Source organism: Zeugodacus cucurbitae, chromosome 3 (genome assembly GCF_028554725.1).
Source record: "Zeugodacus cucurbitae isolate PBARC_wt_2022May chromosome 3, idZeuCucr1.2, whole genome shotgun sequence".
Classification (NCBI taxonomy): domain Eukaryota; kingdom Metazoa; phylum Arthropoda; class Insecta; order Diptera; family Tephritidae; genus Zeugodacus; species Zeugodacus cucurbitae.
The window spans coordinates 42,271,640-42,415,818 of NC_071668.1; the positions used below are offsets into that span (position 1 = coordinate 42,271,640).

Below are 144,179 nucleotides of genomic sequence, written 5' to 3' on the forward strand. Positions count from 1 at the left end.
CTATGGAGTCCTCGAGCGATGTCGATAGCCTCAAACAAGGTGAGTGTTCCTCAGGGTCTGAACTGGCGGACAGGCTCTCTAACTTATATACTGAGAAAGAGCTTTTAAGCGATTCTCAAGACGATGTAGATGTAACTAATGCATCTCTTACAAATTAATCTTCATCACAGCAAAGTAGCGTCAGTAGCCCTAATTAACCGCATGGCAATAGATCAGCCTGACTTTATCGTCATTCAGGAGCCATGGGTTAATGGAGGGCGGATTTGCGGCCTGAGGACGCCGAACTATAAAATTTACATGTCACATTGTGAAGGTAAGAACAGGACATGTATATTGGCTAAAAAGGATCTTAATGTTTTTATATTGTACAAATATAGTGACATGGACACCACGGCAGTAAGCTGGGAGACGACCAGAGGTAACTACCGGCTTGTCTCTTGCTACATGCCGTATGATGAGGAGCAGGTACCATCACTGCTGATAAAAAGGCTGGTGCAAGAAAGGGAGGCGTCCAGGAGTGTGTTAATACTTGGATGCGACTCCAATGCACATCACTCATTATGGGGCAGCTCAGATATCAACACAAGAGGTGAGCTGCTTTTTAGTTATTTATTAAGCACTAAGCTGTGTAATAGAGGAAACACGCCAACTTTTATTACCAGAAACCGACAAGAAGTATTAGATATAACACTTGTGTCGGAAGAACTGGTAGACAGAGTAATACGATAGAGGGTTCTAGAAGAACACTCCTTTTCCGATCATCGGTATATTGAATGTGTACTGAGTGACAAAGTAGGTCGAGATAATAAATATAGGAACTATAGGAAAACAAACTGGCTGGTGCATATGCAAGAGCTAAAGAGGTATATCCCTATGACTCCTCCATTCCAAGCTAAGAGCAGGGAAGACATAGATTCCATAGTTGAAAGGTTCACAGAATCTTATCAACAAGCATTAGAAGTGGCATGTCCACTTACTCGCAGTAAGGGAAGAATTAGACCACAATGGTGGTCCCCCCAGCTCAAGAAATCTCAGAAAGAGTGCAGGAGGCAATTTAACGTAGCGAAACAATCCCAAGTAGAGCGGAACTGGGAACGATACTATAGCCTTCTTAAGTTATACAAAAAGGAAATCAGGAAATCAAAACGTAAATCGTGGAAATCCTTCTGTGAAGAAATCGAGACGACGACAGAAGTGTCTCGGTTAAGAAAAGTAATAGCAAAGGCTACACATAACGTTGGGTACCTACAGAAGCCAGATCAGAGCTGGACGGAATCCAGTGAAGAAACCTTAAAAATGCTGATGGATACTCACTTCCCGGGCAGCTCAGAGAGCTCCACCGCTGAGTATACTCTAGACAGAGTAGTGGACACAGATCCTAATATTGGAGACTTAATATCAATAGACAAAATAAGGTGGGCAATTAACAGCTTCAAGCCTTTTAAATCTCCGGGACCTGACGGTATATTCCCGGCTCAATTGCAGAAATCGCTCAGTTACGTAACGGGCTGGTTAATAACCATTCTCGAAGGAACCCTTCGGTTAAATTACATTCCTTCATTGTGGAGAAAAGTGAAGGTAATATACAAACCAAAAGCGGACAATAAATGCCCGCCTGTTTTAGCGGGCTCTTCTTCCCAGGCGAGTTGTGGTTTTTACTTGAGAGTCGCTGATCTCAGCTGGAGTCGGCCCTGCGTTCTCGTCGATAATGTTGTTGTCGTCGGTAAATGCCGCTTTCAGCCTGTCGATTGAAATTTTTCTAATTTTGTTTCGGATGTCCAGCGTGAAATATTTCGGATGACGTTTTATTACTGTGAATGGTCCGTCATACGGCTGCTGCAGTGGTGGTCCAATTGCGTCGTTTCGCACGAAGACTTGCGTACATTGATGGAGTTCCTTTTGTATGAATGGTTTTGTTTTTGTGTGGTGTGCCGTTTGCGTCGGTCGTATCGATTCCATTGCATGTCTGAATTCTTGAACAAACTCTGCTTCGTTTGGGTACGGCTTCGGTTCGGTAAAAAAATCTGCTGGTAGTCGCAGGCTTTTTCCGTAAACTAGTTCCGCTGGTGTTGCCTGTATGTCCTCTTTAAATATTGATCGAAGTCCAAGCATGATGAGCGGTAACTCGATTGCCCAGTTTCGCCGATCTTTATATTTTAGTGCTGCTTTTAATGTACGATGAAAACGCTCAACTAAACCGTTGGCTTGGGCATGATATGCGGTTGTGCGGAGGTGACGTATACCTAGTCTTTCGTTGAGCTGCTTAAAAACTTGACATTCAAATTGTCACCCCTGGTCGGTTGTAATTTTAGAAGATACACCAAATCGCGTGATCATGTATCTATGAGTGTGGTGGCGACAGTTTCAGCCGTTATGTTCTTGATAGGTGCTGCTTCTGGCCATCGCGTAAATCTGTCGACGATCGTTAGTAGGTATCGGTAATCGTTTGAAGGCGGTAGTGGGCCGACTATGTCGATATTAATATGGTCGAAACGTGACTCTGTGGTATCGTAACGTCCAGGTGTGGTCTTATTATGCCGCTGAATTTTCGATTTTTGGCATGGTATGCACTGCCTTGCCCAGGTTGCAACGTCCTGGTGAATGTTGGGCCAGACGAATCTTTGTTTGATGAGTCGGGTAGTCGCTCGAATACCAGGATGTGCAATGCCGTGTATAGCGTTAAAAATTGTTTTGCGACATGACTTCGGAATGTAAGGTTTGCATTTGTTGTTTGAGATATGGCAATATATCTGTTTTGCTGAATTGAGCACGGGCATCTTAGTCAAAATTATGCTGTAGCGGCCGTTCCCTTGAAGAATGGATTTCAGTTCACTGTCCGCATTCTGTTCTGCCGAAATGACCTCGTAGTCGATAGATTCGCGTTGCATTACATTGATGCGTGAAAGGAAATCAGGAACTGTGTTTTCTTTACCCTTTACGTAACGTATATCAGTCGTAAATTGGCTGTTGTAATGCAAGTATCGGAGATGTCGTGGCTCTGCCTTTTCGGGTTTCTGTTTAAAAGCGAAAGTGATTGGTTTGTGGTCGGTGTAGATCGAGCAACATCTACCTTCGAGTTGGTCGGCGAAGTATTTAACGCTTTTATACACGGCGAAAAGCTCTCTTGAGTATGTACTCCAATTACGTTGAGATGTTGTTAACTTGAGGGAAAAAAATCCTAGGGGCTGCGCTTCGTCGTTTTTTATTTGGTGCAGCACGCCTCCGAACAGTTGTCTGATGCATCGACTGATTGTGTGAGTTGTGCGTTTTCTTGTGGATGCGCGAGCAGGGTTGCATTGGCTAATTTTAGTTTAAAATCGTTGAATGCTTTTCGCGACTCTTCGGTCCATTGAATTTTGCGTTTGTCGTTTTTGATGTTGCCCGGAATAAGCGCTTGCAGGAAAAGTTGATAATTGATATGAAACGTCGTAGGTCTTTTGCGATGGTTGGTTCTGTGTAAGCGTTTATTGCCTCTACTTTTTCTGGCAGTGGCAAAATACCGTTGGGTGTGACTAAATGACCGAGATACCTCACGTTTGACTGGCCAAAAACACATTTATTGCCATTAACGGTTAAGCCGTTTTGTTTTAAACGCTCGAACACAATTCGAAGGTGTTGCTTATGTTGAGCTTCGGTGCAGGACGCGATGCAGGTATGGTACGACAAAGTCTAATCCTCGAAACACACTGTCGATGTGTCGTTGAAATGTTTGGCACGCGTTGCATAACCCAAATGTCATGTATCGAAATTCGAATAAGCCGAACGGAGTTGTTATGGCCGTTTTTTCGATATCGTCGGGATGCATGGGTATCTGGTGGTACGCCCTTTCTAGGTCGATAGTGGAAAATATGCTTTTGCCCGCAAATACTTGATGAAATGTCTGGATATTTGGAATGGGGTACCTGTCCTTTCCGGTGACGGCGTTTAGTGCCCTATAATCCCCGCAAGTTACCTTTTCGGATTTCGACCGAGTTATTTTAGAAATAATAAAATGTTCTTTTGAATCGAATTTAATTACAATTTATTAAAAATTTAAAGCGACAAAGCAAGCGGAACAAAAACTCTTCGGAGTTAATTTCCGTAGTGATGCTTTCGCGGCGACGCCAATCTTAAGACTGTCTAATTAGAATTTAGTACGGCATATTACATATGTAATAGCTATTGACAAGAAAAAGTGGCGTGACCGCTTACATTTTGTATGTATGTGTAATTAAGCTAAAGGAACAGGAATTAGTTGGGATGTGGAACATCGTTCAGTTTTGCTTATTATAATGTAATAGATTATGCAAAGTAATTATTAATTATGTTGCATTTACAGCGAGATAGTATTGTAACATGTAACTCCTCCACCCTTTGATTCGAGATTCTCCTGGATCTCGTTACAAAAATTTATAATAAGTTTATTAAATTTTAATTAATTCAGTAAATTCGTTTCAAATATTTTTTTTGTTTTTTATAAATTTGTAATTTGTTAACGTTTTAATTTGGGTTTTGGAATATATGATTTTAATATCTTAATAGTAGTATTTAGACAAAAGAAACGTTGCAAACATTGTTCTATTTTAATATTAATTATGATACGAATCGTGATAAGTAATTATTGTTTTATGTTTTTACAATTTCATTTTCAATAATGGTAAGTGTTTATCTGTTAAAATTCAGATGATCGATGGGGATATAAGTTATATATGTATATTCGGAATTCAAAAGGAAGGATGTTTTGTTTTATATTCTTTTTTAAATTATATATTGTATATTATGCAAAGATAAATAGATTTTTGTTTTAAAATATGTTAGTTGTCGTTAGTGTTTCTGGTGTCGTTATTGTCGTTTGCGAATTTTAAAGGACGTTTAATATTTGATGTATGTACGTTTTCTAAACTTCTTTTAATAAATTTTGGTTCTTCTTTGTGTCTAACGCTTTTGTAATTTCGAATGAAACCTTCTCTCCTTGTTTCTAAATAATTTTCCTTTCTTGTATTATGGTTAGAAATTATCTTCAATTTTGCTTCTTCTAACCGATTTTTGATTATGCTATGTTCAATTTTGTTGTTTTGAACGTCTAAAGGTGTGGCTTTTATTGTGGTGTGAAATGAATTGTTATAAAGTTTTACGGCTTTACACATTTGAATAATAATTGGAGCTTTTTCTTCCAAATTTAGTGTTCTGATACGTTCGGTAAGAGTATTATTTATTCTTTCTACATCTGAATTTCCTGTATGGCTATGTGATTTAGTGGCATGAAATTCTATATGTTCTTTATTTAAAAATTCACGGATTGGCTTTGAATTAAATTCATTATCGAAAACAAACTTTTTTATATGACCTTTAATTGACAAAAATTCATTAATTTTTTCTATGATCGTTTGACTATTTCTATCAGGTAAATGGAAAGAAATGACATGTTTTGAAAATTTATCGATGAATATTATAAATGACTGTTTACTATTAACATACGTATCTATATGGATAATTTCATTAACTGTATTTGGTGTTTCGGTAATTTGAAGTTTAGCTTTGATTGGATTTCTGTCATATTTTCCACCGCTAAAAATATCACAATTATTTATTATTTCATGGATTTTAATTTTTAATTGCGGATGGTATACTTTATGCTTCATTCCCTCATAAGTTGGGATGATGCCTGAATGTCCTACTTCGATTTTATGGAAAAACGATATTTGTTTCTTTAGTTCATATTCATCTTCGATATCTTTGGCAAAGTTTGTACAATTTACAAAAGACATGTTTTGGTGGTTTGTGTAAGCATTTAAAAGGATTTGTTCTATTTCGTTATGTTCTTTTCTGTTAAGTTCGGAATATATAGCGATCTTACCTTTTTCAAAATATTTATCTACAATATTAATAATGTTATGAGAGTTAATATCTCTTATATCGATAAAAATGCGTTTGGTTTTGAAAATATTTTCTACTTCTTTTTCTTTTACCTCGACTAAAATTAATTGCTGTTTGAAACGATTTACTACGGTATTGAGAGTGTTAAAATGATTATAAACATTTTCTTCATGAGAATGGCTAGTTTGGACTTCTATTGAAAGCATTGTTTGGTCTTGTTGTTCACCAGCGTTTAGATCTTTTATTTGTAACATTTTGTAAAGGGTCATTCCCAAATTTTCGGAATTCACCATGTTTATTTCATCACTGTTAATTCGACTTAGAAAATCTGCTATTTTGTTTTCTTTACCGGTTATATAATCGATTTTTGCATCGTACTCTCCTAATTGTATTAGCCAGCGTTGTAGTCTTGGATTTATATCCTTACCAGAATTTTTCTTCTGTAGCCATTTAAGTGGTTGGTGATCTGTTTTTAGGTCGAATTCTCTTCCGTATAAGTAGGGTCTATAATATTTTACTGCCCATACTATCGTTAATAGTTCCTTTTCGATGGTTGAGTAGTTTTTTTCGTGAGTATTTAATGTACGTGAAGCATATGAAATTGGATGATTTGCCATGGTCTTGTGTGAGAACTGCGCCAATGGCAAAGTTGCTGGCGTCTGTAGTTAGTTTAAATCTTCTTGTAAAAATAGGATATCTTAAAATTGGAGGGTTTGTAATAATATTTTTTAACTTTTCGAAAGCGGTTATATAACTTGGGTTATTAACGTTAATTTTTGTATCTTTTTTCAGATATGCGACCATTGGATAGGCTATTTTAGAATAGTCTTTTATAAATTTCCTATAGAAGCCGGTAATACCTAAGAAAGATTTTATTTGTTTTTGAGAAATTGTTAATTTTAATTTTTGAATGACTTCGACTTTATTTGGGTTTGGTTTTATTCCTTCAGGAGTTAGTACATGACCTAGGAAGTCTGTTTCTTTCTTTAAAAAACTGCATTTTTCTAAACGTATTTTCAACTTTGCTTGTTTTAATTTTGTAAAAATTTCCCGCATATTATCTATATGTTCTGACAAAGAAGTACTAAAAATCAAAATGTCGTCTAAGTATACAACGCATATCTTGTTTATAAAATCTCGAAGTACTGAGTTCATTAGACGTTGGAATGTCGATGGAGCATTTTTAAGACCAAATGGCATTCTTAGGAATTCATAATGTCCTAACGGAGTAGAGAACGCTGTTTTCTTTCTATCGTTTTCGTCCACCAGTATTTGATGAAAACCTTTCGCGAGATCGATAGAGGAGAAGTATTGTGCTCTTCCTAATTTATCCATGATACCATCGATATTAGGTATCGGGAATTTATCGCTAATAGTCATTTCATTAAGTTTCCTGTAATCGACAACGATTCGCCATTTTTTATTTCCGGATGCATCCGCTTTTTTAGGGACTATCCATAAAGGACTATTGTAAGCAGAGTTGCTTTCTCTAATTATATTGTGTTCTAACATTTCTTTTATTTGTTTTTGAATTTCTAATTCATGAATTTGTGGATACCTGTAAATTTTCGAATGAATAGGTATATCGTTTGATGTAATAATTTGATGTTTAATTTCATGAGTAAAAGAAAGTTTGTCTCCTTCTTTGAAAAATAATTCGTTAAATTCTTGTAATAAATCTTTTATCGATTGGCTTTTCTCGATATTTAAATGGTTCAAGTTTAAGTTTTTCATATCGCTGAATTCGAGTGCGCAAATTTCCGTTTTTTCGTAAGGAATTCGTTGATCGAAATTAATTATGTTTCCTAATATATTAATAAATGTGTTTTCCACATCGATTTTGGCTTTAAAAGGAATAAGAAAATTTTGTCCTATAATAGCTTCGTATTTGTTGCTATTAAAATCTATTACTTTCCATGATAAAGTACCTAAGACATTAAATTCTTTCGGAAAAGGTGTTACAATTTTATATTTGATTTCGTTGATTCCGTTTATTGTTCCATAGCATAATGGTTTGGGAAGTTTTTCTTTTTGAAAATTTTTGAAAAGAACGTTTGGTTTTATGATGCTAGTTGTTGAACCTGTATCTATTAGGCATTTAATTCTGTGATTTCCTATTGTTACTGTTATTATGGGGAGTTGAGAGTATGAGGCGGTGTTAAAAAATTTACTTCCTTTTCTTCACCATTGCCAATTTCCATCAAATTTGAATTATTGGATAAACGACTTGTGCTTGGGTTGTAATCGACGCTCATGTGGGAACTTTTAGTTTGTCTCGGTAAATTTGGTTGTATTTTATTTGTAGAATTGTTGTACCCGTAATCGTAATTATTCCGATTGTTGTAATTGTTTCGATTAAAATTTGTATTGCGTATGTAATTGTTGTTGTTCCCGCTTTGTTGTCTATTTGGTTGTTTGTTATCGATATTGGTTTGTCTATTGTCTGAAATTTTGTTATGTTCGTTAAATCTATAATTTTTCTTGTAGCCTTCGTAATTTGTTTTGTTTTTATCGACATATTTTCGATGTCTATAATCTATTGCTCTTTTGTCCTGAAGCAATTTTAATTTTGAGTATTTTATAAATATGTCATTTAATGTTTCCGTTTCGGTTATATGTGCCCTTATAGGCCCATCGATTTTCTCTAACAATATATCGACTAGGTCCCTATCTACATTTTCGGGTTTGTAAATGCCCGGTTTTAAAGGGTCAAATATATATATTTCATTTATGTCTGCTTTACATTTTTCAAAAATTATGAATAGTTCATTGAGATTACTTACTTTGACCGTCCTACAATAATTGAATACCTCTGCGTATGTTTTCCTTGGACGAGATCCTTGTAGAGTTTTGGTTTTGATGGTTTCCCACGATGGGTTGTCCTCTAGCTCTCTCGTTCTTTTTCCAGCGGTGCCCAGTATTTTTTCGTTGTTTATAATATTGATGCAGTGTTGGATTAATTCCTGGTCTGTGCCGCAGAGAGAAATGTTGGTTTCATCTAGTGGCTTCATTCTTCGGAATTGGTCCATGATGTCTCTTGGTGACATGTTGAATTTGTAAAACTGTTGTTGCATTTGGTGTTGGTTCATTTGTAGTTGTAGTAGATGTTGAGCTTGTTGTTGTTGCATTTCTTGTTGTTGGGTTTGTAGTAACTCTTCTTGCCTCCCGATTACCCTTTCCAGCTCGGCGATGGTTTGATTTAAATTCTCCATTATTGTATAATAGTAGTTATAGGCAAGTAGTTTTAGTAAGTAGTGGTCCGCGAAGTGATTCTTTTTGGACCAATTGCATAAACGTAGAGATGTAGTCTCCTTTCTTGTTTTGATGAAGTACTGGGAACTTTGTTTTTATACTCTCGTAACTTGTTGTATTTGGTTTCTATTTCAGGATACACGTTGGCTTCGTTAGTAGGCCGCTGTCCTTAATATTTTTCTTCGATATTCTGATGGTTCTATTTGATTGTCTGTAGCTGTATATATTTTGTGTTTTAGAAGTGTTTTACTTTTTGTCGTAAATTGTGTCTCCAAAAATATTTTAGTTTTTCTTAGTTTATTTTATTTTTTCAATATATTATATACATATATATATTTATATTATTAATATTGCTGTTTTTTTTTTTTTTTGTAAAAATGCGTTTTTTTTTTTATAAAAGGTGAGAATAAACGCTTCGCTACTGTATGTTGAGAGTTGGCTTTAATTTTGTTGCCATGTGAAATAAATATATATTTTTTGAAACTGTAAGTAATTTTTGTTGGTATCGCAAAAATATTTGTTTTTACTTTCTTTTTTTTTTTGTTTTTGTGACGTTTCACAAAACGGTTATAAAAATTTAGTTGCTTTTCTTTTTTTTTTTTTTGATCTGTACTTTATGTACGTATATGTATATACGCAATTTAATTGTTCTTATTACCCACTGTAGCTTTCGCTTTCTATATTCTTTTCACTGTATTTTTTTTTGAAAATTTCTTTACTTGTCTTTTTGCTTATAGGATTCCTATTTATTTTTGAGTTTCACTACACTTTCGTTTTTTATAAAATTTTGTGCTATTTTCGCTTGTATTCACTGTCTATATTATTTTCACTGCATTTTTTTGAACTTTTACTTGTTTTTTTTTTTTTTTTTTTTTTTTATAAGATGTCTTTATTTTTGGGTTTCACTGTACTTTCAATTATTATAAAATTTTGTATTACATATTTTCGCACTTTTCTTTTTTTTTTTGTAAAATGTATATTTTATTATTTATTTTAAACTGTTCACTTTGTTTTTGTTTTATATTCTTTTTTAAATTATATATTGTATATTATGCACAGATAAATAGATTTTTGTTTTAAAATATGTTAGTTGTCGTTAGAGTTTCTGGTGTCGTTATTGTCGTTTGCGAATTTTAAAGGACGTTTAATATTTGATGTATGTACGTTTTCTAAACTTCTTTTAATAAATTTTGGTTCTTCTTTGTGTCTAACGCTTTTGTAATTTCGAATGAAACCTTCTCTCCTTGTTTCTAAATAATTTTCCTTTCTTGTATTATGGTTAGAAATTATCTTCAATTTTGCTTCTTCTAACCGATTTTTGATTATGCTATGTTCTATTGTGTTGTTTTGAACGTCTAAAGGTGTGGCTTTTATTGTGGTGTGAAATGAATTGTTATAAAGTTTTACGGCTTTACACATTTGAATAATAATTGGAGCTTTTTCTTCCAAATTTAGTGTTCTGATACGTTCGGTAAGAGTATTATTTATTCTTTCTACATCTGAATTTCCTGTATGGCTATGTGGTTTAGTGGCATGAAATTCTATATGTTCTTTATTTAAAAATTCACGGATTGGCTTTGAATTAAATTCATTATCGAAAACAAACTTTTTTATATGACCTTTAATTGACAAAAATTTATTAATTTTTTCTATAATCGTTTGACTATTTCTATCAGGTAAATGGAAAGAAATGACATGTTTTGAAAATTTATCGATGAATATTATAAATGACTGTTTACTATTAACATACGTATCTATATGGATAATTTCATTAACTGTATTTGGTGTTTCGGTAAATTGAAGTTTAGCTTTGATTGGATTTCTGTCATATTTTCCACCGCTACAAATATCACAATTATTTATTATTTCATGGATTTTAATTTTTAATTGCGGATGGTATACTTTATGCTTCATTCCCTCATAAGTTGGGATGATGCCTGAATGTCCTACTTCGATTTTATGGAAAAACGATATTTGTTTCTTTAGTTCATATTCATCTTCGATATCTTTGGCAAAGTTTGTACAATTTACAAAAGACATGTTTTGGTGGTTTGTGTAAGCATTTAAAAGGATTTGTTCTATTTCGTTATGTTCTTTTCTGTTAAGTTCGGAATATATAGCGATCTTACCTTTTTCAAAATATTTATCTACAATATTAATAATGTTATGAGAGTTAATATCTCTTATATCGATAAAAATGCGTTTGGTTTTGAAAATATTTTCTACTTCTTTTTCTTTTACCTCGACTAAAATTAATTGCTGTTTGAAACGATTTACTACGGTATTGAGAGTGTTAAAATGATTATAAACATTTTCTTCATGAGAATGGCTAGTTTGGACTTCTATTGAAAGCATTGTTTGGTCTTGTTGTTCACCAGCGTTTAGATCTTTTATTTGTAACATTTTGTAAAGGGTCATTCCCAAATTTTCGGAATTCACCATGTTTATTTCATCACTGTTAATTCGACTTAGAAAATCTGCTATTTTGTTTTCTTTACCGGTTATATAATCGATTTTTGCATCGTACTCTCCTAATTGTATTAGCCAGCGTTGTAGTCTTGGATTTATATCCTTACCAGAATTTTTCTTCTGTAGCCATTTAAGTGGTTGGTGATCTGTTTTTAGGTCGAATTCTCTTCCGTATAAGTAGGGTCTATAATATTTTACTGCCCATACTATCGTTAATAGTTCCTTTTCGATGGTTGAGTAGTTTTTTTCGTGAGTATTTAATGTACGTGAAGCATATGAAATTGGATGATTTGCCATGGTCTTGTGTGAGAACTGCGCCAATGGCAAAGTTGCTGGCGTCTGTAGTTAGTTTAAATCTTCTTGTAAAAATAGGATATCTTAAAATTGGAGGGTTTGTAATAATATTTTTTAACTTTTCGAAAGCGGTTATATAACATGGGTTATTAACGTTAATTTTTGTATCTTTTTTCAGATATGCGACCATTGGATAGGCTATTTTAGAATAGTCTTTTATAAATTTCCTATAGAAGCCGGTAATACCTAAGAAAGATTTTATTTGTTTTTGAGAAATTGTTAATTTTAATTTTTGAATGACTTCGACTTTATTTGGGTTTGGTTTTATTCCTTCAGGAGTTAGTACATGACCTAGGAAGTCTGTTTCTTTCTTTAAAAAACTGCATTTTTCTAAACGTATTTTCAACTTTGCTTGTTTTAATTTTGTAAAAATTTCCCGCATATTATCTATATGTTCTGACAAAGAAGTACTAAAAATCAAAATGTCGTCTAAGTATACAACGCATATCTTGTTTATAAAATCTCGAAGTACTGAGTTCATTAGACGTTGGAATGTCGATGGAGCATTTTTAAGACCAAATGGCATTCTTAGGAATTCATAATGTCCTAACGGAGTAGAGAACGCTGTTTTCTTTCTATCGTTTTCGTCCACCAGTATTTGATGAAAACCTTTCGCGAGATCGATAGAGGAGAAGTATTGTGCTCTTCCTAATTTATCCATGATACCATCGATATTAGGTATCGGGAATTTATCGCTAATAGTCATTTCATTAAGTTTCCTGTAATCGACAACGATTCGCCATTTTTTATTTCCGGATGCATCCGCTTTTTTAGGGACTATCCATAAAGGACTATTGTAAGCAGAGTTGCTTTCTCTAATTATATTGTGTTCTAACATTTCTTTTATTTGTTTTTGAATTTCTAATTCATGAATTTGTGGATACCTGTAAATTTTCGAATGAATAGGTATATCGTTTGATGTAATAATTTGATGTTTAATTTCATGAGTAAAAGAAAGTTTGTCTCCTTCTTTGAAAAATAATTCGTTAAATTCTTGTAATAAATCTTTTATCGATTGGCTTTCCTCGATATTTAAATGGTTCAAGTTTAAGTTTTTCATATCGCTGAATTCGAGTGCGCAAATTTCCGTTTTTTCGTAAGGAATTCGTTGATCGAAATTAATTATGTTTCCTAATATATTAATAAATGTGTTTTCCACATCGATTTTGGCTTTAAAAGGAATAAGAAAATTTTGTCCTATAATAGCTTCGTATTTGTTGCTATTAAAATCTATTACTTTCCATGATAAAGTACCTAAGACATTAAATTCTTTCGGAAAAGGTGTTACAATTTTATATTTGATTTCGTTGATTCCGTTTATTGTTCCATAGCATAATGGTTTGGGAAGTTTTTCTTTTTGAAAATTTTTGAAAAGAACGTTTGGTTTTATGATGCTAGTTGTTGAACCTGTATCTATTAGGCATTTAATTCTGTGATTTCCTATTGTTACTGTTATTATGGGGAGTTGAGAGTATGAGGCGGTGTTAAAAAATTTACTTCCTTTTCTTCACCATTGCCAATTTCCATCAAATTTGAATTATTGGATAAACGACTTGTGCTTGGGTTGTAATCGACGCTCATGTGGGAACTTTTAGTTTGTCTCGGTAAATTTGGTTGTATTTTATTTGTAGAATTGTTGTACCCGTAATCGTAATTATTCCGATTGTTGTAATTGTTTCGATTAAAATTTGTATTGCGTATGTAATTGTTGTTGTTCCCGCTTTGTTGTCTATTTGGTTGTTTGTTATCGATATTGGTTTGTCTATTGTCTGAAATTTTGTTATGTTCGTAAAATCTATAATTTTTCTTGTAGCCTTCGTAATTTGTTTTGTTTTTATCGACATATTTTCGATGTCTATAATCTATTGCTCTTTTGTCCTGAAGCAATTTTAATTTTGAGTATTTTATAAATATGTCATTTAATGTTTCCGTTTCGGTTATATGTGCCCTTATAGGCCCATCGATTTTCTCTAACAATATATCGACTAGGTCCCTATCTACATTTTCGGGTTTGTAAATGCCCGGTTTTAAAGGGTCAAATATATATATTTCATTTATGTCTGCTTTACATTTTTCAAAAATTATGAATAGTTCATTGAGATTACTTACTTTGACCGTCCTACAATAATTGAATACCTCTGCGTATGTTTTCCTTGGACGAGATCCTTGTAGAGTTTTGGTTTTGATGGTTTCCCACGATGGGTTGTCCTCTAGCTCTCTCGTTCTTTTTCCAGCGGTGCCCAGTATTTTTTCGTTGTTTATAATATTGATGCAGTGTTGGATTAATTCCTGGTCTGTGCCGCAGAGAGAAATGTTGGTTTCGACTGCTTTTATAAACGCTTTTGGGTTGTGGTGGTCATCTAGTGGCTTCATTCTTCGGAATTGGTCCATGATGTCTCTTGGTGACATGTTGAATTTGTAAAACTGTTGTTGCATTTGGTGTTGGTTCATTTGTAGTTGTAGTAGATATTGAGCTTGTTGTTGTTGCATTTCTTGTTGTTGGGTTTGTAGTAACTCTTCTTGCCTCCCGATTACCCTTTCCAGCTCGGCGATGGTTTGATTTAAATTCTCCATTATTGTATAATAGTAGTTATAGGCAAGTAGTTTTAGTAAGTAGTGGTCCGCGAAGTGATTCTTTTTGGACCAGTTGCATAAACGTAGAGATGTAGTCTCCTTTCTTGTTTTGATGAAGTACTGGGAACTTTGTTTTTATACTCTCGTAACTTGTTGTATTTGGTTTCTATTTCAGGATACACGTTGGCTTCGTTAGTAGGCCGCTGTCCTTAATATTTTTCTTCGATATTCTGATGGTTCTATTTGATTGTCTGTAGCTGTATATATTTTGTGTTTTAGAAGTGTTTTACTTTTTGTCGTAAATTGTGTCTCCAAAAATATTTTAGTTTTTCTTAGTTTATTTTATTTCTTCAATATATTATATACATATATATATTTATATTATTATTATTGCTGTTTTTTTTTTTTTGTAAAAATGCGTTTTTTTTTTTGATAAAAGGTGAGAATAAACGCTTCGCTACTGTATGTTGAGAGTTGGCTTTAATTTTGTTGCCATGTGAAATAAATATATATTTTTTGAAACTGTAAGTAATTTTTGTTGGTATCGCAAAAATATTTGTTTTTACTTTCTTTTTTTTTTTTTTGTTTTTGTGACGTTTCACAAAACGGTTATAAAAATTTAGTTGCTTCTCTTTTTTGTTTTATCTGTACTTTATGTACGTATATGTATATATGTACCGCAATTTAATTGTGCTTATTACCCACTGTAGCTTTCGCTTTCTATATTCTTTTCACTGTATTTTTTTTTTGAAAATTTCTTTACTTGTCTTTTTGCTTATAGGATTCCTATTTATTTTTGAGTTTCACTACACTTTCGTTTTTTATAAAATTTTGTGCTATTTTCGCTGTGCTATTTTCGCTTGTATTCACTGTCTATATTATTTTCGCTGTATTTTTTTGAACTTTTACTTGTTTTTTTTGTTTTTTTTTTTTTATAAGATGTCTTTATTTTTGGGTTTCACTGTACTTTCAATTATTATAAAATTTTGTATTACATATTTTCGCACTTTTCTTTTTTTTTTTTGTAAAATGTATATTTTATTATTTATTTTAAACTGTTCACTTTGTTCGTCTATTTTTCTATTTTTCGATGTAAACTTTTCGGTTTTTCTTGGTTATATTTTTTTTTGTTTACACTTTCCGTTAAACATTCCATAAAGTTTCCGTTACACTTTGCGTTAAACTTTAGGTACAACCGATGTGTGTATGCCCGTTTTCTTTGATCTTCTGATCAAAGGTTACCCGACTGCGCCAGTTACCTTTTCGGATTTCGACCGAGTTATTTTAGAAATAATAAAATGTTCTTTTGAATCGAATTTAATTACAATTTATTAAAAATTTAAAGCGACAAAGCAAGCGGAACAAAAACTCTTCGGAGTTAATTTCCGTAGTGATGCTTTCGCGGCGACGCCAATCTTAAGACTGTCTAATTAGAATTTAGTACGGCATATTAAATATGTAATAGCTATTGACAAGAAAAAGTGGCGTGACCGCTTACATTTTGTATGTATGTATAATTAAGCTAAAGGAACAGGAATTAGTTGGGATGTGGAACATCGTTCAGTTTTGCTTATTATAATGTAATAGATTATGCAAAGTAATTATTAATTATGTTGCATTTACATCGAGATAGTATTGTAACATGTAACTCGCACGGTCTCCAGGTATTGTCCTTTTTAGGGGCCATATGAAGTGGCGAAGCCCATTGACTTTTGGACGGCTGGCAAATACCCTTCGCCATCAGGTATTCGAATTCCGCTTTGGCGGCTTTTATTTTTTCGGGTGTGAGGCGACGTGGTTTTGCGTTCACTGGTGACGATGTGGTGGAACGTTGCAGCTTTGGCAATGCGTTTATTATGTGACGGTGCGAATAGTTCCTTAAATTCTGAGAGTAATTCTGTGTATTTGTTTGTACCAGTAACAAGTTTAATGCCAGTGGTAGCTGTTGCTCGTTATACCATATGTATGTAATCTCGTCGTTTTATCGATTAATAATTTGTTTTTTAAGTCTACTAGCAGGTCGTAGTGCGCTAGGAAATCAGCGCCGATAATTTGCGATTTTACGTCGGTTATGCAAAATGTCCATTCGAATGGGCGACGGAGACCGAAATTTAGTTTAAGAGTTTTCTGTCCGAATGTTTGTATTGGCGTTCCATTCGCCGCGTAAATTGACTGGCTAATCGTCGGTTTATGAGTGTTGTTTGTTGCGGTTGCTGGGATCACCGATATATCTGCTCCGGTGTCGATGAGGAAATGTTGATTGTCGTAAACGTTTTTTATGAAAAGGCGGAGGTTGTTGTTGCCGTGGCCGAGCTGGCAAGCGCCTCCAATGGCTTGAGCTCGGGGTACTAGTTTTTTGGGTCCTTCTGTGTGCTGCCGGCCGTACGGTCAAACTTGCATGGTGGCCTGCACTTACGAGCGCTCGTCCCGTATTTGTAGTGATACCAGCATGTGTCGTGGTGTTCGTGACTGCGTGAACCCGATCGTGTAGGTGTTGGTCTTCGTTGGTTGTCGCGGCGTGGCCATTTGATGTCTCGGAGATCCCGTGAGAGCGCATTGATCTGGCGTTGCATTTCTAGAAATGCTTTACTTGCAGGTTCATTGCCGGCGCTTTGCTGTGGGTGTTTGTTTACTGTCTGCTGAGGGATATCGTTGCTGCGTTGACCAATGTTATGTGCTCGTCTGCGGATAGAATTGCGCGTATTTGTTCAGGCAGATTCCGGAGTCATAACTGCTTTAGGAGCTCGTCTGCAACCGGTGTAGCTGCGGCCCTTGTCCGCATTTCGGCTAACAACTGTGACGGTTTGCGGTCACCGAGTGATAAGTCGCTGAGGAGTTTTGTTAGTTTGGTCTGTGTGCTATCGGTCTGTGTGTTCGGCAAATTCGTTAATGATTCAAGCCTTTAGGTTTTCGTACATTTCGTTGCGTGCTGGTGGATTGGTACGGAAATCAGCTAGTTTGTACATAACGCGCGTAGGCAGTTGTCCAATTATGGTATAGTATCGTTTTCTGTCGGACACGATACCTGCCGCTTCAAATGCCGCCTCGACTTGCCAGAATCATATGTCGGTATGTTCCTCAACGAAATCTGGGAGCTTAACTTTCCCTTGGTCCAGCGTGTTCACCCGCATTGGTGCCTGTTGCTCTGGAGCCGGTGTCTCTTGCTCGTCGTTGAGCATATTTTTATTTTCGAAAGATTTCTCACTTGTGGGGGTAGCCAGTATGTTCTGCCGCTTCGTCGGGGTCACCAGTATAGCGCAAGAGCAGGCGTGCACGTGCTATCAGCTTGAAGGTTAAACCAAAAAGGGTGATTTATTGGCATATAACAATTAGTACAATAGCATAAAAGATAATACAAAACAAAAAGTCAAAATGCATGGTTGCATTAGTAATCAAAAACTTTTAAGCTTTATGTGGTGTTGCCACAGATTGATAGTGCTGCCCTTGGGTGTTAGGTGTGTTCGCGTACTATACTGCCACAGATTAATAGAAATTAACATAAGAAGTAAGCTAGCTCCGGAAAAGTTAGCAGTTTCACAGCACGCATACTCCAAAGGAAAATCCACGGAAACAGCCTTAAACTCGGTGGTAACAGAGATTGAAAGGGCTCTAGTAGTAAAGGAATACGCTCTCATAGCCTTCTTAGACATAGAAGGCGCGTTTAACAACATCCAGCCGAAGGCCATTATCAACGCGCTTAAAGATCTGAACGTCTCGGAATCACTCATGAAACTTATTGAACAGATGCTTCTAGGCAGGTTCATAACTTCAACGCTGGGGGTTTCGACGATGTGCAGATCTGTCCAAAGGGGTACACCTCAAGGAGTATCCCCACTTCTATGGATCCTAACAATGAATAGTATATTGTTAGATCTAGAGAAAGGGGGAGTACATGTGGTGGCCTACGCTGACGATGTGGCGGTATCAATTAGGGGAAAATTCCCACATATACTCTCGGACCTTATGCAAACAAGGCTAAATGAGATAAACCGTTGGGCAAAATCATGTGGATTAAGCCTAAATGCAACCAAAACTGAATTAGTGATGTTTACAAGGAAACACAAGATTCCAGAGTTCACAACCACCTTCAATAAACGGCACTTCGCTACCAATAAATGAAAAGGCAAGCTACCTGGGACTTTTTTAGACAGGAAGCTGTTATGGAAACCAAACTTGGAGGCCAGGGTAAAGAAGGCAGCTTTGGCACTATACACTTGCAAAAGAATGGTTGGACCAAAATGGGGACTAACTCCCCGCGTATCACATTGGCTCTACACAGCTGTAGTTAGACCGATTATGGCATATGGGATACTGGTCTGGTGGCCAATAATTGACAAGAAGTACGCAGTAAAGCGTATGGTAAGTTTACAAAAAGAGCTGCATGTATATGTATCAGTGGAGCTCTCAGAACAACGCCGAGCCAGGCATTAGAAACGATTCTGTATTTACTGCCTATAGATCTATTCTGCAAACAACAGGCGGCGAAATCGGCACTAAGGCTGAGGGAATCGTCGCTACTGCAAAACTGCAATAGGGGACATTCTAGTATACTCGGCAAGTTCCCATTTCTACCGAATAGTACGGACTTTCGAAATCCTATAGAAATGAATCTAAACTCGGACCTACACATATCCTTCCCCTCTAGAGAGGAGTGGGAAATGGGAAAAGTGGACAAAGATTCTGAGATAAGTATCTATACAGACGGTTCAAACCTGGACAAACGAGTAGGAGGCGGGGTATTTTCAGAGAAACTGGATACCAGAATCGCTTTCCGATTACCGGATCACTGCAGTGTTTTCCAAGCAGAGATCTCTGCAATTAAAGAAAGCCTTCTCGTTTTGTCAAAAAGAGTGCTAACGACTAAGCACATATTCATATTTTCGGATAGTCAAGCGGCTTTAAAATCACTAAAGTCACATAGAATATCATCGAAGATAGTGAAAGAGTGTTTGGATTTACTAATAGCAATGACATCATATTTCACGATACACCTGCAATGGGTCCCGGGACATATTGACATTCCTGGAAACTGTGTAGGAGATGAATTAGCCAGATTGGGCACAACATTGCAGTTAGATGCTAATAAAGAGGGAATTTATATACCTCTGGCAACGTGCAGTTACCTAATAGATAAACATGCTGTTGATATGGCTGAATCACAATGGAAACAATTAACGACTTGTTCCGTAAGTAGACAAACATGGCCTGAATGGAGTAAGAGCCGCACTTGTCGTTTACTGAAATATAGTAGGAATGACACAAGAACCCTTGTAGGGGTGTTAACGGGACACTGTCTGATTGGTAGAACGCCAGCAGGCTGGGGTTACCTAGTAACGATTACTGCAGAAGCTGCCAGGAAGAAGAAGAGGAAGAAACGATTACACACCTTCTATGTGGATGTAAGGCTCTGTATAGGAAAAGAATTGCGACTATTGGACGCGGTTTTCTCGAGGATATGGGTGAAGTTGCTCATATCAATCTCAGTCCCAGTGGTGTCACAATGGGCCTCCAACAGGCCTAGGTGCGTCGTTTTGACAACCACATAACCTAACCTAACCTACAAGCAAATTTGAAAAGGCGTTTCAGAGTGCTTGGAAGTACAAGGTCCGAGCGGCAGCGCGTTTTTCTCAAAATGGTGTTTTCAAAGTCGGTGACCAACATTACTCGAAAACGGCTGGACCGATTAGTCTCAAATTTTAACACGACCTTCCTAAATATATTTTTTAGTAATTAATCGAAGATTTTTTTCTCTCCGATAAATATTTTTTTTATAAACAATTTAAGGCCGAAATTTCGGTGAAGAATCGATTTTTTTTTTGAGAAACCGCCATTTTGTCAAAAAATTTTATTTTGCTTATTCCTTCGATTAATTACTAGATTTAACATTATTTTAACGAAATCTGTTTGGTTTTTTAATTTCAAATGATCCAGTTCGGAAATATAGTGGTCACCGCAAAACGTCTTTTTTGAGAGGAACTCCTGGAGATCAGCTGTAGCTCTTTTTTCAAATAAATATTTTTACTAGTACTAATTCTTAAAATACAGTTAAAAGATACCATAATATGTGTATAAATTTTTGGATCAATAAATTAAAAAGTTTTCTCAGAAAAAATTCTGGAAAATTCACTTTTTTTCGGCCGTCTAACTGTATTAAGGGGTTATAATCATGAATTGTTTTATTTACAGGGAATTAAAAAATTCATCTCGGCCAAAAAATGGAATTAACTCGTGAACATTTTCGTGCGATCATTTTTCACAACTTTCGACGTGGATTATCGCGACAAGAGTGCATCGATGAACTAAAATCTTTGTATGGCTATGAAGCACCATCCTATAGCACTGTGAAAAACTGGTACAACGAATTCAATCGTGGCCGACGCTCGCTCAAAGACGAATTCCGTGAAGGTCGTCCAAAAACAGCCGTTGTGCCAGAAAACATCGATGCCGTACGTGAACTGATAATGCAAGACCGTCATGTAACATACCTTCAGATAGAGGCATGCCTATGCATTTCTCCCACCAGCATTCATTCGATATTGCATGAACACCTGGCCGTAAAAAAAGTTTGTTCTCGTTGGATCCCGCACAATTTGACAATCGCTCAAAAAAAAGTGCTTCGAAAATTGGTTTGAGCGCATGCAAAAGAGTATACATCTTGATGGAGAATATTTTGAAAAACAATAAAACCATTTTCGTTGATAAATATTCCTATTTTCATTATTATGCCAGAAATATATATAGCAGCCCTCGTAGTCTGTTTTTGTTGTAGGTAAATAAAATAACTACCCTGCAAGACAGGTACCGGCGAATTCTCCGGTGAAATGCCAGGGAACGGTACCCGCAGTTTCAATGAAAGTTTCTATGCCATTCTTAAGGGCGAATTGACAAAAGTACCCGAAACTATTGTGTACGTGTGATCGTTCATCCCTTTCTTGCACATTACATTCATCATTTAGCAATGTATATATACCTCTTGCACAATTTGGGGAATGGTATTGGTACAATCACGGATGAAAGACCCAATACTGCGAACCAAAACTCCACGTGCACTTTCAGTACTGCGACCCACAAAAGCCCAGAAACTATACTCTCTGTTTTCGATTAGTTCTACCAAAATCCCAAATGAGAATTTAATAACAAAATCATTAATTATATTACATATTTATTGAAAATTGTATGCCATTTAGGTGCTTATTATTATATTTACTTTATACATCTATTAGCGTACTACACTATATACATAACGTAACTATAACGTATTGAATAGTTGAACAATTTTTGCTTTTTGGACAAAGGCTGGAGGAAGACTGACAAATGTCAAATACCCCGTGCGGCCTGGAAGTGTAAGCTGCGCACATTATGTGAGGTCTCTTTTGGTTTCTTTAGGTGTTTTTGTAAGATCTGTTCTTTCATTCATTTCACTAGTACTAGATTCATCTAATTTCTGGGAGGAGGGTTTCTTTAAAATATAAAGTAAAATTTGAATTTTAACAACATAAAAGTTGGTAATAATTACCTTATGTTTCAGGAATTCTAAATCTAGCACGGGTAACGTTCTAGTCTTAACATCCATACTCTTGCTGTTGTGTTTCCACTGAACTAATTTCGTTGAATCCATGTCCTTTTAAAGCGATACAACAACGTTATGATTCCTCAATACATGGTGAAAATTAATCAAAAAAGTCCTCCTAATTAAACATACAAGAAGTTTTTAAATTTTTATGATCACAAACAATCACTTAAATTTACCCTTAAATTTGTGTTTTAGCTGCTAATGGCACGGCCAACTGAGGTGCCGGTAAGTCCAAAAATACTGCATTTGCTTTGCCCTCTTGCTCATTGGCAAAACCCAGTTGACACACGTCGTGATAATAAACGGTTTCAAAAGCACCTAAACCATGTTGTTCCAATTCTCGTGCTTGTGTTGACCAAAAGGTTTAATTGCACGCAAAAAAGTGACATTAAACGTAATATATGGTGTGTGAATGATTTGTGTTCCATGTAGCAGCGTTTGCGTCCATAGTTTTGGATTTGCTTGCAGCACATATTCCATCGCTTTAACGCGCCATATGAGGTTTGAAATATCTGTGTGGAAAATTAATTAGAATTTAAGGCAAGATAATATTATTATATTCAACAATTATTTACGTATTCAATGGTTTCGCCATTGATGTTGACCATTGTTGGCTTCTATTGCGTGCTTCGAATTGATAGTGCAATGAAGTATTACTGTATCACCCTCTTCATTTCCATATTTTGGCCTTAGAAAACTTTTATTTTACGTTTTAGTTATTTAAAAATGCGTGCTTCAATAATTTATACTTTAATTAGGCTGCAGATCACTGAATTAAATAAAACACGCAAAATAATACTTCACAAGCAGCCATGATATACTCCAAAACAAAACTTGTTCAAACACGAGAACTTTGGTTGTTTCTTTCTATCATTCAGGGTGCTATATGAGAGAAGAGTAGAGTTAAATGTTTATGCACATTTTACCCTTTGTTGTGTATGTGTGTATGTACCCTGCCAGCCAAAGGTGGTGAAAAGGCTGGTTAAACCGAAGCTTTTTAAACCCACAAAAGTGGTGAGTTTACCATAGGCCAGCATAGCTGCTTGTGAGTTTTTTTAACCACTATTCCCCTCACACGTACGAATACATGTGATCTTACATCTCTGTTGCGCTCATTATGCAGTGTCATATAATTTATATACACAAAAATATAGCTGAACTGCTCTAATATCCCTAATCGTCAGCTGATGCAGGGTTGCATTTTTTCATCCCTATTTATAAATTTTCTTAAAATTTCAAACATATTATTTAAATTTCAAAATTATTTTTTTAAACTTTATTTATCATATAAATATATGTTCAAATATTTTCATTTTATTTTTACAATTATTAGTATAATTAAATACATATTTATTATATAAAATATTTTTTGTAAAATATGCTATTGATATATGAAAATAAAAGATAAGGTAAAAGAAAAAGATTAAAAATATCTGAAAAAATGAATATTGTATGTATGTGATTGGCGTTGCAACCGTTTAGCCGGTTATAGCCGAATCGACGATAGTGCGCCACCTCTCTCTCTCCTTCGCAGTTCGGCGCCAGTTGGAGATCCCAAGCTTAACCAGGTCGCTCTCCACCTGGTCCCTCCAACGGAGTGGAGGCCTTCCCCTTCCTCGGCTTCCTCCGGCGGGTACTGCATCGAACACTTTCACTGCTGGAGTGTTTTCGTCCATTCGGACAACATGACCTAGCCAGCGTAGCCGCTGTCTTTTTATTCGCTGAACTATGTCAATGTCGTCGTATAACTCGTACAGCTCATCGTTCCATCGTCTGCGGTATTCGCCGTTGCCAATGTTCTGAGGACCATAAATCTTGCGCAAAATTTTCCTCTCGAAAACTCCTAGTGTCGTCTCATCTGATGTTGACATCGTCCAAGCTTCTGCACCGTAGAGCAGGACGGGAATGATAAACGACTTGTAGAGCTTGATTTTGGTTCGTCGAGAGGACTTTACTGTTCAATTGCCTACTCAGTCCAAAGTAGCACCTATTGGCAAGAGTTATTCTGCGCTGGATTTCGAGGCTGACATTGTTCGTGTTGTTGATGCTGGTTCCCAGGTATACGAAATTATCTACGACCTCGAAGTTATGACTGTCAACAGTGACGTGGGAGCCAAGACGCGAATGCGCCGACTGTTTGCTTGATGACAGGAGATATTTCGTCTTGTCCTCATTCACCACCAGACCCATACGCTTCGCTTCTTTATCTAGTCTGGAAAACGCAGAACAAACGGCGCGGTTGTTGCTTCCGATGATATCAATATTATCGGCGTACGCCAGGAGCTGTACACTCTTGTAGATGATTGTACCTTCTCGGTTTAGCTCTGCAGCTCTTATAATTTTTTCCAGCATCAGGTTAAAGAAGTCGCACGATAGTGAGTCACTTTGTCTGAAACCTCGTTTGGTATCGAACGGCTCGGAGAGGTCCTTCCCAATCATGACGGAGCTTTTGGTGTTGCTCAGCGTCAATTTACACAGCCGTATTAGTTTTGCGGGGATACCAAATTCAGACATCGCAGCGTAAAGGCAGCTCCTTTTCGTGCTGTCGAAAGCAGCTTTAAAATCGACAGCTTTCACGGGTCTTCTCCAAAATTTGGCGCATGGTGAATATCTGGTTAGTTGTCGATTTTCCAGGTCTAAAGCCACACTGATAAGGTCCAATCAGTTTGTTGACGGTGGGCTTTAGTCTTTCACACAGTACGCTCGATAGAACCTTGTATGCGATATTTAGGAGGCTGATCCCACGGTAATTGGCGCAGATTGTGGGATTGGGCAGAGCACACTGAGATTCCAATCGTCAGGCATGCTTTCTTGCGACCATATTCTGCAAAGAAGCTGATGCATGCACCTTATCAGTTCTTCGCCGCCGTATTTGAATAGTTCTGCCGGTAATGTATCGGCCCCCGCTGCTTTGTTGTTCTTCAAGCGGGTAATTGCTATTCGAATTTTTTCATGGTCGGGTAATGGAACATCTGTTCCATCGTCATCGATTGGGGGATCGGGTTCGCCATCTCCTGGTGTTGTACTCTCACTGCCATTCAGCAGGTCGGAGAAGTGTTCCCTCCATAATCGCAGTATGCCCTGGACATCGGTTACCAGATTACCACCTTGGTCTCTACATGAGGATGCTCCGGTCTTGAAACCTTCGTTAAGTCGCTTCATTTTTTCATAAAATTTTCGAGCATTACCTCTGTCTGCCAGCTTCTCAAGCTCTTCGTACTCACGCATTTCGGCCTCTTTCTTTTTTTGTCTGCAGATGCGTATCGCTTCCCTCTTCAGCTCTCGGTATCTATCCCATCCCGCACGTGTTGTGGTCGTTTGCAACGTTGCGAGGTAGGCAGTCTGTTTTCTCTCCGTTGCGAGACGGCACTCATCATCGTACCAGCTTGTTTTTTGTCGTTGCCGAAAACCAATTGTTTCGGCAGCAGCGGTACGCAGTGAGTTGAGATGCCGTTCCACAGTTCCCTTATACCGAGATGCTGATGAGTGCTCTTAGAGAGCAGGAGTGCAAGTCGAGTAGAGTATTTCGTGGCTGTCTGTTGCGATTGCAGCTTTTCGACGTCGAACCTTCCTTGTGTTTGTTGACGGGTATTCTTTGCTGCACAGAGGCGGGTGCGTATCTTCGCTGCGACCAGATAATGGTCCGAGTCTATATTTGGTCCTCGGAGCGTACGCACGTCTAAAACACAGAAGACATGTCTTCCGTCTATCACAACGTGATCGATTTGGTTCCGCGTGTTTCGATTAGGAGACAGCCAAGTAGCTTGATGTATTTTCTTATGCTGGAATCTGGTACTACAGACGACCATATTTCGGGCCCCAGCGAAATCGATCAGCCTCAGGCCGTTTGGCGATGTTTCGTCATGGAGGCTGAATTTTCCGACTGTTGTGCCAAAGACACCTTCTTTACCCACCCTAGCGTTAAAATCGCCAAGCACGACTTTTACATCGTGGCGGGGGCAGCGCTCATAGGTGCGTTCTAGGCGCTCATAGAAAGCATCTTTGGTCACATCGTCCTTCTCTTCCGTTGGGGCGTGGGCGCAAATCAGCGATATGTTGAAGAACCTCGCTTTGATGCGGATTGTGGCTAGACGTTCATCCACCGGGGTGAATGCCTGGATTATGCGACGGAGTCTCTCTCCCACCACAAATCCAACACCAAATTTGCGCTCCTTTATATGGCCGCTGTAGTAGATGTCACAACGACCCACCTTCTTCCGTCCTTGTCCCGTCCATCGCACTTCTTGGATGGCGGTGATGTCAGCCTTGAGTCGTATGAGGACATCAACCAGCTGGGCAGAGGCACCTTCCCAATTAAGGGTCCGGACATTCCAGGTGCATGCCCTTATATCATTGTCCTTAAAACGTTTGCAGGGGTCGTCATCAAAAGGGGGTGTCCATCCGAGGCTTTCGTAGATTTTTCATTGGGGGGTGTTTTTATGTGGTGGGTCCCAAGCCCTACGCACAACCGCACAAGCGGGCTTCGCCTTCTCACTTTAGCTCGCCTTCAAACGGATGTCTGTTGGCTACCCAGAGGATACTTGGTCTAAAACCGGAAGTCGTGAGCTGCTTGAACCATGTGGAGAAGAATCGTTTCTGGCCACTCCCAAGTGAATGACAATCAAAAACTTTCCTCACTTGCGTGAACTTCTACACATGATCCCATCCTCCAATTGGTTGAGAAATATATTAATTAAATAAAAATAGTTATAATATCTGAAAAAAAGATTAATAAAAGCTGAAAAAAGATTAATTAAATAATAATAATTATAAAATATTAATTAAATATTTGTAATTATAAATTCTGAAAAAAATTAGTTAACGGTGAAAAAAAAATAAAATCTGAAAAAGGTTAATTAAAGCTAAAAAAAAATATTTATTAATAAATAATAATTATAAAGTCTAAAAAAAAATTAATTAAATAAAATCTAAAAAAGGTTAATTGAAGCTGAAAAAATATTAATTAAATAAAAATAATAATAGTTAATATTATTTCATTTATTTCACTGCGCAGGCACACAAAACATAACCATGTACTCAAATTATTTCGCTGCGCAGGCACACAAAACATAAGCATGCACTCAAATTATTTCACTGTGCAGGCAAACAAAACATAAATTGTTGCACTGCGAAGGCACACAAAATATACAATTTTTTAAAGCAAAACTTACATACATTTTTTTGTTTGCTGCTGCTTCTGTGCTATGCTGCTATGTTGCTGGTTGTTGTATGCTGCTAGAATAATAACAAATTAGTTAATTTTATATAAATTATAATAAAAAATATTAACAATTCCATTCAACTCACCTTTTTAACCATATGTGCGCAAATGACTCGCGTTTTTCAGTTTTTTTATATTTCCCTTTATGGGATTTTTTTTGGCACCAATGACAATTACGTTTTCTCTTTCGCACTCATTTAATAAGAACAAGAAATGAGATAACTAGTTTTGTTCTGTTTGGGAAATTCGAAATGTATTAACCCTAGTATGATTAGTTCGACTTTTGAGGAACATATTTCTAAGCATTTTAGAGGAATTATTTTTTCATCGCATTAGGGTTAAAAAACAAAACAACCCAAACGTGTGCGTTGGTGTTAGTAATTGAAGAAATATGAGGGGAAAGTGGTTAGGCCTGGCTGGCAGGGTAGTGGTGTTATTAAAATTTCTTTGAATGTGTTGGAGTTTCAGTACCCATGACTTGCCGAGTATAGAATCAGATTTTTTTATACTCTCTCAACAAAGTTACTAAAGAGAGTATAATAGTTTTGTTTACATAAAGGTTGTTTGTAACACCCAAAACTAAACGAGTTAGATATAAGGTTACATATACCAAAGTGATCAGGATGACGAATAAAGTTCAAATCCGGATGTCTGTCTGTCTGTCCGAGCAAGCTGTAATTTGAGTAAAAATTGAGATATCTTGCCACGCCCACAAAATGGTGATAACCAAAAACACATAAAGTGTCATATCTAAGCCATAAATAAAGCTATGAAATTTGGTATGAAGGATCGCGCTATGAAGGGGCACATTTGGATGTAATTTTTTTGGGGAAGTGGGTGTGGCCTCGCCCCCTACTAGGTTTTTTGTACATATCTCGTAAACTATTAAAGCTATATCAACCAAACTTCCAGGAGTCATTTTTTCAGGCTTTTCCTTATACAGTCCAAAAATAGGGGGAATTGGATTATAACCACGCCCAACTCCCATACAAAGGTTATGTTTAAAAATACTATAAATGCTTTAATTCAGTAAAGAAAACCACCTTACATTTCATGGTAAAGATGGTACGGAAGAGCTGCTCTCAAATTGGTATACAAAATTTTTAATAGGTGTGGTTCCGCTCACTTATGGGTCAAAAACCAAATTTTCGAAACTACTTGACCAGTTTTAATGAAATTCGGTTCATAATATCTTCTTGGCTTCCCAATGATATGTTATGAAAATAGTCGAAATCGGTTCACAACCACTCCTACAATGGACTTTATACCATATATATCCCGAATATGTGAGTCAAATTGTGTTTTATATTAATAAAATTAATTAAATAAATTACGAGTATAAAATGTTCGGTTACACCCGAACTTAGCCCTTCCTTACTTGTTAAGCATTAATTTAATGAGTATATCTGCAGCTTTTAAGTGGTATTTACATTTTTTGGAAAATACTTTAGCTGTTATCAATTCTATAACTTTTTATTTCTTCTGACTTGTTTAAATTTCAACAATGTTGCACCTTATGAGCTTGTTTGCGGTACCCAGTGTGCTGATATCTGTACACATAGCAACACAAAATACTAATCATGGCTGCTATGACAGCCAACTGTAAACTAATCGACTTAAATTAAGGTGTATCTCAGTTACATTTTTTGTTAAACTGTAATGTTTCTCAAGTTTAATATTCCAAAACTAAAACCATGAATATGAAATTAAATTCGAATTAAGAATTATACATATGAATACTATAAAGCAATGGAAATATTTTTACATATATCTCTTAAAAAATTTATTTGATGAATGCCTTCGTGAATTTCTGATCAGTTATATTCACACTTCACTGACATGTGAATAAATATATAAATATAGATTTGTATATTTTTAAATGTATTTAATATGATAAAAGTGTTTTTTCCGTTTCCAATTGGTTAAAATAAATACTAATTTATCAACTACACGCCGTGTGATTTGGTTTTTGAGGCTTTTGAATAGGTAGAAAGAGTTTAAATTCTGGTGGAAGCTCTTCTTCGGAATAAAGTCTATCAGAGAAATACACTCGTCTTATTCTACAGTTCGCGTGTATTTGTACTCGTAAAGTCTCCACATAATTAGTTCCATACGCTCTCCTGGTAAAATCGGATAGATTAAATTGTATCTGGTTCCAACCTTCATCAAGACGCATTGGCATGGTGCATATGAAAGGTTTGACTCGAGTTGTTGATTGATAGTTACTTGCACGAAATCTACGACGTACATTTTTATCATCAAGAACCTAAAAATAAAATAAATTTTCAATTGTTGTATTGTTAATCGAAAAATGTGACTTACTTGGACTTCAAAAGTGAAATACTTCTTTAAATTTTTAATTATCATAACTAAATACGGAAGTTTTATTCCCAACGTCTTTTTCGGATCAGCAGGACAAGTTACAAATGTTGTGCTCACGTTTGTGCCGACAATTTCTAACACTAAGCTTTGAATATCATTGTCAGTAATACGTTTAATATGTCCATTTCGAACTTTTTTGTCCCATATCTGCAAAGGTTTACTACCGATGCTATACAAAATCGAAAGAAACCCTGACTGAAATGTATTTTTAAACATTTCTCCTACAATTACGAAGATAGTTCACAGAAATTTTTTCTTCTAAATAACAAAAACAGAAATTGAGCTTCAAAACAATAAAGATGTGTTACAAAAATCGATACAATCGATTACAGTCCTTTCTACACCGGTGGACACCGAGAAAGTTTATAGTGCTTGTAGATTATAGTATGTTTATATATGAAAATAATCTCGTTCCAAGCTCCATCAATAATCTAACAGTTTACATATAGCCAGATGAGATTATCAACAGTCAAATGCGTTGTATTTGTTGTTGTATTACACATATTTCTCTCGCTGTCGGCCATTTTTGTTTACATTTTCATTTGACATATAAAACTAGGAATAACACCGAAAATCTAGTTGTGTAAAACGAGATAATTTTACAATCTCGGGTTATCAAGAGAACACATTTGACAATTGATAATCTCATTTGGCTATATATAATATCATGTTCCGACAACAAATTTGAAGTGATTAGATTTCATTTAAACGCTTCACAAAACTATCCCGTTCTCACTGCTGTTGGAGATTTACAAATCAGCTGTTTTTGACTCATATACGTAAGAGTGTTTCTGTACTGTTAGCTAGTGAAACTATGAAAACACAATTTTTGAGTTATTATTAAAAATAATTATTTTTATTGTTGAGGCTTTAGTTTTAAATATCATCCCAAGTAATTTATTCAATATTATATACTCTTCTACTTCTGAAAGCCAGCAGCAGTCAGCACCTACTAACTGTAAACAAACACTCCTCGCAGCTGTTGACCGAAGCTGTGACATTTTTTGACAGTTTGCAGTGAAAAGCAGCTCTGATTAAACAAATGTGACCAACAGATGGCACAAAATCAGAGTCGCATAGGGGGATTTAGAGTAGTTCAGCTACAAATCGCTTCGGTAAAGTGATTACGAAGTGTCATTTTTGTATGGCGAAATCTTGTTAAATCCAGCGGTTTAGTTAGTTAAACGTCTCAACAGCCTAAAAATCGGCGATTAGCGTTTGTGGGAACATAATATAAACGGTTAAATTATTGAACGAGCTTAGAACGAGACTATTTTCATATATAAACATACTAAAAGAATACTGGTAAGACTTTATACAGGCAACTGTAATCTCAGTTATTAATCCTACTGAGCGCATCGTCTCCATTAGACCCAGCACTTTGATCAATTGATATGTATGGTGATGTAGACATCGGGAAAAAAATTGTTATTGTGACAGCTCAGTTTATAGCAGCAAGATTTGCAAAATTTCGTGGACAATATTAGTTTATTTGAAAATATTAATTTATTCTGCACTTTTTTCAAAGACGCTATGTTTTCGTTCCTAAAATTTATTAATTTAGTCCACCATTTTCTTATATATTTATCCTATTTAAATTATCATTCACCTTACCGGCATAGACAAGCCGAATCTACGCCGAGATTGAACATATTCTCATGAAACAAAATAGGTGATAGCAGGTTTAGAGTGCAATAAAAGCAATAAGTTGGAGTAAGGCAGAACACAAAGACGACGACACGACATAGCGACTGCTGACCACAAATGTCGCTTTGAAGCCAGCGTCTTGAACATTTTGAAGACGGCAGCGACATTCATTAGAAACATTTCTGATTTGGCAACAACGACAACTACAAGCTTGTTGTCGCGTAGTGGTGCTGTTGTCAAAAAATCTGTGCCCATAAGAACGCGTGTATCTTAATATTTGACAGGTGTCGCCCGTCGCTTGTCGTCTTCTATGTGTTCAGCACATTAAAGTTAACATGTTGGACAGAATACTGTCTCAATTTATCGATCATTGAGCATTACATATACCATACCTATTTGGTGCTGGGCTTTGTTTATTTTTGTGAATGATTTTATCATATTAATATTTATAAGATGTCGCTGTCTCGTCTTTCGTCTAAAATTTTACGTTTGCCTAAAGGCAGTATAAAGTAAGTGGCTTTTCAACCTTGAGAAAGACATTTGTTAAAAAAAATTAAATTATGTACATATTGGTTAGTGGACTTTGAACAGAAATAGCTGCCATTGGGAAAAGTTATTTACGAAGAACCAAACAGGAAATAGAAATTTTAATATACATCTGCTTATTCCAGATAATCTCTTATATCTGATAATACCAATTTTAACCCGAAAATCATGGGATCGCAGACTAAATATTCTCTGAAATTATAATTGATTGAATCTTGCAACTTGTTACATAGTACAAACATTTTTTCACCAATTGGTTGTTGCGAAGTCCTGAAACTTAACGAGTTAGATATAGGGTTATATATATCTAAATAGTCAGGAGGACGATTGTAATTTACTTCTGTTTAATATGGATAATATCTTCTAGCTGATAATACCCATTTACCCCGAAAATAGTGGGATGGCATACTAAATATTCTCCGAAATTATAATTGATTGAATGTCGCAACTTGTCCTTAAGTCCTTAAACTAAACGATTTAGATATAGGGTTATATATCAAAATGATCAGGATGACGAGTAGATTTGAAATCCGTATGTCTGTCTGTGCACGCGATAACTTGAGTAAAATTTTGATATCTTATTGAAACTTGGTACACGTGATTCTTTACACCATAAGAAGATTGTATGGCAAATGAGGGCACAATTCCGATTACTATGGCGCCGCGATCTGATGGCACCGTTGGAAAGAGGACGTTTTAACACCCCAAAACCCCCCTGCGTTCGCCCCTGCACACTTTTATACATTTTTCGCTCTTTTTTCATTTCAAATAGTTGAAATTACCAAAGTGTATTCAACAAAGTGAACCAGGTATATGACATTTCATTTTTTTTTACCCGAATTTGACATGTTTGTTGCCATTGATTAAACCCATACATTTATACAAAAATTCAAATTTTGAAATTCAAAAGTAAACAAATTTTAAACCAAAAAAAAAAAAAAATATTTTTTAAATGAATAAAAGAAAATGCCGAATACTTTCTGCTTAGGCAAAACAACTCATGGAAGCAATTTACTAAGGTTTTGTGCTCCAACTGACAAATTGCAAACAATTTTATCAATATATATTATTTTGTTAAAGTTAAAAAAGACGGGTTAATGTAAACAAATACATTAATTGTTTACTATTTTATTGTCAATAGCGGGTATGTCAAATACTTAGTTCACTTTGTTGAATACACTTTGGAAATTACATTACTAACATTCAATAAAATTCAAATTTTACATTTATTTAAAGTTTTTTAAGCAAAAATTACTTATTTTAAAAATCACTTTTCACCACTCTAAGATTTATTATACGGAAAACGAGCGCTGCCACATTGTTGATACCATATATAAATTCTTCCATAAATTCCTCTTTTTGCGAAAATTCCTCTTTTTGACAAAATCCCTCTTATTTTATTTAACAAAATAAATTAAAAAAAAATAATATCGAGGACAGTCCCTTATGTTGCTAACACTTGTGTTGGCTCGACCAGGGTTATTTTTTGAAGCGCGGCCGAAGGCCGCCTGTCCAGAAAGGTGTTATACGCGAAAAAAAACTACGAACTCACCTGGTTTTGGCTCGACCAGGGTTATTTTTTTGAAGCGCGGCCGAAGGCTGTCTGTGCAGAAAGGAGTTCTACGCGAAAAAACTTCGGGCACCCTCGGTTTTGGCTCGACCAGCGAAATTTGTTTGAAGTGCGGCCGAAGGTCGCCTATGCAGAATGGAGTTCTACACAAAAAAAACTTCCGTCACCCTCGGTTTTGGCTCGACCAGGGTTATTTTTTTTAAAGCGCGGTCTGTGCAGAAGGAGTTCTACACAAAAAAACTACGGACACTCCCGGTTTTGGCTTGACCAGGGTAAATTTTTTTTAAGAAAGCCCCCTGTGCAGAAAGGTGTTCTACGCGAAAAAACTTCGAATTCACCTGGTTTTGGCTCGACCAGGGTTATTTTTTTTTAAAGCGCGGCCGAAGGCCGCCAATGATGTAAGGAGTTCTACGCGAAAAATATAAGTAATTTTTGGTTAAAAAACTTACATAAATTTAGAATTTGAATTAAATTGAATGACAATAGTGTAATTTTCAATATGTGAAGTGAAAAATGTGAGAAAATTGGGTTAAAGTGTGTGAAATACCATGTGATACTTATAGAAATATTGAACTTTTAAAGACGAATATTTCAAAAACTATAACTCCGATCAAGAATAGTTGTCAAACCACGACCGCCAAAGTAATCGGAATCGTGCCCAAATGGGCACTGCCACTCCTACAAAATGGTAATAACTTGAAATCTTCAAAGTGCTATAACTATATAATTTTATATATATAAAGTTATGAGAGCACAAGGTACTTACGTAAAAGGGAAACGGTAGAAGGTGCGAATAACCGGGTTATCCTATGTTATTTTTGCTAGAACTAAAATAAAATTTTGTAGGGAGGATCACACCAGATAGGGCACATTTCAAAAAGTTTGTTTAGAAAAGTGGATATGTTCTCACCCCCTATTAAGAGTTGCATATATCTCAAAAAATAATAAATATATAAAAAAAAAACGTTCTTAAATCATTTCCTCCATGTACTTCATTATGGTGCTTGAAAATAAAAAGGTTATGTGAAAACTTTTAAAATTGCTTTAATTCAGTAAGAAAAAACAATAGACACCCAAAATTTTGAGGTAAAGATGGAATGAAAGGGCTGCGCTGAAATTGGTCAAAAAAAATGGACTTGTGAATTTTCCGCCTCCTACTTATATAGGTAAATGTCTCAGATATTCTAAAGAATTTCAAAGAGGATGTTTTGTTTATAATAGTGTGTCTAAAAATGTGCATAAAATCGGGTCAATGCTTCCTCTGGCAAATATCGGTTAATATGTGAGATATTATATCAAAATTAAGTAAACGTATAAATAAACAGGAATTACACCAGCTTGAATATACTATATATATAGATTTTCGCTTTTCTTTTGGACTTTGTGCCGAATATATAGGCCTATTTGTATGTTGCCATAATATATACATAAATAAATTGCGAGAGTATAAAATGTTCGGTTTCACCCGAACTTAGCCACCTTGTTGGGATTATATTTAACAACTACTTCATTAAAGAAAGGGAAATTTTTTTCGAGAAGTTATTGAGAGATAAAAGTAAAAAGTTCCCAAATGGGTGAATTGCTCGACCCAGACCAAACGTATTGAAGAAGAACATCGAGCGACGGATATCGTTTGCAAGGATGTACCAGTAAAAGAACTCCAAATTATTAGGTCTAGTGGCATGGAGCGATGAATTCATGTTTAATAACTTTGGGAATGATGGTAGACCCTTTATCAGGCGACAAGAATTAAACCCACGATACACAAACAAAATCTGTGAAACTGTGTGGATTATCATGGTATGGGGGTACTTCACCTCATACGGGGTTTGTCCACTTATTGAGTGTAAAATGACTGGGGCATGAACAAAGACAACAGAGCATTTTAATAGTGATTATTCCAATGATTTACTGTTAGCTTGGATCTTTTCAGCAGAATAGCTACTGCTAATAATAGCTAAGCACTGCTCTAGGGTGGTTAAGGACTGACTTAAGATGAACCATACCCAATGTTTCGAGCGATCTACCCATAGCCCGAACTTAATCCCTATTGGGATCGTTAAGAGAACAGTTTCGACGGAAAAACCTTTGAAAAAATCTTCATTGTGGTATGTTATAAAGGTAAATAGAGCAACATTACTTCGGATCAATATAATACACTGGTATGTACAAATAACAAACAGAACTGGGATGTAATATTGCAAAAAGGGTCCCCAACAAAATACTAGAATAAATAAAGCAAGTTTGTTTTAAACAAAACACCGATTTCTTTTATCTGGCATATTTTTTTGCTTAATTTAAGTCAATTCTTTTATTTTTGTAAAACTTTTTTTATTTTGATTTATCATTAAAATTCGATTTATATGAATTTGTACATCATACAATTCATGTGGCTTAATTGTGTGAGCACAAGTGTAGGCTATATTTATTGCTCGAATCTCAACTTTCTGGAAATAGTTCCCAGGTGAGGGTATTAAAAAGACTCCGTGATGGAGAATCCTAATCTGAAACTGAAAATCGTCTTGCAAGTCATTATCTTCGCAATCGCATGCCAGAGTCGAGTAACGAGCACTCGCTGCTGCTTGCTGAACAAACTTTCTAAACCTCCCAGTAAGCGCTTGAGAGTCGATTACGGAGCGTGTGCAGCGGCTTGGAGAATAAAATATTATATTAGAAATATACAAGGCGTCAAGCTCTGAGCGTTCCCAACGTCTTTTCCTAATTTTAGTTTTTTAAAATGAACCTACATGAGAAACGGGAAAGTACATGCATATGTATGGGAGAGTGTGTATAAGTGTGTAAAAACTTGTAACTTTTGAAATGTTTGTTATACATATATATTGGTGTTTGATGTAAATTGCTCAATACTGCTATTCACAGCTGAAATTTTGATTTCTACACTTTTTTATTCATCTAAGGAAACTATATTGTTTGTAAACTCAATTATGGGCAAATTACATAAATTATACTAAAAAATTCCTAGACAGTTTAGTGAGTGCTTGACACAGTATTGGTAGAGCACATGTCAAAGGTGAACACCATCGGAGAAAAAAAAAACCATAATTTACAGTTTCACTCCGATAAAAACCAAACCGCAAATGAAGAATAGTGTTTATTATGGTCTTTCAATAATCAGAATCGCGTATGATGTTACCGCAGCAGGACCATAAACACTGTTCCCTTTTAATCCGCCTTTTCACCTTTATCGTATTTTCCTTTTACGAGTAATCAAACAAGCTGTCTTTTCTTTTCAACGTTATACCGTGATTGTACAACGCGAGATGCTTATTATTAAAACCGCCTATTCAAAATATTTATTTTTACTATACCCTATAATTCTAGTCGCATACTTAACATAAATATAAGTACGACCGAAGAGTAGCCAGGAAAAAGTCACTTATAAGCCTGACGATTTGCTTGCTGAAAACACTAGATTTTTAGAATCAAGTAATTCAGGGGTAAATGTTAAAAAAATCCTTTATTTTTTGTATTTTACATTCTTTTTAGGCTTTATTCAGTAATAAAAGCAAATTTAATACCCTTAAAAATTAAAAAAAAAATTTATTCTTAATACTGATTACCGCCTGATAATATTTTAACGGTTAACGGTAATATCACAAAAAAGGTAGAAGAAGTGTAAAATAGCAATCGATTATTTGAAACCTTGGTCTATTGATTGAAGTCAGTTTGGCTAGAATAGTTAGGAATATGGCGGAGATTTAAGCAAATGAACTACAGACTCGCAGTAGTCAAAAGTATTTACATAATTTTTTTTGCGCAAAAGTATTTACACACGGCGATTTAGCCTTTATCCTTGGATTTGGTTTGAGCAAGAGTAGTAATTGGATTCTATTGCATTCATAACAACCTAACCCAGCCTTAAAATATAAAAGTTGGTAAATAAAATGCCGAAAACAATGCTCAATTTCATGAAGGATCTTTACCTTCAAAAGTTTTAAATGAAGCAAATCAAGTTGACTTCCGCACAGCCTTGGCCAAAACTTTATTGAAAATATTTGGGGTTTCGTTATATATCAGAGGACAATTGATATAATAACCGAAAACGATGAAAAAAATCGACATTTGGTCTAAATTAACTGTTAACTTAGCGCACAATTGGTTTGAATCAATTCGGACCATAAAGCAGGCTGTTATTGATGCCAATTCTGAATTTGTCGCCTTAGAATAGGAACTTATACTGAACATTAAAATTTATAAAATTATCATTCATTAGAACAGGATAATACAGTTTAATTCGTGTGTAAATACTTTTGGCGCAAAAAAAATATGTGTAAATACTTATGACTACAGCGAGTCTTCAGTTCATTTGCTTATTTCTCTGCCATATTTTTAGCTATTCTAGCGAAACTGACTTCATTCTCTCAGGAATAGATCAAGGTTTACAGCAACATATACTTTTGTTACCCTGTGACAACTGCAACAACAAGCAAAAGATTTTTCTGTGAAACTTGTGAAAAAACGTTCGATGTGTAAATAATTTTGACTACCTCTGTATAAATTTTATTGAAGTGAAAGGTTAAAGTACGGCAACAATGAAATTGCTGTTTGATATGTCACGCCGTCTTCAAAGTGTTCAAAACGCTGGCAAAGCGACATTTGTAGTCAGCCGTCTATACGTCGTCTTTGTATTCAGAGCATTAAACTGCAATTTTTTTGTCAGATTCAGTTGCTAAACTATTTATTATAATAATAATTATTAATAATAATTTTTTTCCTTAACCGTAGTTTATCTTCTTTGGTTGTTGTATTGGTGTTGTCGGCACAGATTTGTTGTCGGCTCTGCTTGATGAAAATCAAAAATTTTTTATATTTTAATTTGACGGCCGCAAATTTGCTCGTCTCCATTCATGCTTGACGAAAAAAAAGCTCATTTCCGTTCTGACGTTCAACACAGACGGGTGTGCGGACGAAATAAATTGCATATTGCTTTATAATTAAGCGCAGCAATGCTAACATTATGAGACAATGGAAATTAAGCGTATAGTAATAAGTATGAGAGGAGGGAGCAATAGAAATTTCTTTTAGAGATTTTGTTTTAAAAAATTATCTTTTTATACTATCGCAACAAAGTTGCTAAAGAGGGTATGGAGGGTAAGGAGGGTTTGTGTCACCAAGAAATAAAATAGTTAGATATGGGGTTATATATATAAATATAAAGAGTGGAGTTGAAATCCGGATGTCTGTCCGTGCGTCTGTCCATGCAAGCGATAACTTGAGTAACAATTTAGATATCTTAATCAAACTTGGAACACATATTCCTTGGCACCCTGAGGAGATTGAAAATGGGCGAAATCAGACCGTTGCCACGCCCACAAAATGGCGAAAACCGAAAACCTATAAATTTTCATAACAAAGCCGTAAATAAAAATTTTAGGGCGGGCACATTTGGATGTAATTGTTTTTTGAAAAGTGGAAGTATAAACCAAACTTTCTGCTGTCGTTTCTTTTATCCATTTCCTTATACAGTCCAAAAATGAAAGAAATCGGATACTAACCACGCTCACCTCCCATACAAAGGTTAGAAAATGACAAAAAGTGCGTTAACTCTGTAACGAAAAACGTCAGAAACACTAAATTTAACATAAGAAATGACAGATGGAAGCTGCACTCAGATTTTTTTACAAAATGGGCGTGACGTCGCCCACTTATGGGTCAAAAACCATATCTCAGGAACTACTCGACCGATTTCAATGAAATTCGGTATATAACACTTTCTTGACACCCTGATGACACGGATGGAATATGGGCGAAATCGGTTCACAACCACGCCCACTTCCCATATCCATTCCATCTGATCCGTTCTTTTTATAATATATACATTAGGAACCAATGAAGATAGCGGAATAAAACTTTACACAAATACTGTATTTGAGATGTGACATCACTTGTGGAAAAATTATCAAAATCGGACCATGACTTTTCAAGGCCCCTGATATCGAACATAAAGAACTCAGTGTCTAATAATTTCAATTAAGTTTTCACCGAAAATATAGGTAAATCTCTCAGATATTTTAATGTAATTCAGAGGGAATTTTTTTCTTATAACAGTTTGTCTCTGTTTCGTCGAAAAAATACCTTTTTTCATGTGTACTCGCGATTGGCTAACTCACCTGTGGGTCCGTAGAAAACTTTCTTGTATTAAAAAAAAACGCAATTGAATTTACAATATTCACAATATAACGATTTATTTCTATTTATAATTCCTTCTTATTACTTTATTTTGTTTAACAATTTTATTTCTTATTATTTTATTATTTAACAATTTTGCGGAAGATCGTATACACCAATCGGCGGCGAAAAAGGATCGAAAAAAGATGATCGTAGAAAAGAGATGCGTTAAGCGTGCACACGTGTGTCTTCTTCTTGACTCGTACAAGAATAATGAAGAAAAAAAAATCTGATCGTATTGGCCATTCCTTTTGTTAAAGTTGTTGGGTTATGGTTTGTGGTGTAGTATCCTCGAGTGTGGTGATTAGTGGTGAGCGTGGTAGTTGGGCCATGGCAATGTTATGCTTTTGGGATGACTTTGTCTGTCAGTGTGGGGTGTTGAAATGTTGTGTGGTTGTGTTATGCTGAGGGAGGTTGGTGCTCATTTAAACATCCCGGCCCCCCTAGGCAATTAGTTAGCCTAGTAGCCGTTGTAATTGTTGCAATGTGGCCACCACGCTACTAAGCCCAGTGGGTTGGCGAGACCGCGGCCTAGTTTGACGGCGTCGCGTGGGTGTATTACGTTGTTGGCGTCGAGTACGTGTCCATGGTTCCAGTGGTGGCTCAGCTCTTCGTAGTCGTGCTGCACGGTTCTCCTGAGAACGCCTGTTAGTACCCCGACCTTGTGGTTGTCCGCCATCTCGGTGGAGGAGGGTGTGATGGGAGCGCATGCATATTTGGCAGGCATTGTTGGATGGACATTCTAGCGTGGAGTGGGTAGTCGCCAAACAATTGAGACAGTAGCCATGTGCCTGGGCGACCTGCTGGCGTAGCGTCGGCAGCATTCTCTTGAATATGCCGCAGTGCGGCAACCTGTTTGGGCGACGGCAAAGCGGGCATCGGAGGCGTGGTGGATCTACTAGTACCGATGTGGGGTTTGCGTGTGTTGCGCTTCGTGAACCGACCGGTTGCGATGTTGTCTTGGGATTACGAGGGGCTGGTATAGGCCCCGTGCGAGGCATGTGCACCGTCGACCGAACGGCTGGCGTTGGTGCGGTTGGCATATTGGTGTCCATTTGATCTGTCAAAGATATTGTTTAAATTATATGGGTGTTTGTCGTAGATATGGATGGGATAATGGTGCCACGATAGGTGGCAATAATGGGTCGTCATTGGATCGACCATTTATTATTTTTTGTTGTTTTCGGCGAATTAGTATTGGTACTTTATTTTGCGGGTTATATCGGTTTATTGGTTACGGTTTACGTTTCGGTTTTATCGGCTGTTGGTAAAAAGCATAGTTTAACGAGCGGCCTAGTTAGTGTTCCGTTTTGCGTACGGAGATCGACTACGCGAATATGACCGTCGGAGCCGTAGTAGAGCTTCTCTATGCGACCAAGGCGCCATTCGGTGGGGGGGAGACAATCGTCATTGATCAAAACGCAATCTCCAAGCTGAGGCGCCTTTTCTGGTGTTTTCCACCGGTACCTTCTGTGGAGGTCCTTTATGTAATCTTCTTTCCATCGAAGACTGAATTCATGATGGAGAATTTTAATTCATTCCCATCTGTTTAATAAGGAAAGCGACGCCAAGTCTGGCTCAGGTGTGGCCAGTATGGGCGCTCCTTTAAGAAAATGCCCTGGAGTGAGGGCGGTGAAGTCTGATGGATCTTGCGAGAGGGTAGCGAGAGGCCGTGAGTTGAGAACGGCTTCAATTCGAATAAGCAACGTCGTAAATTCTTCATAATTAAATTTGTATGTACCAGCTAGCTTCTTAAAATGAGATTTGAAGCTTTTTACAGCTGATTCCCATAGACCACCCATATGAGGAGCGCTTGGGGGGATAAATTGCCAATTAATGCCTTGGGGGGCATACTTTTGTACGATGTGTGGTGAGACTTGTTTTATGAAGTCCACAAACTGTTTTTCTGTGGCTCTTTGAGCTCCTATAAAAGTTTTGCCATTATCGCTCATGATTTTGGATGGAAAGCCACGTCGTCCGACGAAGCGAGCAAAAGCCGCGAGAAAAGCCTCCGTCGTCAGATTAGTACAGAGCTCAAGATGTACTGCCTTTGTCGTGAAACAGACAAAGACAGCCACGTAGCCCTTTATGAGGGTGGGGGACCTTAGCATAGACGCCTTTATTTGAAAAGGCCCAGCAAAATCGACACCTGTGGTGGTGAAAGGCAGAGCGAAATTACAGCGTTCAGGTGGAAGTGCTGCCATAATCTGCGTTCGCATTTTGTGCTTGTGCATAGTGCAGATTTTGCACATGAAAATGCACTTTTTTATTTGGGGCTTAAGACGGAGTATGTAATACTCTTGGCGAACCATCTGTTGCATGAGGCGATGTTCGGCGTGTAGCATTAGATTGTGGATGTAATTAATAAATAATGTGGCAAATGGGGACTTCTCAGGGATTATTATAGGATATCGTTCGTTATATGTTAAGCTTGAATTAGCAATCCGACCATTCGCCCGAAGCAAACCGTTCGTGTCTAGAAATGGGTTTAGAACTAAGAGTGAACTCCTTTCATCAATAGGTTTCGATTCTCTTAATAAGGATAGGTCGCGGCTGAAGTAGCGCGTTTGAGTCGATGCGATAAGAGCGACCTTTGCTTTTTGTAAGTCTGGGTGCGTCAATGTATCGCATTGGAGGCAAGTTGCTCCTTTAACCTTAAGTTTGAGTCGTTCTATGAATTTAAGCATGTAGGCGACTACTCTGAGGGCTCGGGGGAACGATGAAAATCGTTCAAGGATGTCGGTATCATCCAGTACTGTATGAAAGGTGACGATTTTCCGACATTCTGGGGCAATTAGGTTGCGCATGGGTGACTGTGGCCACGAATCGGAGGATTCGGTTAACCATCTGGGGCCGTTCCACCAAAGGGTGGTGGTGGCGAGGTGCAAGGGTTTGCACCCTCTTGTTCCTAGGTCGGCAGGATTGTCTGCACTAGCAACGTGTCGCCAAGTTGCTGATCCTACTAGGTCAAGTATTTGAGAAGTTCGATTAGAAATATAGGTTTTCCACGCGTGTGGTGGTTTTTCTAACCAGGCTAGAACTATTTCAGAATCGGACCAAAGATATAATTTACATTTTGCCATGTTTAAGTGGGTCCGCACCATGGAAACTAGTTTTGCTAATAGTAGTGCGCCACAGAGTTCAAGTCGTGGTAGACTTAACGTTTTAAGAGGTGCAACCTTTGCCTTTGCTACTAGTAGCTGGCTTGTAGTTGCCGTGTCGCTTTGTGCGCGCACATAGATAGTGGCACAATATGCCTTTTCAGAGGCGTCGCAGAAGCCATGCAGTTCGACTTGGTATTCGGGGGAATAGTTTACCCACCGTGGTATTTGGATATGCGAAATATCATTCAAATTTGTAGCGAATTGGGACCATTTTTCTAAGCGAAGAGGTTTCACTTGTTCGTCCCAGTCGGTTCCGTCTAGCCAGTAGGTATTTATGTTTATTTTAATTATTCTTATATGTACACAAATAAGTAGTACATACCAAATTACAAACATAAGTACGTAATGTACTGTAATAATGTCACTAACGTAGGAAATCTGTTATTTGGGTTTGTTTTTGACAGACTTTTGTTCGGTAGTAAGAACTTCGGACAGTATTGTGAATTCTTGATATCATTGTTTTCATATGGTCATCATCAAATTTAGTCTGAACAAATACATTAAGCGTTTCCGCAGCCTTCAGAGCTTCAGATACACTCAAGGTTGGATACAACTCTGGTTCGTCATCATCACCGTCGCTATCTTTGCTATTCGCGTCGTCGGCGATGATATTATCCATAATGTTTTCATCAGACGGCTCTTCACAAGTGGCGATAGTATCATCGACACGCGCGTATTGTTCAAAGTCCTCGTTTGTTATGGGTAAGTGATGCTTATCAATAGCCTTCGCCCAAATGCTCAGCAGTACGTCGTCTTCTTCGTTAAAATCATCTGAAGTTATTGTACATTCTACATTGCTTCGGACAAAATCAGCATGTTTGTAACAGTGTTTGTAACAGTTAAAAACTGTAATTAATAAATAATGTGGCAAATGGGGACTTCTCAGGGATTATTATAGGATATCGTTCGTTATATGTTAAGCTTGAATTAGCAATCCGACCATTCGCCCGAAGCAAACCGTTCGTGTCTAGAAATGGGTTTAGAACTAAGAGTGAACTCCTTTCATCAATAGGTTTCGATTCTCTTAATAAGGATAGGTCGCGGCTGAAGTAGCGCGTTTGAGTCGATGCGATAAGAGCGACCTTTGCTTTTTGTAAGTCTGGGTGCGTCAATGTATCGCATTGGAGGCAAGTTGCTCCTTTAACCTTAAGTTTGAGTCGTTCTATGAATTTAAGCATGTAGGCGACTACTCTGAGGGCTCGGGGGAACGATGAAAATCGTTCAAGGATGTCGGTATCATCCAGTACTGTATGAAAGGTGACGATTTTCCGACATTCTGGGGCAATTAGGTTGCGCATGGGTGACTGTGGCCACGAATCGGAGGATTCGGTTAACCATCTGGGGCCGTTCCACCAAAGGGTGGTGGTGGCGAGGTGCAAGGGTTTGCACCCTCTTGTTCCTAGGTCGGCAGGATTGTCTGCACTAGCAACGTGTCGCCAAGTTGCTGATCCTACTAGGTCAAGTATTTGAGAAGTTCGATTAGAAATATAGGTTTTCCACGCGTGTGGTGGTTTTTCTAACCAGGCTAGAACTATTTCAGAATCGGACCAAAGATATAATTTACATTTTGCCATGTTTAAGTGTGTCCGCACCATGGAAACTAGTTTTGCTAATAGTAGTGCGCCACAGAGTTCAAGTCGTGGTAGACTTAACGTTTTAAGAGGTGCAACCTTTGCCTTTGCTACTAGTAGCTGGCTTGTAGTTGCCGTGTCGCTTTGTGCGCGCACATAGATAGTGGCACAATATGCCTTTTCAGAGGCGTCGCAGAAGCCATGCAGTTCGACTTGGTATTCGGGGGAATAGTTTACCCACCGTGGTATTTGGATATGCGAAATATCATTCAGATTTGTAGCGAATTGGGACCATTTTTCTAAGCGAAGAGGTTTCACTTGTTCGTCCCAGTCGGTTCCGTCTAGCCATAATTCTTGAATCAGGATTTTCGCTTGTATCATAATTGGCGAAAGCCATCCTGCGGGGTCGAAAAGTTTTGCCACAGACGACAAAATTTGTCTTTTTGTTATGGCGGATATTGCGGAAATTGACTCTGTAGTATATGCAAACTTATCAGATATCGCATTCCATTGGATGCCTAGTGTTTTTGTTGTACTTTCCTTTTCGAATACAAGGAAATTAGTATCCAACAAATGATCTTTTGGAATATTTTTTACTATATTTGGGTGATTAGTTGTGATCTTTTTTAGAGGAAACCCTGCGGTGCTGAGGGCACTTCTTACTTGTGATAAGGACTCGTATGCCTGTGGAAGGCTGTGGCTTCCAGACAGGATATCGTCCACATATGTCTGTGTTTTTAACACTTGTGTTGCCAGCGGAAATTCTGACTTTGTGTCTTCTGCCAATTCGTGTAGTGTACGAATGGCTAGGTATGGGGCACAGTTCACGCCAAAGGTAACAGTTTTTAATTTAAAGTCGCGTAGTGGACTATTGGGAGATTTTCGGAAAATAATTCGCTGAAAAACTTGATCATCTTTATGTACGGCTATTTGTCGATACATTTTTTCGACATCCCCATTGAATACGTATTTGAATATACGCCAATTTAGTATGAGGAGCATTAAATCTGGTTGGAGTGTCGGTCCCGTAAATAAAATATCATTTAGGGAATTCCCCGAGCTAGTGGATCTTGATGCATTAAATACAACTCTAACTTTTGTTGGTTTTTTTATCAGGCTTTACTACTGCGTAATGTGGCAAGTAGAATGATTGATATTTGTCTTTTATGATTTTTTCGCATGGGCTTATTTCCTCCATGTGATCTAAATGGAGGTATTCTTCTAAGACACTATCGTACTCTTGTTTGAGTTCACCTTTTCTGAGTAGGGTTTTTTCCATACTTAGAAACTGCTGTATTGCAGAGGTGCGAGAGTGACCTAAGGCGAGTGTGTCTGGAAATTGTTGTTTTAGTGGTAGTCGTACGACATACCGACCATTATCTGATCGAGTAGTTGTGGCTTTGTAAAAGTCTTCACAATACTGATCTGGCCGAAATAGGGGGGAGCTCTTCTAGCTCCCAAAATTTCCTTAATTGTGATTAAGACATTCGTTGGATATTTCTTCAACTTCAGTTGTCATGGTGTAAACTGTTTCAGTAACTAGTCCACTTAGTATCCAACCGAAGATGGTATTTTGAGCTAGAAGGGTGTTTGAGATTTTTTCAACCCCTTCTAGTATAATTTGCGGTATAAGGTCGCTGCCTAGTAGAATGTCTATTTGAGCTGGGGTGTTGTAGTTGGGATCTGCTAGAGTTAGGTGTGAAACCTTATCCCAATGCTTGCTATTTATTTGATAGCTTGGAAGCATGTTTGTTAATTGCGGTAAGACAATAGCATCTGCTTGAATGCGCTTATCCGCTTGGGGCGAAATTAGGGTAATAGGGCATATTTTATTAGAGCTTTGTATTACTCTTCCGCCCATTCCCGTAATTTCAAATTTAGCTTGCTTAGTTGGCAGTTTTAGTTTTGTTTGTGCCTTAGACGCTATGAATGATCGTTGTGATCCTTGGTCTATTAAGGCTCTAAGTTTAAACAGTTCTCCTCTGTGTTCGATGGAGACAACTGCTGTTGGTAGTAGTACCTTGCTTTGAATTTCGCTGTGTAGCGTTTGTGTCTTTTGCGTCTTTGAGCAACATGGCTCTTGGCTAATTTCAGGTTTTTGTATTTCGGGAGTTGCTGTTGCAACTAAACCCGTGGCTCTTTTTGTATAAGCGCTACTTTGAGGTGTAATGGGGGACATGTTGTAGTGTAACATGGAATGATGTCTTTTATGACAATATACGCAATTGAATTTGCTTTCGCAATTATTAAGATTGTGTGCGTGGGACAAGCAGTTTGTACAGAGTCTTTTTGACCTGACAAAGTTGTTCCTTTCGTTTATATTTAATTTTTTATACTTCTCGCAAGTTTTTATTTTATGACCTCCCTTACACATTTCACATACTGATTGCCATTTATTGGCTTGGTTTGATACAAAGGAGTGACTTTTATTAACGTGTGTATTGTATTGTATATGTTTGCTGGCTTGAGGTTTAAGCAAGTTTTTACTCGACTCATTTTGAAGACTAGTTACATTCATATTTTGGCTGCCCATTCGCTCAGCTATCTCGTACTGAGCAGCGAGGAATTTTTTCATTTGCTCCCATGTGGGCATCACTCTTCGATCGTCTAGTGACTGTTCCCATCGTAGTAACGCAGCATCAGGGAGTTTTTCTGCGCAAATAGTTACTATCATATGGTCCCAATATTCTACGGGAGCTTTTTGTGTTTGTAATACTGATAGGCAATTTGTCACTGTCGAGTAAAACTTTTGAAATTCATGGCTGGTTTCTTGTTTGATTTTAGGGTAATGTAGTATAGTTTTAATAGGATTTTCTATCATTACTCTTTTATTTTCGTATCTTTCGACTAGTGCTTGCCAAGCCAGCTTAAAACTTTCGCCATTTAAGCCGAATTGCTTGACGATCATGTCTGCTTCCCCTTGTGTTTTATACCTTAGGTGGTATAGCTTTTGTGCATCTGCGAGTTTAGGATGATTTATAAAAAGAGCTGTGAACATGTCCCGGAAGGACGGCCATTGATCATAACATCCGTGAAATATTTCCGTATCGCATGCTGGCACTTGGAGATAAATGTCTGTATTATTTTCTTGGGGTTTTATTTGTGCCAGCTCTACTCTCGATTGGGGAGTAGGCGCGATTGACTTCAAAAGTTTTAATTGATCTGAGATCACAATTTTTGTGTCTACATACTGGTCTAAACAGTTTTCATATTTGGCGTAAGGCGAAGATTTAAAATTTTCAGGTAGATCTGAATCATCAGTTTCTACTATTAAGTCATACACCGCTTGGAGACGTGTCCAAAAATTTTCAATTGTTTGACATTTTATTTCAAGTGCCGATTCAGAGTTGTTTTGCATCGGCGAAGATGTAAATCGAGTGCAGTATCTTATTAGACAGTCACTCTCAGTCAAATGAATTTAGAGTTCAACATGTCTTTCCCCCTTTTCGGTTTTGTAGCACCTTGCTTTGAGCGTGTAGCTTCTGCCGGTGTACATGGACTCTTATCGTCTGTAATCATTTTTTGAACTTTTAGAAATTGAGTAGATTTTGCTTCCTTTGAATCTATGTTCATTTAGAAGAAATATTTTAAAAGGGAAATATATACGTATATGTGTATTTGATTTTGTTATTGCAGTGTAAACTGAGAGAGTATAAAATGTGACAAAGGAAAACCGAAACCCTTTTAAGTAAATAAGAGTTTTTATTTATATATACAGTAGAATCCGGATATAACGACCTTCAAGGGACCGGCGATATTATGTCGCACTAACCGGATGACGTATAAAACGGATATTTACATATGTATGTAATTATGTATTATAAATGCGAAAGTTTGATTTTCCTATGCAGGTATTTATGTTTATTTTAATTATTCTTATATGTACACAAATAAGTAGTACATACCAAATTACAAACATAAGTACGTAATGTACTGTAATAATGTCACTAACGTAGGAAATCTGTTATTTGGGTTTGTTTTTGACAGACTTTTGTTCGATAGTAAGAACTTCGGACAGTATTGTGAATTCTTGATATCATTGTTTTCATATGGTCATCATCAAATTTAGTCTGAACAAATACATTAAGCGTTTCCGCAGCCTTCAGAGCTTCAGATACACTCAAGGTTGGATACAACTCTGGTTCGTCATCATCACCGTCGCTATCTTTGCTATTCGCGTCGTCGGCGATGATATTATCCATAATGTTTTCATCAGACGGCTCTTCACAAGTGGCGATAGTATCATCGACACGCGCGTATTGTTCAAAGTCCTCGTTTGTTATGGGTAAGTGATGCTTATCAATAGCCTTCGCCCAAATGCTCAGCAGTACGTCGTCTTCTTCGTTAAAATCATCTGAAGTTATTGTACATTCTACATTGCTTCGGACAAAATCAGCATGTTTGTAACAGTTAAAAACTGTTCCTTGCTTGAGTTGAGTCCAGGCACGCGCGCCAATAAGGAGAATTGAACGGTGAAGCGCGTCGTTTTAAACGGACGAATTATCGTAAAAAATGTCGCTATAAACGGTTTGTCGCTCAAACCGGAGTCGCACTAAACGGTTACATTTTCTTAGTATCTAACTATTAAACCTAACTTGAGTAAATAATATCGACGCTAAAAACGGTTAGTCGTTATAAGCGACGTCGTTATAAATGAATTCTACTGTATATATATATTTCTTTTTTTAATTTTTTATTTCGATGTAATTAAATGGAGGCGCGTAATTTGTAATAGTGGCCGGTTTTTATTTATTTACGTTTTATTATTGTTAGTTGATTTGATTTAATTAATTTTTATTTATTTTTTTTTTTTACGGACTTATTGGAATATCCTCGTATGCTCTCGTATGTGAGGTAATTTTTTATGGACTTATTGGGATCCCCTCGTATGTGCTCATATGAGAGGTCAATGCTCTTTGTATATATTTATATGTGTGCCCGTTATGTGCCGATTTTGTGCATGTAATATGCTTAATTATTGTTTGTTGCAAACCTGCTTGTTTTTGTTTTTCCAAAATACAAGGGGTGTTGCTCAGAAGGTTTGCCAATAAGGACTTTGAAGGTCTATGTGTGTATATATAATGTGGATATTTATATGTATGTGTATGGTATAATAGTTTTGGATGTATTTATACGGACCCGAATAGGTTTGTTTGTTTTTGTTTGTAATTAATCGTATTAATACAGATTCTCATTTAAACTTAGTTTGGTTATTTTTATATACGAATTTTTTACTTTTCCTCTTAAATTTGAAATTATATTAGAGTTTCTAGTAACTGAAATGTCACTATGTACATATGTGAGGTTATAATATGTAGGTCATGCAATTAATGTGAATACAATTTTTTTTTTGTCTCTTGCTTCTTGTTGTTGTAATCGCGGTACGAGTAAAATGACAAAGGAGAGTTAAATAAGATGGTAAGAGTTGAGATTTGCATGTATTTAACTCCTGCACTCAGCATACATATGTATATGACGGTATGTATATACGCGTATGTATTTTTATAATAATTATTGGTAAGTATATGGTATACAATATTTTCAGGTAATCTCCACAGTTGTGATAAGCTGGTTTGTATGTATATCTGTATTCTATTTTTTTTTTTTGGTTTGTCCGTTCTGGTGTGCCTTTTACTTGTTAGTGCAAACCTGCTTGATGCTTTAAAAGTGGATGGGGTGTTGCTAGAGAATATTGCATGTAGATACTTGGGTGTTTTTTTTTTTGTAAGTTTTGAGTTTGCTTTAGGTGTGATTACAACGAGAAGCATATATAGGCAATTCGTAATTTAACTATCGGTTAAATATTGGTTTTTGATACACCGTAATAAATTTTAGTATCCGTTTAGTTGAACTATTTAAAGTTATAACGGGGTTATAATTGGTAAACCAGTTTTTTTTTTTTTTAAATTTTTGTGTATAATTTTCTTGGTCACTGTATTGTACTGCACTAACACTGTGTATATTGCTTTATATTCACTGTTGGGGTCACTGCCTTTCTGTTGGCTCGAAGGACCATGTACTCGCGATTGGCTAACTCACCTGTGGGTCCGTAGAAAACTTTCTTGTATTAAAAAAAAACGCAATTGAATTTACAATATTCACAATATTACGATTTATTTCTATTTATAATTCCTTCTTATTACTTTATTTTGTTTAACAATTTTATTTTATTATTTAACAATTTTGCGAAAGATCGTATACACCAATCGGCGGCGGAAAGGGATCGAAAAAAGATGATCGTAGAAAAGAGATGCGTTAAGCGTGCACACGTGTGTCTTCTTCTTGACTCGTACAAAAATAATGAAGAAAAAAAAAACTGATCGTATTGGCCATTCCTTTTGTTAAAGTTGTTGGGTTATGGTTTGTGGTGTAGTATCCTCGAGTGTGGTGATTAGTGGTGAGCGTGGTAGTTGGGCCATGGCAATGTTATGCGTTTGGGATGACTTTGTCTGTCAGTGTGGGGTGTTGAAATGTTGTGTTATGCTGAGGGAGGTTGGTGCTCATTTAAACATCATGAATTTTTTTAGAAAATATTATTGCTGTAGGTTTATTTTACTTATTATTATATGAAAGTACAACATTTGAAGGATACTTAAAAAAGTTTTATCGAAAAATAGCGAGGAATAACGGATTTATCGTCGATCTCTGCAGGCACCTCGAAAAGAAGTTGTTGTGCGGTGACCAGCCTACAGTATCACTGGATCATCCGAAACCAAAAAATCAAAATGCTTTCTTTAGTTTATTAGTTTATCTTTCAATGGACCTCGAGTTTTTTTTTAATTTTTAAATTTTTCAATTTTTGGTACCATTTTCAAGCCAAAATGACGATTTTAGACGAAAAAATCGACCTATTTGTTATTGTAAAATTTTTGGAAAAACTCGACGTCATTCGAGAGCTATATATATGTAGAATATTTGTTCAAAATTTCAAAACGATCGATGAAGTTGTTTTTTCTGTAGGCTGTTTCAAAGTTGTGTACACTCAACGCAAATTTTTATACTCTCGGAACCAAGTACCTAAGAGAGTATAATAGTTTTGTTCATCTAACGGTTATTTAAAAGTCCTAAAACTAAACGAGTTAGATATAGGATTATGTATACCAAAGTGATCAAGGTGACGAGTAGATTTGAAATCCGGATGAGTATAAATTGAGATATCTTGATGAAACTTGGTACACGCGTTCTTTAGCACCATAAGAAGGTTGCTTTCGTAAATGGACGAAATCGGACCACTGCCACACCCCCAAAATGTCGAAAACCGAAAGCATATTAAATATAATAACTAAGCCAAATAAAGCTATGTAAGCAAAATTTGGTATAAAGGCTCATACCAGGAAGGGACATATTTGCATGCAATTTGTTTGGGAGAGTGGGCATATACGTATGTATGTAATTGGCGTTGAACCGTTTAGCCGGTTATAGCCGAATCGATGAGAGCGCGCCACTCCTCTCTTTTCTTCGCTGTTCGGCGCCAGTTGGAGATTCCAAGTGTAAACCAGGTCGCTCTCCACCTGGTCCCTCCAACGGAGTGGAGGCCTCCCCCTTCCTCGACTTCCCCCGGCGGGTACTGCATCGAACACTTTCAGAGCTGGAGTGTTTTCGTCCATTCGGTCAACATGACCTAGCTGTCTTTTTATTCGCTGAACTATGTCAATGTCGTCGTATAACTCGTACAGCTTCGTTCCATCGTCTGCGGTATTCGCCGTTGCCAATGTTCTGAGGACCATAAATCTTGCGCAAAATTTTCCTCTCGAAAACTCCTAGTGTCGTCTCATCTGATGTTGACATCGTCCAGGTTCTGCACCATAAAGCAGAATGGGAATGATAAGCGACTTGTAGAGTTTGATTTTGGTTCGTCGAGAGAGGACTTTACTTTTCAATTGCCTACTCAGTCCAAAGTAGCACCTGTTGGCAAGAGTGATTCTGCGCTGGATTTCGAGGCTGACATTGTTCGTGTTGTTGATGCTGGTTAAGTGGGCATGTACCCGCCTTCAAATAGGTTATTTGTAAATATCTCGTAACCTACTAAAGCTATATCAACCAAACTCTCTACAGTCATTTATTTTAGCCACATATTTATACAGTCTAAAAATTAAGGAAATCTGATTATAACCACGCCTACCTCCTATGCAAAGATTATTTTAAAATCTACTAATATTGATTTAATTCATTAGGGGAAAACACCAGAAACCGTAAAATTCCATGAAATAGATGGTACAGAAGGGCTGCAGTCAAATTTGTACTCAAAATTTAAAATGGACATGTGTCCGCCCACTTATGGGTCAAAAACAATATCTCAGAAACTTCTCGACCAATCGAAATTCCGTTCGTAACATTTCCTTGTCATCCCAATGTTATAGTTTGAGAAATCGGTTCACAACTACGCCTACTTTCCTTATACCACATTTTTGAAGTCCTGTAGCCTTCATATATCTAATATACGTATTTTCAAACTTAGATATCTTAGTTAAGTGAACATATAAATTTTTATATGATGTAGGTTGGTGGTGAAAACGAGTGAAAACGGTCTAGGAATTATCCTAGTCCCCATATATTTATGTTATTTTAATTTATTCCAAACAAGATAAACCAATCTAACAAAAACTAAAAAATCATGCGTTTGTTCCTCATAATCAGTAAGTAATATTTTGGGATTGCTCATTCTGATGGTTGATGTTTAATATATAAGGTTTTACTAGCCAAATAGATATTTTCTATATATTTTTGTTAGTTTGTTTTATAAAAGAATATATTTATAATATAATTTCATTATTAGAGACTTTGTAAATTTCGAATTAACCAAGCATAACTTTAACCTTTTAAATTATAGATATTTTTCAGCGCAAGCCAATGTGGATTTAAAGGATGTTAAAAATGAAATAAAAAATTCACAATTAAAAACAAGTCCCTCATTTATGATGAATATTTTTCGTGGAAAGTTGGTTTCAACAGAAGTTTTCCCATACCCTGACGTATTGGCAACAGATGAAAAAGAACTAATTTCGAGTTTAATTGGTCCTTTTGAAAAATTTTTTTCTGTAAGTACATGTATAAATCATAGCAGCATATTTACTTATACTTCAGACAAAGATTCAATATACATATATGTATACCCAAACTGTGGTATATTCTAGCTATACATTCACTTCAATTACTAACAAATCTTAAATATTGACCGATATACACAGTATAAAGTCTGCCCACACCCACGCCCCAAAATGGCGTTGAAGGAAAAGTTATAAAGTGCTATAATTTAGCTAATTTTTTCAAAAAGAGGGCGTGGTCCTCCTTTTTTTGTATATATCTCGAAAACTATATAAACCCAACTTTCTGGATACATTTCCCTTTAGCGTCTGATTATCCATGAAAAGGGGTGAACTCGGATAATAAACACGCCCACCCCCCAATAAAAAAAGATAAGGAGTTAGGTGGGTTTCAGATGCTAAAATAAGGGTACTTTAACAATTTTTTTAATACAGATATTTCATTACATTAATACATATATTTCATTTAAATATTCATTGTATCAAAGATACATGTCTAAATGGTGTCTTGTGAAATTTTTGTTTAAAAATTACGAATACTCAGCCGTTGGCACCTCATCTCCCATTACGTCTCCAAAAAAAGGTCTTGCGGTAGAGAGAATATTAAAAATTGAATATTTGAATTTTTTACAGAATTTAAACCAAAAAATTAACTTTTTTGATAAAATTTTCGGCAAATATTGACTCGAAAGAAATAGTTATAATAAAAAATTCCATCGTTCATTAATTTCATAATGTTATTCCAAAGATGTGTGGAAAATTTGAACAATATTGCTTTATAACTTTTTGATTTATCGTGTCCACCGACTTCGTGATATTGAGATAAATACGTTTAAAGTTTTATATTCGTACTAACGTGGGCTGATGGGCGGAACTTCCAAAAGGCATATCTCTTAGAATATTACTCGGATTGGTTTGATATTTTTGGATAATATTTTAAAACAACAATTTTAAAATTTTGAAATTGATTTGATATTTTTGGATAATATTTTAAGACAACAACAATTTTGAAATTTTGAAATTTTTTAAAGCCATCTAACCCTTTAAGTTGAAAACTACTAAAAATGAGTTAAATAAGTAAGGAAAAACGTAAGAAACACTAAACTTTACAGAAGAAGTAGCGGAAATATGCTGCAATCAGATTACAAAAAAAATAAAAAAGGGGCATGGCGTCGTCCACTTTTGGTTCAAAAACCATATGTCAAGAACTATTCGACCGATTTCAATGAAATTTGGTAAATGTTATTTTCTTGAAACCTTGATATTAACAATGGAAAATTTGAGAAATCTCGTTTACAACCACGCATACTCACATATAAAACAATTCTGAGGAACATCATACAATATTTGAAATATCTAATTCAAATTAAGTGACCGTATATTTTAATATAATTTATTTTCAATTTAGTTTTGAAATTATTTCTTATGTAAAATATCTACAAGTAAATCTGAGTCCAATTTCTAGATTTTTCGTGTTCTTAATTAAAAACACAGATTTACTATACAGCCTCAAATCATTAAGTCTCCTCCACTATGTATTATAGTGCAACGCAGATGCTTCGGTTTTAAGTACGTCAAAAGGTTTAGTAACGATACAAAAATGTTAATTCAATTTGCCGGCGAAAGTATTCTTCGTTAATATGAATAAATATATAATGCAAATATATAATGCAAATTTTGTTTTGTTTTGATCTGTTCGACCATGTTACTGATATAGACAAAGTTTGGTTTTATTACTGCAAGAAGTGGTAGAAAATTGGACTACCCGTATGGAATTTATTTGAGTCAGCTGCAGAGATTACTTGCCCGAAATCATTTTAAAACATAATGCCAATCCTTTATCTACATAATAAAAATAAATTCGTGGTCATAACATAAAATTATGGCGTTTTATTTTTTCTTGAAACGCATATGTCTAAAAAAACACGCTTTATAAATATTTTCAAACTTTCGGTTGACTTTATACTGTAGTTTTGTGCCAAAGATGGGTGAAATCTGCTTATCAATTGCCCCAACCCCCATATACCATATACAATAATTACTTTTTTTCCTATGACTTTATGGCGAATAATCAATGTAAGTTACCTTAATGCAATTTGATAAAAATATTTTTTTAGAGTTTACGTTTAGTTTATTTTTTAAAGTATGTAAATTAAATTTGTCCAAGCCTCTTTAACCCCAATATATCCAATATACAGTGTGGTAATTTTTCCTAAGCACCATTTATCGAGTATTATGATACATTGACTGTTATTTGTCATTTATTTCATGTTTACCTACCCTCAGGATGTTAATAACGCAACACGAAATGACGAAAACGCATCAATAGATGACGCAGTACTCGATCAATTGTGGCAGCTTGGAGCATTTGGAATTCAGGCTCCTGAGAAGTATGGCGGTTTAGGACTTGGCAATACACAATATGGTCGTTTGTGTGAAATTTTGGGTGCTAACGATCTCGGTGTTGGAATTACTCTAGGTGCCCACCAAAGTATTGGTTTCAAAGGAATCTTGTTATTTGGTACACAAGAACAAAAAGAAAAATACCTACAAAAATTAACGACAGAGAAAGTATACGCAGCATTTGCACTTACTGAACCAAGTTCTGGTTCTGATGCTGGTTCGATACGAACGCGGGCTGTAAAAAGTGACGATGGAAAATATTTTGTTTTAAACGGTTCTAAAATCTGGATATCAAATGGTGGGATTGCAGACGTAATGACAGTGTTTGCACAAACGGAGCAAATCGATTCGAAAACTGGCGAAAAAAAAGATAAGGTAAAAGCAAATATTGTATATTTCTTAAACATACCATATTTGATATACATACATTACAACAATTGCAATAAATATTTAAACAACTTAACAGGTAACAGCCTTCATCGTTGAGAGATCTTTTGGAGGAGTAACAAATGGCCCTCCGGAGAAGAAAATGGGCATTAAAGCGTCGAATACAGCTGAAGTGTATTTTGATAACGTTAAAGTCCCCATCGAGAATGTTTTAGGTGAGGAAGGCGAGGGATTTAAAGTTGCCATGGCTATATTAAATAATGGACGATTTGGAATGGGAGCAACTTTAGCCGGTACAATGAGATTCTGTATTCAGAAGGCTGTAGAACATGCAAATAATAGGGTACAATTTGGAAAAAAAATCAAAGAATATGGTTGTGTACAAGAAAAAATATCTCAAATGAATATTCTACAATATGCTACTGAGTCAATGGCTTACACCATCTCACAAAATATGGACAAAGGAAGTAAAGAATATCATTTGGAAGCTGCGATATCAAAAATTTTTGCATCTGAATCTGCATGGTACGTCTGTGATGAAGCTATTCAAATACTTGGAGGTATGGGTTATATGAAAGAAGCTGAGCTAGAACGTGTACTGAGGGATCTCAGAATATTCCGCATTTTCGAAGGGACCAATGATATTTTACGTCTCTTTGTCGCATTATCAGGCATTCAGTATGCTGGCTCAAACCTAAAATTTTTACAGAATGCCTTCAAAAACCCTGCCGCAAATTTCGGAGTTGTGTCAACTGAGATATCAAGAAGAGTATCAACGTCGATTGGATTGGGTGCGATAGATTTCAATCCATACGTAGCACCAGAACTCACGGATTACGCTAAAAAAACGGCTAATTGCATTGAATTATTTGGGAAAAATGTTGAACGACTTCTGGTTAAGTATGGAAAAAACATTATCCATGAGCAATACATATTGAAACGATTAGCAAATGCTGCAATAGATATATACGCAATGGTAGTGACATTGTCCCGTTCATCGCGCGCAATTGAATTGAACTTACCTACTGTACAACACGAAGTGAATTTAACTAAAGCTTTATGCCTACAGGTATTTGTCAATGTATTTTTAAGTAATTATAAGAAATTGCCTTTAGACAGTATTATAAGACATTACACTTCCTGATTGGCGTAGAAACCGCTTACGCGGTTATAGCCGAGTCCACAACAGCGCGCCACGCATCTCTCCTTTTGGTAGTTTGACGCCAATTGGTAATACCAAGTGAAGACAGGTCCTTCTCCACCTGGTCCTTCCATCGGAGTGGAGGTCTCCCTCTTCCTCGGCTTCCACCAGCGGGTACTGCATCGAAAACTTTCAGAGCTGGGACACTTTCATCCATTCTAACAACATGACCCAGCCAGCGTAGCCGCTGTCTTTTTATTCGCTGGACTATGCTCAGCAAATCATTCCATCTTCTGCGGTATTCGCCGTTCCCAATGTTTAAGGGACCATAAATCTTCCGCAAAACCTTTCTCTCGAAAACTCCTAGTGCCGTCTCATCGGACGTTGGCATCGTGTACGCTTCTGCACCATAAAGTAGGACGGGAATGATGAGGGACTTGTGAGTTTAGTTTTTGTTCGTCGAGAGAGGACTTTACTTTTCAATTGCCTACTCATTCCATAGTAGCACCTGTTGGCAAGAGTGATTCTGCGTTGGATTTCAAGGCTAACATTATTATCGGTGTTAATGCTGGTTCCTAGGTATACGAAATTATCTACAACTTCAAAGTTATAACTGTCAACAGTGACGTGGGAGCCAAGACGCGAATGCGCTGATTGTTTGCTTGATGACAGGAGATATTTCGTCTTGTCCTCGTTCACCACCAGACCCATTCGCTTCGCTTTCTTATCCAGGCGGGAAAAAGCAGAACTAACGGCGCGGGTGTTGTTGCCAATGATATCGATATCATCGGTGTACGCCAGTAGTTTTCCAACATCAGGTTAAAGAAATAAAGAAGTCAGATAGCGTGTCACCTTTTCTGAAACCTCGATTGGTATCGAACGGCTCGGAGAGGTCCTTCCCGATCCTTACGGAGCTTTTGGTATTGCTCAACGTCAGCTTACACAGCCGTATTAGTTTTGCGGGGATACCAAATTCAAACATCGCGGCATAAAGGCAGCTCCTTTTCGTGCTGTCGAAAGCAGCTTTAAAGTTGACAAATAGATGGTGTGTGTCGATCCTCTTTTCACGGATCTTCTCCAAAATTTGGCGCATGGTGAATATCTGGTGTTAAGGATGCTTATCCCACGATAGTTGGCGCAGATTGTGGGGTCTCCCTTTTTGTGGATTGGGCAGAGTACACTGAGAAGCCAATCGTCGGGCATGCTTTCTTCCGACCATATTTTGCAAAGAAGCTGATGCATGCACCTTATCAGCTCTTCGCCGCCGTATTTGAATAGCTCGGCCGGCAATCCATCGGCCTCCGCCGCCTTGTTGTTCTTCAAGCGGGTCATTTCTTTTCGAATTTCTTCACGGTCGGGCAATGGAAAATCTGTTCCATCGTCGTCGATTGGGGAATCGGGTTCGCCATCTCCTGGTGTTGTACTTTCACTGTCATTCAGCAGCTCGGAGAATTGACCGATGTTGGGACCACGAAGCGTACGCATATCAAAAACACTGGAGACATGTCGTCCATCTATCACAACATGATCGATCTGGTTGCGAGTGATTCGATCCGGGGACAGCCAAGTAGCTTGATGGATTTTATTATGCTGGAATCTAGTACTACAGACGACCATATTTCGGGCCCCGGCGAAGTTGATCAGCCTCAGACCGTTTGGCGATGTTTCGTCATGGAGGCTGAATTTTCCCCACCCTAGCGTTGAAATCGCCAAGCACGATTTTGACATCGTGGCGGGGGCAACGCTCGTAGGTGCGTTCTAGGCGCTCATAGAAAGTATCTTTGGTCACATCGTCCTTCTCGTCCGTCGGGGCGTGGGCGCAAATCAGCGATATGTTGAAGAACCCCGCTTTGATGCGGATTGTGGTTGACAGTGAATGACAGGACTCGACGACGGAGTTTCTCTCCCACCACGAATCCCACACCGAATTTGTGCTCCTTTATATGGCCGCTGTAGTAGATGTTACAAGGACCAACATTCTTCCGTCCTAGTCCCGTCCATCGCATTTCTTGGATTGCGGTGATGTCAGCCTTTACTCTTTCGAGGACATCAACCAGCTGGACAGAGGCACCTTCCCAATTAAGGGTCTGGACATTCCAGGTGCATGCCCTTAAATCATAGTCCTTTATACGTTTGGTGTGGTCGTCATCAAAAGGGGGGTGTCTCATCCGAGGCTGTTGTTTCTTATTCATTGGTTATTCGTTTTTATGTGGTGGGTCTCAAACCCTACGCACAACCGCATGATCGGGTTTCGCCTTCTCACTTTAGCTCGCTTCCAGACGGATGTCTGTCGGCTACCCAGAGGATACTTGGTCTAAGACCGGAAGTCGTGAGCTGCTTGAGCCACATGCGAAAGAATCGTTCCTGGCCACTCCCAAGTGAATGGCAGTCAGAAACTTACCTCACTTACGTGAACTTCTACATATGACTCCATCCTCCATTACACTACTATTATTAAATTAACATTGTTGGTAGAACATTAAAGGGCCAGTTGTGATCATTACATTTTCATGTATTCTTATACTCTCAAAACAATGTTGCTAAAGAGAGTCTGTCCGTCCGTTCAAGCTGTAACTTGAGGAAAAATTTAGATATCTTAATAAAACTTTGGTACAGGCACCATAAGAAGGTTAAATTTGAAGATGGGCGAAATCGCATCACTGCACAGTGGTCGGTGTTGTATGGAAACGGCGGTCCAAAATACTTCCACTGCCTATATAAAAGTGAAATGTTTATCTTAGCTTTTTAAAGTCATAATAAGTAATAAACAATAATATTAAAATAAATAAACCGCTCCAAACCGCTTCGCAAATAAAAAGTTGTGTGTAAATACTTTTGACGCAACAAAATGTATGTAAATACTTTTGACTACTGCGAGTCTGTAGTTCATTTGCTTAAATATCCGCCATATTCCTAGCTATTCTAGCCAAACTGACTTCATTCAAGAATAGACCAAGGTTTAAAACAACATAGCATTTTGTTATCCTGCGACAACAGCAAGCAAAAGCTTTTTCTGTGAAATTTGCTCACAAAATGGTGATAACCGAAAACCTATAAATAGATTTAACAAAGTTATATATTAAGCTATGAAATTTTATACAAAGGATAGCTCTAGGAACGGGCATATTTCCCGTACAAAGGTTATGTTGAAAACTACTAAAAATGCTTTAATTCAGCAAGGAAAACCACCAGAAACCTTAAATTTCATGGTAAAATTGGTACGGAAGAGCTTTATAATGTGCGTGGTTTCGCTCACTATAGGTCAAAAACCATATCTCCGAAACTGCTTGACCAATTTCCATGAAATTCGGTTCATAATATCTTCTTGGCTTCCCAACGATATGTTATGAAAATAGTCCAAATCGGTTCAGAACCACGCCTACAATGGCCTTATACCATATTTATGCCGAATATGTGAAGCAAATTGGGTGTGATATTAATAAAATTAAATAAATAAATTGCGAGTATAAAACTTTCGGTTACAGCCAAACTTAGCCCTTCCTTACTTGTTTCTATATTGATTTAATTATAGGATAAATAAAGTTCAGATAATCTAAGAATCCTATTTAATTCATGGTTATATAGTTAAGTCCAAAACACTATTCTATAATAGTTCAGATAATCTAAGAATCCTATTTAATTCATGGTTATATAGTTAAGTCCAAAACACTATTCTATAACCAAAAATATAATAAATATAATGTTTCATATTTAACACTATAAATAACTTTTTCAGGCATCAAAACGGTGTAAGGACAATCTTCGAAATACTGAATCTGAACTGGAACTGTTAAATGTAATTGGAGAAATAGCTAAGGAAGTGAATAATAAAGGAGGAGTTAACACCACTCATGTCATTACTAATTGATGATTTATTTAAATTAAGCTTTTTAAAAATTTTCTAAACCATTAAAATTTATATATTTTTATTAAAATGCTTTAATTTTTGTCTTGATGCTAAGAATAAAATGACTGCAGAAACTATGTATGTAGAAAAGAAAAGTAGTGATTATTATACACATACATACATATTAGAGCTCTTAGTATTCGACTAACCGAATTAACCGGATATGGCGTTATTCGCATTGTAATATTCGGATTCCAGTATCCGGATAGTTGTAAGTCGTCGATTATTCGATTAACCATTCGTTGTCGACTATTCGAATAGTACGAGTTCATTAATTTTCTTATTTTTATTGAAAATGTGAAACTCACGAAAAATGGTGAGGAAACTTCTTCAAACTTTATATATGTATGTGCACAATTGGCATTTTCACAAATTTAAGACAAGCCCAAATCAAATTTAAGACAAAATCCCAAATCGGTTTCCAGCTTATTCGAATAATTTTAAACTTCGAGTTATAGAATTTTCATTAAAACATATAAATTTTCAAAAAGCTGTAAAATATAAATTTATACATACCGACTCAAAAAACCGGTTTTTCTACGAAAACCGACTACCCATCGAAGTTTTTGCAAAAAACAGGTTTTCGCTACATCATCCGACTACCTATAGTGCCACGGATGGGCCACAAAAAAACCGGTGCCAAAAAGTAACCGATAACCGGTTACTGTAGTACTACACAGTACCAGGCGTTTGCCGCAAATATTCGGTAGTAAGTAGGGTGAGGGTTTTTAGTGAAAAGTTGTCAATACGGGAACCCTGTATATGCAATTTGTCAAAACAATATACACCGACACAAAAAATCAGCTGATTAGACGTTCAACTTAACTCTAAATCCGTTTATGCATCCGAGTTAACTCGTCTACATACGTAAAGAAAATGTGTACATATATTCTATCCGAGTAGATCATTTAACTCGTGGTGAAAAAGTGTTTATGCATGTGGATTGAACTTACCCGTGTATAATATAACCGAGTAGAAATTAAGCATAAACGTAGTATGTAATTATTGTTATATTCGAATCTCGGCATTCTATCACACAAGTTTTCATTTTGGTGATTCATATTGGAACTTTAAATGAAGATTCAATTTATAAAGCAATTTATGCGACAGTTTTAGCATAAAAGCATAAATTATCCACATTTTCAGCGCTGGCACGACTTTTCAACCTCGGAAAAAATGTAATAGTATATTTGTAGGGATAATGTAATAAAACTACTGACGCATATTGGGTAGCAACTTGACAGTTTTGTACTATTCTGAAATCGATTTCAATGGAGGACAAATGACATCAATGGAGTCATGTTACTATATCAAATCGCTTGCACTCTTTTCTTATTTTCTTTGTGAAAGCTCTTTACTATATCAGTTTAGGTTTTATGGCTGTTCTCTACAAGAGTAGAAATACACATTGACTATAATGACAGTCGTGTGATGAAGTCAGTAAAAAATCCCTAAGTAGTAAATCCGATAATTCGCGTGGATGTTCAAAAAGTGGAAACTAAGGAATTTTAGTATCTTGCTTAGGCGAACATAACGTCGAACACAAAATTTTAAAACAAACACTGCTATCAAGGATGAATATTTGGTAGAAATGAACAAAATCGTCAGATTGGACTGCTCACCAATGTGAATCTTGAATCAGATCTGACAAGATTTAAATGAGTTGCATAGAAGTTAACGTATCATATATTTCAATATACACGAATGTGAACGATGAATCTATATCTGAGTAGGTTTTAACCAAATGCATGGAGGTTAAGGTGTCCGATGTTTCCATAGATATCTTTTAGAAATATTAGGGAGAATATTTTATAAGACAACAAAAAAAGATTTAACGATTTCTTTAATTTCCAACTCACCCAATCCCATAAAAATGAACTGTAAAACACAAATTTTCTGTATTATTTTATGCAAGGACTGTGGAACCGGACATAAAAATAGTTTAGCTTTAAGCACATGAAATCTGCAAAGTTTAAAATAGATCTATTTAAAACAGATCGCTTTTGACAATAGAGTTGTTTTACATGCAACATTTTCTAAATATCAATTATCTCTCTCCAAAGATTGTAAATGGCAAATGTCATTTGTCCAGTATGTCTAAATAAATAAGTATACAGTTAATCTATTTGCGTGGACTAATTTTTGTATCAATTTCGTCATGGATGTTTTATCCAGCACCATGTATGGTTTATCCAACTGACAAGTTCGTCTCATTTAACATAATTTGTAAAACTAACATCAACTCACTTTATTAGTTCTTGTATACGGTTGATTATAAAATCTCTCTCCAATTTTAAGTACCAATGAACAAAATATAGCCGCATTTGCTAAACTTATTTCTGTCGTTACTTACATCTTCAGCATAATAAATAAGACACCAATAAATAATTGAGAGTAATTTATTTACATTTAAATATTAAGCAAAATATATTTTTCGTTGCTTCAATTATTTAAAGTTTTAGAAGAAGATGATGAATCGGAAGAATGATCAAAATCTATTTTTGCATATGAATCATTTTCTGCATTTATTGTTGGAGAACTAACGTTTTCAGTTTTTTGGAATTTCGCGTTATCTTTGGTACTGCATTGTGGCAGATCTAGTTTTGCGTAATACAATTCATAACTAGAGCAAGCAGTTGAAGATGTAGGCGTGGTAATTTGAGGTGTTTTATTTTCGTTAATATAGTTCCCAACCAAATTTTCACTATCTCTACTATCTGTAATAGTTAATAATGTTGGTGCATCAATGGATCGAGAGACTGATGGAAGTTTGCAGGCGTTTGACAATGAGGTTGATGGCAAGGAAGGCACGTTTATTGAAACTGAATATCTCTCATTTACTCCTGGCAATGGCAATTTTCGCTCTCTGTCAGAAGAGGATGCTTTAGAGCTATCGCTTTTACCATGTATGCTATCTAACAATATACACTTCGCACTATATTCATCATGGCATATAATTTTTCTAGTTTTATTCTTCTCATTATCAGCCATTGAATTACTACTTTCGGCATCAGTATCATTGATTTTTTTTGAAATTGGTTGAACTGAAAGTTGGGAATATATGCACGCAAGGTTAGACATATTCTCTGATTTAGAAGTACTGTCAAACCCTATATCTTCCAAGTGATCTTTTCGATACACATGATTTTCTTCATGTAATACAAGTTCGCGATCTTTATTTGGAATAGATAAATGATTTTTGTGATTTATACGGTGTTTTCCCTCAAATTGAAATTTCCCTCTGGAGGAAATTGGAGCTTCACTTCGTTTTAAGCATGATATAGATGTGTTGTCACTCGATTTGGTCATATCAGCAACACATTCGTTAGATTGTGGCAGCGAAGGCTTATTCGTCGAACATGTTTCATGATTCAAAGGCTTCATTTCCAAGTATCCACTTTCTTCATTATTTGTAGGTTTAAGCGGTAATGTTTGTGACAACTCGCTATCAGGTTTAGACGCAAAATATCCCCTTATTTCGTTTAAAGATGCATCAGAACACTTTCCACTGACAGGTACTACTTTTCCATGTGTTTTATGGCTAGAACTTTTCGAAAAATCTATTTCCATCAAATCGCTCATACAATCCACAGATACATGACCATTTTGTGCCAATATAGGTGCGCTCGTTGACTTTTTATCACAATTTGTATTTAGTTCAAATTTATATCCTGCATCTTCAGTCCCGAAATTCAAACTATTGTTGCTAATGCAACTTTGATTAAATCGGGACCTGGGAAATAACACAGCTCGCTGTAAGTCACATTTGGGAATTTTTGCTCGGGATCCAACTGAAAATGCACGAACTCGGACTGCGTTCGTGTCATGTAAAATCTCGTTAGAGTTTCCCAATCGTTTGATTTTGTTTTTGTCTATTTTACTCCCAATTGAATAAGAACGTTTAGGGCGTTCCTCACTGTAAACAAATAAAATTAATATTACTGACTTTTGAATGCATTATTAAAATTATATGCTACACTATATTTTTTAAAAAACTTAAAAATAATATGGAAGGGCTAAGTTCCGAACATTTTATACTCTCTCAATCAAAGGAGTGGAAACATTTTCATGTATTGGCGAAACCTTATTATAATACGGGTATGGGGTATGAGGACTAGATCAAACTTTAGATCGATTTCATTATCGTATTGGGAATAAAAACATGTCGCACCAATAAAATTAAACGAAACTGAATGGGCCAAAACGAATGCACAAAAAGCTGCAGTAATTGCGAATCATTGGAGAAACACATTTACACCTAACGATGGACATGAGCTAAACTGTGAAAATAGTTGGTTGGATCCACTCGTCAGCATTTCTCCAGTTACTAGTAAAGAAATTTGTTACTTTTGGAAAGTATCTGAAGTTATTATGATACCTAAGCCGGGTAAAACACTACATGATGTCACATCTTATAGGCCAATATCGCTGCTACCACCTTTATCGAAAGCCTTCGAGAATGTTCTCATAAAGAGGCTCAAATCAATAATAAATCGAAAACACCGTATACCAGTACATCAGTTCGGCTTTCGTGATCACCATTCAACAATTGACCAGATGCACGGAATCGTTAATTTCGTTGAAAATGCTATGGATAAAAGGAACGTTTGTTCGGCGGCCTTCTTATACGTGCCTCAGGCTTTTGATAGAGTTTGGCATTCGGGTCTACTGCTGAAATTGAAATGCATGTTACCCAAACAATATTACGAAATAATTTCTTCCTACCTAAAAGATAGATACTTTCGCATAAAAAAAGAGGATGCATACTCAAACTTGCAACCGATAGAAGCGGGTGTTCTCCAGGGAAGCGTGTTGGCGCCAAAGCTTTACTTGCTTTTTACAAGTGATATCCCCACTGACTCAAGTTATGTGACAGCGACATTTGCGGATGACACAGCGCTGTTAACAGCAGGAGAGTTAACCTCAGTATTAGAGAACGGCATCGGCTGAATGGAAAACATTCGTACGCGCTCAACAGCCGAATAATCACACTGTTCGGATCAGCCGATCAAACTTGCATGCGCTCACATTTTCGTTGTTGATTTTAAATTCACTCGGGTGTGTGCGATTTTTTGTTTCACTCCGAGTTTGTTCGGCTCGTGTTCAATATAATGATTTCGGGCGCTTGCTCATTCGGTTCAACAATCATTGTTTTGAAGAAGAACAATACTCAACTCGCAAAAATCAACTCGTACGATTTTACTCATGCGCGCAGCAAGCGGCACTTTTTCTGCACAAACAACAACAAACTGCATAGAAATTGTTACGGTACATGCAATCATAACGCTCACATCGAGTCGTCTTGTCGCTAATCGTTTACTCGTAATCGATCAACTCAACTTGAACCGAATGATGCTACTGTCAACACATGCTCATTTTATTGATTGAATTTTGAACCGAGGACTCAAAATCCTCGGAATGATGTGTACGGCAAAATGAGTTGATTTTTACTCATCACTCTGTTTTTTTCAGTGAGTTGAGTTGAATGAAAAAGTTCGCGTATGAGTAAATCAAGAAAATAGTGATTTTTGCAGTTCTCTGCTCAGTATCTACCCTTCGAGTGCAAACTGCAGTCAATGCAATTACTAAATGCGCTTCCAAGTGGCGCATTAAAATCAATGCACGTAGACTTTCCTAAAAAAAAAAAACATCATACCATCCCATTTATATAAATGGTACCATATCACAATAATGCTAAGTGCCTAGCTAAGATGCTAAGCTTCGCTGGAAAAAGCATATCAAGAAAAAAAGGGGTGAGCTTGAACTAAAATTTGCTAAGTTCTACCATCTAGTCGTTAGGATATCCACGCTTTCAATTGAAAACAAGCTGTTTATATATAATCAAGTACTAAGGCCAATTTGGGCCTATGGAGCTTAACTATAGGGTTGCTCAAGTCAAAACTTGCATTCAGCGCCAAAATAAGGTACTAGGAAGTAGAGACCGACCGATTAATCGGCCAGTATCGGCCACACAATTAAGCATCGGCATCGGCCATATTTGGCCGATTCTTTCTACTTCTTTCGGATTATACTAAAATAATTTTTTTTTACTTTTTTGATTTCTTTAGAGCATAAAATTTGAATTATTCTGTTTACCATATAAAACACAGTGAATCACATTTGACTAACAATTCATCATGGTGATAATTTAAGTCTAGTATAAAGAAATTCAATAATTTTGCATTAATTTAGAAACATTCGATTTATGTCAAATATGTACAGTTTTGATTAAAATTGTTGAGATTTTGAATATAATGTCATAAAGCCACTATTAAAGAAGCATTCGTAACTAGGTTAATCTATTTTTAAAAGTTTGCCATAGACAGGGTTAAGTAATAATCACTTGGTGCTGGCCTGGACTATAAGGTGCATGGAAAAGAACCTCCCAAACAAGCTTCCGAAGTTTCTATTGAGTCACTATCACTATTTGCCGCCTTTCACAATGCGAGATATAAATGACAAAAGTCATCTCTTTGAAAGATTTTTTAAAGAAAGTATTCGGTCGAATGTTTCGAAGTTTTTTGGAAAAGGTGTTATGGGTTGTCTTGGGAGGTGCCAAAAAAAATAGTTCCCCAACTGCTGACATGATTCCTGCCGAATGAGTAACTGAAACACAAAAATTTAAAAAGGTTATTAAATTAAAGTTGAATATATTCCCTATACAATGACCTACGATTATTGGAAAATATCAAACGTCAACAAAATGGCGTAGTTCTGAAAAAAGATAGTTTTTTAAATGCCAAATTGACAATTTTCAACAAATCAAAAAGGTCGCGTTTAAAGTTTCGACTATAGCGGCTTAACGCTGCCATTCAAAAACTATTCAAGATACGACATTACCGCTTTCACAGGATATTTTTGAAATTATAAACTATCGAATAAGCAAAAAATAAAAAAACCGATTTTTTGAAAATGTCACACCGGTATACCCCCTTAAAGGAAAAAAAAATTGTTAATTGCTGATTCGCTTTGAGAAAACGCGAATAACTTATTTGTCAACATATATCTTATAATAATAATTTATTTAGTTTTGAATATTAATTAAATGAATAAACAACTTCATATTTACATATGAACTGAGTTGTTTCCTTATTTTGTGATGTTATTTGTCTTTGTTTTTATTCTGTTACTATATTAATTTTCTAAATAAAGTTGTTGATGAAAGAATCGGTATAGGCATCGGCATCAGTAGTAAACGAAATAACCAAACTTGTGAAGACTCACGAAATGAGGCTTAGACAGCATGTAAATGAAGAGGCATCCAGACTCATCGGAACTGCTGAACGAGAAAACGGACTGAAACGTAAGAGGCCTTCATACATAGCAAGGCAACTGTAGCAGCAAATGAATTTCTCTAACATTTAGTTTTTAATTATTATTTTTAACTTATTAGAATTGAATTGTTGTTAGTATTTAATCATTGTATACTAGGTACAATTGTAATAATATATATACAGTGGGGAGCAAAACCGTCAACATGTTTACTGAATGCGACTAAAGGTCCTTATATCTTTTTTTCTACTAGCAGTATCGGCAACATTTATACACCAAAATAAAGATAATAATTCAATTTATTAAAAACAGAAAACAGAACAGCTTTTTTTTATTCTTGAACGAAAATATACGATAAATTCCATTTACAAGTCATTTTGACAGTTTTGCACTTATACACTTAGACCTAAGTTCTTCACAGGGCTTAGTACTTTGTCCATAGACCTTTATTTTTTATTACGCTTTTTATGCGTCTGGGCATACTTTCAACCAAGTTTTCAATAATTGAGTGGGGTATATTTCTCCACTCCGTCTGTACCCGACTCCACAGTTCGTCCATGTTGGAAGGCGGATCTCGATACTTAGCCAGCTGCTGCTTAACGTATGCCCACAGATTTTCTATCGGGTTAAGGTCGGGACTTTGTGCTGGCCATTTGAAAGTTTTAAAACTTTGATTTTGGAGCCATTCTTGGACAATTTTCGCCGTATGTTTCGGGTCGCCATCTTGTTGAAAAATTATTTCCTCCGCTGGATAGGCACATTCGTCCACGAAGTCAGGCAACTGTGAATTTAGAATATGCAGATATATCTCCTTATTCATTATTCCACTTATTCTAAACAAAGGACCAATATACCACCACGTGAAGCAACCCCAAATCATCAAACTTCCGCCACCGAATTTGACAGTTTGCTTTAGCTGTCCACGCTGAAGCTTTTCTTGCGGACGATGCCAAAAATATGCCATTACCATCAGATTGATACCTGTTAATTTTCGTCTCATCTGACCATATAACCCTTTTCCAGTCCTCAATTGTCCAATCTTTCCGTTCTCGGCAAAAATGAAGTCTAGCTTTAACATTTCGTTCAGATAAAGCAGGTTATTTTTTTGTTTAACCGCAGCAACCATACCAATTTTATTTAAAGAGCGTCGAACTGTCCATGTACTCGCTTGAAGTTCTAACTTAGCAGCAGCTTATCGAGGAGTCCTACATTCATTTTTGTGTAATAATCGCTCAACAGCACGGGCATCACCATCGGTAAGCTTCCGCGGGCGGCCTCCAGCGTTTACAACTTGGACAATATTTTGTCTTTTCTTCACATTTATTACCGTTTGTCGACTTATATTTAACTTTTCAGCAATTTTCCTAGCTGAATAGCCGTTTTTAATTAAAACAATAACTTTATCTTCGACGTCTCGCAGTAACTTTCGCATTTTTTTTTTGGTTCACAAAAAACCCCTGGAAAAATTTTTAGTAATCGCCACGACAGACAAAACGTTACTAATATAAATTGTTAACTCCGTCTCTACTCAGAACTTCCATTGAATTACCGAACCCAGCCATTCCGGTAAATATAGCGGGACTTTCATGGCATACTTATACAGTGGTGCAAAACTGTCAAAATGACTTGTAAATGGAATTTATCGTATATTTTCGTTCAAGAATAAAAAAAAGCTGTTCTGTTTTCTATTTTTAATAAATTGAATTATTATCTTTATTTTGGTGTATAAATGTTGCCGATACTGCTAGTAGAAAAAAAGATATAAGGACCTTTAGTCGCATTCAGTAAACATGTTGACGGTTTTGCTCCCCACTGTATATATATATATTAGGTATGTATTATATATACTATTATTGGTTAAAAAAAGATGAAAAAGATGCTTTCGCATTACACTTTACCCTTCAACAGAAAGAAAAAGAGATATGTCGTTAGACATAGGGAAATATGACGATTTTATTTCAATAAATAAGAGAAAGATTAATAGTATATAAGCTACTAATTTATCACTAGGCCTAATATAAAAAACAATATACTTTCAGGGAATATATATATTATATTTTTATACTCTCGCAATGAAATCGGACCATTGCCACGCCCACAAAATGGCGAAAAACGAAAACCTATAAAGTGTAACAAAAAATGAGCGAAATCTGTTCACAACAAAGCATACTTCCCATATAACTCAATTTTGAATTCCATCTGATTCGAAAATCGGACTATAACATTTCAAGGCCCCGGATGTCGAATATGAACTCAGAGCCCAAAGGTAATTTTTCACGGAAAATATCGGTAAATCTGTTAATTTTTTTAATTTAATTCAGAGGGAATTTTTTCTTCTAATAGTACATCTCTGTATAAAAAATTATTAAAATCGGGTCATAACTTCCCGTAGTTACATATACTTAGCAAAATTAAGTGAGCTTATAATCTTGGATATAGTGTATAATTATACGAGCCGCAGAGCTAAATAGAGAAGGTACAATCTTTTATAAGAGTGTACAGCTGCTGGCGTACGCCGATGATATTAATATCATTGGAAGCAACAACCGCGCCGTTTGTTCTGCTTTTTCCCGCATGGATAAGGAGGCGAAGCGAATGGGTCTGGAGGTGAATGAGGACAAGACGAAATATCTCCTGTCATCAAGCAAACAGTCGGCGCATTCGCGTCTTGGCTCCCACTTCACTGTTGACAGTTGACTTAGAAGTCGTAGATAATTTCGTATAGCTGGGAACCAGTATCAACAACACCAACAATGTCAGCCTCGAAATCCAGCGCAGAATCACTCTTGCCAACAGGTGCTACTTTGGACTGAGTAGGCAATTGAAAAGTAAAGTCCTCTCTCGGCGAAACAAAATCAAACTGTATGAGGAAGGGGAAGGCCGCCCCGCTCCGTTGGAGGGACCAGGTGGAGAGCGACCTGGTTACACTTGGAATCTCTAACTGGCGCCAAACTGCGAAGGAAAGAGAGGAGTGGCGCGCTCTCATTAATTCGCCTATAACCGGCTAAACGGTTCAACGCCAATCACATACATACATAGTGTACCTTAGTGGTGAAAATGAGTGAGATCGGTTTAGGAATTACATCAGCCCTCATATACTAAATATATATGACCATTTTAGTTATTTTATTTGACTTTATGACGAATATGTGCGTCAAATTGTATTATCTTTAAAAAATTACATCATAATTTTCGGTTGCACCCGAACTTAGTCCTTCCTTACATGTGTTTGTTATCACGGTTATCACAAGATTTCCAGATGGACAGTTGAACAAATACCTCAGAAATATTGATATTTGTGTAAAAATGTTTTTTTGTTATTCTCAAAAGAAAAAAACAATAGCTTAATTCTGAGTATGAATTTATGTTTATTAATGCTTTATTTCTGTTTGCCGCACAAAAAATCGACAACACTTTGCTCATAGTACCGTTAGTACAAGTCCACTATGCAAATTGGGTCGCTTCCTAGAAAATAGGTATATTTGCAAAACGATTTATTTGTTTTTTGGCTGTTGTGGTGTCCCCATCTCGACTATTGGAATTATAAAAACAACTAATGAGGATGTAAACAATAATTGAAAAATAATTATATGTATATAAAAACAACAACTAACTTTCATTTGAGCTAAAAATGCCACTTGGAACCACAGAGGAACAGATCAAGATTGAGATTATGAACAAAGATGTTTTAAAAATGATGTAAATACTGCTGAAGTAATGTGACATCGAAAACCCGTACGAAACTTTTTAGAAACCCCGAAGAATACAAAAAACATAAGCGTACTGGACCAAAATCTTCGATAATTGAACGTACCAAATGGCAACTCAGGAAAAGAGTGATCCTCTGAATTATGACAACGAATAACTATGCCATTGCCTCTGTTACTATTTTGCTATTTACGCCAAATTGTTACAAATAAACTAGAAATTCAAGAAAAAAAGTTTTTGTCATTTACTTCATTCGTTTATTTTTTATGCGCGCTCAAACTTGAAAATGTTGATCGTGGAATCACTTTTGCTCCCCACAGTATATATGGAACTCCTGGACAGTGAACATATCACGTTTGTTAAGGCATATCATGGCGACAACTGGGTTCCAGCAGGATAACGCGTCACAGGGTATACTAAAGCCTTTTTTGAGTAACGTAATCTTCCCAAACTTCGGCGTCCGTCATTAAGTGTAGATCTGAATTCATTACAGAATTAATGGGACATACTTTCCGCAACATTTTTTTAGCTGAACACAGCAGTATGACAGCTAAAACAAGCGGTTGATGAGGAATGGGCGATTTTAACATTTCAGTACTGTAAAAGTTGGCCAATTGTATGATAAATTGGCTGAAACTTTTGAAAAACAAGAACAGGGACCCATCCTATGGTATGTGAACATCCAACAACAATAAACTACTGTAAATGTGAGATTTTCTTACCGCTATTTTTTGTAATTGTGATAAGCAGGTGGGAATTTTTTAATTGTTAAGTGATAGTTGAGTTCTTAAGTATCAGACGTAACCATGCACCAAGTGCCAAATACCTAGAAAATTTAAAATTATAATAGACGGTTAAATCTGTGCGTAAATGAGCAAATTAATGAAAAGTTATCCATATGACCGCGCACAGGTTAAAAAACATATTTGAAAATCACGTAGAACAACAAAGGTTGTCTGCCCAAAAAAATTTATTGCCGCCATCTCGCCGAACTGGTCTCTTCGAACATCGCGGTACTACCTGCGGCAGCACTTAATGTGCTAAATATCAAAGCTTGCGAGTGAACAGCGCGTCGATTTAAAACAAAAAAACTTGTTTCTAAATCACCTGAAAAGAAAAAAAAAACAAAATTGATAAAAATGCATGTGCGGCTGCGGCGCGATTTTGTTGAAACCCATGTGTATTGGACTGAAGAAGATTGGGATATGGGAAGTTAAAAACAAAAAAAAAATTTTAAATATAAAAATATTCACTTTGTTTTTTATTTTAAATGTAAAATGGTCTGATGAGACGAAAATAAATCTTTATTAGTCTGATCGCCGTTTCCAGTACTATACACGAGACCTAAATACGATTAAACCAAACGATGTTTCCCAAACAGAAATTTACGGTGGCGGGTTAATCATGGAAATTGTGTAGGTCGTCTGATACGCATTGATAGAATCATGAGAAAGGAGCATTTTTAGACCATTTTACAACAAAATCTCCCGACAGTCATCGAAAATTTGGCTCTTGCTGGGATAAAATGTTAAAAGTTTTCGACCAACCAGTTGAAATATTAAAAAAAGCTAAGCCTGCTCTCTGAGAGCACTCATCAGCATCTCGATATAAGGGAGCTGTGGAACGGCATCTCAAACTCATTGCATACCGCTGCAGCCGAAACAATTGGTCTCCGGCAACGCCAAAAAACCAGTTAGTACGAAGAGAATTGTCGTTCCGCAGTGGAGAGAAAACAGACTGCCTACCTCGCAACGTTGCGATCGACCACAACACGTTCGGGGTGGGATAGATATCGAGAACTGAAGAGGGAAGCGAGACGCATTTGCAGACGTAAAAAGAAAGAGGCCGAAATGCGTTTGCAGACGTAAAAAGAAAGAGGCCGAAATGCGTGAGTATGAAAAGCTTGAAAAGCTGGCCGACATGGGTAATGCTCGAAAATTTTATGAAAATATGAGGCGATTAACAGAAGGTTTCAAGACCGGAGCATTATCATGTAGGGACCGAGAAGGTAATCTGGTAACGGATGTCCAGAACACACTGGGATTATGGAGGGAACACTTCTCCGACCTGCTCAATGGCAGTGAAAGTACAACACCAGGAGATGGCGAACCCGATTCCCCAATCGATGACGATGGAATATATGTTCCATTACCCGACCATGAAGAAATTCGAATAGCAATTACCCGCTTGAAGAACAACAAAGCGGCGGGGCCGATGGATTACCGGCCGAGCTATTCAAATACGGCGGCGAAGAACTGATAAGGTGCATGCATCAGCTTCTTTGTAGAATATGGTCGGAAGAAAGCATGCCTGACGATTGGAATCTTAGTGTGCTCTGCCCAATCCATAAGAAGGGAGACCCCACAATCTGCGCCAACTACCGTGGTATAAGTCTCCTCAATATCGCATATAAGGTTTTGTCGAGCGTATTGTGTGAAAGACTAAAGCCCACCGTCAACGAACTGATTGGACCTTATCAGTGTGGCTTTAGACCTGGAAAATCCACAATGGACCAGATATTCACCATGCGCTAAATCTTGGAAAAGACCCGAGAGAGAAGAATCGATACTCACTATCTTTTTATCGATTTTAAAGCTGCCTTCGTTAGCACGAAAAGGTGCTGCCTTTATGCCGCGATGTCTGAATTTGGTATCCCTGCAAAACTAATACGGCTATGTAAGCTGACGTTGAGCAACACCAAAAGCTCCGTCAGGATCGGGAAGGACCTCTCCGAGCCGTTCGATACCAAACGAGGCTTCAGACAGGGTGACTCACTATCGTGCGACATCTTCAATCTATTGCTGGAAAAAATAATACGAGCTGCAGAACTAAATAGAGAGGGTACAATCTTCTACAAGAGTGTACAGCTCCTGGCGTATGCCGATGATATTGATATCATCGGAAGCAACAACCGCGCCGTTTGTTCAGCGTTTTCCAGACTAGATAAAGAAGCGAAGCGTATGGGTCTGGTGGTGAATGAGGACAAGACGAAATATCTCCTGTCATCAAACAAACAGTCAGCGCACTCGCGTCTTGGCTCCCACGTCACTGTTGACAGTCATAACTTTGAAGTTGTAGATAATTTCGTTTATCTGGGAACCAGCATTAACAACACCAACAATGTCAGCCTTGAAATCCAACGCAGAATCACTCTTGCCAACAGGTGCTACTTTGGACTGAGTAGGCAATTGAAAAGTAAAGTCCTCTCTCGACGAACCAAAATCAAACTCTATAAGTCGCTCATTATTCCCGTCCTGATGTATGGCGCTGAAGCGTGGACGATGACAACATCCGATGAGACGACTCTTGGGGTTTTCGAGAGAAAGGTTTTGCGCAAGATTTATGGTCCTCTAAACATTGGCAACGGCGAATACCGCAGACGATGGAACGATGAGCTGTACGATTTATACGACGACATTGACATAGTTCAGCGAATAAAAAGACAGCGGCTACGCTGGCTAGGCCATGTTGTACGGATGGAAGAAAACACTCCAGCTCTGAAAGTATTCGATGCAGTACCCGCTGGAGGAAGCCGCGGAAGAGGACGACCTCCACTCCGGTGGAAAGACCAAGTGCAAAGTAACCTGGCTTCACTTGGTGTTTCCAGTTGGCGCCAAAAAACAAAAAGGAGGAATGAGTGGCGCGCTCTGGTGGATTCGGCTATAATCGCTTAAAGCGGTTCCTACGCCAAATATATATATATATAAGTATCATACAGAAATTGGTAATGTAGTTAGTGGTCTAACAAATTGTAGGCTTTTGTAAAAGTCTAAGCTACTGTGACGAAATTCCTATCGAGCGACGAAACAATAGTAAATTTGTTTGGGAACGATTGTGAAAGAAATGTGCGCCGTCCCACAGAAAAGAAGTTTCACGTCCCATTCACAAACTGCGAAACATAGAGATGGGAATGTTATGGCTTAATCATGATTTTATTGGAATGGAGTAGGTCTTGAAGAACAACTAATACCATGACAGCGGTACAACGATATGCGTTGAATATATCAGCAAGATAAAGACCCCAAACATATCTCCTTGGTATGAGATACTTAAAGAAACCTGCACCTTTAAACTGTAAGTCGAAAACACTTTTTAAGCAAGAAAAATAAATATACAGAGGAACTGAGGAACAATATACAAATATTTACACACTGGACGTTTTTTATAAATACCACAGAAACAAAATTCCGGGTTGTTGTAAACTTTTTTCCTTAAGCTGCCGAAGTTAGTTTGGAAAATATCTGATTCGGATGTGACACGAATATTTTTTGCCGATGTTTTCCTTACTACTACTGATGCAAATGAAGCTGGCCACCGCAGATTCCCGACCTGAACTTTATTGAATTGAGTTTGGGCCTTCGGCAAATTTCAGAGGGCAATTGATAATGACCGAAGACACTGAAATTACCGAAATTTTGTCTAAATTAACAGTTTAATTGACTTTGCGCACAATTAGGATAGGTTGCTATTGATGCCATATGAAAGGTAACCTTCATTAATTTACAAATCTTAAAACAGCCAGTTAGGCTAAACATTAAAATTTAGAAGTTATAATTAACTAAAAGCAGGATAATAAATTTTAGGTTTTGTGTAACTATTTTTGACGCACTAAAAAATGTGTAAATACTTTCGACTACTGCTAGTAGTCATATCATTTGCCTTGTTTTCTGTAAAATGTACCGTTACCTTTACCAAATTAACTTCGGCCGCTTAGTCACAGATCAAGGTTTACAACAACATATCACTTTTTACACTACAGTAATAACAACAACGAAGAAAGTCTATTTCTAAGAAATGTTAAAGAATTGTAAAAGTTCGTTGTATAAATAATTTTGACTACCTCTGTACGTAAATAAAAACGATATATTTAAAGCTAATAAATTGCATGGTATGCAGATTCATATAATACAGTCGACTCTCGTTAATTCAAACCTGCGATAATTCGAACCTCTCTATAATTCAAAGTTATCACGAGTTCCCTACTAAATCTTATCTTCTATACCGCCATGCGTCAGAGAATTAATGATCGTGCTTACTTCTATGTTATTAAAGGCTCCCTCTATATCGAGAAATGCAGCCATAGTATATTGTTTGTAATGTAGTGATTTTTCAATTACGTTTATCACCTCATGAAGGGCAGTTTCGGTCGATCGACCTTTTATGTATGCATGTTGGGACTTGGATAACGTTCCTTCCATGCTTGATCTTATATGTATATCCATTAGCCTTTCTAGTACCTTAAGCATGAAGGATGTGAGGCTTATGGGTCTAAAATCCTTAGCATTTTCATGTGTTCTTCTGCCTGGTTTTGATAGGAACACCACTTTAGTTCTTTTCCAACTTCTTGGGATGTAAGACAGTTGAATACTTGCCTTGTATATGTTTTCAAGCCTTTGACTTATTGGTTCTTCCAGTTTTTGCAGCATTATGGGCATAATCCCGTCTGGACCTGCCGCTTTGAATGGTGAGAAACTATTTATAGCATATTTTATTTAACCAGTATAACAAAGTTCTTTCGAAAGATTAATTAATTCACATTACGAATACATATATGTACACGAATGTGCCTCTTAATTCTTGTCATTTTTATATTAATAAATAAAAATTAACCAACACATAGTAATTCGAAGTTTTATTTATTTTCTCTCAGAATTTTCGAACCATTTGATATTTCAGACGCTCGATAATTCGTAATATTTCAAGAGTCCCTCGAGTTTCGAATTAACGAGAGTCGACTGTACATCCAAATTAAGCTTTGAAAAAAAAAATGTACTTACTTTTCAAAATCGCTGAGCTTTCCAGATGAAATAATAATTCCATGCATTTTGGGAGCCAAATCAGCTGTTATGATGGAATTTTGAGAATTGTTACAAGACGAAAATCCATCCCCTAAATCAAATTGCCTATCCTGTTGAGCCTTATTGTTTCCGACTGAATCCAATTGTTTTACCACTGGAGCCATGGAGATATACAAATCTTTTTGAAAGTTAATGCCTGTGTGAATTTAGAAAGAATTAGTATTTCAACATATCTTCAAACAAAAAATATAATATGCGTCACTCACTGTCAGAATTTACCAAGTCTTCTGAATTTTCTTCTGGGATGGCTCTCTCTGCAGACCTACAATAACAATATATAAATTAAATTCACACCTTTGTAAGGACATGTATGTAAACAATTTTTTTATTTACATAAAGAAAAAACCTAAAAATAAATATATTGTTAAAATTTTTTAAACTTAAAACTTTGTCGACATCAGAAAATAGTATTTAATACTAACAATTTAATATTTAACAAGGAGATTGATAAATGAGTGAATGTAATATTTCTGTTTATTTAAAAAATAACTAATTATAAATAATTAATAGACTTATATATTTTTACTGTTACGCTATTAATTTCCAATGATGGGGTGACCAGATTTGCAATGTTGAAAACTAAAACCAATGTAGTCAATAACCATACAGTATCTATCCGAAAAAAAATTTATCAAAAGTTGTAACTGACAATTTCAAAAACTAATAAAACAATCAGTTAAATAAACAATCAAGTTCGGGTGTAATCGAATATTTTATACTTCCGTAATTTATTTATTCAATATTTAAAAAAAATAACACAATTTGTTCCCTATATTCAGGTATATGGAGATTTTGCCATTTTTTTACACAGAGGAACACTATTATAAGGCACACATGCCCCTTTAATTTCTGTAGAATATCACTGAGGACTTCATGGTCGATATTTTAGGCCATGAAAAGTTATAGTCCGATTTCGATGATTTTAAGACGGGTCACACTAAAAATGCAGTAATTTCAAGGCAACAGATATCGAACATCGGTAATTTTTGCTAATTTTTTATCCTAGTTACCAGTAAATATCTTAGATATTATTCGGAGAATAAAAAGAGACGTGTCCTTACAATATACCTCATATACGGATTTTCAAATTTCCGGTGGACTTTACACCGTATATATCAGTTAATATGCAAAAAACTAATGTAAAGCTAACAGCATATATATGTATGTACATACTTTAATAGCAAATCTAATGTATATTGATCATTATTTTATTTTATTTAAGATAACACAAGTTCGTAGAATAAGCGTTGCCCGTAGAGGACCTCTTGAAAGAGGTGAATAGGAGTATTGGCCCATTAGCTGGCATTTTGTATCAAAATGTCAATATAAAAAAAAAAAAATTATAAAACCTGGGAGAAATTCCATTCTTTTTTCGTTACTCTCAGATTAAATTGTGGGTTTGCTTTAGTATACTATCCCACAATTTCAGGGTTGCCCGAAACTTATAGTTTTCGAGATATTATATAAAAAGTCGATTTTTCAGGAGAGCTGTTTAAAGTTTTCAATTGTCTCTTATTTAGCAAATATAGAAAAATGCCATAAGTGTATTGTAAAAATTAGTGGCATGTAATATAATTAATAAAATTATGAGCATAAGTGGACTTAAAAAAGTGTACTGAAGCTTTGCCGATGGGCATAAACGTGACACCTTTTGAATTATGTCGTTCTTTGTGAAAAATGTAAATACATTTCGCAGACATAAGTTAAATGTGTCATTATTGCTGAAAAAAGCAACATGAAAAATTAAATTCCCTTTTCAAAAATATCGTTCCAACACAAAATATGTCGTTCTTTCTGGAAAAACATGCCTCTGGCACCACTGAAATGTGCCGTTGTTTTGGCTAAAAAATAATTTAATAATGGCACATTCTTATTTCACGCTTTATTTTTCTACGCATCAGAATGAAATTTTTATACAATATGGACCATGAAATTGCGCTCTTTTCTGCATACTCATATTCATGTAAATGAGCAATATGTACAAATTTTGAAAACGAATCGAAATGAAATTCTTAATCTGGAGAATCGCCTCTATCCAACCATACCCATTTTAACCCTGAAATCGTGGGATGGTACACTAAAGTTTCCCCTAAATTGTTAAAGTTAGGCCTGTTTTCAAGGCTCTAGTCTAGTGTAACACCTTAACAATCCCATATATTGTCCGTACTTATTATTTTAATACTTACTTGAATCGAAATGGCAAATAATTTCCAGTTTCTTCTTGATCATCGGATTTCACCGTTTCTTTTCTTTCAGTGCTACCAAATGAAGTAGGTATTGGTGGACTGGTACTGTGCCGGGAAAGTGCTAAAGGACGGTGCGTCACAGCACAAGGAACATTTTGAATATGTGATGATTTAAAACTTTGATTTACATTATCATTTGACTCTCTAGTTCTTGTAGGAAAACTGTCACATCTACCTCGTCCAAGGTTGTTGTTTGCTGAAAATATTTAAAAATTTAAATCAGTCGTCGGCACGACAGGAATTGTAACTATGTAGGTGACCATGAAAGTAAAGATACCCGGCAAAAACGCGTAAACTTTCATTCTTAGAATTATTTTTTATATTATACTCATAACGACTTAAAAAAAAACGAGAACTTTATGCTTGCCGGATTTATTGGCGTAAAATCTTGCTAGGGGAGCAAAATATGAATATTGGCTAAAAAATACATGGGAATTAAATCTCTGGAGCTAGGAATAATATAATAAATCGTTAGGAACACAAAGTTAAAAAAAAATTATGTGGACGGAAACGGAAAACACTTATTCGGGATGATCGAAAAATTGCAGTGAAAGCCAAAAAATATCCATTAAATTCGGTTAGTGAAATAACTGAAACATCTTATCAGGTACCATGCAAAGAAGATTGGTTGAGACGGGAATGAAAAGTTGTTTTGCCATAAAGGACCTTTTACTAGGCAAAACTTATATTAAGGGGTTAGGTGGGTTTCAGAGGCTAAAAACAAGGGTATTTTTAAATTGTTTTTTTTTTTTTAACATCAATCATATTTTTCATTTAAAAATTTCAGCGTATTAAAAATACATGTTTAAACAGCATTTTGTGAAATTTTTATTTAAAAATTCCGAAAACTCAGCCATGTAGTGTCCAAAAAAAGGTCTTGCGGTGGACATTAGTCTATTTTTGTAACACCTACTTTACATGCCATGAGGAGTAGTAAAAAAATGATAACTGCGTTTTTAGTTTTTCGATTTATTTCAAAAACTTCACGCAAAATTTAAATTGGATAAATTCATATGTTATATGCGAAGAAGAAGAAGACAAATTTTGATTTAGAAGCAATAAGACTAATTTAAGTACAAGACAAATACAATTCGGTAAATATGTCATAACTGATGTTTGGCGATGTCGACTTTCCACCTAGTACTTCATTCATCACATGCTTCAAAATTAAATCTAATACATGATGTTGGCATCCAATATACTGCGGTGTGGACAAATGTTTTTCCTGAAAACAATTCTGCAGTAAACGAACAACTCCACTTTTAACCCCTGTATTAACGTTTGTTGTGTCACTAACAATCATTTTAATGGAATTCCAAAGGTTAAATTTATCCAATACATTCCTTATTCCTTAAAAAAGTTATAGAAAGTTAATTATTGCTCTAAAAATATATTATTAAATAGAAACCTTCAAAAATTGACAAACTTTTCCCGTTTTCAAGAACCATTGCCGCTACTCTTACTTCCTTAGTTTCATTTGTTAACACCACGACCTGCACTTCTTTCTTCCCAAATTTCTTGCCGTCGAAATGAATGCACCAAATGTCATCTCTTAAGGAATTCTTATAATTTTTTTCCAAGTTCAGCGCTGCTTTAATCATCGCTTTGTGAATACCTGCTTGTGTTGGTGTTGCTATATTTATTCCTTCTTTGGACAATTCATTGCATATTTTAGCGGCATTTTTGGTGCTTACATGGGCTGTTGTTACCATTGTCACTGCTGCTTTTGTTGAACACTTCGCATTTCTTTTTCTTTGAAGAGGAGCTTTATATTCACCAACAGGTGGAGAATGTGATTGCTTGACAGATTCAGCTGATGATGTTGAAGTGTTGAGCGCCACTTTATTTAAACACGAGGTGCTTTGAACATTTTTTCTTAAAAGGGCAGCTTTGGAGGGATGCACACAAACTGCTGTAGCTGTTGTGTACCCAACTTCTCCATTTGCAGATGTTTGGAGTTCATACAACTTTTTGTCCTCAGTTCCTAGCCAGACACCTTTTAAATCAGTTATATCACATAACTTGTTGAACGCCATTGTAACATTTCTGCCATCCGGGAATTTTAAAAATGTTGAATAATCATTTAAAACTTCTGTTATCTTCCGTTGTGCAGCTATACGTGTTATGCTCGGAAAGTTTAGTTTCGACCACAAGGCAATCATTTCGTTTGAAATAATCTGGCATCTTTTCTTTTTCAATTTCTCCGTTTTTAATACATTCATTATACCTTCCTATAATCACGGTCTGTTTTGGAATCTTACACAATTCACTCAAGGGGTTTTCAATGTTATTGATTTCTCTTCTCTTATTCTTAGATTTTTCAAATGTTATTAAATTGTTTTCCCATTGTTTTCAATTTTTTAAAACTTCAGCACCACTTTTTTTAAAAGACATTGTTAATTAAAAAAACACTTTCACTCCAGCCGCCACGCACTGAATGAGAGACCGACAGCTAAATAAAGGCAACTGGCGTGACGCTTATACGAAGTTTCAATCATTCATAAAGCATTTACTCAAATTTACCGTTATCTATTTTTGTCATATGCAAAAATACGACGAATAACGAAAGAGCAAAACAAAACAGACACAAAGAAAAGAACATAATCTCATATGGTGTTTTTTCTTGCCATATGTATGAAATTTTCATACGAATTTTCAATTTAAATTCTGCGTGAAGTTTTTGAAATAAATCGAAAAACTAAAAACGCAGTTATCATTTTTTTACTATTCCTCATCGTGTTATGCCATGTAAATTTTTTTTTTTTTTCAAAAAAATTCAAAAAGTTATAAAGTGGACATCATAACTCATGATTGGTTCATCTAAAATCAATAAATCAAAAATATGTCGATTGTAAATGGATAACCTAGTTAAGAGACGAAGAAAATAATGAAACTTGCTTTTTTGACAGAATTTAATCCAAAAAACTCACTTTTTTGGTCCAGTTTTGGCTCGAAAAAAATAGTTATAATAACAATATAAAAAATCCTTCGTTCATTAACTAGATAATATTATTTCAAAGATGTGTGCACAATTTTATCAAAATCGCTTCATAACTTTTAGAGATATCGTGTCCACCGACCAGAAAAATTTAGTTTTGAGATAAATGCGTTTAAAGTTTTACATTTGTACGTGGCCTGAAGGACGGAAGATCCAAAAGGGTCTTAGAATATTACTCAGAATGATTTGATATTTTTGGATACTATTTTAAACATATTACACTAATTAATAAGACAATAAAATTTAATATGCCGAATGTTCTTGGAATGACATTATTTAGTCAGATTTGAGTTAAATAATTCAAAAAAAGCGTAAACGTGTGTGCTGTGAGTTCTCTAAGGGACTGCAGCCAAAAAATATTTCACACACAGACAAACCTGGAGATGGGCCTCTCACACCCAGGGATTTCTTTTCATCTTGTCAGGAGTTGATAAATATTGGTTAAAACTGACTGCAATTTACATCAAATATGCCACTTCTTTGCCCTATGTACTGAAATTTACTTACATAACTTTACTTATGGATTAGTTATAACAGTTTTTAGGTTTCCGGTTGTCATTTTATCGGCGTGGTAGTTGTCCGATTTCGCCCATCTATAAAATACATTGGTATTCTTCTTATCCAAAAGATGCTTTCTATGAGCGCCTAGAACGCACCTATGAGCGCTGCCCCCGCCACGATGTCAAAATCTTGCTTGGCGATTTTAACGCCAGGGTGGGTAAAGAAGGTGTCTTTGGCACAACAGTCGGAAAGTTCAGCCTCCATGACGAAATTCGGTTAGTGAAATAACTGAAACATCTTATCAGGTACCATGCAAAGAAGATTGGTTGAGACGGGAATGAAAAGTTGTTTTGCCATAAAGGACCTTTTACTAAGCAAAACTTATATTAAGGGGTTAGGTGGGTTTCAGAGGCTAAAAACAAGGGTATTTTTAAACTGTTTTTTTTTTAACATCAATTATATTTTTCATTTAAAAATTTCAGCGTATTAAAAATACATGTTTAAACAGTATTTTGTGAAATTTTTATTTAAAAATTCCGAAAACTCAGCCATGTAGTGTCCAAAAAAAGGTCTTGCGGTGGACATTAGTCTATTTTTGTAACACCTACTTTACATGCCATGAGGAGTAGTAAAAAAATGATAACTGCGTTTTTAGTTTTTCGATTTATTTCAAAAACTTCACGCAAAATTTAAATTGGATAAATTCATATGTTATATGCGAAGAAGAAGAAGAAATTTTGATTTAGAAGCAATAAGACTAATTTAAGTACAAGACAAATACAATTCGGTAAATATGTCATAACTGATGTTTGGCGATGTCGACTTTCCACCTAGTACTTCATTCATCACATGCTTCAAAATTAAATCTAATACATGATGTTGGCATCCAATATACTGCGGTGTGGACAAATGTTTTTCCTGAAAACAATTCTGCAGTAAACGAACAACTCCACTTTTAACCCCTGTATTAACGTTTGTTGTGTCACTAACAATCATTTTAATGGAATTCCAAAGGTTAAATTTATCCAATACATTCCTTATTCCTTAAAAAAGTTATAGAAAGTTAATTATTGCTCTAAAAATATATTATTAAATAGAAACCTTCAAAAATTGACAAACTTTTCCCGTTTTCAAGAACCATTGCCGCTACTCTTACTTCCTTAGTTTCATTTGTTAACACCACGACCTGCACTTCTTTCTTCCCAAATTTCTTGCCGTCGAAATGAATGCACCAAATGTCATCTCTTAAGGAATTCTTATAATTTTTTTCCAAGTTCAGCGCTGCTTTAATCATCGCTTTGTGAATACCTGCTTGTGTTGGTGTTGCTATATTTATTCCTTCTTTGGACAATTCATTGCATATTTTAGCGGCATTTTTGGTGCTTACATGGGCTGTTGTTACCATTGTCACTGCTGCTTTTGTTGAACACTTCGCATTTCTTTTTCTTTGAAGAGGAGCTTTATATTCACCAACAGGTGGAGAATGTGATTGCTTGACAGATTCAGCTGATGATGTTGAAGTGTTGAGCGCCACTTTATTTAAACACGAGGTGCTTTGAACATTTTTTCTTAAAAGGGCAGCTTTGGAGGGATGCACACAAACTGCTGTAGCTGTTGTGTACCCAACTTCTCCATTTGCAGATGTTTGGAGTTCATACAACATTTTGTCCTCAGTTCCTAGCCAGACACCTTTTAAATCAGTTATATCACATAACTTGTTGAACGCCATTGTAACATTTCTGCCATCCGGGAATTTTAAAAATGTTGAATAATCATTTAAAACTTCTGTTATCTTCCGTTGTGCAGCTATACGTGTTATGCTCGGAAAGTTTAGTTTCGACCACAAGGCAATCATTTCGTTTGAAATAATCTGGCATCTTTTCTTTTTCAATTTCTCCGTTTTTAATTCATTCATTATACCTTCCTATAATCACGGTCTGTTTTGGAATCTTACACAATTCACTCAAGGGGTTTTCAATGTTATTGATTTCTCTTCTCTTATTCTTAGATTTTTCAAATGTTATTAAATTGTTTTCCCATTGTTTTCAATTTTTTAAAACTTCAGCACCACTTTTTTTAAAAGACATTGTTAATTAAAAAAACACTTTCACTCCAGCCGCCACGCACTGAATGAGAGACCGACAGCTAAATAAAGGCAACTGGCGTGACGCTTATACGAAGTTTCAATCATTCATAAAGCATTTACTCAAATTTACCGTTATCTATTTTTGTCATATGCAAAAATACGACGAATAACGAAAGAAGAGCAAAACAAAACAGACACAAAGAAAAGAACATAATCTCATATGGTGTTTTTTCTTGCCATATGTATGAAATTTTCATACGAATTTTCAATTTAAATTCTGCGTGAAGTTTTTGAAATAAATCGAAAAACTAAAAACGCAGTTATCATTTTTTTACTATTCCTCATCGTGTTATGCCATGTAAATTTTTTTTTTTTTTCAAAAAAATTCAAAAAGTTATAAAGTGGACATCATAACTCATGATTGGTTCATCTAAAATCAATAAATCAAAAATATGTCGATTGTAAATGGATAACCTAGTTAAGAGACGAAGAAAATAATGAAACTTGCTTTTTTGACAGAATTTAATCCAAAAAACTCACTTTTTTGGTCCAGTTTTGGCTCGAAAAAAATAGTTATAATAACAATATAAAAAATCCTTCGTTCATTAACTAGATAATATTATTTCAAAGATGTGTGCACAATTTTATCAAAATCGCTTCATAACTTTTAGAGATATCGTGTCCACCGACCAGAAAAATTTAGTTTTGAGATAAATGCGTTTAAAGTTTTACATTTGTACGTGGCCTGAAGGACGGAAGATCCAAAAGGGTCTTAGAATATTACTCAGAATGATTTGATATTTTTGGATACTATTTTAAACATATTACACTAATTAATAAGACAATAAAATTTAATATGCCGAATGTTCTTGGAATGACATTATTTAGTCAGATTTGAGTTAAATAATTCAAAAAAAGCGTAAACGTGTGTGCTGTGAGTTCTCTAAGGGACTGCAGCCAAAAAATATTTCACACACAGACAAACCTGGAGATGGGCCTCTCACACCCAGGGATTTCTTTTCATCTTGTCAGGAGTTGATAAATATTGGTTAAAACTGACTGCAATTTACATCAAATATGCCACTTCTTTGCCCTATGTACTGAAATTTACTTACATAACTTTACTTATGGATTGGTTATAACAGTTTTTAGGTTTCCGGTTGTCATTTTATCGGCGTGGTAGTTGTCCGATTTCGCCCATCTATAAAATACATTGGTATTCTTCTTATCCAAAAGATGCTTTCTATGAGCGCCTAGAACGCACCTATGAGCGCTGCCCCCGCCACGATGTCAAAATCTTGCTTGGCGATTTTAACGCCAGGGTGGGTAAAGAAGGTGTCTTTGGCACAACAGTCGAAAAATTCAGCCTCCATGACGAAACATCGCCAAACGGCCTGAGGCTGATCGACTTCGCTGGGGCCCGAAATATGGTTGTCTGTAGTACCAGATTCCTGAATAAAAAAATTCATCAAGCAACGTGGCTGTCCCCTGATCGAAACACGCGCAATCAAATCGATCACGTTGTGATAGACGGAAGACATGTCTCCAGTGTTTTAGACGTGCGTACGCTCCGAGGACCAAACATTGACTCGGACCATTATCAAGTAGCAGCAAAGATACGCACTCGCCTCTGTGCAGCAAAGAACGCCCGTCAACAAACACAAGGAAGGTTCGACGTCGAAAAGCTGCAATCACAACCGACAGCCGAACGATTTTCTACTCGACTTGCACTCCTGCTCTCTGAGAGCACTCATCAGCATCTCGATATAAGGGAGCTGTGGAACGGCATCTCAAGCTCATTGCATACCGCTGCAGCCGAAACAATTGGTCTCCGGCAACGCCAAAAAACCAGTTGGTACGATGAGAATTGTCGTTCCGCAGTGGAGAGAAAACAGACTGCCTACCTCGCAACGTTGCGATCGACCACAACACGTTCGGGGTGGGATAGATATCGAGAACTGAAGAGGGAAGCGAGACGCATTTGCAGACGTAAAAAGAAAGAGGCCGAAATGCGTGAGTATGAAAAGCTTGAAAAGCTGGCCGACATGGGTAATGCTCGAAAATTTTATGAAAAGATGAGGCGAATAACAGAAGGTTTCAAGACCGGAGCATTATCACGTAGGGACCGAGAAGGTAATCTGGTAACGGATGTCCAGAGCACACTGGGATTATGGAGGGAACACTTCTCCGACCTGCTCAATGGCAGTGAAAGTACAACACCAGGAGATGGCGAACCCGATTCCCCAATCGATGACGATGGAATAGATGTTCCATTACCCGACCATGAAGAAATTCGAATAGCAATTACCCGCTTGAAGAACAACAAAGCGGCGGGGGCCGATGGATTACCGGCCGAGCTATTCAAATACGGCGGCGAAGAACTGATAAGGTGCATGCATCAGCTTCTTTGTAGAATATGGTCGGAAGAAAGCATGCCTGACGATTGGAATCTTAGTGTGCTCTGCCCAATCCATAAGAAGGGAGACCCCACAATCTGCGCCAACTACCGTGGTATAAGTCTCCTCAATATCGCATATAAGGTTTTGTCGAGCGTATTGTGTGAAAGACTAAAGCCCACCGTCAACGAACTGATTGGACCTTATCAGTGTGGCTTTAGACCTGGAAAATCCACAATGGACCAGATATTCACCATGCGCCAAATCTTGGAAAAGACCCGAGAGAGAAGAATCGATACTCACCATCTTTTTATCGATTTTAAAGATGCCTTCGATAGCACGAAAAGGAGCTGCCTTTATGCCGCGATGTCTGAATTTGGTATCCCTGCAAAACTAATACGGCTATGTAAGCTGACGTTGAGCAACACCAAAAGCTCCGTCAGGATCGGGAAGGACCTCTCCGAGCCGTTCGATACCAAACGAGGCTTCAGACAGGGTGACTCACTATCGTGCGACATCTTCAATCTATTGCTGGAAAAAATAATACGAGCTGCAGAACTAAATAGAGAGGGTACAATCTTCTACAAGAGTGTACAGCTCCTGGCGTATGCCGATGATATTGATATCATCGGAAGCAACAACCGCGCCGTTTGTTCTGCGTTTTCCAGACTAGATAAAGAAGCGAAGCGTATGGGTCTGGTGGTGAATGAGGACAAGACGAAATATCTCCTGTCATCAAACAAACAGTCAGCGCACTCGCGTCTTGGCTCCCACGTCACCATTGACAGTCATAACTTTGAAGTTGTAGATAATTTCGTTTATCTGGGAACCAGCATTAACAACACCAACAATGTCAGCCTTGAAATCCAATGCAGAATCACTCTTGCCAACAGGTGCTACTTTGGACTGAGTAGGCAATTGAAAAGTAAAGTCCTCTCTCGACGAACCAAAATCAAACTCTATAAGTCGCTCATTATTCCCGTCCTGATGTATGGCTCTGAAGCGTGGACGATGACAACATCCGATGAGACGACTCTTGGGGTTTTCGAGAGAAAGGTTTTGCGCAAGATTTATGGTCCTCTAAACATTGGCAACGGCGAATACCGCAGACGATGGAACGATGAGCTGTACGATTTATACGACGACATTGACATAGTTCAGCGAATAAAAAGACAGCGGCTACGCTGGCTAGGTCATGTTGTACGGATGGAAGAAAACACTCCAGCTCTGAAAGTATTCGATGCAGTACCCGCTGGAGGAAGCCGCGGAAGAGGACGACCTCCACTCCGGTGGAAAGACCAAGTGCAAAGTGACCTGGCTTCACTTGGTGTTTCCAGTTGGCGCCAAAAAGCAAAAAGGAGGAATGAGTGGCGCGCTTTGGTGGATTCGGCTATAATCGCTTAAAGCGGTTCCTACGCCAAATATATATATATATATTCTTCTTATGGAGCTCAAGTTATAGCTTACAGACGGACAGACATCCGGATTTCAAACCTAGTCACCCTGATCACATTGGCATATACAACTCTATATCTAACTTTGCAATATGTTGCGAGACTATAGACTTATTAACTCTATTAATAAAATATTACTCGTATTATATTGTTTACATTAAGAGTTTATCGAATTTGATAACATGTTATGTACATAATTTACCTGTTTGATTCATATTACAAATTTTATTTTCCGCGCGAAGGCTCGTTGTGTCCATGAAACTTATCGGCTTAGATGTTTCTGTAACGGAAGATGATCTCTTTCTAATGTTATCTCCAATAACATCTGTTTTAGCAGACATTGCACTAAAAATAAATAAATTAATAAATAAATATTTCAAAATTAATTTCAAAAACTATAATATTATTTCATATACAGTGGAACTTCTCTAACTCGAATCACCATAATCCACAAAAAAACTTCGAGTTAGAGAGACTTCGAGTTGTAGAATTTTCATTAAAACATAAAATTTTTCAAAAAGCTGTAAAATATAGATTTATACCCAGTTTTATTTATTTACTTTGTATAAAGTTTTATGTTCATATGTTAAAACATGTATTCTGTAATTTTGTTAGTTGCAGTTTGCTTTTGTTTGGCTCTTCCCGCCTGTGTCCCATGCCTTTGTTACATGATTTATGCAATCCATAAGTGTAATATGATATTTTTTGGTCGCCTCCATACGATATAGAGGGACTCTATTAAAATTCTGCCTCGACAGTAAAATTTGAAATTTTGTTATACCCTGATCAAAAAGTTCGAAAGTTTGTATGAAAGTTGCCTTCTATTACCACTTCAAGAGTTCAAGTTATGGAGAACTTCGAGTTATAGAAATTCGAGTTAGTGAAGGAAATTTGTATGAAATTTGGCTTCTAAACGCTATTGCCAATTCAAGTGTTGGAGTTATGGAGATATTCGAGTTATGGAAGTTCCACTGTATTTTATTCTTATCGCACAAACTTTTAGAGTTTTGCATTTCAGAATTGTTTATAAAAGTTATTTTAGAAAATATTAAAGGGGGCATTAACAATAAAGAATATCACCAAAAACGATAAATTTAATGATGATACAGTTTTATGTAAATCACTTCGCCACTATTTTGAAAGTGTCTATCAAATAATAAAAAAACATACATATCTCCCATGATTCAATTATAAAAGGTTTGATAAGTAAACAGCTTTCTCACTCTTTTTTGACAATCCTTCTGCGTTAGCAAAACAATAATGTTTTTTTCGAAATTTATCCAGAAAATTGTTCAAAAAGTTGTAAATAGTAGCAGATATTTACCAACGCAAGAGGTAGACAATATTGTTTCATTTTTATATGTTTTTCTCCAGTTTTTTTTTTATTGACATTCGAATTTTATATTACAGAAATTCAAATAGATTTTTCGATTCAAATATATTTTTAATATAAAAGCCATCATAACCATTTCGTTTACATACATATTCGGTTATATATATCGAGACGATAATTTATTCGCGTTTTTTATTGAATCTGGGTATTGTGCGATTGAAGAGAAACCAAAACAGTCGATTTTCAAAAAGGCGCAGTTGCAAAGATTGCAGTTTGGCTTCTGTATTGGAGACCGAAATTTCGTCTCAAAAGAGAATTCAAAACAGAAAGTATCAAGTAAATATATGAAGTAGTAAGAAGATTAATTTGACTAGCACGGTTGGAAGGACTAATTAGTTAAATAAAGTCCAGTTATCTTCAATTTTTTTACGTAACTACTGTTAAAATCTAATTTTAAATAAAAAGTATCCATTGTTTATGAAAGAATATATTTCGAACTCTTGTTTTTTCATTGTTTTTTGTAATTCTCCCAATAAAAGGTTATATAATCAATCACCCTTAAACTATTTTACTGATCAAAAAAATCACCTGGGTTTGACATTATTACCAGTGGAATATTAGAAATATATTAAAAATTATAAGTACAATTACTGCTATAATGAATGCTACTTTTCATCTACAATACGTTTCTATTTACTGGAAAACTGCAGAGGTGATTATGTTCAATAAACCTGGAAAGCCAGCACATTATGTAACTTCGTATCGGTCCATATCTCTCCTGCAAATATTTTCAAAGCTTATGGAAAAATAGCTTGCTATTCATCTTAAAAATATAATAGAAGCGAGAAAGCTAATACCGGTGCATCAATTCGGATTTCGAAAAAATCACTCCACTATTGACCAAGTGCATAGAATAACTCGAGTTATTGAAAATATTTTTGAAGAAAGAAAAGTGTGTTCGGACCATGGCGGACTCCTATACACAATTAAGGTGCTTTTCCAACAGAATATTACAATATTTTAAAATTATACTTTTCGGACCTCTTTTTTCTAATTAAACATGGAGATACATTCAATCAAATAACTAACCGGGAATTCTCATTTTAAATTTTCCCGCTGCGAACTATTCAAAAATTGTTTTCCCAGGTTGGCACAACTGTCAGCCACTATTATGTCAATTTGTATTGCTATGTGTCATTTAGTTTGTTTACGGCGTCATTATGAACAAGTCAAACTTTTGTAAAATTTCACACAAACTAATTATAATTTGTTAATTACTAAGTAATTTGAGAATTTCCGGTTATTTGACGGAATGTATGTACTCTGACTTAAAGGAAATACTCCTCTACTTCTCTTCTTAATTTTTACGTGTGATCTATCTAACGATGACAATTGTACTACAGCAGCATTTGTCGATGACACAGCTGTTTCGTCTGTCGGTAAAACACAGACTGCATCAATTTTCAAAAAAAAACTTAAACAAAATATATGAATGGGCATCAAAATGGCAAATAAAATTAAACGAAACTAAATCAGTGCATGTGGATTTCACTTACAAAATTCTAAGATGCGCCGTCAATGCACCACGGTATATTCGAAGCAAAGCCACACCACCTTATGGAGTAGCCAGACACTCCACAATATACACGCAGAGCATCCTTAATTTATTTGTATGATACAATAATAAAAACAAATTGTTCGTTTGTATTATATTACCTAGTTACAATGGTGAAATAAATATAGCAAAAAATCCACAAACAGAAAATACAAAATATATTTTTAAGCATAATTTCCGCCGCTTTATTTAACGCTCACTAAAGCTTGGATCAATAGTCGCAAATATGTTTCATTAAAATACTTATGTCGACGACAGAAATTAGTATTTTTAAGCACTATATCACATTACTATTACTACTCAATTCCATTAAGGAACATACAGTTTGCAAAAAAAGTTTACGTACATGTTGTTTTTTCGAGGAAAATCAATTAGATTTATCATTAATTTTGTATAAAAAACGAAAAAAAAACCAACCAAAATTATTGAATTTTGATTTTAAAGTTTTTTGTACAGCACATTTCAAATTATTTGAGGATGCACGATTAACCCTGAACTGCGCAAAACTTTCTTCTATATTTCTGGTGCTGATTATCTTGGATATGCCTGTATTGCTCCTAGGATTTTACGTTTACCATGTAAAAAACCAAAACCAGGAATGTACGTAAACTTTGTTGTGATTTTCAGTTCTATTTTTTTTTTTTATGAAAAAAAAATGCGATTACGGTTTGTTTTAGTTAGATTTTCAGACCATGAATGTTTGAAAAAGGTTTGTACGTAAAATTTTTTGCTCACTGTACATATCTATCAATATGCCATAGTCACGAGACGCTCATATTCGGAAAATGTGGACTTAAAATGGGTACAAAACGGTGTCGATAATTTTCCATGATAATCAGTACTACATTCAATTCATGTTATAGTATTTCATATTTTCTAGATTAAATGCAAAAGATGGATTTGGTGAAATCGTACCATGTTCATGCCCACAAAATACCGTTAAGCAAAAATCTAAAGCTATAAAGTGCTGTTACCAAGAAACAAATTAAATATATATTTTATACTAAATATGTTACAGAAGAGCTGGAAATTGCAGAAACTGTATACCCTATATATCGGTCAAAATGTGAGATACTGACATAATGGGTCTAATCATTGAATCCGTACCGATCGAAAAATGGTTCGATACGATCAAAAAATTTTACGACGAATTCATTGATCCGCTAAATCAAATGTTTAAAAGCGAAATAGCGAAAGAATTTTCTTCTCAGCCGAAGTAAATACATTTTGGGAAGAAATTTCACAATAGTCAAACGGTGTAGGCTCTCCAGTCCAGGACAGAACTGGATGAATAGAAATGTGTAAAGGCATCACATGTACAGTTTGTCATCTTTGACATTACATTTCTATAACAAAGGTATAGTTTTTTATGATTTTTCTTTTACAGTATTATTATAAGATATATCTAGTAATGTATGTGATTGGCTTTGAACCGTTTAGCCGGTTATGGCCGAATCGATGAGAGCGCCAGTTGGAGATTCCAAGTGTAACCAGGTCGCTCTCCACTTGGTCCTTCCAACGGAGCGGAGGCCTTCCCCTTTCTCAGCTTCCTCCGGCGGGCACTGCATCGAACACTTTCAGAGCTGGAGTGTTTTCGTCCATTCGGACAACATGACCTATCCAGCGTAGCCGCTGTCTTTTTATTCGCTGAACTATGTCAATGTCGTCGTATAACTCATGCAGCTCATCGTTCCATCATCTGCGGTATTCGCCGTTGCCAATGTTCTGAGGACCATAAATCTTGCGCAAAATTTTTCTCTCGAAAACTCATAGTGTCGTCTCATTTGATGATGACATCGTCCAAGCTTCTGCACCATAAAGCAGGACGGGAATGATAAGCGACTTGTAGAGTTTGATTTTGGTTCGCCAAGAGAGGACTTTACATTTCAATTGCCTACTCAGTCCAAAGTAGCTGTTGGCAAGAGTGATTCTGCGCTGACATTGTTGGTGTTGTTGATGGGAACCAGGTATACGAAACTATCTACTGCTTCAAAGATATGGCTGTCAACAGTGACGTGGGAGCCAAGACGCGAGTGCGCTGACTGTTTGTTTGATGACAGGAGATATTTCGTCTTGTCCTCATTCACCTCCAGATGCATTCGCTTCGCCTCCTTATCCATGCGGGAAAAAGCAGAACAAACGGTGCGGTTGCTGCTTCCGATGATATCAATATCAACGGCGTACGCCAGCAGCTGTACACTCTTATAGAAGATTGTACCTTCTCTATTTAGCTCTGCAGCTCGTATAATTTTTTCCAGCATCAAGTTAAATAAGACACAAGATAGTGAGTCACCTTGTCTGAAACCTCGTTTGGTATCGAACGGCTCGGAGAGGTCCTTCCCGATCATGACGGAGCTTTTGGTGTTGCTCAACGTCAACTTACATAGCCGTATTAGTTTGGCGGGAATACCAAATTCATGCTGTCGAAAGCAGCTTTAAAATCGACAAAAAGGTGGTGTGTGTCGATCCTCTTTCCAAGATTTGGCGCATGGTGAATATCTGGTCAGTTGTGGACTTTCCAGGTCTAAAGCCACACTGATAAGGTCCAATCAGTTTGTTAACGGTGGGCTTTAGTCTTTCACACGGTACGCTCGATAGAACCTTATAGGCGATATTTAGGAGGCTTATCCCACGGTAATTGGCACAGATTGTGGGATCTCTCTTTTCATGGATTGGGCAGAGCACACTGAGATTCCAATCGTCGGGCATGCTTTCTTCCGACCATATTTTGCAAAGAAGCTGATGCATGCACCTTATCAGTTCTTCGCCGCCGAATTTGAATAGCTCGGCCGGTAATCTATCGGCCCCTGCCGCTTTGTTGTTCTTCGGGCGGGTAATTGCTATTCGAATTTCTTCATGGTCGGGTAATGGAACATCTATTCCATCGTCATCGATTGGGGAATCGGGTTAGCCAACTCCTGGTGTTGTACTTTCACTGCCATTCAGCAGTGAAAGTGTTCTCTCCATAATCCCAGTATGCCCTGGACTTCGGTTACCAGATTACCACTTTGGTCTCTACATGAGGATGCTCCGGTCTTGAAACCTTCGTTAAGTCGTTTCATTTTTTCATTTTCGAGCATTCCCTCTGTCTGCCAGCTTCTCAAGCTCTTCGTACTCACGCATTTCGGCCTCTTTCTTTTTTTGTCTGCAAATGCGTCTCGCTTCCCTCTTCAGCTCTCGGTATCTTTCCCATCCCGCTCGTGTTGCGGTCGATCGCAACATTGCGAGGTAGGCAGTCTGTTTTCTATCCGCGGCGAGACGGTAATCTTCATCGTACCAGCTTGTTTTTTGTCGTTGCCGAAATCCAATTGTTTCGGCTGCAGCGGTACGCAGTGAGTTTGTGATGCCATTCCACAGTTCTCTTATACCGAGATGCTGATGAGTGCTCTCAGAGAGCAGGAGTGCAAGTCGAGTAGAGTATTTCGTGGCTGACTGTTGCGATTGCAGCTTTTCGACGTCGAACCTTCCTTGTGTTTGTTGAAGGGCGTTCTTTGCTGCACAGAGGCGAGTGCGTATCTTCGCTGCAACCAAATAATGGTCCGAGTCTATATTTGGTCCACGGAGCGTACGCACGTCTACAACACAGGAAACATGTCTTCCGTCTATCACAACGTGATCGATTTGGTTGCGCGTGTTTCGATCAGGAGACAGCCAAGTAGCTTGGTGTATTTTCTTATGCTGGAATCTGGTACTACAGACGACCATATTTCGGGCCCCAGCGAAGTCGATCAGCCTCAGGCCGTTTGGCGATGTTTCGTCATGGAGGCTGAATTTTCCGACTGTTGTGCCAAAGACACCTTCTTTACCCACCCTGGCATTAAAATCGCCAAGCACGACTTTGACATGGGCAGCGCTCATAGGTGCGTTCTAGGGGCTCATAGAAAGTATCTTTGGTCACATCGTCCTTCTCTTCCGTTGGGGCGTGGGCGCAAATAAGCGATATGTTGAAGAACCTCGCTTTTATGCGGATTGTGGCTAGACCGGGGTGAATGCCAGGACTCAGCGACGGAGTCTCTCTTCCACCACAAATCCAACACCAAATTTGCGCTTCCCAATTAACGGTCCGGACATTCCAGGTGCATGCCCTTAAATCATTATCCTTAAAACGTTTGCAGGGTTCGTCATCAAAAGGGGGGTGTCTCTCTCATCCGAGACTTTCTTCGATTTTTCATTGGAACTTCGTTTTTATGTGGTGGGTCCCAAACCCTACGCGCAACGGCAGAAGCGGGTTCGCCTTCTCACTTTAGTTTGTTAGCTACCCAGAGGATACTTGGTCTAAAATCGGAAGTCGTGAGCTGCTTGAAGAAGAATCGTTTCTGGCCACTCCCAAGTGAATGCCAATCAAAAACTTTTCTCACTTACGTGAACATGATCCCATCCACCCGTAATAGAATAGAATATGTTAAAAAAGCAATACAAGTAAAAACAAAAACATTAAATAGGCCTCGAATAAGCAAAAAAAAAACAAAAAATCAATTGTCTTTGCAATTCTTTGCAAAATGCAAGCACAAATCGAAGAGAGATTCATACACAAAAAAAAAAAAACAACACGTGTTCTTCTGGTAATATTCTGGCATATATTCATGTTTTGAATTGCACAGATCTAATTGGAAATCAGAATTGTCATGCAAATGAGTTCACGAGAAATTTAATCAATTGATATATTTTCATTATTTCAATGAAAAATAGGTGTCCAAAACTTTTATTTACAATATTATTCAGGGGCAAACAATAAAATATACTGCATTAGAAGAACGCTGGACGCACACTTTCAGAGCTTTCGCTTTGCGATATTTGTTAAATATTACAACAAGTAGATAAAAACCCCAAAAATTTGTCTGAAGGATTGGGGAAAAATATAAAAAAAAATATAAAAAATTATAATCATCTATAGGGAATTTGATACATTTTTTAATTTTAATGGCAGAAAGCGGTGGCTTTTTCCACGTTACTTGGGACCAGTACTGACTCTTTTCTCACTTCCTCATGGTTACTGTTGTTGCTGTAATACAATTTTTTTATTTTTTCCCATCTCTTGTAGGCAAATTTTTGGGGTTTTTATCTACTTATTGTAATATTTTAGAAAAATCCCAAAATGAAAGCTCTGAAAAGTTGCGTCTAGAGTTCTTCCAAAGAATATTTTATTTTTTTTTTTGCACCTGAATAATATTGTATACAGTCCTTAGCTTAATATTAAAAATTTTGGACACCTATTTTTTATTTTTTCTTTGAAATAATGAAAATATACCAACTGGACTCATGAACTCATTTGCATGGCAATTCTTATTGTCTGTATATACATACATATTATGGGTTATTTATAGTGTGATACTTATTTTAACTTTGTAACAAAAAAAATAACAAAACCGTACAACGAATATCTAAAACAGCGAATATCAAGCAAAACCCTTCATTTAACTAAATTTGCATAAGTTCACACGATGAGGAGGTCAGTTCCAATTTTTTTTTTTAACGAAGCAAAAAGCACAGAAAAATTAATTTATCAAATAAGTCGATGAAGGTTTTACGTTCTCACTTTGTGGTAAAGCAGTATATCGACAGAATCAATGATTGCGTGAAAATTTTCGATCGAAAATCTTTATCCTATCGAAATCGAATTCGCTGCAGATTCAATTATTAGGCCCAATATTTTCATGCAAAAACCATTCCTATAACCGGACGATCCAATGACTGGATACGGACACTGAATTTGTCAATATTTGGTTCAAATCATATCTAATAAACGGACAAAAATTGATTAATCGTACACAGTCATTACCATATGTGCCAAAAAGTGTCGGAGCATTATGGTCAATCTGCTTTTGATGACAGAAAAAGTAGCCCATCCTCGAACATTTAAACAGATTAGACAGAAATACTTAAATCTGCGCAAACATTTTTTTACTCTTTAGTTTAGTTGCGTCCTTGCTTTACTTTTTCTTTAATGAATTATAATTTATTTAAAGTGAAGAATAAATAAAATTCCATTGTCCTTTGAGCCATGTTTACCATTGTGAATAGTCTAAATATGTCTACATAATAGTCTACATATAAAACAAATAGCGCTAACGCAAGCGGCGATGAAGTTTTTAATGGGGTAACCGCATAATCTCTTGTACGATTACAAGTAGATAACATTATTGTTGCTTTCACATGTAAAATTTTTGACAAGCCCAAAGATAGACCAATCGAATACATATAATGATATTTAGGATGTAAAGTATATTTTTATTATGAAGTTTTGGCCTTTCCCTTACTTGCGATAGTTTTCTTCTATCAAAAAGAAAATAGTCTCGCTGCAGATTCAATTATTAGGCCCAATATTTTCATGCAAAAACCATTCCTATAACCGGACGATCCAATGACTGGATACGGACACTGAATTTGTCAATATTTGGTTCAAATCATATCTAATAAACGGACAAAAATTGATTAATCGTACACAGTCATTACCATATGTGCCAAAAAGTGTCGGAGCATTATGGTCAATCTGCTTTTGATGACAGAAAAAGTAGCCCATCCTCGAACATTTAAACAGATTAGACAGAAATACTTAAATCTGCGCAAACATTTTTTTACTCTTTAGTTTAGTTGCGTCCTTGCTTTACTTTTTCTTTAATGAATTATAATTTATTTAAAGTGAAGAATAAATAAAATTCCATTGTCCTTTGAGCCATGTTTACCATTGTGAATAGTCTAAATATGTCTACATAATAGTCTACATATAAAACAAATAGCGCTAACGCAAGCGGCGATGAAGTTTTTAATGGGGTAACCGCATAATCTCTTGTACGATTACAAGTAGATAACATTATTGTTGCTTTCACATGTAAAATTTTTGACAAGCCCAAAGATAGACCAATCGAATACATATAATGATATTTAGGATGTAAAGTATATTTTTATTATGAAGTTTTGGCCTTTCCCTTACTTGCGATAGTTTTCTTCTATCAAAAAGAAAATAGTCTCGCATAGTTACAAGATTGTCGCAAAATAAAATTCAAGTTAAAATAAAAATGAATAGCTGTTTTGTGTTGTTTGCGACATTAAATGAGTACCACTATGAGTAAAATTGAACAATACCTTGATATCATTTTATGCATACTCTGAGCTACTAAAGGATCTTCTGTATCCATCCACAGTTCTCCAGGTCCTATTATACATTGCCGTCCAACTTCCATGTAAAAAAGGCAATGTGATTCTCCGCATCTGCAATTAAATAAATAATAATTAAAAATAGGAGTTGTAAAATAATCATTGTTCATATTTACTATATAGTTTATAAGGCTATTGTAATTATAATTAGCATAAATATAGTCTATGAGAAATGGTTAACGCAAATACTCGTATAGTATTTCTTCTTCGATATATGTACAGTCTAAATAGGAACGAAATTCTTTTCAAATATATCAAACAAGTGTTGATTAAATCAATATACACACTTAAGTGCTGAACACAAAGACGACGACACGATACGACGTAGAGACGTAGCGACGGTTGAACACAAATGTCGCTTTGAAGCCAGCGTCTTGAACATTTTGAAGACGGCAGCGACATATCAAACAGCAATTTCATTGTTGCCGTACTAAAATCTTTCACTTCAATAAAATTTACATATTTTGTTAAAAGTGAAATTATTTATGCAAAAAATGTAAAAATTGTCGATTTATTTGTTTTAAATAATCGAATGTTATTATAAATGATATATCAAAGCTATTTTACGTTTCTGCTGGCAAAATAACGTCATATTTGTTATAACTTTTAATAATTTTACTTTTCATATATTAGTGGCAACTCTACAGCTGCCCATTATCTTCGCCAAAATTAGAAACATTTTTAATTTAGCGACAACGACAACTACAAGCATGTTGTCGCGTAGTCGTGCTGTTGTCAAAAAATCTGTGCCCATAAGAACGCGTGTATTTTAATATTTGACAGATGTCGCTCGTCGCTTGTCGTCTTCTATGTGTTCAGCACATTACTGTTGACTTGTAGAATGTTTAACTGAAATATAGTTAGGGAATTCACAAGTCCGTGCTATTTGTCAACATATTTATATGTGCAAGTAAAATTTGAATAAGCCATTACAACTCTGAAAGATATGTTTACACTGTTATTTCTCTCTGGAGCTATTCGAACAGCTGTTTATTGTTTATTCACCTAAATGGATATATGGATATATTTCTATTCTCGTGAATGAAAAATTAACATAATTATATGTATATAGCCGTTTTCTGTATAAATATACATACATATACATATATATATATTTAACAGATAGGATATAAAAATTATAATAAACTTAATTTTTGTCGAATTATTTCGATCCCATACCTTCTAATAGTGTTTAGGGGAATATGTATATCCGTGGATCTGATAGAGCCTGATGATGAATTTCCCGAACCAATTCTTATAAATGTGACAGACTTTGGCGTTAAACACACATGATAGTTTCCGATAATTTTCCTTTCTTCCGCCAAGCATTTCTTTTGTACAACCACTTGCCAAACGTGTTCTAAAAATATAAATGTTAGGGAAATATTAAAAAAGGAATTATTTATAAATAGCATAAATATTTACAGATGTTAACAAAACTTTATATCAGAAAATGTTTCATATTCGACGAACTTGTGAATCACTAAAATCATATTTGGCACGTTTTTAATTCTAAAAGAACTCTTTACTAAATATCGCAATGACAATCACAAGTTCAAACTACTATCCTATATTCAACACATTAACCCCATGGGAAACCACATACCGATAATCCTAATAGAAATATTTATGGTTAGTTTTATTGTGATATCTTGCACTAATACCGATATAATTCAGTCAATCGCGTCGAAATTAAATATTTTGGATATATGAAGTCTACTAGTGACTTCAGGTCTAGGATGGTTTCATTCATGTCTCATTCTAAATAACCAGAGAACATGTCCGCTAACTTCACTACAATATTAAATATTGACCGATATAACCGGCATTTAGTCGAGTTAGAAGTCGGGGAATGTCTAAACGGTTTTCATTTACTTTAGGCAATAATTTTATGTATGAAAAATATTTCTATATCTATTGTGTCCTCTGCCGGAGCTACCGGCCTGGTAGCGAAGGTTTTTTTTCAGTTGGTCCGCAAGTTCGTTCAACGTTATACTGCTATTATTAGAAAACCTGTTAAAGTTTTTTGTTCAATCCAGTCCAGAAAGAGTCCCGAATTTATCTCAAAGAATGATATTGCCTGGAGACCCGCTTGACTATCACTAATGATATTAGTTATGAACTGAGCACATTTGCTAATGGCATAGACCTCAGCTTGAAAGATGTTGCGGAGTTGTCCCATGGGTACTGACAGCTTGAGGAGTGGTCCCATTAATCCGGCACCTATCCCATCTCCTGTATTAGACCCATTTGTGCACCATTGTTGGGTGTTTCCGCTTCAGAATTCCTTAAATAGGAATCCTTTCATTCCCTCTTGTTACTCAGACCTATTCTCAATTGTCTCTCAAAATATACCCGTTTGGTAATGTCGTTCCTTGGAAGAAGAGCCATTGTCAGTTTTCCCCCGAAGATCCCCAATTTCCGGGCGCTTCTAGTTTCCTTTTTGATGTCCTAGTCCTGGTGTCGTCAAGGGCAGTAATGTCTTATTGGACAAAGTGCCTACCAACACATGGAGTGGGCAAAGGATTCTTTTATATCCTATGATTATTTTGATATGTACTCTTAAGTTCTTTTCATTAACAATGTTGGTTTCTAATGATTTTTAATGATACCTAGCCTTGTAATTAGGTAAATAAATAATCGCTAAACACGTTTTACTTACCAAATTTTGGAATAAAAATATCTGCTTTATTTGTAATGCTACGTTGAAGAGAAAGCAACGCTTGTAGCCACTTTAACATTTCAGCTTCTGTTTCTAAAACTATGCCCAAACCACCGTCTTTCGTTGCGAGTGCTATTACATAGTCGTGTTTTGTATCTAATCTCCGATTTATATTAAAGCAATTCTCTAATTTTACCACACGTTTTGGAGCTGTACCAGACTTAAACTTTCTCATGCTATCAAAATATTCCAAACGAGCGCCTTCTTGGGCAGTGTCTCTATATAATACGAAGAACTTTTTTTTCATCGTATTCAATTTTTTTTGGTATCCAGATAACATCAAACCGTCCTCATAATTCGTATCGATTAGTTTTGACATTTTAGCCTATAAATAAAATAAATTTCAAATTAGAAATTTAGCAGAAATAATCAAGGAAACATCTGAGCGCTGTTTTTGGCACGTCATATTATAGTTTAAATACTAATCAATATAATATTTTCTATTAAACTGAAACAATAACTAATGAATTCATTTTTAAAATAAAAAAAAAAAATATTTGATATACATATTATGTATATTTTCTTATATATATTCGTTTAAATTAAATTCTAATTCACTTTAGTAACACTCACAATATGTGTTTTCATCGTTATTTAAATAATACATAATATTTATTTCAACAAATAAAAACTATTAAAGAAAAAGTCTGGCATCGATGACATGTGTTCGAAAGTGAACAGCTACCTCCTCGAACTTTCTCGATTCTTCTCTGCGAGTACAGATAAAGTCTTAATATTCACGTCGATGGCACACCAATTCCAACTGTGAACAATCCCAAGATTTTGTTAGTCACATTTGACAGTCTGCACTACTTCACTCCACACACGACCGGGATAGTCACTAAAGTACAGAGCAGCAACAAAATCCTGAAGTCGCTAGCCGGTAGCACATGGGGAAAGGACAAAGAAACGTTGCTGGCCACTTACAAGGCTATCGGCCGGCCGGTCGTAAATTATGCAGCACCGGTATGGTCTCCTGGATGCAGTGGCACGCAGCAGAAGAAGATACAGACGTGTCAAAACACCGCAATCCGAACAGCTACAGGATGTCTCTTGATGTCACCAGAGACACATTTACACAGTGATCTAACACCAGTTTCCCTTTGGTCCAACCCTGTCGAAACAGCACGTTTCCTGGGCCTTTCCGGCAGGGATGGATAACCGCTACTACAACAACAACAACATTAAAGAAAACAAAATCTAAGCAAATTCTAAAAGCAGCCCTGATTTACACATTGATTCAACAGCTGATTCTACAACTGACGGCAGCTAATTTTTGCCAGCTAAAATTCCACCATCAGAATTAACAGCTCTCATGCCATCAGCTAAAGCTCTCTTCTGTTATTTTTTTGGGTTAAGCAGCAACTTACCTAACTATAATATATATAACTTATTTAATATATATAATTATATTATATATAATAATTTTATGTATATATAGAGAAAGAGAACTAATGTTTATTCTTAGCGTCAAAGTTATAGTAATAAGTATATAAGGCAAAGCTAAGGTATATTTCGAACATATACTACATTTTCAGGACCAAACTTCGCCCTGATATCTATGCATCTATGCAGCAAGCCTTGTATCGTGTATCGAAATTAAAATGATGGTCATCTATGTTGTTATGTTGCATTTTTTTTTTAACCACAACAACGATACATTTCAGTTTTGCCAGAATTAGGGATGTTTTTTTCTGAAAAAAGACATATTTTGTGTTACAACACGTATTGTCATAAGGTGAATTTGGTTTTCTTTTCAGAAAGAACGATATATTTTGTGTTAGAACAATATTTCCGAAAAGGTAATTAAATTTTTCATGTTGCTTTTTTCAGAAATAACGACATATTTAACTTATGACAACGAAATTGATTTATATTTTTCACAAATATCAACATAATTCAAAGTGGGTTACGTTTATGCCCAAGAAAAAGCATTAGTTTCTCTATTTGGTCCATTTATGCTCAACATAAGAGACAATTGAAAACTTTAAATCGCTCTCCTGAAAAATCGACTTTTTTGAGTTGCGACATTATTCAAGTAAATGAACGATATGTTTCCGATGTGTTCCAAAATTTTTCGTTTCCTGCCGCTAGACTAAAGATAGATGAAGAGCGTTGTCATGAAATTCATTAGAACAAAATTTTAAACATTTAAAATTCAGAATTTCTTATATTTAACTATTCGAAAAGATTGGTCCTAAATGGCAATTAAGTTTTATATGAATGAAGTATTGCCCGTTCATTTTATTCTAACATTTTTAAAACCATTGCCTAAATTTGTGCATGAATTATTCAAAAAGAAATGGAAAACAATAACATTACTTTAGTTGTTTCAATATTGACAATTTTAAAGGTTCTTAAAAATTGTTAATACATTTATAAAGTGTTCACGTTTGAACTACTCACGGTTAAGTTGGTTATTTACTGTTTTGGGAAAATATGGGATGATAGATGGGTGTATGCGAAAAGATGAGGATGAAGAGTCAGACGGAGGACACGCAACGGTCTCCTGGCTAATCTATCTTTTCGACACTTATAAATATTATAATATCTCAATTAGGTGTAACAAACCACAGCTAGGTGTAAACATTTGATATATACAACATTTATGATCGGTGTATCATGTTGGGGAGTATAAATATTCGCATTTTTTAACATTTAATTCTATCTAGAGGTTGGGTATTGATTTTTAAAACCTTTTTTGCCGTCAATAACCATTTTACAGGTGATGTAAATCAGATTGTAATATCAAAAGTAATAGTTGACCCGGATTTTATCCGGTCATGGGCAGCCATTTCGACGATCTAACTTAAATTGGATCGGTAAGTACTAAGTGCTATCAATATTTGTGATTCTCTTTATTATACAATCATTAATATATGTATTTCTACTCAAATTTACAACAAATAAAAAGATATATAAATTTACTTCATTTAATTTAGTAATCATTAAAAAATAAGTCCCCTGCATTTTTTTTTTTGCAATTTGATAATTAATTGTATTTTAGGAAGTGTTATGTCACTAAATTTTCATTCATTATCTCTTTATTAGCGGAAATGGGAATACCACGTTTGGCTTACCATCACTCTAAATGGAAGAATTTTTTAACATTACCCACGTTGCAAAAAAAATAATACTTTTTGTATATTATTTACAAAATAAAATTTTTTATACATATATTGGAAAACTATCAAAATTCATGACTGATATGATAAATGCTGCAAGTTGACAGATTCTAATTCGGTCGGTTCTGGTTATCTTAACCCAATTGTTGTGAGAACGGTCCTTTTGAGGATAGGTTGGAGACCAGCAAATATTGTTATTGAGCGATCGATATCATTTTTATTCTCTCTATCACGCTACTTGGTATTATTTTTAAAGTTAAACAACTACATAAGAAAAAAGCAAGCTTATATTAGTATATATATATACATATAAAATATATAGATATATACAACTATGATAAAAACATTGTAGAATTTGTGTATCCTATGATCTGTATATTATTGTTTGATATATAAATCAAATTTCTAGATAATATTTCATAGATTTTTGAATTAAGGCAAAGAATAAATGTTTAAGCATGTATACGCGCAAATACAGATGTAAATATTAACAAAGTATCTAAATATGTACGTACATATATTTGCTTGTGAATGTTCAATGACTTTATATGTTGAAAATCATAGCATTAGATTGCACTTTCACCACTTTTAGTTCTTAAAATTTAATGCAGTATAATATCATTGAAAGTGAATTAGAATCATTGCATTGAAAACATTTGTTAGATTTAAAACACACAAATCTTCATTCATCCCCGATATCATAGATTACACTATAAAACCAAAACAACAATATTGACACGCTAAAAGGGTACCTATTTATGCACACACTTACAAAGAATGCAATAAACAATTAGTATATTTATATTTATAAGTAGCAACAATCTAATTGTTAACTACTATTATTTCGCGAAAGTCAGAAGCAAACAGCAAATGTAAAAAAACATATGCAAATTGTAAGCAATAACAAAACTACATATTCTGCGTACTACACTATTGGAATTTGTGGAATTCATTTTTTGTAGAAGTGTTGCCAGCCGATTCATTGCTTTGTTAACATAGTATTTTGCAATGGGAATGATTTTTTTAACTCTATACCCAGCAATAGAATGTAAAGAGTAAATCCATCATACGAAATGGAGGGATTTTAAGCATTAATTGTCTGTACTACATGCCAAGTATGGCATACCGTCCCATCGTGTAAAGCATGGTTTGCACATCAAATTTTAAGTCTGTATACAAGTATGAACAAAATTGAAATCATTCAATTTTTGTGTTCGTCGTTGTGACGGGTAGCAACGTGTATAGTGTGGTGTGCATCTCATTCTTGCTTCAATTTTGCAGTGAAAGGTTGTGTGCGCATCAAGGCGCGACACGATATTTCAAAAATGTATGAAGAGATATTGTTACAATTTTGCACACTTCTTTGCAATAACATTATTTAGTTAATAAACCAAGGATTATATATATTTTTTTATTACAACTTTTTCTTTAGCCGATATATGCCGAGAATTTGTTTTTGTAAAAAAACCGCCACTAATTCAAATTTTAATATTTTTTTCGCTTGTTTTTAGCATCTCCAAAAAAGTGAGTTTTTGTTTGTAAAAAAATCGCCCATAAATTCAAATTTTAATATATTTTCCCTTGTTTTTAGCATCTGAAAGAACTGAAACCCACCAGTAAAAATATTTATAAATTTTTTGCACCAAAAGCGTTGCTTTCGTTTTTTGGCTTCTCAGTTTCAGCGCATACCGAAATAACAAGTAGCGCTAGAATTTCCTCTTCTGATGGCATGTCCGTTCTCTTCAACGATTACAACGAAATGATGTTTGAACAACATGTCGTGTGACAAGTGTAACGGCACGAAAGGAATTGTGACTGTGTAGCTGAGAACGAAAGAAAATATACCCAATGAGAACTCTGTAACCTTATAGAATGTTTTCAAATTTTTAATAAAACCTGCATTTTTATCCTCAATTATTTATTTTAGTTATTATATTATTAAAACAAATATATTAGATCATAAAAGCCATATCTTTGCTGTCTTTAAACAGCTTAAAACCTTATATGTAAGACATAGCATCAAACAACATTCATAACAGCAAGGCCTTCCGCCAGGGCACTTATGCAAAGGGCCATAGCCATGCGCGATGTTCATTCGTTGCTGGTTCGACAACGACTGAACGATAGAGGGTACCCCTGACAGACGGCGGCGTTAACTCGGAATAACAGCTTTAATCGGGGTTAATTCGAGAGTTATCTCAGTTAACTCCGTTTACTAACTCCCATTTAATCCTCAAAATTTTAGAGAGTTAATGGGAGTTCGTGGCATTTTCGTTGGCAACATTGTTAAAAATGGCCGTTTTTTATCTATTGTGAATGAAAATATGCAATACTGACAGATGTCAATTGAAAAGTAAAGTCCTCTCTCGACGAACAAAAACCAAACTCTACAAGTCTCTCATCATTCCCGTCCTACTTTACGGTGCAGAAGCGTGGACGATGTCAACATCCGATGAGATGGCCTTAGGAGTTTTCGAGAGAAAGGTTTTGCGGAAGATTTATGGTCCCTTAAACATTGGCAACGGCGAATACCGCAGACGATGGAACGATGAGCTGTAAGTGTTATTCGACGACATAGACATAGTCCAGCGAATAAAAAACAGCGGCTAGGCTGGATAGGTCTTGTTGTTCGAATGGATGAAAGTGCTCCAGCTCTGAGAGTATTCGATGGAGTACCCGCTGGTGGAAGCCGAGGAAGAGGGAGAGCTCCACTCCGATGGAAGGACCAGGTGGAGAGGCACCTGGCCTCGCTTGGTATAACCAATTGGCGCCAAACTGCCAGAAGGAGGGATACGTGGCGCGCTGTTTTGGACTCGGCTATAATCGCGTAAGCGGTGTCTACGCCAGTCAAGAAGAAGAAGACAGATGTTTTTCAATTAAATGTAAACTAAAACATACGCACGCTATTTTTTTCTAAAATGGAAGTAATAATAATAACGTATTTATATCTATTTTTTAATAATTAGTGATTTTGTACTATTTGTGCGGCTAACAACCGCATTAATTGCTTTCTATCCAATTTTATTTCACCAAAATGGAAATATTATTGCCAATCAGCTGTTGTGGGAGTTTATAACTCGCTTTGCTGCCGTCTGTCACCCACAAAATTGGAACTGATTAAAAGCGCAGTTAGTCGGGAATAACTTTGACGTCTGTCTAGCGTATAAGTGTATGTATGATCTGAGTCGGCACAATTGTACCAAGCATTGCCGACCACTGGTTTACACCCAAAGTTTATGATACAAGTGAGTTAGTGTTGTGACGTGTTTTTTCTGGTGCTCTGCTTAAGTCACCAAATACAATAGTAAAAAATAAAAAATAAACACTTTATAAATATTTATTTATTTGTGCGAAGTTTCACAGAAAATTTAAATCGCGATGAGCGCATTTTTATAGCTCTCCCTTTAGACACCTTCTTAGACGCCACGATCTGCAATCCACTCGAACAAAAATTCCTGGGGATTCTATCCACCGAAAGGGCCTGATAAGAAGACAGTAAAACTGTCCAAAAAAAAGCCCTAAGCGAAACTATTTTCAAACAAGTAAGGAAGGGCTAAGTTCGGGTGTTACCGAACATTTTATACTCTCGCAATTTATTTATTTAACTTTATTAATATTATAAAATACACAATTTGGCCCACATATTCGTCATATATATTGTATAAAGTCCATTGAAAGTTAGAAGCATTAATATTAGGTTAGAAGCACCGAGGTCCTCATGTTCGATATATGGGTCCTTGAAAACCTATGGTCCGATTTCGGCGATTTTTAGAATGAGGCTGCCACACTATAAACGTAGCATTTGTGCAAAGTTCTGCACCGATATCTTCACTAGTGCTTACTTTATATATTGTAAAGTAAACGATTCAGTTCGTCTTCAAAGTTCTGGCATATAGGAAGTAAGCGTGGTTGTGAAGCGATTTGGCCTATTTTCACAACATATCATTGGGATGTTAGGAAACTATTATAAACCAAGTTTCACTGAAATCGGTCGAGTAGTTCCTGACATATGGTTTTTGACCCATAAGTGGGCGATGCCACGCCCATTTTTCATTTTGTAAAGAAATCTGACTGCAGCTTCCATCTGCCATTTCTTATGTGAAATTTTGCGTTTCTGACGTTTTTTGTAAGTGAGTTAACCCACTTTTAGTAATTTTCAACCTAACCTTTGTATGGGAGGTGGGCGTGGTTATTATCCGATTTCTTTCATTTTTGGACTGTATAAGGTAGTACCTAAAATAAACGACTCTAGAAAGTTTCCCTGATATAGCTTTAGTAGTTTGCGAGATATGTACAAAAAACTTAGTAGGGGCGGGGTCACGCCCACTTCCCCAAAAACATTACATCCACATATGCCCCGTCATAGTGCGATCCTTCATACCAAATTTTAGCTTTATTTATAGCTTAGTTATGGCACTTTAAGTGTTTTCGATTTTCGACATTTTGTGGGCGTGGCAGTGGTCCGATGGTGCCAAGAAATACGTCTTCCAAGTTTCATCAAGATATAACCAACCGTTATGTGGACAAAACTATAATACTCTCGTAGCAACTTTGTTGCGAGAGTATAAAAATGGAAACCTTACCTATCCTATATAACTATATAACTGCCAAAACCTAATAAACCAATGAAAGACCGTCCCACTTCCGACCACTCTGCTTGTTAGATTCAGCTTAGAAAGTTCTTGAGCGGATTATGTAACGGCTATGCCAACGGCTAAACAAGACAATCGACGATGCCGGTGGACTATCCCTAAACTAATTTGGATTCAAGAAGGCAAGATCCACAACCGCAGCCGTAACCCTAGTAAAAACCCTGGCTGAACGGGCTATAAGTGGAAAAAGATGGAAGGGAGGAACAGGACAGTACAGATTGTAACCCTCGATGTAAAAAATGCCTTTAACTTGGTATCCTGCCATAGTATCTTGACTAAAAACCTTTTCCATGCCTCTTTAGCTTTAAAACATAATTATAAGCTATTTCGAGGAAAGAACTTTAAAGTCACTGGTGGAGTACCCCAGGGTTCTGTACTTGGGCTGATACTCTGGAACACAATGTACGATAGAGTACTGCGACTCCAAGTACCCCAAAACGTTCATATCATTGGGCTTGCAGATGATATTGCTGTTGTGGTTATAGCAAAACACATAATTGATATAGTTACGATAACCAACAGGACAATACTCAATTGTTTAGAAACTCACGGACTGACCCTAGCAGAGAGCAAGACTGAAGCGTTACTTATGACTGGAAGAAAAGTACGCGAAGTTGCCACGTTCAGCCCAAAGGGGGAAAGCATCACCACACAACCAGCAATTAAATACTTTGGTATTATTCTTGATGGAAGGATGTCCTTTAAGACACGCTTAGCTGACACATGCGAAAAGCTACAAAACTGTGTAGAGATTTGTCCCGGTTAATGCTCAATAATCCTGGGCCAAACCAAAACAGAAGGCGACTATTAGCTGGAGTACTAAAGTCAGTCGCTCTGTTCGGCGCCCAAATATGGGAAAAAGCATCCGAAATAAAATCAACAATGTCGATATCGTCGGCATAGGCCAATAACTGGTGACTCTTGAAAAAGATAGTGCCCGTATGGTTAAGATCTGCAGCGCGAATTATCTTTTCAAGCATTAGGTTAAAGAAATAACGCGATAAAGGGTCGCCTTGTCTGAAAACAGACAGAAAAAAATACTGATACCGCGGTAGTTGGCGCAGATTGCGGTATTACCTTTCTTGTGGATAAGGCATATCACACTCTGGTTTCAGTCGTTGGGCATGCGTTCTTCTGACCATATTTGGCAGAGTAGTTAGTTAATGTATGCGCATTATCAGATCCTCGTCGCCGTATTTGAATAGCTCGGCCGGCAATCCATCGGCCCCCGCCGCCTTGTTTTTCTTCAAGCGGGTCATTTCTATTCGAATTTCTTCACGGTCGGGCAATGGAAAATCTGTTCCATCGTCGTCGATTGGGGAATCGGGTTCGCCATCTCCTGGTGTTGTACTTTCACTGTCATTCAGCAGCTCGGATAATTGACCGATGTTGGGACCACGAAGCGTACGCATATCAAAAACACTGGAGACATCTATCACATCTATCACAACATGATCGATCTGGTTGCGAGTGATTCGATCCGGGGACAGCCAAGTAGTTGGTGCTCTGACACAGTTTTGCGAGCATTGGGACAACTATACGGTGGACTCGTTCCACTTGACCGTTGCCACGGGAAACACCCGTTGCTATTAATAAGTGCTGTATATCTTGCTTGCTGCAATAGTCTTCGAATGCATTTGCCGTAAAAGCGGCCCTGCTGTCTGTCACAATCCGCCTCGGATTTACAAAAATTTACGCCTGTTTCTCTAATTTTTTTACCACCTCTTCTACCCCGATTGACTTGGTCGGGTATAACTATACAAACTTCGAAAACCCGTCTAAAATCGCTCAACTGTAGTTGTATTGTTTCCTGGTTTTGGTTAATGGACCTACGTGATCTTTATGATAGCTTCCTAACGGTTCCTGAGACTTATCGATTGGTGTCAATAATCCTTCTATTTCCACTCTTATCATCTGTACTATCTCATACACGATGGGACCATATGTAGAAGTTCACGCATGTGAGGAAAAATTTCTGATTGTTATTCACTTGGGAGTGGCCAGGAACGATTAAGCAGCGTATGACTCAAGCAGCTCACGACTTCCGGTTTTAGACCAAATATCCTTTGGGTAGCCAACAGACATCCGTCTGGAAGCGAGCTAAAGTGAGAAGGCGAAACCCGATTATGCGGTTGTGCGTAGGGTTTGAGACCCATCACTTAAAAAAAAACCTACCCATTGAAAGACCTCTTCTTCTTCTTGACTGGCGTAGACACGGCTTACGCGGTTATAGCTGAGTCCAAAACAGCGCGCCACGTATCTCTCCTTCTGGCAGTTTGGCGCCAACTGGTTATTCCAAGCGAAGCCAGGTCCCTCTCCACCTGGTCCTTCCATCGGAGTGGAGGTCTCCCTCTTCCTCTGCTTCCACCAGCGGTTACTGCATCGAATACTTTCAGAGCTGGAGCACCTTCATCCATTCGAACAACATGTCCTAGCCAGCGTAGCCGCTGTTTTTTTATTCGCTGGACTATGTCTATGTCGTCGAATAACACATACAGCTCATCGTTCCATCGTCTGCGGTATTCGCCGTTGCCAATTCTTAAGAGACCATAAACCTTCCGCAAAACCTTTCTCTCGAAAACTCCTAGTGCCGTCTCATCGGATGTTGACATCGTCCACGCTTCTGCACCGTAAAGTAGGACGGGAATGATGAGAGACTTGTAGAGTTTGGTTTTTGTTCGTCGAGAGAGGACTTTACTTTTCAATTGCCTACTTAGTCCATAGTAGCACCTGTTGGCAAGAGTGATTCTGCGTTGGATTTCCAGGCTGACATTGTTATTGCTGTTAATGCTGGTTCCCAGGTAGACGAAATTATCTACAACTTCAAAGTTATGACTGTCAACAGTGACGTGGGAGCCAAGACGCGAATGCGCTGACTGTTTGTTTGACGACAGGAGATATTTCGTCTTGTCCTCATTCACCACCAGACCCATACGTTTCGCTTCCTTATTCAGTCTGGAGAAAGCAGAGCTAACGGCGCGGGTGTTGTTTCCAATAATATCGATATCATCGGCGTACGCCAGTAGCTGTACACTCTTATAGAAGATTGTACCTTCTCTGTTCTGCGGCTCGTATTATTTTCTCCTGCATCAGGTTAAAGAAATCACAGGAGAGTGAGTCACCTTGTCTGAAACCTCGTCTGGTATCGAAAAAGACCTACGGCTATGTAAACTGACGTTGAGCATCACCAAAAGCTCCGTCGGGATCGGAAAGGACCTCTCCGAACCGTTCGATACCAAACGAGGCTTCAGACAGAGTGACTCACTATCGTGATACTTCTTCAATCTATTGCTGGAAGAAATAATACGAGCTGCCGAGCTAAATAGAGAAGGTACAATCTTCTACAAGAGCGTACAGCAGCTGGCGAATGCCGATGATATTGATATCATCGGAAGCAACAACCGCGCCGTTTGTTCTGCTTTTTCCAGACTAGATAAAGAAGCGAAGCGTATGGGTCTAGTGGAGAATGAGGACAAGACGAAATATCTCCTATCCTCAAACAAATAGTCAGCGCACTCGCGTTTTGGCTCCCACGTCACTGTTGACAGTCATACCTTTGAAGTAGTAGATAGTTTCTTCTACTTGTGAACCAGCGTTAACAACACCAACAACGTCGGCCTTGAAATCCAACGCAGAATCACTCTTGCCAACAGGTGCCACTTTGGACTAAGTAGGCAATTTAAAAGTAAAGTCCTCTCTCGACGAACCAAAATTAAACTCTATAAGGCGCTTATCATTCCCGTCCTGCTTTATGGTGCAGAAGCATGGACGTTGTCAGCATCAGATGAGATGAAACTGGTGTTTCCAGTTGGCGCCAAAAAGGTAAAAGGAGGAATGAGTGGCGCGCTCTGGTGGATTCGGCTACAATCGCTTAAAGCGGTTCGTCCTCTAAATATATATATATATATATATCAAGAAACACGACACAGAGCCTCGGATGAGAAACCTCACTTTTGATGACGACCCCTGCAAACGTTTTAAGGATCACGATGAGAGGGCGTGCACCTGCAATGTCCGGACCCTTAATTGGGAAGGTGCCTCTGCCCACCTGGTTGATGTCCTCATACAACTAAATGCTGACATCACCGACATCCATGTGCGATGGACAAGACAAGGACGAAAGAAGGTTTGTCCTTGTGATATCTACTACAGCGGCCATATAAAGGAGCGCAAATTTGCTGTTGGATTTGTGGTGGGAGAGAGACTCTGTCGCCTAGTCCTGGCATTCACCGCGGTGGATGAACGTCTTGTCACAATCCGCATCAAAGCGAGGTTCTTCAACATAATGCTGATTTGCGCCCACGCCCCAACGGAAGAGAAGGACGATGTGACCAAAGATACTTTCTGTGAGCGCCTAGAACGCACCTATGAGCGCTTCCCCCGCCAAGATGTCAAAATTGTGCTTGGCGATTTTAACGCCAGCGTGGGTAAAGAAGGTGTCTTTGGCATAACAGTCGGAAAATTCAGCCTCCATGACGAAACATCGCCAAACGGCCTGAGGCTTTTTCGACTTCGCTGGGGCCCGAAATATGGTTGTCTGTAGTACCAGATTCCAGCATAAGAAAATTCATCAAGCAACGTGACTGTCCCCTGATCGAAACACGCGTAACCAAATCGATCATGTTGTGATAGACGGAAGATATGACTCCACTGTTTTAGACGTTCGTAAACTCCGAGGATCAAATATAAACTCGGACCATTATCTGGTTACAGCGAAGATACGCACTCGCCTTTGTGCAGCAAAGAACGCCCTTCAACAAACACAAGGAAGGTTCGACGTCGAAATGTTGCAATCGCATCAGACAGCCAAGAAATACTCTACTCGACTTGCACTCCTCCTCTATGAGAGCACTCATCAATATCACGATATAAGGGAGCTGTGGAACGGCATCTCAAACTCATTGCACACCGCTGCAGCCGAAACAATTGGTCTTCGGCAACGACAAAAAACCAGTTGTTACGATGAGAATTGCCGTCTCGCAGAGTTGCGATCGACCACAACATGTTCGGGGTGGGATAGATATCGAGAACTGAAGAGGGAAACGAGACGCATTTGCATACGTAAAAAGAAAGAGGCCGAAATGCAATGCTTGAAAAGATGGCCGACATGGGTAACGCTCGAAAATTTTATGAAAATGGCAGTGAAGTACAACACCAGGGGATGGCGAACCCGATTCCCCAATCGATAACGGTGAAACTGATTGGACCTTTTTAATGTGGCCTTAGATCTGGAAAATCCATCATGGACCAGATTTTCACCATGCGCCAAATCTTGGAAAAGACCCGAGAGAAAAGAACCGACACTACCACCTTTCCATCGATTTTAAAGCTGCCTTCGACTGCACGAAAAGGAGCTGCCTCTATGCCGCAATGTCTGAATTTGGTATTCCCTCAAAACTCATAAGGCTGTGTAAGTTGACGTTGACCTCCCCGAGCCGTTCGATACCAAACGAGGTTTCAGACAAAGTGACTCACTATCGTGAGACTTCTTCAATCTATTGCTGGAAGAAATAATACGAGCTGCAGAGCTAAATAGAGAAGGTACAATCTTCTATACGAGTGTACAGCTGCTGGCGTACGCCGATGATATTAATATCATCGGAAGCAACAACCGCGCCGTTTGTTCTGCTTTTTCCAGACTAGATAAGGAAGCGAATCGTATGAGACTGGTGGTGAATGAGGACAAGACGAAATATTTCCTGTCATTAAACAAACAGTCAGCGCACTCGCGTCTTGGCTCACACGTCACTGTTGACAGTCATAACTTTGAAGTTGTAGATAATTTCGTATACCTAGGCACCAGCATCAACACCAATAATAATGTCAGCCTTGAAATCCAACGCAGAATCACTCTTGCCAACAGGTGCTACTATGGACTGAGTAGGCAATTGAAAAGTAAAGTCATCTCTTGACGAACAAAAACCAAACTCTACAAATCCCTCATCATTCCCGTCCTACTTATGGAGGACCACTCCGATAGAAGGACCAGATGGAGAGGGACATGGCTTCACTTGGTATTACCAATTGGCGCCAAACTGTCAAAACGAGAGATGCATGGCGTGCTGTTGTGGACTCGGGTATAATCGATTAAAGCGGTTCCTACGCTAAATATATATATATCCTCGCTTAAGTGGCAACACACCCCGCCCCCCTTTTAGGTGGCGTGCTGTTGTGGACTCGGCTATAATCGATTAAAGCGGTTCCTACGCCAAATATATATATATCCTCGCTTAAGTGCCAACACACCCCCCCCCCTTGTAGGTGCCTTTCCCGCTTAAGTGGCCATGTTTTGGGTCACCGTTGTTTTTTCTCTTAATGTACATATCAAATTCCCCGTTTAAGAGCGTCCGCTAAAGTGCCTTTCCCGCTAAAATGCCTGCAATATTAAAGCTACTAAAACAAAATTGTTTGCAAATTTCCTCTTTTAAGTGCCTTTTAATATCTTTGACATTGAATGCGATGAGTTTTGTCAAAAGTAAAACATCTACATAGGCTAGGGTAGGTTATACTGGTAGGCCAATACGCCACACATAGACCATTTTGGTCCTTTGCGATACCAGATGGAGTGCCGTCACGTTGTCCACGAAGAATTTTAAAAGTTTTTGTGGCTTCATTTTCGATACCTCTTCCAGATTCTCATATTGTGAGGCCCCCAAGTGGCGAAGTCGTTGCCTTGCCAATGCAGGGCAGGTGCACAGGAGATGCTTCATTGTTTCTATTGCACCTTGCTCTTGACATCTCCTGCAGTCTTCTCGATCTGTAAGTCCCATTTTGTAGGCATGTGGCGCCACCAAACAGTAATCTGTGAGTATTCCCACCAAACTCCTACCGTCCCTTCTATCGAGTGACAGTATAAGTTTGGTGTACCTCTGGTTCATGGGTGGGTTTTGTCTCTCCACTGCCACCCTGGTATCCTAAACACTATTGGCCGAAACGCAAACCGAGATTGTTGCCTTGATTGCAGCTTGACTGTCTACGTAGATATTGACTTTGGAGTAGACAGCTGCTGTATTGAGGCTAACTCTGCGGCTTTTCCAAAAGCAAACACCTCCGCTGGAAAAATACTGCAGTGGTTCGGAAGTTTAAAAGGCTGCCTTACACCTAACTCCGGACAGTATATTCCCGCTCCTACTCCGTCCTCCATTTTCGGACCATCCGTGTAGATGTTCAACGTGCTGCGTGAGGTTATCATTCCCTTACGCCAGCCGTCTTTTTCCAGATTCACTCGGAATCTTCTTCCCCAGTTCATGAGTGGTATCAATTAGTCGGTACTTGCCAAACCGCTCCTACGCACCGAGCTGTGCCCTAAAGTTCTATACGTAAATTCTGCTCCCGCCAGTAGTCGCCCAGCTGATTTTGCCGCATAGGTTTCGGCAAAGAGATCTATCGGCGGAAGGTTAAGTATCCATTCAAGAGCCGCCGTAAGAGAGGTTCTTAGAGCTCCCGTTATACAGAGGGCTGAACCTCCATTGAGGGATTTTGTATTTCCTTGTAAAAACAAGCAGATCGGTTTTTTCCGCATTTAACCCTAGGCCTGCTTGTGTTGCCCAATTTTGGACAGTATTGAATGTGCTGGTCATAATGTTGCTAATAGTATGCAGACACTTTCCCGTTATTATTATGGCTAAGTCGTCCGCATACGCTACTATCTTGGGGGCTTTACCTTCCAAGTTCTTCAACAGATTATTCACGACCAGTGTACAAAGGAGCGAAGAGAGTACTCCGCCTTGCGGAGTGCTCCTACCAACTTCCTTGGTCGTTCCATTCTGCCGTTATCCTTCTAGAAGTCAAGAGGCTTTTTACCCACCGTCATATGACAGGTTCAACCCCTATAGACTCGATACCATCAGAATGGATTCCGTTGAAACGTTATTGAATGCACCGGAAATGTCCAGAAATGCTCCGAGAGCATACTCCTTATATTCCAGGGCCTTTTCGATTTTAAATACTAGTGAATGGAGTGCAGTCTCTACAGATCTGCCTTTAGTATACGCATATTGTGCTTTGGACCGGCTGCCAGGGGGCGCTGCGTCCCTTATATGCACATCTATGATTTTCTCTAATGTTTTCAGAAGGAAAGAGGTTAGGCTTATCGGAGTAAACTCCTTTGAGTAGGTTAGGTTGTTCTTACCTGCCTTTGGAATGAACAATACCCTAGCCTCTCTCCACGGGTGGGGGCCATACCCGAACCTTAGGCATACTCTAAAAATCGCTTTTAACCACGGCACAACTAACCGTGGTATATTTTGTAGCATGGCTGCGATGATTCCACCCTTACCTGGGGATTTGAATGGACTGAACGAGCGAGTTGCCCATTCAATCTTGTCATCCGTGATAATTTGTTCAGGAAAGTTCATAGGACATTCCACTACAAACTCAGGAATGACTGTATTCTTACAACCTGGGAAGTGCACACCAACAAGGTCCTCTAATAAGTCCTCAGAGTTGTGCGTCCATTCCCCGTTATTTTTGCGAATCAGACCCGGTGGAGCGGGGCTATTGGATAACAGCTTCTTGAGTTTTGCCACCTCATTGGTCTTTTCAAAACTGCCACAAAAACTTTTCCAGGACTGACGTTTGGTCCTACGCACTAGCTTTTTGTAGTCTTGTAGAAGATCTTTATATTCGCCCAGCATTCCTCATTCTCTGCTATTTTAGCCCAATTGAACATCTCCCGTACCTTACGTCTGCAGGACCCGAGTTCTTTGTTCCACCAGGTGGGCTTTGTGTTGTGCTTCAGCCGTAATAGAAGACACGCTGATGTACCTATGGTCAGAGAATGATGGTGTATCTACCACCTTCCAGTTCTCCACCAATGCACCTCTACTAGTAAAGAGAGTAATATCTAGAACATTTTTTGATGTGGGTCCTATATAAGTAGGTTCATCACCTTGATTGGCTAGCGCTAAACTACTTTGATTGATAAAGTTGAATAGTGACTCTCCCCTTTGATTTATGTCTGGGCTTCCCCAGATCGTATGATGGGTGTTGGCGTCGTCGCCCACCACCAGTGCCTGCATCCTGTTACTGGATGTAGCCGCCAGTCTATGGAGCTCCGCATCGGGCGCATCGCTATCGTGTGTGCCATCTCCACTTTCTGTAAGACCAGTGAAGTCGCCATGATCTCTTCAATGCCGAGATCCTTCTCCACTTCACCTTTTTCGAGAATGTTCTCGTTGCCGTCCGCAGGGTGGCGCTTTTTGAGGCAAAGGTACATGCTGCCAACGCCCCATGCCATCTTCCCGAACCTCGCGTAGAGTATATCGTCTGCGGCTTTATTAATCTGGAGGATATAGCTTTGACCTCCGTCTTCGTTTGAGGATTTCGCCACGCTTAGTACCCTCCAGTCACTAGTCGGCACGTCCGGGTTTTGTCTTTGCAGCAGCCGCAGAGCATGATCCGGGTCTACCACTCTCGGTATAATAACCTTTGCTTTGGGCACTGAAGAAATGCTGCTACGGTCCACTACCTCCAATTTGGCGTTTTCCCATCGTCCTTACACTTCAGAATCTTGACCACGGCAAGCCACCCTGCTCCATCGAAAGTTGTCATGGGTGCGCTTGGATCGGAGTCCATCCTTGCGAAGAGGGCTTCCAACAGCTTCATCTCCACTGCTGTCACTCTTGTGACATCTGTCCCAGCGGGTTACTGCGATCTATGAGCGCAACGATCAAGTGTCGTTTCGCAATCTCATTGACCGCCGCCGCTGCTTTGGACATTGTCGGCTTCTCGTCCGTATGCCTGACGTCTAGCTTCTCGGCTGCTGCATTTTCTCCTTTTCGTCGGTGCTTCGTTTCACCTTCTGTAGAGCGCTGCCTCTTTTCCGCAATATGGTCCTCAATGCAACGGCCGGATTTGAAGTATTACACCAATTACGAGTGGCGAAGTGAGTCTGGCCGTTCTTTACCTCCTCTCTGGCCCAAGCCAACCTTTTCTCTTCCTCCTCTATCAAGTTAGGCTTGCCTTCGAGTCGGCCTTTGTCTTCAACCCCTCCTTGCTTGGCATCTTCTGGGTGCCTCTCTTGTTGCCAGAGTTGGAACCCTCGGTCGATAGAGCGAAGAAGTTCATCTTCCTTTTCCGTGCTTACGGCGCTCTCCTGGTCCGAGTCTTCATGAACTGTGGCACCGGTGCGACATAGAGTTGGTTTGGCAGTAACAGTACAACTACCGCAACCTGCTCCCGTTGCAGTGGAGGTGCGGCCGCTGGCAACATAGCTTGTAGTCTCACTGTGCCCGCCGGTGGTAGCAGCCACGTCTCCCATCGACGTTTGGGCTAATAACCTAGCCCGGTCTTTATCTTTCGTTTTGTCCTCCATGTTGAGTTTTTAAAAACTCGGGGGACTCTACCCCTAGCGCTTTATACCTATCGCCAGGTACCTCATTAGCAATGGCCAGTGTAGCCCCTCATCCACCCACTCATGCGGTTGCATGTGGAGCTGACCACCATGACGAGGTGGATGAGGGATTACACCAGCCTAGCTAGGTGACGCCTGCCTGCAATGCAGTGGCTTAGCCCGTCCTTGGACAGCCCAAGCCCACCACCGTACAAGCAACGCCACCCATTGCCCAGTCGACACCCGCGCGGAGGGTATAGCTATAAGGAATTCCGTCGACCGAAACATCTACATAGTTTTGTAATGTTTTTTGTCAATATTCATTGTTATTAAGAAGAATTTTTGTTATTAATAAGAAATAAGTGTGAGTTTCATTCTAAAAGAAAATAATATTAAATTGAAGTGTTTGAGAAGAAGCTTAGTAAGTACCTCGAGGCACTTCAGCGGGATTCATTTAAGTGCCTTTCCCGCTTATGTGTCTCAAAATTTTGCATGTTAAGAGGGGGCACTTAAGCGGGGATTACTGTATATATATATGTATATACCGCCGTTGATTGCTTGCTTCTGAAATATATAAGTGCAGTAGTTGCCGTAGCTGTTGACCGCCGCTGCTGCCCGCTTCGCTCTTCTACTATGCTCTCTCTCTCTCTCTGCTGTCGATTACCGCTATTATGTACGCTTCATTGTACTATTTGATGTTTTGTTCTCCTTTCGTTGCTGACGCCCTTTTATACGCTCGCAACAAAAAAAGAGAGTATTATAGTTTTGTTCACATAACGGTTGGTTGTAAGTCCTAAAACTAAACGAGTTAGATAAAGGGTTATATATATCAAAATGATCAGGGTCACGAGTAAAGTTCAAATCCGGATGTCTGTCCGTCCGTCCGTGCAAGCTGTAACTTAAGTAAAAATTGAGATATCTTGATGAAACTTGGAAGATGTATTTCTTGGCTCCATATGAAGGTTAAGTCCGCAACCCTTTGGGGTTTCCTCCACCTCCTCAAAGCGTGTCAGTAGATACTCAGGGTTCATTTTATTATGAAATGATGATATGGATGAGTTTTTGAAGGGTTGGGTTGTGGGTCCGGTTATGTGTGAGTGGGTATATCCAGACTTCGTTGAAGCCTTTGAGATATAAATGTGGCCTCTGATCCTGAATCTATTAGAGCTATTGCAGAATATCGCTGACCATTATGTTCTACTTGAACCATGGCAGTACCCAATAATATTTGCTTCCTACTTGGGTTAAGTGAGTCTAGGGTTGATTTTTGAGTGGACTGTATTGTGGTGGTGTATGTATGTATGTGAATGGCGTTGAACCGTTTAGCCGGTTATAGCCCAATCGATAATTGCGCTCCACTCCTCTCTTTCCTCCTCGCAGTTTGGCGCCAGTTGGATGTCCCAAGTGTAACCAGGTAGCTCTCCACCTGGTCTCTCCAACGGAGTGGAGGCCTTCCCCTTCCTCTACTTCCTCCGGCGGGTACTGCATCGAACACTTTCAGAGCTGGAGTGTTTTCGTCCATTCGGACAACATGACCTAGCCAGCATAGCCGCTGTCTTTTTATTCGCTGAACTATGTCAATGTCATCGTATAACTTGTACAGCACATCGTTCCATCGTCTGCGGTATTCGCCGTTGCCAATGTTCTGAGGACCATAAATTTTTCTCAAAATTTTTCTCTCAAAAGCTCCTAGTGTCGTCTCATCTGATGTTGACATTGTCCACGCTTCTGCACCATAAATCAGGACGGGAATGATAAGCGCCTTATAGAGTTTGATTTTGGTTCAACGAGAGAGGACTTTACTTTTCAATTGCCTACTCAGTCCAAAGTAGCACCTGTTGGCAAGAGTGATTAAGCGTTGGTTTTCAAGTCTGACATTGTTGGTGTTGTTGATGATGGTTCTCAGGTATACGAAATTATCTACGCGAGTGCCCTGACTATTTGTTTGATGACAGGAGATATTTCGTTTTGTTCTTATTCACCTCCAGACCCATTCGCTTCGCTTCCTTATCCATGCGGGAAAATGCAGAACTAACCGCGCGGTTGTTGATATCATCGGCGTACGCCAGCAGCTGTACACTCTTATATAAGATTGTACCTTCTCTATTCAGCACTGCAGCTCGTATAATTTTTAAATTAAAAGTTAAAGAAGTCACACGATAGTGAGTCACCTTGTCTGAAACCTCGTTTGGTATCGAACGACTCGAAGGGGTTCTTCCCAATCATGACGGAGCTTTTGGTGTTGCTCAACGTCAACTTACACAGCCGTATTAGTTTTGCGGGGATACCAAACTCAGACATCGCGGCATAAAGGCAGCTCCTTTGAAATCGACAAAAAGGTGGTGTGTGTCGATCCTCTTTTCACGGGTCTTCTCCAAGATGTGGCGTATGGTGAATAGCTGGTCAGTTGTGGATTTTCCAGGTCTAAAGCCGCACTGATAAGGTCCAATTGGTTTGTTGACGGTGGGTTTTAGTCTTTCACACAGTACGCTCAATAGAACCTTATAGGCGATATTTAGGAGGCTTAACCCACGTTAATTGGCACAGATTGTGGGATCTCCCTTTTCATGGATTGGGCAGAGCACACTGAGATTCCAATCGTCAGGTATGCTTTCTTCCGACCATATTCTGCAAAGAAGCTGATGCATGCACCTTATCAGTTCTTCGCCGCCGTATTTGAATTTGTTCTTCAGGCGGGTAATTGCTATACGAATTTCTTTATGGTCGGAAACATCGTCATCGATTGTTGAATCGGGTTCGCCATCTTCTGGTGTTGTACTTTCACTGCCATTCAGCAGATCGGAGAAGTGTTGGCTTCATAATCCCAGTATGACCTGGACATCGGTTACTAGATTACCACCATGGTCTCTACATGATAATGCTCCGGTCTTGAAACCTTCTGTAAATTGCCTTATCTTTTCATAAAAATTTCGAGCGTTACCCATGTCGGCCAGCCTCTCAAGCTCTTCATACTCACGCATTTCGGCCTCTTTCTTTTTTATCTGCAAATGCGTCTCGTTTCCCGCTTCAGTTCTCGATATCTATCCCACCCCGAACATGTTGTGGTCGATCGCTACGCTGCGAGACGGCAATCCTCATCGTACCAGCTCGTTTTTTGTCGTTGCCGAAGACCAATTGTTTCGGCTGCAGCGGTACGCAGTGAGTTTGAGATGCCGTTCCACAGTTCTCTTATACCGAGATGCTGATGAGTGCTCTCAGAGAGCAGGAGTGCAAGTCGAGTAGAGTATTTCGTGGCTGACTGTTGCGATTGCAGCTTTTCGACGTCGAACCTTCCTTGTGTTTGTTGAAGGGCGTTCTTTGCTGCACAGAGGCGAGTGCGTATCTTCGCTGCAACCAAATAATGGTCCGAGTCTATATTTGGTCCACGGAGCGTACGCACGTCTACAACACAGGAAACATGTCTTCCGTCTATCACAACGTGATCGATTTGGTTACGCGTGTTTCGATCAGGAGACAGCCAAGTAACTTGATGTATTTTCTTATGCTGGAATCTGGTACTACAGACGACCATATTTCGTGCCCCAGCGAAGTCGATCAGCATCAGGCCGTTTGGCGATGTTTCGTCATGGAGACTGTATTTTCCGACTGTTATGCCAAAGACACCTTCTTTACCCACCCTAGCGTTGAAATCGCCAAGAACGATTTTGACATCGTGGAGGGGGCAGCGCTCGTAGGTGCGTTCTAGGCGCTCATAGAGAGTATCTTTGGTCACATCGTCCTTCTTTTCCGTTGGGGCGTGGGCGCAAATAAGCGATATGTTGAAGAACCTCGCTTTGATACGTATTGTGGCTAGACATTCATCCACCGGGGTGAATGCCAGGACTCGGCGACGGAGTCTCTCTCCCACCACAAATCCAACATTTGCTCTACTTTATATAGCCGCTGTGGTAGATGTAACAAGGACCCACCTTATTCCGTCCTTGTCCCGTCCATCGCACTTCTTGGATGACGGTCATATTAGCCCTTAGTCGTATGAGGACATCAACCAGCTGGGCAGAGTCCCCTTACCAATTAAGGGTCCGGACATTCCAGGTGCATGCCCTGAAGTCATTATGCTTAAAACGTTTGCAAGGGTCGTCATCAAAAGGGGGTGTCTCATCCGAGGCTTTCTTCGAGTTTCCATTGGTACTTCGTTTTTATGTCGTGGGTCCCAAGCCCTACGCACAACCGCAGAAGTGGGTTCGCCTTCTCAATTTAGCTCGTCTTCAAACGGATGTTTGTTAGCTACCCAGAGGATACTTGGTCTAAAACCGGAAATCGTGAGCTGCTTGAATCATCTGGAGAAGAATCGATTCTGGCCACTCCCAAGTGAATGACAATCAAAAACTTTCCTCACTTACGTGAACTTCTACACATGATCCCATCCTCTTGGTGTGGGATTGGTGAATTGTGTTGTGGGTGGATATTGCGGTACTTGTAGCGGTATCAGATGTCGAACTGGTCAATTCTGGAGTAGGGGTGGATTCAGGTCTAGGGCTATATTCTCTTTGGATCAAGGTTTCGTGTCTTTTGTGACATTTTCGACAAGTGTTTTTACTCATGCAGTTCTTGTAACTGAGTGATATAGCTAAGCAGTTATAGCAATAGCCATATTTTCCGATTGTGGCAATGCGGGTCTCAACTTTCATTTCTAGGAATTTGGGGCATTCATGAATCGGGTGATGCTTATTGCAAAGTTTGCAACCTTCTGCTTCTGGGTGGCGTTGATAAGAACTGTAATTGTTTTGATAGTTTGAGGTTCTATCTCTTGGGTTAAATAGTTTTTCTTCGGATTTCGTTTCTGTGCATGGGTTGGGTGAGTGTGATTTTATTACTGTATCCTTGAAATTTGCTACTGATTCGAGGGTTTTAAATTTATGGGTCAAGAAAGAGTCGAAATTTGGGTATTTTAATAATTATTTGTGATCTTGTTGTTGATGGTGACCGGTGTACAAACTAGTTGTTGGGTGCACTGTGAATGTTGTTACTGGATGAGGGTATATTCCAACGATGATGCTGGTTATAATTGTTGTTGTGTATTTGCAAACATCTTGTTGGGTGCAATGTGTAGAAAAAGTTGTTGTTGGCGAGATTGGATTCCAACGATGGGTTGTTGTTGGGTGACTCATATTCTCTCCTCCAAACTATCGCGGCTCGATAGGACCATACAATGTCGAGTTATGTCGACGATGAGGCCGATTCCGTTTGAAGAATAGAGTTAGTGTTTTAAAGTTTAAAAGTTATAAATTTGGTTTATTGGATAAATATTAAATTGGGTATGGGTGTGCGAGAACAATATGGATTAATTGTTTTTGTGCAATTAGATATAATAAATATTAGTATTATTAGTATATAGGAGCTAAATATAGTGACCTGTGTGCTGTTGGCCTATCCTTTTTTATGTTGTATTTCATATATTGTTCCTTCGTGTTGATGATGTGGTGAGTATATTGTGTTGTCTGAGTTCTTTCTCCTTGGTTCTTTATTCGTTTGGCTTTTGTGGGTTTATGTTTTTATCACTTTATTTGTATTTGGTGTTCACATTAAGTTATGTGCTTTGTGTTTTTAGTTTAAAGCACAGGTTTTTGTGCTTTATTCACAAGTTATTCTTGGGTAAATCTATAAGTATAGCAAACAACAACAATTTTCTGCTGGACTGATTTGAATCATGTGTGGCAAAAAATGTATCAGCTTTGAAAATGTGCGCATGTTACAAATTTTCGATGCGTAAACAATGGAAATTCCATCGAGTGCGTACATACATACATACACTTACGCGCTTCACTTGCCATCAGAACACAAAGAACTTGTAAATAGAAGTGCTTGAGTAAATCAGTTTTTAGGGGATGATATACAAACCGAACGCTGTCGATCATTTCATTCATTGAAGCATTAGTTTGTATCACTTCGGGTATTTGATGCTGATGCGAACATTCATAAACAAATCAGGCATAAGCTGATCGCTAGTGATTTAAATTTGTTCTATATCGCGATTTGAAGACAAACGGTACGCTTCGTGTACATGAACCGAAGTGACAGAATCAGACAGAGTAACGTATCAGTACTTAAGTAAACACAAACATTTATTACTCGTTGCAGTTCTCTGCTGTCGAAGTTATTGACATTAATCGAACATCTATAATGTCTTCTTTGGCCTCAGCTCTTGAACAATGTCTACATTCTAAATTACAAGGACGACGAGACATCGCATCCGCATTCCCATGACTACTTCCTTTGCGATGTTCTATAGAGAAGTCATAACTTTGGAGTCTCTCAATCCACCGTGCTAACTGTCCTTCTGGATTCTTGAATTGCAGAAGGCACTTTAATGCTGCGTGATCTGTCCTCACTCGAAATCGCTGTCCGTAAAGGTACTTATGGAAATGTTTGATGCACTTCACCAATGCCAGTAATTCTCTTCGCGTTACGCAATAATTCTTCTCTGGCTTACTTATCGTCTGGCTATAATACGCGACCACTTTCTCATTCCCGTCAACCACTTGTCATAGAACGCCTCCTATTGCATAGCCACTAGCATCCGTGTCCAAGACGAACGTTGAGCCTGGAACTGGATATGCTAACATTGGCGCAGTACATAATCTCTTCTTCAGAGTTTGGAAGGCTAATTCCTATTCTTCATTCCATTCAAAGGCTTTGTTCTTCTTCGTGAGTTCATGGAGGCTACTAGCTACGCTGGCGAAATTTGGAACGAATCGTCGGTAATACGTACACTGTCCAAGATAACTCCGCTCTATCTTTTCCTGAGCTGTACAAATACCCTTCGTTGTCATTTTGTGTCCTAAATAGCTTACTTCCTTCTTGAACAGAGAACACTTCTTTGGGCTCAGTTTTAAAACTGGCTGGCTATGCTTTGGAAAACCTCTTCCAAATTTTTGAGATGCTCATCAAAGCTTTTACCCAACTCGATGATATCGTCTAGGTACACCAAACATGTCTTCCAGTGCAATCCCCTTAACACTTGCCCATAAGTCTCTCAAAAGTGGCAGGAGCGTTACATAACCCAAAGGGCATTACAGTAAATTGCCATAGACCATCTCCAACGCTTTGATATATCATTTATAATAACTATCGATTATTTAAAACAAATAAATCGACCTATTTTTACATTTTTTGCACATATAATTTCAGTTAAAACTAAATATGTAAATTTTATTGAAGTGAAAGATTTTAGTAGGACAATAATGAAATTGCTGTGTGGTATGTCGCTGCCGTCTTCAAAAGGTTCAAGACGCTGGCTTCAAAGCGACATTTGTAATCAGCCGTCGCTACGTCGTGTCGTCGTCTTTGTGTTTAGCACTTTACAGTCCACTATTCGTAGTTCGAACAGGTGGTTGCCATCTGTTATGCTATGGCTTTAATTATAAAGCTGAAACTACATAGCTCGCGTATGCGAAAACAAATGAGAAAGCGAAAAATGCGCTTAACTGCGTATATTTCGAGAACCTCCATAAATCCGTTTTTGACTGCGTTAATAGCTGTGAACAAGGTGATCCACATACACACTTTTTATTTGCGAGTTTGAAAACGAACTATATAACATAGACGGCAATTTTCAAATCAAATTTCCTTCCATAACTCAAACTTCCTTAACTCGAAATTCTCCATAACTCGAACTCTTGAATTGGCAATATAAGTCAAATTTCATACAAATTTCCTTCTAAAAATCGAACTTTCGACCAGGGCATAACATAAAATTTAAAATTTTACTATCGAGGTAGAATTTTAAAGGAGTCCCTCTATATAGTATGGAGGCGAAAAAAAATATGATATTACACTTGTGAATTGTATAAATAATGTAACAAAGACATGGAATAGAGACGTCAAGAGCCAAACAATAACAAACTGCAATCAACAAAATCACAGAATACATGTTTTAACGTTCGTACATAAAACTTTATGCGAAGTAAATAAATAAAACTGGGTATAAATCTACATATATTTCACTGCATTTTAAAAAATTTTATGTTTTAATAAAAATTCTATAACTCGAAGTCTCTCTAACTCGAAGTTTTTTGTGGATTATGGTGATTCGAGTTAGAAAAGTTCCACTGTATAATAATTTATCTATTTCTAGGCGTACCAGAATAGAAAAGACAGCTCAGGAGCAGCTGCAACATTATATAATGTTTTGCAAGCAGCATCCTGAGTTGCAACGGGGGAAGCTAACTTCGACCTCCCTCAAGGGCTGCAGATGTTATGGTCGGAGTTAGCGGACACTTTTAATGCCTTAACGCCACGTCCAGAGTAGACAAGGGTATGTTTTTGAGCTGTGTGCGGGCCCGCAAAATCTTGCGTGGAATACGAGAATCGTACAATTACAACACGATTATGCGTTAATACTGGAGGCTACAATAAAGTAATTTTTCGGTAGGAAATGGTCCTGTTTTTCAGAAACGTCAATGGTCAACAGATGTTTTTATGCATACTTAGAAGGAAGTAAAATCTACAAAGACCGTAAGTATCATGTTTATTGCAATAAAAACCCTACTTATATTTATAATACATAACGCCTCTGGAAATATGTACATTATAGAGACATGATGTAGCGTTCTCTAACTCTAGCACCCTCCCTTAAATTGGGGCTTAAAACTTCTTCGAAGTCAAGGTCTGCAGTCAAACCATGCTTCAGTAAAATGTTGTGAAGAATTGTACACGCGTAAATAATAATCGCCGCTTTTCAGAGCTGTAATGAAGAATGCGGTGTTTTGAGAGGCACGTGACTTCAAAACACCAAAGGCTCTCTCAATGATATTACTGCTTTGGCGTGCAATTTATTGCAACGCACTTTCCTTGCATTTGAAGGTTCTGCGGCTGACGTTAACAGTCATGGCTCCAATGGATATCCTTGGTCGTAGACCCTTCAGAATTTTCCTCCTACTCCCCGAATCCTCCTGCTCCTCAACAATAGCCGCACAAACAAAGTAAAATAGTTCTTCCATGCAAGTTGTAACACTCAAATATTTACATATTTGTTTTCAAATATTGATGCTAAACAAAACAAACACAGATGTTTTGTATTGTGAAGGCTGCTTTCACACGTCACAGATGTTTGAGAAAATTGTGAGCATTTGAGCTTTTGAATATCCGCCAGCATAAGGTAATCATCACAAAACTCAAAAACTTCTCAATAGTGAGTGTGGTGATTTTTGTGAGGGCATAGATTATGGCTGTTGGTTACCAGCTACGTCAATGTCTCATATTTTAATAAATTATAATTTATTTCAATTACAAACATTAAAAAATATATGCATTTTTATTGTTCTCTTTGACAATAATTTGTCCTTTGAGCCATTTTTATCATTGTAAATGATCTAAATATGTAAAACAAAATTTGGTAGCATTAACGCAAGCGGTGATAAAAGATTCATTTTACAGCGTAAATTTACGATTGTTAAAGACCTTTTTATTGATACATAATCTTGAAAGAAAATTGCATTACATTTTATTGTATATAAATATTGTATAAGTATTGTAATTACAGCATTCCACTTTAAAATTATTATATACAGCCGACTCTCTTTAATTCGAAACTCGAGGGACTCTTGAAATATTACGAATTATCGAGTATTTGCAATATCAAATGGTTCGAAATTTGTGAGAGAAAATAAATAAAACTTCGAATTATTAAGTGTTGGTTAATTTTTATTTATTAATATAAAAATGACAAGAATTAAGAGGTACATTCGTGTACATATGTACATGTATTCGTAATGTGAATTAATTAATCTTTCGAAAGAACTTTGTTATACTGGTTTGCTTTAAAGCAAAATAACTTTTTTTAAGAGAAAAAGCGCCTGAAATGCTTTTTCATCATTTTTGTCTCTGCCAAAGTTTCAGATGTATCGTCCTCATCTTCATCGTTACTTTGCATATCTGTCGCAGATAAAATTTCGCCATCGGTTAGTGGACCTGAGACAGCAACATTTTCATCCACTTGAACAAAATCAGAAAAACTTACACCGCTGATATCAACTAATGGTTCTATTGCTGGTTCTTTATCATCTGTTAGTATTTGAAGATTTTCTTTTAAGAAACCCGATTTTTTGAAGCAGTTGAGAATCGTTAGGGGTGTTACAGCTCTCCATGCTTTGTCAATTAGTAAAATAGCAGTCAGAACCGTGGTCCAATGGTTGCAATTTGGAAGTTGTATTTGGCGGAAGACAATGTTTCCAACAACGACAATGTATGAGGACTGTTGTGGACAGTGCAGTTGTCTAAAAATAGTAAAATTTGCTTTTGTCGTTTCATGTCCCCATTAACTGTTAAAAGCCAATTGTTAAAAAGTTCTGTCGTCATCCAAGCTGTAATCAGTTGGAAACGATTTCACTCCTTTGAAACATCGCGGTTTCATTGCTTTTCCTATCACTAAGGGTTTAAGTTTTTCCGATCCATCCATATTTACTGCAAGTAAAACTGTCAACCTCTCTTTACTATGTTTTCCTCCGTGACATTTTTCATCTTTAAAAGTAAGCTCTTGCCCGGTAAACATTTAAAAAATAGGCCAGTTTCATCAGTATTAAAAATGTATCGGGCATCATAGTTTTCAATCAATGTCTTCAATTTACCGTGCCAATCTCCACTTTCCCCACAAACTTTTTTAAAAACAACTCCATTTCTCTTTTTGAAATTTGTAAGCCACCCTTCACTTGCCGCAAAGTTTTTGATGCCTAGAGTAGACGCGAACTCTTTTGCTTTTTCCTTCAACAAGTTCCCACTAATAGACACTTTTTGTCCTCTACACTGTTTTAGCCAAATGACCAGGCTTTCTTCCAGACGAGGAATCGTCAAACATGTATACTTTCTAGGGCTCATAACTAACGCTAACTTTTAATCTGCATACCAACGAAAGAGTAACAGTAACTGAATAACTAAACAAACCAATACGTGAAAAGTGTGTGCGTCAAATAGTCAAACTAATCATAACAAAAACAAAGGCTCGTGTTTCTTGATACAAGTTTGAACTTGTCGCAAAATGTACTTACAATCTTTCCGCCTCTTCTCTCTGCAACTTTGAATTGACGAGTGTTAGACGCTGTTCGAAATAACGCATTGTTTTGTTAAATAGCAATGATTTTTTCGTTCGAATTACCAAGTGTATGAAAATTTATTGATTTAGTTCGAAATATATAGAGATTTAGTAGGGAACTCGTGTTAACTTAGAATTGTAGAGAGGTTCGAATTATCGCAGGTTTGAATTAACGAGAGTAGCACAGTCGACAGTCAGACCGCTCCGGCTTCACACGGGTTTAAACAAACGTTTCAAAAGTTATAAGTTTTTACATACATATAAATAAATAAATAAATACTTTCCCGTTTCTTGCGTGGGTTCATTTAAAAAAAGTAAAATAAGGGAAATTCGAACATGGAATTATATTTTATTTTTATTTATTTAATTTGATTACGACCTCTAGTCTTTGGTGTCTTGCAAGACGATTTTCAGTTTCAGATTAAGATTCTCCATCACAGAGTTTTTTTTTGATACCCTCACCGGGGAACACGTGCGTGATGAGATAAATACCGAGAGCTGAAGAGGGAAGCAAGACGCATTTGCAGATAAAAAAGAAAGAGGCCGAAATGCGTGAGTATGAAGAGCTTGAGAAGGTGGCCGACAGAGGTAATGCTCGAAAATTTTATGAAAAAAAGTCGCTTTTTCGGTTTCAAGACCAGAACATCCTCATGTAGAGACCAAGGTGGTAATCTGGTAACCGATGTCCAGGGCATACCGGGATTAAGGAGGGATCACTTCTACGACCTGCTGAATGGCAATGAAAGGAGGAGATGGCGAACCCGATTCACCAATCGATGACGATGGAACAGATGTATCATTACCCGACCATGAAGAAATTCGTATAGCAATTACCCGCAGAACAACAAAGCGGCGGGGGCCTATAGATTACCGGCCGAGCTATTCAAATACGGCGGCGAAGAACTGATAAGGTGAATGCATCAGCTTCTTTGCAAAATATGATCGGAAGAAAGCATGCCTGACGATTGGAATCTAAGTGTGCTCTGCCCAATCCATAAAAAGGGAGATCCCACAATCTGTGCCAATTACCGTGAGATAAGCCTCCTAAATATCGCTTATAAGGTTCTATCGAGCGTACTGTGTGAAAGACTAAAACCCACCGTCAACAAACCAATTGGACCTTATCAGTGCGGCTTTAGACCTGGAAAATCCACAACTGACCAGCTATTCACCATACGCCACATCTTGGAGAAGACCCGTGAAAAGAGGATCGACACACACCACCTTTTTGTCGATTTTAAAGCTGTTTTCGACAGCACGAAAAGGAGTTGCCTTTATGCCGCGATGCCTGAATTTGGTATCCCCGCAAAACTAATACGGCTGTGTAAGCTGACGTTGAGGAACACCAAAAGCTCCGTCAGGTTCGGGAAGGACCTCTCCGAGCCGTTCGATACCAAACGAGGTTTCAGACAAGGTGACTCACTATCGTGTGACTTCTTTAACTTGATGCTGGAAAAAATTATACGAGCTGCAGTGCTAAATAGAGAAGGTACAATCTTATATAAGAGTGTACGGCTGCTGGCGTTCGCCGATGACATAGATATCATTAGAAGCAACAACCGCGCGGTTAGTTCTGCTTTTTCCCGCATGGATAAGGAAGCGAAGCGAATAGGTCTGGAGGTGAATGAGGACAAGACGAAATATCTCCTGTCAACAAACAAATAGTCAGCGCATTCGCGGCTTTGTTCCCACGTCACTGTTGGCAGTCATACCTTCGAAGTGGGAGATAATTTCGTATACCTGAGAACCATCATCAACAACACCAACAATGTCAGCCTTGAAATCCAACGCAGAATCACTCTTGCCAACAGGTGCTACTGTGGACTGAGTATGCAATTGAAAAGTAAAGTCCTCTCTCGACGAACCAAAATCAAACTCTATAAGGCGCTTATCATTCCCGTCCTGCTTTATGATGCAGAAGCGTGGACGATGTCAACATCAGATGAGACGACACTAGTAGTTTTCGAGAGAAAAATTTTGCACAAGATTTATGGTCCTCAAAACATTGGCAACGGCAAATACTGCAGACAATCGAACGATGTGTTCAGCGAATAAAAAGACAGCGGCTACGCTGGCTAGGCCATGTTGTTCGAATGGACGAAAGTGCTCTAGCTCTGAAAGTGTTCGATGCAGTACCCGCCGGAGGAAGCAGAGGAAGGGGAAGGCCTCCACTCCGTTGGAGGGACCAGGTGGAGAGCGACCTGGTTACACTTGGGATCTCCAACCGGCGCCGAACTGCGAGGGAAAGAGAGGAGTGATACGCTAACATCGATTCGGCTATAACCGGCTAAACGGTTTCAACGCCAATCACGTCAACGTCAAAGTTATTATGCATGCTGTATTTTGTACAATAATTTAAGAATGGAAAATGATGAAATTCATTCTTCGTGGACCCAAGATACAGCAGAAATTTACAACATTAAAAGAGCTGGGGAAAATGATGTATTAGCACGGGCTATTAGAAATGCAATCGCTTTGATTTTTCGTGAGTATAGATACCGAGAGCTGAAGAGGGAAGCGAGACGCATTTGCAGACAAAAAAAGAAAGAGGCCGAAATGCGTGAGTACGAAGAGCTTGAGAAGCTGGCAGACAGAGGGAATGCTCGAAAATTTTTCGAAAAAATGAAGCGACTTAACGAAGGTTTCAAGACCGGAGCATCCTCATGTAGAGACCAAGGTGGTAATCTGGTAACCGATGTCCAGGGCATACTGGGATTATGGAGGGAACACTTCTCCGACCTGCTGAATGGCAGTGAGAGTACAACACCAGGAGATGGCGAACCCGATCCCCCAATCGATGACGATGGAAAAGATGTTCCATTACCCGACCATGAAGAAATTCGAATAGCAATTACCCGCTTGAAGAACAACAAAGCAGCGGGGGCCGATAGATTACCGGCAGAACTATTCAAATACGGCGGCGAAGAACTGATAAGGTGCATGCATCAGCTTCTTTGCAGAATATGGTCGGAAGAAAGCATGCCTGACGATTGGAATCTCAGTGTGCTCTGCCCAATCCATAAAAAGGGAGATCCCACAATCTGCGCCAATTACCGTGGGATCAGCCTCCTAAATATCGCATACAAGGTTCTATCGAGCGTATTGTGTGAAAGACTAAAGCCCACCGTCAACAAACTGATTGGACCTTATCAGTGTGGCTTTAGACCTGGAAAATCGACAACTGACCAGATATTCACCATGCGCCAAATCTTGGAAAAGACCCGAGAAAAGAGGATCGACACACACCACCTTTTTGTCGATTTTAAAGCTGCTTTCGACAGCACGAAAAGGAGTTGCCTTTACGCCGCGATGTCTGAATTTGGTATCCCCGCAAAACTAATACGGCTGTGTAAATTGACGTTGAGCAACACCAAAAGCTCCGTCATGATTGGGAAGGACCTCTCCGAGCCGTTCGATACCAAACGAGGTTTCAGACAAGGTGACTCACTATCGTGCGACTTCTTTAACCTGATGCTGGAAAAAATTATAAGAGCTGCAGAGCTAAACCGAGAAGGTACAATCTTCTACAAGAGTGTACAGCTCCTGGCGTACGCCGATGATATTGATATCATCGGAAGCAACAACCGCGCCGTTTGTTATGCTTTTTCCCGCATGGATAAGGAGGCGAAGCGAATGGGTCTGGAGGTGAATGAGGACAAGACGAAATATCTCCTGTCATCAAACAAACAGTCGGCGCATTCGCGTCTTGGCTCCCACGTCACTGTTGACAGTCATAACTTCGAGGTCGTAGATAATTTCGTATACCTGGGAACCAGCATCAACAACACGAACAATGTCAGCCTCGAAATCCAGCGCAGAATAACTCTTGCCAACAGGTGCTACTTTGGACTGAGTAGGCAATTGAACAGTAAAGTCCTCTCTCGACGAACCAAAATCAAGCTCTACAAGTCACTTATCATTCCCGTCCTGCTTTACGGTGCAGAAGCTTGGACGATGTCAACATCAGATGAGACGACACTAGGAGTTTTCGAGAGGAAAATTTTGCGCAAGATTTATGGTCCTCAGAACATTGGCAATGGCGAATACCGCAGACGATGGAACGATGAGCTGTACGAGTTATACGACGACATTGACATAGTTCAGCTACGCTGGCTAGGTCATGTTGTCCGAATGGACGAAAACACTCCAGCCCTGAAAGTGTTCGATGCAGTACCCGCCGGAGGAAGCCGAGGAAGGGGAAGGCCTCCACTCCGTTGGAGGGACCAGGTGGAGAGCGACCTGGTTACACTTGGGATCTCCAACTGGCGCCGAACTGCAAAGGAGAGAGACAGGTGGCGCACTATCGTCGATTCGGCTATAACCGGCTAAACGGTTGCAACGCCAATCACATACATACATAGATACCTATAATAGCTAAAATCGATTGGTAACTTCTCTTCTCGCTTGTCAAAAATACTACATGTAAAAGCACAAGTTCTCTCATATCTCATTCAAAAGTCTATCGCCGCTTGCTGAGTGCTACCAAGTTTTTTTTTACTTATGGTAAAAATGGCTCGAGGGACAAATTATTATCAAAAAGGACAATACAAATATATTTTTTAATATTTTTAACATGATATACAGTAATTCCAGTAATTCCCGCTTAAGTACCTCTCTTAACATGCAAGACTTAGGTGGTGGCACTTAAGCGGGGATGGAAATGAAGTAAAAAAAAAACATTTTTTGCGCCGATTTAAGTTTTTTTTACCAAAGAAAATGGTGAAACACTACTGCGCATTATTAAGAGGACATTTTAGCGCAGGGTTGCACCACAAGTGCTGCCTGTTTGTATGAATTACGTCCTATAGACTTCTCTAAAACGCTTAGCCAATCGATGACAACTAATATATACATTAATACAGAGTACTATAAAACAAAAGCAAAACTCTATTAAAAGCATTTCCACATTTTCTAAAATGTTAGTATACATAATTACACAATTTATTACATGAAAAAAAAATCTTTAAAATAATTTAAAACAATTCAATAAATATTTATTTTGCATTTGTGTAAACTTTTATTTCGATACCTTCATTGGTTCCTTATGTATATCTTATAAAGGGTGTCAAGAAAATATTATATACCGAATTTCAATGAAATCTGTCGAGTAGTTCCTGAGACATGGTTTTTGACCCATAAATGGGCGATGCAACGCCCATTTTCCATTTTGTACAAAAAATCAGAGTGTATCTTCTTTCTGCTATTTCCTCTGTAAAATTTAGTGTTTCTGACGTTTTTCGTTAGTGAGTTAACGCACTTTTTTTACGTAATTTTCAACCTAAATTTTGTATGGGAGGTGGGCGTGGTTATTATCCGATTTCAACTATTTTCGTGGTGTATGGTGGGGTACGTAAGGGAACAGACTGCAGAAAGTTTGGTTTATATAGCTTTATTGGTTTGCGATATACATAAAAAACTATTTGGGGCGGGGCCACGACCACTTCCCAAAAAAATTACATCCAAATTTGGCCCTTACTAGGACGATCCTTCGTACCAAATTTTACTTGTATAACTTTATTTATGGCTTAGTTATGACACTTTATGTATTTGTTTCCGCCATTTTGTGAGCGTGGCAGTGCTCCGATTTTGCCCATTTTCGAAAGCAATGGTCCCAAGGAACATGTGTGCCAAGTATGTATGTATAAAAATGGAAAAAATCTGATAAGAAACTTAAAGTTTTTCGGTAAGTTTTTCCATCATATGTAAAAATCTGTCTGCCGTTCTATTGTGCTCACGAATCGCACCAACACCCTCATCGTTCACCACCTTGGCTTCCTCTATACTTGACTTTAATATTTTTGTTTGCTGCTTTAAAATCTTCACCATTATAATTCCGCTTCCTTTTAGCTGACGACGGCATTGGTGCAGATTATGATGATGGCGATGGCAACAGAAATGATGGTGACGACACCACAGATGACAGCAATGGCAGTGCAGATGTTGCTGAGGGCTCTTGTGGCGGTTGAATTGATAATGTATTCCAAACAATATAAAAAATAAATGAAAATAAACACAAATAAAAATAATAATTTTTTTACCACAGCATGGCCGTGGACCTTATGAAGCCTGGTAGTGTTTCCACTCGGAAGGGCTACCGACAGATGGGCTCATTTTACTTTTTTCTTCTATGTTGGTTATATATATAATCAAATGTAGTTATCTAATCAAATGTAGTTATTGTAATTTTTCTCTTTGCACTGAATCTCTTTCGGTGAGAATTTATTGCCTATTTCCTGGGCCTTTGGTAGATATGCACATTTCGCTATGCCTTGCGGAGGTCTTGGGAACGCGCTTCCAAAAGATCTATTTCGTCACGGAAAACTAGCCGGATCTTTGCTTTCCTGAAATCATCTGTAATTTGAAAAAGAAAATTATTTTAATCTGAAGTAAATATTATAATTTTCTTACTTTTACTTGATGATTCTTCTCTTTTTGTTTACATTTAATTGAAAAACAGCTGCCTGTACTGTTTGTTGATAGATTAAAAGCGGCACTGTTACCAACGAAAACGCCACTTACTCCCACCAACTTTCTAAAATTTTGAAGATTAAGTTCGGAGCTAGCAAAGGAGTTAACTCAGATAACTCCCGGTTAAAGCAGTTAATTCGGATTAACGCTACAGTCTATCAGCGGCGTAACTATGTTGTTGCATTCACTTGTAAAATTTTTGACAAGCGAGCAGCGTAGCAAAATTGAATCGCTCGGATATGTTTAAAATATTCTTTAAACAATTCAAAATATTCTTTAAACATTTCAAATAATCGGTTTGATGGTTGATTTTGACGTGAATATTTTTTTAGACAATGTGATTTGGTGCGAAAACTTGACTTATTGCTGTACATGTGACGTCGAGACATCTCGGTCATTAGCGTTTTCTTTCCTGCGGTCTTGTTTTTACTAGAGACAATCATACATATTTAGTTTTTCTTTGTTGATATTGAGACCAATATTGCTAGCTGCCGCTTCAATTTAGAGAAAAGTTTTGGGCATGGCGTGGCTGCATATTTATAACTTCAAACCAAAAAGTCGTTTATTTAGCATTAAATCATAAATTAACCACAAAACAATTTTCGGTGTGGCCCGACTTGAGACCTCCATCCGGGAAAAAGATGTAATGGTATATTTGGAGGGATAATGTAATAAAACAACTTCAACGGATGTGCATTGGATAACAACTTGACAATCTTGAATTACGGTTTACAAGCACAGCAGGTGAAGTTGGAAATGCGGTATTATAGATCGGAACTCAATCCGTCATTACCATTTACAACAATGTGCCTCATGCCCCTATAACGGTTTATAAACCGACTCGGTGGAATTGAAGTTAAGGCAATTTTACTGCACATAAATTTGGTATAACGAATTTTAACCAATTTTTGTTGAAGCTTGATTTGCGTTGCCAATTAAAAAATGCGACGATTTTACAGATAGTTAATACCCCTGACAGACGGCGGCGTTAACTCGGAATAACTGCTTTAATCGGGGTTAATTCGAGAGTTATCTCAGTTAACTCCGTTTACTAACTCCCATTTAATCCTCAAAATTTTCATGGGAGTTCGTGGCATTTTCGTTGGCAACATTGTTAAACATGAACGCTTTTTATCTATTGTGAAGGAAAATATGCAATACTGACAGATGTTTTTCAATTAAATGTAAACAAAAACATACGCATGCTAATTTTTTCTAAAATGGAAGTAATAATAATAACGTATTTATATCTATTTTTTTAATAATTAGTGATTTTGTACTATTTGTGCGGCTAACAACCGCAATAATTGCATTTTGCAATTTTGCATTGCAATTTTATTTCACCAAAATGGAAATATTATTGCCAATCAGCTGTTATGGGAGTTTATAACTCGCTTTGCTGCCGTTTGTCACCCACAAAATTGAAACTGATTAAAAGCGCAGTTAATCGGGAATAACTTTGCCGTCTGTCTAGCGTATAACCGGCTGATACAATTTAAAAAAAAATTTAAACAATTCGTTGAAGTTATTTTTATAAAAGTGTGAATAAATATTGAAATGGGATTCGTGAGCATTTTATTCCATGGGAATTTCCAAGCATTAAGTACGCCAATATTGTAGTGGCTATTGTTCCTATTTATTGCAGATTCACACGTTATTTTCGTTAAAATAAGAAAGCATCTTATCAGGCATGGTATGCAAATATTTTTCTGTAAATCGTTCCGTTTTTGTTTTTTTCGAATATCACCAAATCATTTTGTCGCCCTGTTCTGCAAATCAGAATCGTTACAATTTTCCGATTTCATATTCGGCAAGATAAACGATATGCGATTTTGAATCCAAATCAACGGTTTGTTTAAGAAACATATATATATTACAATGTGCGTATTTATTAAAAAAAAATAAAAATAATATTATTAAATATCAATAAGCATATATTAACATATAATAATCCATGTTGGAAAACCGCTTATAACGAACAATCAAATTTGTTACATTGAGTACCTTAAATAACGAACAACATGAAGAAGACATATGAAGAAAGAGGAAAAAATCAAATAACATCGAAACAGAATTAAAAATAAAAATACAAAAGAAATGCAAATTGAAAAAATTATGAATTTTATAAAAAAACTTAAAATTATGGATCAACACCAAATATAAGTATAAGTGTCAGAATTGGTCCATTTTGGAAGAATTTAGCTGATTTGAATTGTTTTGATATGGTTTTTCATTTTTTAACAAATAATTAATAAAACAATTTAATAAACTGCAATTTACGGAAATTTATTAAATTAAATTTTTATTAAAAAACATACCTCTAAGTGAGTACTCTAATTAACGAAAAATTCGGTGTAACGAACAGGCCTGGCAATTAATGTGTTCGTTATTTCGGAAAACTACTTTACATAGTCTTGTAATGTTTTTTCATATTTATTGTTATTAATAAGACATAAATGTGTCTTTCATTCTAAAAGAAAAAATATAAGATGGAAGTATTTGAGAAAAAGCTTGGTAAGTACCTCGAGGCACTTAAGCGGGATTTATTTAAGTGCCTTTCCCGCTTAAGTGTCTCAAAAATTTTGCGTGTTAAGAGGTGGCACTTCAGCGGAAATTACTGTATATGTTTTCCTTTTGACAATTCTCAGAATTTAATGTCAAAAATATGAAAAGGCACGTGAAAGAGGAAAATTGCATACAATTTTGTATTTGTGTCTTAATATTACAGGCTTTTAAGCGGGAAAGGCACTTAAGCAGACGCTCTTAAGCGGAGAATTTTATATGTAAATTTAGAGAAAAAAACAACGATACCACAAAATATGGTCACTTAAGCGGGGATCACTGTGTTATGGAAAAGTGTATTAGAGCGATGTGACTGAAGAGACAGAAAACGCTTCATAATTAAATTTTACTTTACTCCCCGTCTTCATTCAGATCAATAAGTCTTCTACCCTGTCTTTCTAAAATATTAAAAAAACTTACTATCAAAGATGTCTCCTTCCCTTCAGGAAGATAATGTAATACGAACGCATCAATTTGGTTTTCGTGCAAAACATGGCATTGTTGAGCAAGTAAATAGAATAACTAAGGAAAACATTCCAGCATAGACAGTACTGTTTTTAGATGTGGCTCAGGCGTTTGATAAACTGTGAATGGCTTATATATATTGTAACGGATTTCCAAAATCTGTCGTTAACGCTGAAACTCTACGCTGAGTTCGATCACTGGATTGTCAAATGAAAGTCACATTTCAATGGCTATACACTAAACTATATTTCTAATTCCTTATAACTTAACACTTTAGTACTCAATACTCTACTTTACAACTCTAACTTATAACTTGTTCAACTTTGCTCGACAATTCTCTCCTTAGAATTGTCCTCACTCGGCAAATCTCTTATCAGAACTGTGTCTTGCTGCCAGTCCGGCAGCCCTTATATAATCGATTGTACATTCAGGCAATTACGAATATTGATGTCTAGATACATCTGTCAAGTTATCGATTTCGATTGTCAATTCTAGTTTGTTCCGGTGCCATTTTCGTTAAAATATAAAAACATTAAAAAAAGTTTACCTTTCGAATTGAATTAAACCTTGGAGTCATATTTAAAAAAATATGCAATTTACTGATAAAGTAGGAGATTTCGTATTTATTGAAAGTTCGATAAGGGCTGGTGTACCATAGAGCAGTATTTTAGGCCCAACTCTATACGTAATATATACAGCTAGCTAGCCAACTTGCGAATAAATTTGAATGAAAAAAAGTGCGATAATATGTTTCATATGAAAATAATCTCGTTCTAAGCTCGTTCAATAATCTAACCGTTTATATATAGCCAAATGAGATTATCAATTGTCAAATGTGTTGCATTTGTTGTTGTATTACACATATTTCTCTCGCTGTCGGCCAGTTTTCTTTACATTTTCATTTGACATTTCTCCTCTTCTTTGCAAAATTATCGATAAACCTAGGAATAACACCGAAAATCTAATTGTATAAAACGAGATAATTTTATAATCTCGGATTATCCGGTGAGGAATTTTGTATGAGTTTCTTAATTACAGATTATCGTGTTATATCATGTTCCGACAGGAAATTTGAAGTGATTAGATTACTTTTAAACGCTTCATAAAACTATCCCGTTCTCACTGCCGTTGGAGATTTACAAATGAGCTGTTTTTGACTCATATACGTAAGAGTGTTTCTGTACTGTTAGCTAGCAAAGTTTCTGCTGTGAAACTATGAAAACACAAATTATGAGTTATTATTAAAAATAATATTTTTTTTGTTGGGACTTGTTTTAAATATCTTCCCAAGTAATTTATTCAATATTATATTGGTAAATTTTAAAAGTATAATACGGTTGGTACTCTTCTTCTTTTACGTAGTATAAGCATATTACATTTTCACTAAAGCATAAACTACATAACTCGCGAATGCGAACGTTTGACAGTTGAGTTGAATACACATCCCTGCAAGACGAGTAGAGTTACTTATCCTATGGAATATTGGTTACCGGTAAAGAAAGCTGGTATTATTATTTTGGTCTCTTTTGTTCTAGCAGCAGGAAAAAAGTTACCATTTCTCCTCTTTTACGGCATGTCGGTGTGATTACCTTGCTCGCTCTCTCTCATTGATTTTGGTGCCAATGCTGCATATGTCTTTCTGCTCTAATTTTTCTTTGTTTTGGAAAGGCATATGTCACTCTGTGGTTAGCAGAGCCCCCAGTAGTAGTTTTTTTTTTTCATCAGCCATCTATCAGTGGAGACTGTTCGATTTATCATTTAATCACAGGTATTAGTCATTTGTTGGGTCACCGTTTCGTTACTTAAATTTGGCTCATTGGTCTCCATTGTTCTTCATTCTGTAGGTCACCTACATTTCCGTTTAAAAATGAAAAATTTAAATTTTTTTATTTTTATTTTTATTTATTTATTATAATTGTATGATGTATTTACATTTATAAATTAGTATGGTATAATATTTTAATTTTTTAATAATCATTATAGATTAATTTTTAAATATTAGCATTTCAGTACAAAGTGAACTTTAATTTTTACAAACGTGTTTGCAGCTATCATTTATACATAGATAAAATTTATATATTTTACAAATTAAGTTAGTATTAATTATTAAATTTTTATATTTTGTAGTTGTTGTTATACAAAACAAATAAAATTCAACTACTATTACTGTTATTAGTATTCGAACATTCATTTGTATAATTTAACAATATTTTACATTTAAATCTAATTCATAATTTATATCAATTCATAATTCAAAATGAATACATTAGTACTAAACGCGAACGATTTCCTTATATCTAATCTGTAAGGTTAAAACGAAACTACTCAACCAATATTGTTTGATGTCAATTCCACACAATCCTATCTCATATGTACATCATAAAAGGGTTCAGATAGTCGGAAAGAGGTTGTCAACTGCTAACCTAAATGTCCGATGGGATTTGTTGTTGTCTTGCTTATCATGCCTGAAAAATATTAGAAATTGAAATTGTTCTTAACGATTAGAAAATATGAATATATTTGTATTCGTAGTACATACCTAAGAAAAGTTGTAGCTATTGTAAGCCTCCATTTGTGCAAAGTATTTGTGTTTATGGACTGAGTAAACTCTACAAGTCCCTCATCATTCCCGTCCTACTTTATGGTGCAGAAGCGTGGACGGTGTCAACATCCGATGAGACGGCACTAGGAGTTTTCGAGAGAAAGGTTTTGCGGAAGATTTATGGTCCCTTAAACATTAGCGAACCGCAGAAGATGAAATGATGAGCTGTATGTGTTGTTCGACGACATAGGCATAGTCCAGCGAATAAAAAGACAGCGGCTACGCGGGCTTGGTCATGTTGTTCGAACGGACGAAAGTGTCTCAGCTCTGAAAGTTTTCGATGCGGTACCCGCTGGTGGAAGCCGAGGAAGAGGGAGACCTCCACTCCGAT

The 144,179-nt window shown here is 37.3% G+C and overlaps 5 protein-coding genes and 2 long non-coding RNA genes across 11 annotated transcripts in view; 1 reads left to right on the top strand and 6 right to left on the bottom strand.

The window, feature by feature from the left end:
• Positions 1-29,055: 29,055 nt before the first annotated feature.
• On the bottom strand, positions 29,056-30,000 carry LOC105220465 (cilia- and flagella-associated protein 20). Its single transcript, XM_011196901.2, has 2 exons — positions 29,622-30,000; positions 29,056-29,565 (listed from the first exon to the last, which is right to left on the bottom strand). The coding sequence occupies exons 1-2, from the start codon at positions 29,895-29,897 to the stop codon at positions 29,242-29,244; spliced, it is 600 nt and encodes a 199-aa protein (XP_011195203.1). The 5' UTR covers positions 29,898-30,000; the 3' UTR covers positions 29,056-29,241.
• Positions 30,001-31,679: 1,679 nt separating this feature from the next.
• On the top strand, positions 31,680-61,278 carry LOC105220243 (very long-chain specific acyl-CoA dehydrogenase, mitochondrial). Of its 2 annotated transcripts, none has more exons than XM_054227975.1 (5): positions 31,680-31,837; positions 53,199-53,406; positions 55,699-56,190; positions 56,282-57,271; positions 61,080-61,278. In XM_054227975.1, the coding sequence occupies exons 1-5, from the start codon at positions 31,782-31,784 to the stop codon at positions 61,209-61,211; spliced, it is 1,878 nt and encodes a 625-aa protein (XP_054083950.1). In that variant the 5' UTR covers positions 31,680-31,781; the 3' UTR covers positions 61,212-61,278. The 2 variants fall into 2 exon arrangements, with proteins under 2 accessions (XP_054083950.1, XP_054083951.1); XM_054227976.1 differs by lacking the exon at positions 31,680-31,837 and adding an exon at positions 49,191-49,222.
• On the bottom strand, positions 54,573-55,699 carry LOC128920525 (uncharacterized). Its single transcript, XR_008470601.1, has 2 exons — positions 54,748-55,699; positions 54,573-54,700 (listed from the first exon to the last, which is right to left on the bottom strand). It is a non-coding gene; the product is annotated as an uncharacterized LOC128920525 (long non-coding RNA).
• A 2,357-nt stretch (positions 61,279-63,635) lies between the features above and the next one.
• On the bottom strand, positions 63,636-106,669 carry LOC105220094 (insulin receptor substrate 1). Of its 4 annotated transcripts, XM_054227973.1 has the most exons (10): positions 106,492-106,669; positions 106,235-106,429; positions 102,535-102,919; positions 101,052-101,232; positions 99,801-99,926; positions 89,972-90,114; positions 80,275-80,530; positions 78,295-78,350; positions 78,008-78,224; positions 63,636-65,166 (listed from the first exon to the last, which is right to left on the bottom strand). In XM_054227973.1, exons 3-10 carry the CDS (start codon positions 102,911-102,913, stop codon positions 63,693-63,695), a joined length of 2,832 nt encoding a protein of 943 aa, XP_054083948.1. In that variant the 5' UTR covers positions 102,914-102,919; positions 106,235-106,429; positions 106,492-106,669; the 3' UTR covers positions 63,636-63,692. The 4 variants fall into 4 exon arrangements, with proteins under 4 accessions (XP_054083948.1, XP_054083947.1, XP_054083946.1 ...); XM_054227972.1 differs by lacking the exon at positions 106,235-106,429; XM_054227971.1 differs by lacking the exons at positions 106,235-106,429; positions 106,492-106,669 and adding an exon at positions 105,675-105,966.
• Positions 81,404-82,556, bottom strand: LOC128920524 (uncharacterized). Its single transcript, XM_054227978.1, has 2 exons — positions 81,743-82,556; positions 81,404-81,684 (listed from the first exon to the last, which is right to left on the bottom strand). The coding sequence occupies exons 1-2, from the start codon at positions 82,554-82,556 to the stop codon at positions 81,404-81,406; spliced, it is 1,095 nt and encodes a 364-aa protein (XP_054083953.1).
• On the bottom strand, positions 84,596-85,748 carry LOC128920523 (uncharacterized). Its single transcript, XM_054227977.1, has 2 exons — positions 84,935-85,748; positions 84,596-84,876 (listed from the first exon to the last, which is right to left on the bottom strand). Exons 1-2 carry the CDS (start codon positions 85,746-85,748, stop codon positions 84,596-84,598), a joined length of 1,095 nt encoding a protein of 364 aa, XP_054083952.1.
• A 36,715-nt stretch (positions 106,670-143,384) lies between the features above and the next one.
• Positions 143,385-144,179, bottom strand: part of LOC128920214 (uncharacterized) — a 1,649-nt gene continuing 854 nt past the window's right edge. Inside the window, exons 4-5 of the long non-coding RNA XR_008470331.1 lie at positions 143,786-144,179; positions 143,385-143,711 (exon numbers count right to left, since the gene is read on the bottom strand). The exon at positions 143,786-144,179 is cut by the window's right edge and continues 99 nt beyond it. This is a non-coding gene — a long non-coding RNA (uncharacterized LOC128920214). The remainder of the gene's footprint in view (positions 143,712-143,785) is intronic.

Bases quoted from the DNA above. Each gene is read 5' to 3' on its own strand.
- LOC105220094 (XM_054227971.1), bottom strand. The intron at 90,115-99,800 runs GTATTGTTCAAT...ATTTATTTTTAG, and splicing joins ATGCATAAAATGATATCAAG to TGCAATGTCTGCTAAAACAG. The intron at 65,167-78,007 runs GTAAGTACATTT...ATTTGTTTACAG, and splicing joins AAGCTCAGCGATTTTGAAAA to TGAGGAACGCCCTAAACGTT.
- LOC128920523 (XM_054227977.1), bottom strand. From the start codon at position 85,748: ATGAATGAATTAAAAACGGAGAAATTGAAAAAGAAAAGATGCCAGATT. The intron at 84,877-84,934 runs GTTTCTATTTAA...AACTTTTTTAAG, and splicing joins AAGTTTGTCAATTTTTGAAG to GAATAAGGAATGTATTGGAT.
- LOC105220243 (XM_054227975.1), top strand. From the start codon at position 31,782: ATGTCGCTGTCTCGTCTTTCGTCTAAAATTTTACGTTTGCCTAAAGGC. The intron at 31,838-53,198 runs GTAAGTGGCTTT...TTTAAATTATAG, and splicing joins TTGCCTAAAGGCAGTATAAA to ATATTTTTCAGCGCAAGCCA. The intron at 56,191-56,281 runs GTAAAAGCAAAT...ACAACTTAACAG, and splicing joins CTGGCGAAAAAAAAGATAAG to GTAACAGCCTTCATCGTTGA.
- LOC128920524 (XM_054227978.1), bottom strand. From the start codon at position 82,556: ATGAATGTATTAAAAACGGAGAAATTGAAAAAGAAAAGATGCCAGATT. The intron at 81,685-81,742 runs GTTTCTATTTAA...AACTTTTTTAAG, and splicing joins AAGTTTGTCAATTTTTGAAG to GAATAAGGAATGTATTGGAT.
- LOC105220465 (XM_011196901.2), bottom strand. From the start codon at position 29,897: ATGTTTAAAAATACATTTCAGTCAGGGTTTCTTTCGATTTTGTATAGC. The intron at 29,566-29,621 runs GTAAGTCACATT...TTTTATTTTTAG, and splicing joins ATTTCACTTTTGAAGTCCAA to GTTCTTGATGATAAAAATGT.